The sequence below is a fragment of the Thermobia domestica genome, chromosome 5 (assembly GCF_964235325.1).
Source record: "Thermobia domestica chromosome 5, izTheDome1.hap1.1, whole genome shotgun sequence".
Taxonomy (NCBI): Eukaryota; Metazoa; Arthropoda; class Insecta; order Zygentoma; family Lepismatidae; genus Thermobia; species Thermobia domestica.
Genome location: NC_137458.1, coordinates 283,599,793 through 283,743,971, shown reverse-complemented (window position 1 = coordinate 283,743,971; position 144,179 = coordinate 283,599,793). Strand labels below are relative to the sequence as shown.

Sequence of the window (144,179 nt, the reverse complement as noted above, 5' to 3'; positions counted from 1 at the left end):
TGCTTCCTGTACAGAATATCCAGATTTAAATTAATAAGGCAAACTCACTCGGCATTGCTGTGTTTTCGTACTGCAGTTTCATATGTGCTTATTTGACAATCATCAGCCTATCTAGGTACACAAGTCTGTTTCCTGGGCATGTACTTATGTACTCAATTTGTGCAACTTTGTTAATTTCTGTGTTGTGTTGCTGAGGTGAGTTTCCACCATGCTTCCAAGTGCAAACTCATTCAAGCCAACCTAAGACTAATAAGAAATGTAACAATTTTAGTAAAACTACAAGTATTATAGAAGGCATTTTCGAAATATGATTGTGTACAATTTATTAATATGTAGATAAATCAGTAAACAAATAACTCTTCTTACGTTATTTAATGATTGCATAAAAAGAGTTTAATTATAGTCAGTATTCTCTCAAGTTTCTTGTTTAACTTGAAAATAGAGGTTTACAAGAAATTTATCATTATCATTTGATTGCGACGAATATTCACTGGGGGTTTATGGTTCTTCATTATATTGATAAGTGATAATAGTTCTTCTGCCGAAAATTACAATTCAGATGAGACTAATAATATAACTTTCGACATCTTGCTTTAGTCTAACATTATTAGACAAATTTCTTAGAAAATGTTAAATTTATTGTTCAATTCTAGAAGTTGGTAATAAGTATAATATTAAAATAATTGCATGTGCATTGTACAGAAAACTGCATTATATTTTGATCCATGTTAATCTTAACAGTGTTTATACATCAGAAGTAAGATCTGGTTAGTTTGGCCAGTTTGTCACGGGATGTTGAGTCTAAATTAGATTGTCAATAAACAAAACAATAAACTTTACATGAGTAATAAGCATATAATTATTTATTATCTTAGTTTCGTTAAGTTGGAATTGCATTATACATTACTAATAATACGTATACTCTGCAGCTGTAGAACATGGTGCTACTGGAGTAAGCATTCAAAATAACAACCGAATCGTTACTGGAAGTGTGCCTGTTGCTGGACATGGACATGCCACTGGAGTTAGCAGTCAAAACAATAATAAAATCTCTGTCACAACAGCTGCAGTTGTTGGACACGGGCTTGCCAACACGGCTGCCACTGGAGTAAGCAGCCAAAATAATAATAGAATATCTATTGCTACGGTACCAGTACGTGCTGCTTATGGAGGTTATGGACTAGGAGGAGGAATTGGTTTAAGTGGACTAGGACTTGGTGGTTACGGACTTGTTGGAGGATACGGGCTCTCCGGTTCTGGAATTGGAGGATACGGCAGTGGGCTGAATGTGTATGGTCTTGGAAGCTATGGACCTGGTGGGGTTGGCCTTACTGGTCAAAATTCCCTTGGATATGGTTTGCAAGGAATTAGCTATTGAATATCCATGTTAAAAGAATATAATTTTATAATTAGATAAATGTAGCACTACAGACAAAATAGTAAATAAAATAGTTTATTAAAATCATGAACATTTTAATTCGCTATATTTTGTTGAATGTATATATTATTCTGAATTACCTTTCATTCTAGTATTGTATTGCATTTTACATATAGTCAACGTTCGTTTAAAAGAAAACTAATGTATGCAAATTCTAATAATAGTAATAGTAATAATAATAATAATAATAATAATAATAATAATAATAATAATAATAATAATAATAATAATAATAATAATAATAATAATAACTAGCAAACTCACACCTCCTGCGGAAGCGCAGAACACTATTGTTGTTTGAATGATTAAACTTGATACAAAATTTAAAATATTTATGGCTAGCAAAATAGTTTTAACAACACGCTAGTAATATGTTTATTTAAGAACTTCCCGATAATCACTCGAATTTAAGAAGTCCTCGAAGCTAAGACGCACCACGATTTCACTGTGTTAAATTAATGAAAAATAGTAATATCTTTCGTTTTTACTATTACTATAAAGCACATTTTGATATTGGTCATTTTTGGTGATTTTTGTATATCCCTCTTCCCTCTCCATGTTAAGGGGCATGGCATGATAAAAATTATCTCAGACCTGAATGAAATGTATGTTGAAAATTTGATCGAGATCGGCCGGGTGGTTCAAGAGTTAACTTCTATTTATTTTTATATATCAATCCTCTCTTAGTCTCCCCCTCCCCTAAGTTCCACCGTCAAAGTGAAAATATTTTTTAAAAAAATTCCAGGCCATCTATGCTGAAAATTTGATCGATATTAGTCTGGTGGTTCAAGAGTTATTAAGTTTTATTTCTTGTTATATATATATATCTCCCCTCACCTCCTCCTGCCGTAAGTTCTACTGTCAAACGGATATGACAATATTACCCCATGTTCAAACCTCATCTATGTTGATAATTTGATTAAGATCAGTTCGGTAGTTTAAGTGTGATGAAGTCACAAAGAAAGTCACCTTTATTTTTTTTTTTTTTTTACATATATGTCCTTCCCCTCTCCTAAAGTAAAATGATGAAACCATGTCAGGTCCAAACCTTATCTATGTTGAAAGTTGATCGAGATCAGTCGGTTGGTTAAAGAGTTGTAAAGTTTTATTTATTTTTATATATTTTATCCTCTTCCCCTTCCTAACCCTAAGTTATACCATCAAAATGAAATAATATAAAACTTCCCAAATAATTTTGAACTTGATATATGTTGAAAATTTCATTCTGATGGTTCAAACTTCAAGAGATATTAACTCACGAAAATGATCACTTTTATTTTTATATTTATTGATTTTTGTATGTCTCCCCCACCTTTCCGATCCCTACGTTATTCCGCCAAAATGAAATGATAAAATCCATCCCAGGCACTAACCTGATGTATGTTGAAAATGTGATCGAGATTGGTTCCTTGGTTCAAGAGTTATTAAGTTTTACCCGACCCTAGGTTCTACCCTCTCCCGACCCTAGGCTCTACCATCAAAATGAATAGCTAAAAATACCCCCAGACCGGAACTGAATCTTGGTCAAAACTTTGATCGAGATCGGTCGGTTGGTTCAAAAGATTAATAGTCACAAACATCGTCGCTTTCAATTTGGATAATAAGTTTTATTGTTGAGAGACACCGCTATTAATATATAGATAATAATAATACAGCTTTATTTAGTTAAATATTTAAAGCATTCATAGATCGTCAACAAAGTATAGTACTGAAATATATCCATAAATGTTTACCTTGATAACAATACAATGTAACCCTTAATTGGATACAGTAAATGGAACATGCCTTATACTTCTGTGGAATCTCTGATCCGTTATTGCAAAGTCACAATATTAAGAATTGCTGGTTTGTACACAATAACACTCACATGCCCCAAAGAAAGAAATTTAAGGAGGTAATATCAGGTGATCTCGGGGGTATGAATTTGGGCCATATCTGATAATCCACCGCTTAGGGAAGTTTTCATTAAGAAAATCGTGGGCTTCATGAGCCCAATGTGAGGGATTGTCATCTTGCTGAAAGATGACAGTGTCTTGCATGTAGCTGGGGAACGGCAAAATTCACCAACGTGTCTACGTAATCATTTCCAGTTACTTTGCTTTCAAGAAAGAAAAATGAACCAATCGTCCAATCACATAATAACATTTGGAATGTTCCGATATGTGTTCTAGTGCGACGTGAGGATATTCTGATCTCTAGATCCAGATTTTATGGCGGTTAACTGATCCAGGGACATAAAATGGGCCTCACCGGAAGAGCACACACGCTTCAAGAAATCGGTGTTCTCATCCAAAGGATTCATCATGTCTTTAGCAAATAGTTCACGTTTAGGATGATCATTTGGTTGCAATGACTGAATAATTTGGACCTTGTACCCATACAATTTAGAACGTTTGTGTACCACTTTATAGATTGTACTATCCTGGCATTTGAAGCACTCCCGAAACTTGTATAATCGATTTCTGTGGCGATCACGAAAATGCTGTCTCTTGTGCGTTTCTGAACTGACCCCGTTATTAAGAAACTTTCTATTAGTGTTCTGATTAACTTGACATCAGGTGCTTTCTTTCCGTAGTAGGACCTAAATTTCGCTGCACAGTAATCGGTGATTTAGTTTTCACAATCCACACAACAATTGAGCTTTCTCCTGAGGGGAAGCAATTTTTACTATATAGCTCACACAGCGCTCCGTGTGGCAAAAGTGTTGAATGAGACACAACTGTACAGAAACTCCAAGGGTTCCCACGTAGACATGCAATAAAAAACACATTAGAATCGTAAATATAAGTGTTATATATTCCTGAAATCAGGGTAAACATTTATGCACACGGTATATAATGTAATTGAACATATTTGTGCCCAATAGCAGTATAAATCATGAAACTAAATATTAAACGCTACACAAAAGTACAATTATAAGATATCGTAGTATAAAAGCAATCATACAAGGTAAAGAAAAGGAGAAAACACTAACATATGATTAATCAGCATTATTAGGTGAGAGTAATGCTTAAGTTTACGAGTAAATATAAATTACGTATAGAAATATGAATGAAATATATACGTAAACATAAATTAGGTAACTTTAACGAATTGTTTGTATAACAGGTTAAATTATAATTGCTAGTAACAAAAATTCAGCGAGTCTTAATCTGTAGGACTCTGGTTTTCTAAGAGAGTGTTTTATACGTAATATTTATGCACAACAGATTTTGTTTTTCCTAACTTAGTAAATTTTAAATTACTATGTTAAAAGGTTTATTAATGTGTCACATAAAAGTTGAATTAAGATGAAAGTAATGATAATAATAAAAATAATAATAATAATAATAATAATTATTATTATTATTATTATTATTATTATTATTATTATTATTATTAACAATAGCGAATTGATCTTGGTATTAACATGTTGAACATAATCATCTTCGTGAGTTTTCTTGAGGTTTCCTTTGTTCCGTTAAGGTCTCACAACTCTTCCATTGCACTAATCAGTACAATATTTATAATGGAACAGTAAATTGAGATCCTTAGAAACGTGTATAATTGATTTAAGTAATGTAAGTAATTTCACCCTATTCAAACTCCATTTATCAGTAACAAAACTGCTTACCAAATGTTTTCGAACATCCGGATTATTCTGAATATCTATTGTCAATTTATTGATTAGGGATAGTAGCGTGACCGAGATCAAGATAGACCTTTGGACCTTTGAAAATCAAGACTTGATCGAGACGAAACTGAGATCAAGATGCTGAGTTGTGTTTACGAGATGATACAGAGACAACATTAAGACCAGTCTGGAAAGTCTCACTTTCGCCTCGAATATTAACAGAAATGACTGAAAGGACACTGTTAACATTTAATGTTGTGTTATACGTAAGACCGTAGGGTGTATTTTCTCATGATCTTCGCAGTCATAGACTTACATATACGAGAAAATGGGCAAGTGCCTCCACTGATCACTTGGTATCTAAGTGTACCGAAAATACTTTCAACAGCATATAATTTTGAGTTAAGACTCAATATATTTCATTCTCTTGAAGTACATTTAAAAGAATCAAGGACTATGTTCCCAAGATACTCAGAAATTTAGTTTTGTAAATCAAATGTATTTGGATTCAATTGCGCAATACTGCTTTATTACACAGCATAGGACATTTCGTGGAAAAATAAAAAAGACCAAAAATTTGTTATTGTTTTGTTACAATTCTTTCTTTAAATAACTAGTGCTTAGCAAATTTGTTCTGAATCTGGGAATAAAACGTTAAGATTCAAAGACACTAGGATCATCATCACGATTATCATTAGTATTCTGCAGATTACTTACAATAACTATTAAGTTCCAATGCACCATGGTCTTCAGCTAACATTTCTGCCTTCATATACATTTTCTTATTTTGATACAATCCATCAAGTGTAGCCAGTATCGTCTCTTGCTGCTTTTCCTGCCATCATACCCTCTATCACATCCCTGATGATATAGTTTCTTCTTAGACAATATCCCAGCAACAAGTATGCCTTCCTATTTGCAATTATATCAAAGTTGTTCTTTTTCCCAATATTTCTAAGACCTAATTATTATTTATTCTCAGTTCGGCTTAGCTAATTTTCCTCATTATTCTCCACACCCACATTTCGAAGGTTTTTAGACTTTCTTCATCAAGTTTGAGTGATGTCCGTGTTATTACAACATGTAGTACAATACTCTACACAAACCTTTTATGAGTCATTTTCGAAACTTTTTAAATCAAGGATCCATAAAACAGCTTTTCTTTCTCCTAAATGCTTCTTTCGCCATTACTATGTACTTTTATTTCACGTTCGCACTTCAAATCATCACTAATAAAGGATCCAGGTATCGAAAATTATTTAACTACTGCATATTTACAGTAAGAATAGGAATTTCAGAACAGGGTTGGGTACGACAAGAAAGAGATCAAAAGCATCAAATTAAACCAGAAAATTGTTTAGAGGTATCTCAGATGCAAAGTAATGTAAATTTGTTGAATGACTGGATTGAAATTTAACATCTCTGACCCAATGTCGATTGTATCACTCGAATGCGTTCGAAAAGACAACTGCTCACTCTACTTTTAGTGCGTGCAATATGTTTTTTTCAATTAACAAATATGTTGTCGAATGTTATAATCTAACACACATTCATCTTTTAAAATCTCAGAGAATTCCAACACGCTCTCTCATATATTATTTTACGTACACACTAGTGCAAAGCTGTTTACAATTAGCTCATATAATGTGCGTAATGTTGTGTAATGGAATTACATTTACTAGAAGTACAAACTAATAAATATTTATTTAGCGAATAACTGTTTGAAAATACATTCATGTGAGACCAGGAAAATGTTATGCCTCATATAAGGGAATGATATACTCAAACTACGATTACGTAATTTTAGTGTATGAGGAGTTACGAAATTTTTACTTAGATTTACATTGTGTTCCCTTAAGCTAAAATTAATTACCAAGAGCACAACCTTTAACTATTCAGCAATTTTTTAGAGCTATGATTACAACAACTTTTTGTAAACTAGTAAGTTACAAATTACACTGCACTGTGACTGTATTATACCATTGCAAATAAATATGTTTCACTTTAAAATGATTATTCATTTGATGAATAACAATCATGTAATTGCTTTTTTAATATTTATTTATTTACAATAAGGCTAAGGTAATAATTGAATAATTGCATAGTTAGTACTAAAATTAAACAAGGTATCCATAACTTCCAACTCCATTATGAAGATTGACACCTACATTCCTCACAATAGCGTTGAAACCATTGAGATCATCAGCATTGTATGAAACAATTCTTCTGCTGTTAGCAGGTTCAACAAGGCTATATTGTTTTTTGACCACTGGACCATCACGAACTTCACTCTGTTGTTTGATATCTCCTTTGAGGTGTTTACCCACTGCGTAGCCAGTCTTATGGTAGGTAAGCCTTGAAAATGTAACACAAAATAGTGTAATATATAATTTTCAGGTAATTATCAGGTCCAGTTAGCTTAAAATATATAGGACAGATAATAACTTTAGATCATGTAAATACTTTTTATGTGTCAACATGTTGTAGAAAATGTCAAATTTGTTATTTGCCTGGTAATCATCTGTATAATGTTAATATTAATGTTAAAACAATAAGAACAATAACTTTAAAATCACTCTCCAATTCATTGACCAAAACCCACTCCTATTAACGAGTTCCTTTTCTTTTGTGGACTATAACTATGAATAAGTTATATATCTCGATATCTGCAACAGTCCTTTGGATTACTATTACTATTGCCCTTTTGAAATAACATTCACAAAGCACAAATATTCCATTACAGCTTTGAAAGCATTTCTAGATCAATTTACATATTGAGCCACTATTGAAACTCGGATAATGATGTAAAAATAAAGTTATCTTAAACAGTATGTTACATTTTATTGTATTTACTTAGTGTATATGAAGTCTACATGACGTGCGACGTAAAAACAAATTAGCGTAGACTTTTTAGGTTGTGAAATATACACATTTATGTCCGATTCACAGGAAGAAATTTCTGAAGTTGTAGATACTGTAAGAAGTTTCCAAATATAGTTAGACAGATTGGCCCATACCAACCATTCAGGATTTATACCGAAATTGATTCTGGACCTTTCGAATCAAAGCTATGTGTTGAATGTTTTAAATATTAAATTACACTGACACATCTGTATGATAAGTAGTATTACGAATTATTAATAAGTAAATAAGGAGATAATCTTTAAAAAATAACACTGCACAGTAAACTATTCCTTACTATTCGCATGATTCTAATTACATGACATTTTATATGTGAACATAGAAGTTTGTGATTAGGACTGAGTGTTAGGCTTCAGCGATTCCCTTTGACATATATGTTTTATTTTGAAAAGTTACCACTTAACACATATATACATAAAACCCGTGTATTAGCCGCTTGGTCATAAATAGCTATTTTTATTTAAATTATCATAATAGTAACATTAGGGTATACATTATTTATGAAACTTTTCTGTTTGGATTTGCTTCCCATTAAAAGATATAGCAATCAATCTTATGTCTTAAAAGTATTAAATTACTACTTAAATAATAGTCAACACCAGCAACTCCTCCAATAACACCAACTGGGTAGGCAGAACACGCAAGAACGATGAGAGCGAGAAATGCCTAGAAATAACAATAAACAATCAGGGATATGTTGTAATTAACGTTTTTGTTATAGTTTAAATTACACGATGAATTATGCTTTTATTTGTTATTAGATGGACCGAGATAAGGCTAAAGTATAAAACATGAACGTTTGTGTTTCTTCATATCATTCCAACGATAATTATACTACTGCAAGCACTTTTATAACATGGATTTATTATTCAAATCTGAATTCAACATTTTTTTCTAAAATGAATGCTACATTGAATCACCGCCTTAAAGAATCATACAGTCTTACACTATTATTAGTAGTTGAAAATTCAAGTTTGTCGCGATATTCTGGACGGTCATTAAAGTGTTTCTTCAGGCAGAAAGGTTGAAACCACTGGCTTCGATGATATGAAACATATAATGTACAAGAAATCAAATTGCAAAGCAGTCACCTAAGTGACCATTGTTTCCTTTAAATAGAAATTAAAATTTTATGTTTTGCTGAACGGACTTAGTGCAGTCGATGCCGGACGTAAAAATCACTACATAGCACTTCATTAAAATTCATTCCCTAAAGTTCATGTAAGCTTATTCGCGTTATTTCAAATCTTATTATTTTTAAGTATACAGCCAATGATACATTTCATTATTATGGAAACTTTGGTCTCATATACTCCAAGATGGTTTTAGTTTCCTGTCTTTTGTTATTAATTCGAGTATCAAATATTTCTGTTTATATTTTCAAGGTCTTACTGCTTAAACATCCAGGTTGCAAACTTCCCTATTCTTTCTGTGACAGAGGTCTTTGTTGGATATAGAAATTGCTTCCAAAGTCTACTGATTACAAATCAAAAACGTGAAAGAGAAAAGTCATTATGAATATTTACTCTCTTGTGCTTTCCTGTATTAAAATTCCTCAAAAACAGTCCTTTCCAATAGCCCATTATTATTTCAGTTTTAATTTACCTGTTTGTTGTGTTTCATGTTATTATCGAAATACGTCATATATATATATATATATATATATATATATATATATATATGTGTGTGTGTGTGTGTGTGTGTGTGCATAACTAATGAAAGAAGGAATCCTTGCAGAGCGAGGAGTAACGATTAAAACGATTAAACCCTCTTGACCTCTATTCAACGTACTATATACCTGTATTGCTATCAAGAAATATTTGAGTGACCCAGTTTTCTTTTTCGTTGCCTCCTCAACGAAAAATTAAGCCCTTCGCTCCAACACCATCATCAAGTACATCTGGTACAACCACTGTTGGATTAATATAATGCTTCGAAGTTAATCAAATCACTAAATGCCATTAAGAATATATGTTCATTAACAATGTTTACGGTAACCTTATTGTTAAAAAGAGGAATTCAAAGATAACATTTAGTTTTTAAAAAGTCGTAGCGCAGCTGAACTCATAGAACTAAAAGAAAAACTATGTAATCAAATTTCCTGATTTGAACGGAGGCTGCAGTGTATTATTGTCACCAATGGTAAGCTAAAATTATTAATTGCACACAGTGTACCATAATAATTAGCAAAATGAGTTTTTGTTACCTGGTACTAGAATCAAATAGTAAATACGAAGGTAATATAGAAAAGCTTTATCTCATTATAAATAAAACTACTGAATTTATTATGTGCTGAACCAACTATATTTACGTTTACAACTATACGTTTTATTTCATTTAATCCTATCAATCCAGCTATATCAAAGTTCTGGGTTACGAAAAAGATTCTAATAGAATTATTTAAGAAAACTACACAAGTGAATGAGAAAGCTCTTTGACAACACAATATTTTAGAAAAGCGCGGGAAAATGCACTCTCCCACCTTATATTGGTCTACATTCCTCATCTCAAGAAGTCAGAATTATATCCGGAATGCGTCAATGTATATACCTATATTTAAGTATACTAAGAAATCAGTAATACTAAGGTTTGCTGAGTTTCAAAAGCAGTTTTAAACAATGCAAGATATGAGTTATACTATCAACCCTAAATTAATATTTACTATTGGAATCTTCAGTTGTGCTCTTTACAGTTGCTCTTCTTCTGTAGTACTAAGTGGAATCAAATAAAAATGGCATTGTTTTACAGAGTCTGCTTATTTTACTATAAAAGCTCACTGAAATGTTGATTGTTATATTGGAAATTTCCAAGTATATATTGATGTCCACAAGACGTTCTTATTAATATAGGAAGAGTGATCTACCTATTCGTACATTCAAAAACATATACCTTACTAAGTTTCTTATTAGAGAAAGTAATTATAACATATATACTTGAATTTATAAAACAGTTTATACACTCCAGCAATGGAACCCTTCACTATCCAGTCGCATTTCATCGTAACTGGGCTAAATACAACACTAGGCTATCTAGCCAAAATCAAAATTCCTATACAATTACTTAGAGTTTCTTATTAAAATAATTGATCACACGTTTCTATTTATTTTGGTTATATTATCTGGAAGTGAGAACAAGGGATACGAGTGGTTTCCTAAGATGCTCAGATTAAAAATTCCTTATATTTATAGAAGTGATATTAAATATTTAAACGCTTCGTTTGCAACGAGTGAGTTTTCTTTTACATATCAGTTAACAATAGATTTGTAAACTATGCTAAGTTAACCCGTAACAACACACGCCAGAATTTTTGACATAACAACGCAGGCTCGTCTGTGAGACTCCCTCTGAAATTTACAGTCGTTATTAATCGATGTTTGTGCTGAACAATAAAAAATGTGCATTTTTATTCTCTGTCAATATTTACTTAACAAAGTAAACGTAAATAACCGTTACATAATAACTATTACAAAATACATTGACGACAACTTTTGCCTATTTTGACATACTATATTATTATTGTAAAACTTTTACTATAGTCTACAGAAACAACATAATCCACATGAAAAAATGCATATCCTATCTGTCCTTCCCTGTCTATATCCTATGTCCCGTTTCTTTCACACGTTTGTAAATACAGTTATCTTCACTTTTCATTCGAACATCATCTGTATGTTGTTTTAATCTATCCTTAAGTCCTTTTCCCGCCTCCCTTATGTATTTCATGTTACTCTCACCATTTCACCTCTTAGATGACTCCTTCTTCTTCCTCCTCTATATTGCTTTCCGTCCTTTTCTTTTTCTTCCTTATACATTTCAACAACGTTTCTCCTCCTTTTCTATATGTCTTAATACATCCTTCTCTTAACAACTTCTTTATTACTTACGTATTTTCTCCTATGCTCTGAATTCCATACCACTTCTTATTTTCTTCTTCTTCTTTCTTTTTTATAATTTCTTCTTTTCTTTTTCCTTTTATCTGTTCTATCTTATATCCATTACTTTAAGTTGTTTATAGAACTTTTCCAAATTTTTCTTCCTTCCCTTTTCTTCACTATTGATGTTCTATATCCTCCTTTCCATGTTCCTAATGAAGTTCTTTTTCGTTGCTTTGTCTACATCACTTCTCCAGTGACAATAAATACCTACCCAACACGTTTTTATACCAACTGGTAATTACTTGCTCACCTTGCTTCTCTATCTTGATATTCATAAAATTTATAGTTTTGTTTTCTTCTACTTCTAATTCTAACCTTATACCTTTTTCTTCGTCTTCTATGATTTCAACATATTTCTCCAGTTGATCTCTACTCCTTGTCCATATGCCTAAATAATCATCTACATATCTGCCAAAGAAGATGAACTTTTCCTTTGCTTCTTTTGTCACTTTTTCTCTCACTTGTTCATCAGTATTTCCGCTAAAACTGGATGAAAGAAACGGGACATAGGATAGATTGGGAAGGAGTTAGAGGTTTAGAAACGGAACAACAGGAAGATTCTTAGGAAGTGGAAGGAAGCGAGGAAAATAAAGAAAGAACAAGAGGAGAACTTAATGAACTGGACAAATTGTATAAATATACATGAGCAATGGGAGAAATTATTTGGTCTAGGAATTAATTCGTGCGGGTGGACAAGAGATGGCGCAACGAACGGAGCGTCCCACAGTTCCTTGTATCCACACATGTGTTGCAAACCCCTGTCATCGCGTATCGTTCGTAGTATAGGGCAGTGGATTAAAGCGTCAACAACACCAGTTTGTAGTTAAGTGAACATGGCGCAATTTGTGCCTGATAAAGTGTTTTTGCGGGGTGTCCTGCTACATTACTTTAACATGCAGAAAAGTGCGACTGAAAGTCATCGTATTTTGGTGGAAGTGTATGGTGACCATGCTCTAGCTGAGCGAACGTGTCAGAAGTGGTTTGCACGGTTTAGAAGTGGTGATTTCGGCTTGACAGACCAAGAGCGAGCTGGACAGCCAAAAAAATTTCAAGACGAAGAATTGACAGCCTTGCTCGAGCAGGATTCGTGTCAAACGCAGGAACAACTTGCAGCAGCATTAGGCGTTGATCAAACAACAGTCTCCAAACGCTTGAAAGCCATGGGAATGATTCAAAAGATGTCACATTGGGTTCCACATGAATTGAAAGACAGAGACGTTGAAAGACGAAAAACCATTTGCGAATTGCTGCTTCAACGACAGAGCAGAAAGGGGTTTCTGCATCGAATTATTACGGGTGATGAGAAGTGGATCCATTACGTGAACCCTAAACGAAAAAAGGCCTGGGTGAAACCAGGTGAACCAGGTCCATCACAACCAAAACGAGATATTCACTGTGCAAAGGTTATGCTGTGCATATGGTGGGATATGAAAGGTGTGGTGTACTATGAGCTGCTGCAACCGGGTGAAACTATGAATGGAGAACGTTATCGACGACAATTAATGCGTTTGAAGCAAGCTCTGGCCAGAACACGACCAGAATGGGAGAACAGACATGATAAACTTATTGTTCAACATGATAACGCTCGCCCACATGTCGCAAAACCGGTCAAAACCTATTTAGAAAATGTCGGATGGGAAGTTTTACCCCACCCGCCGTATTCACCAGACGTTGCTCCTTCGGACTACTACTTGTTCGATTGCATGAACAACGATTTGATTGGACAGCGGTTTACTTCTTCAGAAGATATCGAAACATGGGTCTCTGACTGGATCGCTTCCAAGGATGAGGACTTCTTTCGCCACGGAATCCGTACATTGCCTGACAGATGGGCGAAAGTGGTGGCTAGCGATGGACAATATTTTTCTTAAGGTATTTATGTATTTTGTGTTTGTACTACAGCTTTAATGTGTGCGTACCAACCGCACGAATTAATTCCTAGACCAAATATTAGAAGTTATAGAAAAGTAAAAAGAAAAGTACAAAATGGATGTTAGTGCAATTTGAATAATTCCAAATTTCTGTTATATTATTTTATATAAATATCATTATAATTATAAAAATACATTGAAAATTAACATACAGTCTATTAACAATGTATTTATATGATATTGTTACATATAAGAAATTTAAATTTATATATAAAAACAACAATATAAATTAATATGCTAACTAGTGGCTAGGGAGATATAAGATTTGCTGTCATCTGTCTTTTCTAAATGTCTGATGAAGAGGACGTTAGGTCCTTGAAACGGTACCAAAAAAACGTATACTTATGAATATAATTCATTTTTAAATAATATTAACGGCATAGAAGAAGTACTTTTCTCTGTTTCAAGTTAGTGTTACATTATTATATGTGAGTGTAAGTTTGTGTTGGTTTCAAGATTCGCCCACTAGTAAGTTTAAGGGAAAGAGAATCTGAAGGTTCAGTGATCCCAAAAGAGAGTAACCTTAGAGCAGCGTCTGAGTGGCTTTCAGAAGAGGGAGTTCTATCTTCTGAGGAAAGTCCTGGAGATAGTCCTGAGGAGAATGACGCAGAAGATACTTTGAAAACGCACAGGATACGAGCTCCTAGATTAATAGTTCAAGTGAAAGTGAATTTTCTAGAGGTTGCTAAATATTGTTTTTGGAAGTAGATGCCATCAAGTATTTTAACCGGAAGCGACGGCACAGTATGGTTTTCTACTTCCAAACCTATTACACCTACAACTAGACTATCATAAACTTCAGTATGTTGCTTGTTGTACCATATTAGGTGATAACTCGTATCGTGGATAAACCATAGAAATCATCAAAATATAGAAATTATACTAATTAATTATATGACACGGGAAGTTTCTTGTCGCTCAAATCTGATTGTCACATAGCACATCTGATAGAACATCATGAGAAATAAAAATGAGCAAGATTTAAAGGGCTATGGACCAGAAGGATAAGAACTACGAGGCTTCAAAATTTGAATATCTAAAACATTGTATCATGAAATTATGAACGTCTAAAGTAAATATCTTGAAAACTATTTGTGATTTTGATAAAGACACTATTCTGGGCACTATTTTCAAAGTTGCTTAATCGCAAATTTGAAAATTCTAAATTACTAATATATTTGTCTGGTATTTAATGTAGAGTTTGTTTTCAAACAACAGTTTAATTGCTTGTCCTCAATAGTTCGTATAATAACGACATTAGAAAGAAAAGAATAAGAATAGTGACCTAAATATTGATCAATGCTTTGCTTTTTCAATGCTTTGGTTTTTCAATGCTTTGATCACTCTTCATTCATGCGGAAACAATATAGTACTAACTACAACAGACTATAAAAACATCCTTGACGCCTGAGTTGAGGTCTTTTTAATTGTATTTCATTCTTCTTATCTTGTTAAATGTTCATTATAAGACTTACATAAATGTTAGAAAAACAGTGAAATGAAATCTTTAAGTTTTACGTCCAACGGTTATGCCAGTTAGGCTAAAGAAGACGGTGATGATGAGAGATGAGTGAAATGGTAGAATGAAGAAAGTGGGAGAAAACGGGAGAACCCCAAGAAAACCCACGAGCACGGTGTTTGTCCACCACAAATCCCACACGGCGTGGGCTGGGATCGAACCAGGAACCCCAAGAAACGGACACGAACGCTCTACCACTGAGCCACTGCTCCCCCAACATAAACGTTAGAGTGTGCTTCAGAAGTAGTTTTGGAATAGGTGTCAATTATTGATGTAGTATTGAAGCAAGTCTCAGAAAAAGTACTCAGCTTTGCAAAATGTAGCCTAAAAACAAAATATACAAAAATACATGCACACAAACACATTTTTTAAAATTCCATTGAGTCCCGTTGTCAAAAATTACATAATCACTTCTAAGAAGTTTACTATTACATTCAAAGGAATGTCATTATAGGCTTAGTTATGTGCTATATTGTCATCTTTCCTCTAATGATTGTAGTCACTTTGGGCTTTTGCAGCACACACGGAAAGAACTTTAGAACATATCAGGAAGTCAAAACTGTTACGTCTACTCCCTTATAACTACTTTATTACAATTGACCTTTACATGTATTTAGGAAGGTTGCAAACAGTATATAGACTGCGAAGACGCAATTTCGAAAAGACAAAACACACTAACTATCCTATTAATTGTTACTCCAAGTACTAATCTCAGTTCACTTAACCTTCAGAAGAGCTCTAGTAGTAATAATATATGATTGTAATCAGTGTTGCAAACTTTACAAATGTTTATCATATCTCTGGAATAGGCTGAAATATTAATTTCTGTAACATCAAAATGATTTGCTCAGTCATCAAACGGCTATTCGAAACCATAAAAGTAGTTCGATGTGATATTTAATTATAGGGAACAGTTCATTTTTTAAAAATAGCATTTCGGAAAAATTCAAAATCTTTTATATTCTAATACTGTAATATACTTAGTTTGCAACACCAGATATTTCTTTGGTATTTTACGAAATCGATTAACTTTCAGTTTTAAAATGTGTAATAATGGGACGTAATACCATTTGAAACCAAAAAAAAAAAAAAAAAAAGACTATGCTGGGTTGTGACGATATTGTTCATCTTCTGTGTTACACATTATTATGAATAATGTTCCACTATGTTCTTTGTTTTGTACAAAGTCTGAAAGATTTTTATGTATTATGGGAATTTAAAGGCGATTGTTTCAATGTAAAGAAGCTCACTTTGTATATCCGATTATATATTAATGTAAGTCTTCGAAATTATATTTTATCCCGAATTGTAGAATTATTTTAAGAACGAGATATCCAGTAAAAAGAAAAAATAACCAAACTATCGTACATACATACTTAACTATAGATAACAGTACTATTGATTAATATCTCGTTATATGAGTGTAACACATTACAAGAATATCTTATTAGACCCAAAGCATAGATCATTCTGTAATAAATAATCACAAAACTATTTACATTTGGCCGTTGAGAAGAGACTATTATTCAGAATGTATATATCCTATAGGTATCCACAGGTTAGCATAATTCATAACACAGTACAAGTTAAAATCTCGCAAAGATTTATTTAAAAAAATGTGTATAGAATTCTTAGCAATAACTAAATAAATAATATAGAAAGTAAGAAAATCTAAATATGAATATTACGTAAGATGTTTTTATAAAGGAAAAACATTGCATGTTATTGATTCTACAAAATTTGAGAAATTGCATTATACTACTCTGGAAGTTTCCTTATTTGTAGACTATTGGGAATATTTGTATTACTATTTATAAACGTATGGGAATGGAAACTAAACACTCATTCAATTCTTTAATGAAGTTTCACTGTTATAGTTTAAATGTCTTATTTTTCTTTACATATTTTGGTACAGATTTTCTACATTCTTCAGAAAATGTATGTTTTAATGCAATTTCCTGGAATCCCAAAGTGAAATCTTTACAATATATGTTTCATTTTTTTTTAAATCTCCCTTTTTGTTTCCTGTGAGATATGTATAAAAGGTGGTAATTAGAGGTTCAAAATAGCAGTTAATTCTATACTAATCTAAATTGAACAATCGTCAAGTGAACACAGTTCAAAATGGCAAGTATTTATCAGTTTCTATTATAAATTGAAACTATTGGTTGACCTTACTTTGGTTGTTATTGATTTACTGTTGTACTGTGTTGCTGCCACTGAGTTCGTTACTTACAACTATATAGGTTTGCATACATAATAATAACTCAAACTTCGTAGGATCGTTTCAAAAAACATTTAGAATGTGGGCTCGGTGACTGTAAATGAGTTACAAAACTAAAAGGTGATAGGTATTTCTTTTAGACTCATCTAAGTCAGAACTCTCAGAAATTGAAATTTGGAGGAAGGATAGAATAATGTTAAATACTATAGCCAATTTGTTGCCACTGGTGGATGATCTTGTACTACAATTATTATTACTGTTACCCATAAATAAAACTGCCTTTTATTTTCAGGTGTCATCTTCAATCCTTTTAAGTTTGGGTTTGTTGTTTGTCTCAGCGAATGGTAAGAAAATATTTTGATTCATTCTTACTTGAATTGCATTAGACATTATACATTATAATAAGTATTACTAAATAATGTTAAATAATTATAATTTTTTGCACTGAATACTTAATTGCAACGCTATGCAGACAAAATTATAAACGTTTTGCATTTCTTAGCATTTTAATTAGAGACGCATACGCTATTAGCGTCTATGAATATGTCCTATAATTCTTTTAATGTCATTTTGGTATGAATAGGAGAGAAAACTAGAAACTGCCAAAGTTAAAATTTTACATAATAGTAGTGCGTATGAGAAGTTACAAATGAAGAAATGTGCTACACTTGTGTCTATGATGAATACTAGACATGTGTGAATGAAATGTCTACCACATGTAGGTCTTTTCGAGAGCCAAAGAAATTTAAACTTCAATACAGTTAATCAAAATTCTAGCCTCTAGAACCACGGACATTTTCTCTCACTCAGCCAACGGTTGGATTCCGTGACGAAACAAGCGTTCAGTTTGTGATGCAAAGAAGTCCTCAACCTTATGTTGGACTACTCGCTCGCTAATCGCTAGGAAAGGTGTTCTCCAAAAGTTGCTCATTATACTGCAAAAAGTAGTAATCTCTGTTAGAGATATCGAGATAATACTGTGGGTCAAAATGCATATCATGCAATACTCATGGAGAACCTGCACCTTCTCATGCAAATATATGTTGGAGTGCAATATCGTGCAACGCCATGCCTGTTTAACACTCCTGCATTAGTGTAGGAGTGCTGTCCATTTAAAGAAGCAAAGAGTATTGTCTATTTCAACTCTTCTGAGAAGGTATAGTGGATTTTTCTCATAAATGACCATTATACAAGCAACAATAATATCTGCCGATAAAGAAGTGATTTTGAGAATGGTTCTAAACATCGTTCGACGTTCTTTCATTACCTCGGGGATTTATCGTTGCCATAACACATCAACGTTTATAGTCCAACGCAGAAAACATCTCGGCTTTTCCTCACAATCAGAAAACTATAAACTTACAACCGGCATTGTTGTCTTATTTGAATCGTATGCATAGGCGCCGATTTTTGGGGGGCAGGACACTTTTGGTAACCCAATATTTAAAGGTGGGGTCCTCGCCCCAAAATATATTTTGGTCGAAAACCAATTAGCAAAAGGAGTAATAATTTCTGTCGTAAATTTCGTCGTGCCTAGCCTAATTTTAATTAAATATTAGGAACAGCCTATTATTTGATTGAAAATGCCGTTTTCAAAAATGTTTTTAATAGAGCACTAAAGCTTCAACCAACACTCTGGCAGCACTGGTATGAAAAGTAAAGATCAATATGGTGCGCAAAGTTGCAATGAAATTCTCAAATTTTGAACTTGAATTTGTTGTAATGCCTTTAAAAGAATTTGACTTAGCTCGTGAATCTCACAGCGGAAGGAATACCGGGGAATAACTGACCGAGATATGGGGGAAGTAAGGGGGTCTTCATCAAGATGTTGATAGAAAAGAGCTGAATATGATGATATATTTATTGATTGTTTGGGACGCCCCCGATAATTTCTTCAAGCCAGCGCCTATGCTCGTATGTATCAACCTTTGTCACTTTACCAATGGAACAGAGCCACCGAACGACAGTATGTGACACTCGTCTGTAATAGCATGAATACGTTTCAAAGAAATCCCTTGAATGGTGTTCCAAAACGAACTAATCCGAACTTAACGTTGGTCGCTGTTCAAGGTCAGACCTTATAATGCGTTGCCATGGATAAGATTTTTTTTTAACATAGTGCGCTAATTTACTACTTCTGATGCAAATGCAGCTGTTTTGCTTCTTGGACAGAATATCCCGGTTTAAATTTATAAAACAAACTCACTCGGCATTGCTATTTTTTCGTACTGCAGTTTCATATGAGCTTAGTTGACAATCATCAGCCTATCTAGGTACACAAATCTGTTTCCCGGGCATGTACTGATGTACTTAATTTGTGCACCTTTGTTCAATTCTGTGTTTTGCCGGTGTGGTGAGCTTCCACCATGCTTCCAAGTGCACAATTCATTCATGCCAACCTGAGACTAATAAGAAATGTAACAACTTCAGTAAAATTACAAGTATTATAGAAGGCATTTTCAAAATATGATTTGTACAATTTATTAATATGTAGATAAATCAGTAAACAAATAACTTTTCTTACGTTATTTAATGATTGCGTGAAATGAGTTTAATTATAGTCAGTATTCACCCAAGTTTCTTGTTTAACTTGAAAATAGAAGTTTACAAGAAATGTATCCTTATCATTTGATTGCGACGAATCTTCACTGGGGGTTTATGGTTCTTCATTATATTGATAAGTGATAATAGTTCTTCTGCCGAAAATTACAATTCAGATGAGACTAATAATATAACTTTCGACATCTTGCTTTAGTCTAACATTATTAGACAAATTTCTTAGAAAATTTTTAATTTATTGTTCAATTCTAGAAGTTGGTAATAAGTATAATATTAAAATAATTGCATGTGCATTGTACAGAAAACTGCATTATATTTTGATCCATGTTAATCTTAACAGTGTTTATACATCAGAAGTAAGATCTGGTTAGTTTGGCCAGTTTGTCACGGGATGTTGAGTCTAAATTAGATTGTCAATAAACAAAAAAACAAACTTTACATGAGTAATAAGCATATAATTATTTATTATCTTAGTTTCGTTAAGTTGGAATTGCATTATACATTACTAATAATACGTACACTCTGCAGCTGTAGAACATGGTGCTACTGGAGTAAGCATTCAAAATAACAACCGAATCGTTACTGGAAGTGTGCCTGTTGCTGGACATGGACATGCCACTGGAGTTAGCAGTCAAAACAATAATAAAATCTCTGTCACAACAGCTGCAGTTGTTGGACACGGGCTTGCCAACACGGCTGCCACTGGAGTAAGCAGCCAAAATAATAATAGAATATCTATTGCTACGGTACCAGTTCGTGCTGCTTATGGAGGTTATGGACTTGGAGGAGGAATTGGTTTAAGTGGACTAGGGCTTGGTGCTTACGGACTTGTTGGAGGATACGGGCTCACCGGCTCTGGAATTGGAGGACACGGCAGTGGGCTGAATGTGTATGGTCTTGGAAGCTATTGACTTGGTGGAGTTGGCCTTACTGGGCAAAATTCCCTTGGATATGGTTTGCAAGGAATTAGCTATTAAAGATCCATGTTAAAAGAATATAATTTTATAATTAGATAAATGTAGCACTACAGACAAAATAGTAAATAAAATAGTTTATTAAAATCATGAACATTTTAATTCCCTATATTCTGTTGAATGTGTATATTATTCTGAATTACATTTCATTCTAGTATTGTATTGAATTTTACATATAGTTAAGGACTCGTTTTAAAAGAAAATTAATGTATGCGAATTCTAATAATAGTAATAATAATAGCAAACTCGCACCTCCTGCAGCAGAACACTATTGTTGTCTGAATGATTGAATATGATACAAAACTGAAAATATTTATAGCTAGCAAAGTAATTATCTAGAAATTCTTTAGAATTTCTAGATAATTACTCGAACTAAAGACGTCCTCGAATCTCAGACGCACCCCGATTTCGTTTGGTTAAATTAAGGAAAAGTACAATGCAGTAATGTTAATTTACTTCTCATAAATTTATATTTATGAACTTTCTGATAGGTTTTTGCCAAATTATTTAAATATATATATTTACTCATAAATAAATTTACACATTAAATCAGAGAAAGTAAGATACAAATACAACAGCTCACCTACTACCAAAAACTGGTATATATCTATATTCATCTCCAATTTAACTTAATTATTTTATGAGCACCAGAGTAATTTTTAACCGCACAATATCGTAAACAAAATTAACACTTTTCTGTGGTTATATAACAATGCTTTTGAAAATATATACATTTTTCCATTGGAGAAACTGTTAAACTCACTAATCCTGACACTTGTAATATGTAACTACATTATAATTTACTACAATAGAACAGACTGTGCCCACAATCAACGTAGTGATCGAATGGCTCAGTCATCCTCTCTAAGCACCTTCGCATGTACGAAATTCAAAAGTTACCGCCAGAGTCGCTGGGAAAAAAAATATTTATTACAGCTTGCATAATCCTCAGGCAATACCTTCCCATATGTTTTAAGTGTGGATGGGAAACACTATTACATCCACCATACTCCTGTACATTGCACTGTGCAATTATCACTTGTTCCATTCTTGGACAATCACTTTAGAGGACTCCAGTTCAAATCCTTAGTAGAGTTGCAAAATGAACTTGATACCTCCTTCGCTTTACGGCTCACCAAGTTCTACCGCGATGGAATCCATGGCCTTCCAGAACGTTGGCAGAACGTCGTCGATGACGATGGGGACTATTTTTGATCTTCCAGGTACGTGTTAGGTAATATATCAATATATGTGTGGTTTAAGGTTTCAAAATTTAAAAAAAAAAACTAATATATTTTCCATACTTTTTTGCTTGGATTTTTTTTTTCTTTTTATATTTTATATTTAGTGAAGAGACAACAGTGTGTTCCAGCTTTCTTTTCCCATCATAGTCCAACTTTAAAAAAAAAATACTGTATTCTGAAGAAAGATAAAAGGTAAGAGCCACCGCACTAAGCTTTGTTTCTCCAGTTCCTTAAACCAAATCATAGCTGCTGCTATTAGTGAAACATTTTCTTCTGAAATATGAACAAAATTATGAAGCCATTTCGGCTCTAATATTAGGTATTGAAGAGAATCTGAAACAATAGTGTTTCTGGAACGGCGGTGATACTTTTCTCTTGTCTGCCAGTTTGACAACACAATTCAAGATGTATAAATTTCAAAAACTTGATATCATGGTTAGGCAACCAATGTGGGACTTATGACATCCTAGTTGTGTCAAAAGAGCGAAAATTTCCGTTTTCTTTTCTAAAGCAGTATTTTTTACTGAAAATAAAGTATGTCTCAAAAATCCGGCTATTTTGCATCTCTAATCAGGTATATGAATACAAAGTGCAGTTCTGTCTATGTACTGAAACATTTGAAGATGAATGTGGTGTGGAAGTAAAATAAGAAAAGTGCGCGTGTAGTTGTATTGTGAGAATCTGTTGATCACTGCAGAAATATTTTTTGTGGTTGTGATATGTCTTCAGCCTATGAGTTCTGGAGAGTGAGAATGTGACATTGGTGCTGAATGTATACGGAACAATCATGTGGTACTATTTAGTGATTAATTAATAGTAAACTGTACTTCATACGTATCCCGACGCATATGAAATGAGGTCTACTAGTTTTACTAATGTACGACTCTTGTGTTGAATGAATACATTGGGTGGGTGAAGAAGCTGTCTTTATTTCAAGTAAGTCTAATATTTTTATTTTTCAAATATATGGCTGTTTTCGTAAATTACACGAAAGAAAAATACATAACAGTAATACTGTGAAGATTAGTGGAAATTACGCGCTGTGATGGGGGCCGCTGTTGAGAAAGGGGCGCAACAAAAAGATTTGCCCCCTCCAATATTCGAAATGCTGTTACGCGGCTGATAGTGTATGCACCTCGAGAGTTGCTATCCTTTTCTTCGGCTTCCAAATTCACAGACAATTGTTATTTTAGGTGCGTTAAACGAAAATTGTACCAACGAGATCGGTAGTACTCATGCTTAGGGTTCCCATTCACTAAGGTAGTTTAATGAACTTGCAGACCCTAGAATAATAAATATTTTCATATCTAGAAATAAAAATAATCCTTCCCAAGCTAGTAGAGTTTATTACAAAGTAAGTAACTAGTTCTACAATGATAGTACATAAATGTCAGAGAGGAAATACTAAAGCTTTTAGATTACTAGGCAACCATATTGAGTAATTACACTATTCTTGCTTACTGCAATCTTAATTTATTTTATAATGAGTACTAAATCCATAATGCGTAATTTTACAAGTTATAGTAATTTAACCAGCATTTTTGATTAGTTTTCTTTTTTCTTGTCAATCTTTGCGTTGACTCATGACCGAAGGAGAAAATACCAAATGGTAGAGAAGTTTGAACTAAGTAATTTCATCTTTCCTAGAGTCAATTAATAAATAAGCAATGAGGTGAAAGATCACTATATTCCTGCTCAGCAATCAATCCCCGTTCTTACATCTTTACCAACGAACAGAAAAGAAGTTCACTATACATTTCCACCTACCTGCTTCTATCTCCGAGATAGAAACGAGTAGTGTGTAGATTAGAAGAGGGGTCCGAAAAGAATGTAACATGTCGGCATAAAATTTGAAGTATTCACCAGCTACCTCTATAACATTTGTTGGGGAAGTACCGCAGGATTATGAAATTTGGATAGGGCATATAGTTATTAAGAGAAGTCTGATCAGACTACAGTAAGTCCCATAGTTTTGGAGCTATGGATATGTTAATTTCATTTTTTCATCTTTTCGGCAGCTTATATCTCCGGAAGAAAGCATTTGTGCCCCCAGGGTGATCTACACTTTTTGTTTTATCTTGGTGTCAAGAATTATAACCGCCCGGGGATCGGGTCGCTGTTCGGACTGCCATTCATTGTAACCAATTCGTAGTCTCTGTTCGGGGTTCCGTCCTCCGTGGTCCTTGCAATAAGTATTCTCCTGAGACCTGAACTCACCTGGATAGGACGATGAAGGACCTCTCCAAGAAAGGGATTACAAATTGTTTCCAAATCGCTCGTCGGTCTCAATGATGAGATGAGCATTAGGCGCCGAGAGGTTCGGATGTCTCGTCCCGAAAACCTCACGGACGATCAGACGGTCAAGCAGACCATAACGCACACAAACATCATTCATACAAACATCGAAAACACACAGAATTAAATAACACTATACTTATTTATTACAATATTATTCCATATAAAAAAATAACGAAGAGAAATGAACACAACACTCAACACAGAATATGTATAATAATCTTCATTACTAAAATCACACTATGCCTTTTTAATGCACTGTAGCCCTTTTTATCACTTTGATTTATATATATATATATATATATATATATATATATATATATATATATATATATATATATATATATATATATATATATATATATATATATATATGAGATTATGACCGAGATTACACTATAAATACTTCTCTCACACCATTGACGCACTTGAGGGAAGAGCACTGGGGGAAAAGTTGCCGGGATAATCCCACGTAGCAATCTAGTTGCTGCTCCAAACAATCCTGAAGAGTTAAGATGAGTCTTCAGCAAAATAAGTCTTCAAAGTAGAATGCTAATATTGGAGGGCGCGTTTATAACTCTTTGGCGCATAAGGTATGTGAACCTAGGACTTCAGTAGTTTGAGCTAGCCGTAAGAAAACGCCCTCCACCGGCTAATAGTTTATGCCCCTTAACACCAAGTCATACTTATTTCCCGACGCGACGTGCGTGGTGACTGCACTCAATCCCGGAGTTAAACTCCCCGAGCGCAAAAGTTCTAGATACGAGCTGCAGTGGTTTACTGAAGAGTGGTGTCAGTTCATTCCAATAACCACTCAGTTAACTCACCTGTATGCACATACAAACAGAATACGGAAAATAATTTATGTTAATTTTAGTCCACTGGCCACGGTGCACAAACATTGCGATAACTCGGGCGTGATTAACTTCAGATAAGGAAGTGCAAAAGCAACGTGACTGGCGTCACTCTGGTCACTCGAACATCTGTAGCTAGTATTGCCATAAATGATTAAAGAAAGCACTTAATTCAGTTCCAAATAACTGCAGAATATATAATGAGCATAATAATAAGTCAGATAGAAACACTGAAAAGGTTCGTAGCTCACTGAAATGTTCTCACCAAAAAGAAATGTTTTAAATATATACATCAAAAAACAACGAGAGACTTCTTTGTCCAGTTGTGTGGGAAAGAAGCAATTCCAACCGAAGAAAGAACTTATTTTCGTTGCAAAATAAAATATAAATCAAAAATAATCACTGTCTTTACGAAATATACAGAGCATCCACAAAAATTACTTCTGTAACCTGCTGACTGTTATAGAATCACCTTAGAAATGTTGGCGGTGTTGTTTTGAAACACACTGTATATGTCGCATAAACATACAATTCGTATATACAGGTATATGTCATAAAATTAGAACTGAAATGTGTGTTTTCTAAGCATCATTCATAGCTGCTATTGGCACCTTATTTTAGCTGGTGAGAAGAGAGATCATCTTATATATGAACGAATCAATTCTGACATCCCCTGAGAAACGAAGCTTGCATTCTAACAATTAACGTGAAAAGAATTAAATACATTTTAAAAACTGGAATTTAATTTTGGTTTTTAAAGTGGCTTTCAATCTTGGATTTTTAAATAAAAACCAATGGAAAATGATTTAGATTATATTTAATTCCATAGATTTTAAAATAAATTACCTTACGTTACACTTTGTATCACTTACAAGATTTTATAATTCTTTATCAATTATTTTATTCACATTAAATATACTTCACCTACGAATTTTCAACAACATACCAAATTTCATTAGAAATCACTCCCCATGATTGTTTATTCGAAAGGAACTTTCGTATAATACAGTATTCACAAGAAAATGCTTGAAGTTACTGCAAAAGAGAATATTTTATTATCATAGTTATATTTTCGAATAGATATTGCCACTAAAGAATTCACTTCTCTTAACCACATAGTAGCATTTGAATAAATAGTGATTCAATACACTATAATATTCTTCGGGGATGTAACGTGCATTAATTCTCAAAATCGAACGTCGCAATGTCACTGGTCGAGGAAGAAAAATTATCCTGCTACACATAAATATTATTTCAATAATTAATGAGAAGTTAAGAATAGTCATATATATATATATATATATATATATATATATATATATATATATATATATGTGTGTGTGTGTGTGTGTGTGTGGGTGGGTGGGTGTGGGTGTGGGTGGGTGGGTGGGTGTGGTGTGTGATCCCAAAAATTGCAGATTTATAATTACCCTCTTAATCGAAAAATGAATGAGGTTAACAACAGTATAACAAATTCATATATTAATAATTGAATCAACAATTTCCAATTCAGTTTCTAATCCTGAAACATTTAGCTTACCTTTTAATGATGTAATAATTAATTGGATAATGATTAGATATAATAATGGAACCTAATCAGGTTCCCTTTGACTAAATGTTCCAGCATCAATTTAGATACGATGGGTCCTATGCAGAGTCGTTTTGACGTATGATTAGCATCATACTAAAGACTGACTACTGCAGGAAACATGTTAGTAGAACTCTTTAGTATGGTACTAATCATGTGTCACAACGACTCTGCATAAAGTCCATATATTTTCATTGAGTAGTCAGTTAAATAACTTATTTCAAGAACTAATATACTTATAAAAAGATCACCCATTCAACATATACTGACATTTACCACTTTCAAAAATTTGCCTTCAATATCATCGCAAAACAATTATACTTTCGTATTTTTTCCCCTTAAACACAACTTTCAAGATACTTCTCACTAACTAAATGTCATCGATTTAACCCCGACCAGTTTGATTTCTGCTTCATAACTGAAGCATAGAGCGCGAGATGGAAAATTCTAACTAATTTAGTTCAATTGTTGCCGCTACGACGTTACAGTCAGACTAATTCCCTGACATATATACATTTCTATCTTTCGGTATTTTTTCATTGTTACTGACAAACCATTACAGGGGATAAGATTCTTCGTTTATAATGACAAAAGAACATAATAGTTAATTCGATGGTCTTTCACTGGGAATCAAACCCGGGTTATCCTAAACCAAGTGCAAGTTTGTTTAGAACTAGATTTATCAGAAACACTCCAAAAAATTTGGACAACAAAAACACTGATTGGTTAGACATTGAAAAGTATTTCGCTGTTATATATATTTACAGACATTTATAGAATATTGTTGGAGATGCAAGTTCATTAGTGATACGGAAGTTGCGAATACTAAATATAAAAAATGTTTTAGAAAGATATCAAAAATCGTGTCAGAAGTGTAAAATTCTTTATGTTGACTCTATCTGTTTTAACCATTTGCTGATACAACTTAGTCGTCTTCGATATCTATTAAGTCTTAATATATTTTACATATCTGCATCATCATGTTGAGCATCACATTCTGAACCGAAGTTGAAACTCTCGAAAGCCCCGAATATATTTTTCGTGGAGGGAGGGGTGATACAATTAGTTTATGCCAGAAATGGACTTCAGTCACCAAAATTGTGAGATTGAGTTAACAACAGGTTTTTGTTCCTATAGGACACACTTATATTTCTATGAATAAAGGGCGTCAGTTTCATTGGCCTAACATTTTAAAAACGGATGTAAACTTCGATTATTTAACGCAGAATGGGCTTTAGTCAGTGACAGAAGCCCATTCTGCATTGAGAATTATATTTGTTTTATACGTTAGTGGCAATAACATTTGATTAATATAATTTTTCTCTACATGTCAAACAAAATGGTTCATCTACATTTTATAAATTTAATAACTTTTATAACTCAGCAATTTGCATTATCTCATTCAATTCATTTAGAAAATAATGTATCTGTATATAAAATAAGTTGTTATTAACTGACTGACTTAAGGTAGAAATCTAAAACTTGAAAAGTACATTGAATTTAAGTCGTTGAGCACCACTAAGGAAATATTTAAGGAAATTCAACAGGGAAAGGATGAAATATTGGTTAAAATTATTATTTTTAAATTATAATATTATGAATTCTTACAAGTTTAGAGACACGGATTTTTTGAAGTTCGACTTTCCATTTAAAAAAATAAAATACATGCTAATTGTGATAGTAAGAAATAGAAGGAAAGGAAAGTATTAAGAAGAAAAATGGATAAGGATTACAATCCTCTAAAATAAGAAGCCTATATCTCAAAATCTCTTAAAGTCAGTACTGGAGCTAGATGTAAAAAAGAATACACGAACAGAAAAGAAATAGGAATACAATTATTATAATAAGATCCAAATATCTCGAAATCTCTTAACGGCAGAGAAATGAAATCCGATATTTGAACTTCTCATTTAAAATAATTAGACATGTGTTTTTTTCATAAATGATATAGATTGGAAGCAAATACGGTGAGAAAAAAGAAGAGTGATAATTTAAACTGTTATAATAACAGCCTATAATTCGGAGAAACTGAAGGATATACACAAAATGTTAGTATTTGGATTTCTTATTGTAATGCTAAGACTTGTGTTTCAGCGTTGCTCTTCTATTTCACGTAGAACAGAAGGAAAGAGGCAAGAAGGAACAGATGAGATGGGGAGTATAATTATTATTATTATAAGATGTTCATATCTGTGAATCTCTTTAGATCGGAACACGAAAGTCAGGATTTATCTCTTCCTATAAGATAATTAGATTATAAGTTTCAGCATTTAAAAGAAATGACCTAGAAGGGAAGAACAAGGTGTCATAATTACAATATCTACGTATAAAAGAAGTTTTGTTTTACCTACTCATCATTGCCTAGGCCAATATGCTTCTAAAACTTCAGTTTTGGACACTATACCACGAAAGAAGAAATTTTGGAAATTCGACAAGGAAAGAAATACTGGGGTAGAAATTATTACATTAAAATATCTACATATTGGAATCTCCAAAATTTAGAGAGAGAGAGAGAGAGCTAAATTTGGAATTTCGGCTTCTCATTTAAAGTACTAAGCCTCCTATATAAGCATTTAACCTAAATGAAAAACAGAATGTCGGGGGGAGGGATACAGCGTCGGGGTGGGGTAGAGATTAATGTTGGAGTTCACATCATGTATAAACTAATGTAAAAAGCGACAGATGATATCGATATTTCTGCCCCTAATGGCTGTATGTAGTCTTAGTCGAATGGAGTTCAGAGTAGGTGAGTGTAATGGTGACATGTTAGTGGCAATGTATAAAAAAATTTTAAACAATTGGGATATAATGAAAATATTATTCTCTCGAAAGTGTTTTTACAACCCACCGCTTAGAAAAGTGTCAGTGAAATTACTTATTAGTTACTTATGTTTAAACATAAGAGTAGTTCATGTGGATCTGCAAAGCTTAATTATAAACAATTGTTTTTATTTTATTACCGTCTTAGATTGGTGTGCTGTTCGTGGAAAAAATCAACATGAGGAATTTGAAGTAGGTTGCAACATTTTTAAAGCGTGAAATAAAATATATTTACAACAAGTTTAGCTATTCCAGATTGAACGCTGATTTTATTTACAACAAAAGGCGGAAGAATTATCTAAACAATGTAAATAAGTTATTTCAGGATTTGGAAGGGGTGTGTAATGATGATTATTTTGAATATTTGACAATAAGAGAGCATTTGTGTTCCTGGTGTTCAATGCATTTAGTCGTCTCATGAACCAAATAAGTGTATGTCCCAGTGGATACATGGATGCCATTTAAGTTTATATAATACTTGAATAATTGGACATCCAAATATTTTGGAAACGGTGGTGAACGAGATATTTGTTTAACATATGTTACAGCAGAGGCCTAAAGTTGTTACAAAGAGAAATTTTTAAATTTTTAGCATGGTTTTGTTAAAGATAATCATTTACCACCGCATAAATAGAACCTAGATAAACACATAAAAGTTCATTCGGGAACTGATACAGAAATAAGGCGCAGATTTATTTTCCATCCTCTTTTAATTAACGTAATTATGCGCATAGTGACTTTACGTACTGTACAAAGAGAATTGGTAAAGTGTCGGTCATTTGTTCTGAGCAATTAAATGAATATTAAATTGTATTGTAATTATATGTAATTTCTAATGTGAAGTATATACTTGAAGTTGGGCAATATTATTTGATTTCATTCCATCTTTGGCAGTGAGTAAACTGCAATTGGCAAGTAGGCAAACACATACTGAAACATTTTCTAAAATTTCTGATTCAAGAAAGGGGCTGGGCAATTTCTATACTTTTCTGCCACGTTTTAATTGTCGTTCTATGCTGTTTATGATCATATCACGGAAACGGCTGACCCGTTGAAAATCCATTTCAGAACATAGTTACTACATATCTGAATGAAACGTTAAGTCTTTTTTTTAACTTCCGTGGACTGAAATAATCTATTTTTCACTAGGTTCTATACAAACGCTTAACTGGCAGTTAAACGACCGACGACCGGTATTATGTCCCCATTTTAGGGACTCAAGTGTATCATGTGGAGCAGGTATTATTCCGTTGAAGAAATGATATTCCATAATGATAATGCGCTCATTCAAATAGTAAAGTTGTTGTCACCTGGTTTGAGGAACATCGGAATGAATTTGAGCAACTTCCTTTGTCTACCTGATCCATGACCTGAACAGAACTTTAGAAATACTAAGACGTAGTCCGCTGTAGACACATGAACAATGCACAAATTTTTCCCTCCATTCTCTTTTATTGAACGTATGTATCTATACGCTCTACCTAGAATGATGTAATATTACATTTTCCACCATTCAAGGCTTTTATCACTTCATTTCCTATTGTATTAACGATCTTCTGATGACAAAGGTGGTCCAATGATATTTAATCATATACATGTAGTTTCTGAGGTTTCTCTATTAAATTGGTAACTATCATTGTGTACATATGTCTCTGTGAGCGTACATTTTATCAGAGTAAGCACAACCCTACAAGCGACAATTGCTCGAGAGTCCAATTCTCAGACTCTTCTAAAAATTGTCCATTCAGAATATGCGGAGACTCACACCTTAAACTGCTTTGTGAAATATTTGCCACGCTTGACTTCTCATGAACTGCTCTAACATCATTTTGATGAAATCTCATTACATTAATTATATTGCAATCGCAATTCATTGACTCGGTATTCATATACAACTGAACATCATATTCTTCTTCTTCTATTACAGGTTCCAAATCTCTATCGTTTAAAATTATTTCACTTATGTTATTGTACCTGAGATCTATTTGTAGATGATGTGAAGAATATAAGAAATCAAATACTGTGAGTTTTGTTATGTTATTACTAGACATATTAAGTAAACGTACTTCTTTCCATTGCCTCCATACATGATATATTTCAGAAATATTATTGTTTGAAATTTGAAAACTGTTCCTTATTACCAAAGGTCTACTTACAAAATTTTCAATTTTGTTGTTTTCGAGATTAAGTACCTGTAATGGAGAAGATCCATCGCAGATTACAAGAATTTCAATATAATTAAACGACAAATTAATTACTTCAATAGTTTCCGGAATGTGAAAGAAAAGATCATTACATGCAGAATGTTCACAAAGAAAATTGATCCTAATGAAAACAGGACTGTCAGCTAAGCTCTGGCAAAAAAATCCATTAATAAGTGGTACTTGTTCTACCAGATTGTGACTTATGTCTAAAGATTTTAAAGATGTTAAAAAAATTGAAGAATTTCCCAACTTGCTTATTGCATTGTTTCGCAACTCAAGTCTTTCAAGAGAAGTTAAATTTTTAAATATTCTTTCATCTATGGAAGTATAGTTGTTGTAACTTAAACTTAAAATTCGAAGGTTTGGGAGAAAAAATACTTTTGGATGGTTTTCGGAAAGTCTATTATGATCAAGATAGAGGATTTCGAGGTTAAAAATGTTTGCGATGAAACCATCGGGAATGTCTTGGATTAAATTTTCACCTAAATCAAGATATTTCAAATTATTCGCACCTTTTAAAAATTCAGGTGAAACATATTCAATTCCACAGTTTCTCATTACTAGTTTATGAAGAACTGCTGGATAATTGAACTTTATATTAGTCGTAATATTTGCAGCATTACTGTTGGAAATATAAAGATCCCTAATAAATTCGAAACTCAAATTGGAAATTGATAAATTATTATTTGATACGTCAAAAGAACTAAGAGTATATATCGAAAATACAGACATCCAGTTAGTACTTTCGCTCAAAGACAGCAGAGTGAAACTGAGATTTATAATAGGGAGAAACTCGAAACTGGGAATTGCATCACTGGGAAATATTCTAATTGGATTATTATTCAAAAGTAATGCATCTAATTTTAAAAGAGAACTGAAACATTTATTTGGAATTGATGTTATTTCGTTGTAAGATAAATCCAGTGTATTTAGCCTACTTAATGTTTTGAACCAATTTGGATCAATCCTTTGTAGTTTGTTTTTGCGTAGATTTAAATGGGTAAGTCGAGTACTGTATTGAAATATATATGACGGTAAATCTGTAAGTTTGTTATTATTAACAATCTGCAACTCATCCAAGTAGGTAAGGTTACGTAACAAATCCTCCGGTAGTTCTGATATATCTGAATCGGAAATGAATAGACAACAAGTACCTTCAGGAAAGATACCACTGTGAATATTGGTAATATGCGGATATGATATTGTAAATTTGTTTCTCTCAGAGAAGGTAATCTCGCAACTAAAGACATTAGAGAGAGTTATATTAGCAAAATCTAATGACGCATTATTACTCGCTAATAAATGCAATTTGAATCCACTTCTTACGAATTTATTTATTCGTTGTTGAGAACAAATCATAGACTTACTAAGCTTTTCTATAAATTCACTGTTTATATTGCAATTCTCAATTTTTATCACAGTATCTCTTCTTCTTGTAATTTTTGTATCTTCGAACGGCAGAAAAATGTTTTTGGGAATATGAACAACAGAGTTAGTTAAACATTCAAATTCAAAAACAACGTTAACATCACTTTTATACATTTTAGCTATAAAATTATGGTCACAGGTAATTTTGGTGTAATTGACAGAATGCGCTAGGTCACACTCATGAGTTTTGTCCTTGATAATCACAGCGCATTCACGTGACGCAATAATAATTATTAAAAAAAGAAAGAACCAAATAAAGATATCCAATGTGATCTTCATATTTACTTGTAAGTACATGGTTTACTTAATAGTCTATTTTAGTAAGTTATCCCTTAACATTAAAGTCTTCAAAATCTCTGGAAAGTCCCTGAAATAAATGAAAAATGATAATTAATTTACATCATCTAAAGAAAATGGAATCATTAGTTTAATATTAGGCGAAACTAAAACTATTTTATCTAAACGGTTACACATTTTCCAAATATTTTTAATGGAGAAAAAATGATCGTTTCACTGAATTACCAAATCTGTACCTGTCTGTTAGTTTTCACTAAAACAGTGGTTCTCAATCTAATTCTTATCACGATACCCATTTTATCACATCTTCTTGTCAGAGACCTCCTTATAATTTCTGGTTTGTAATAAGCTTATGTGGGATTTTAATATACCTATTGCGGAGATCTCAGGATATCCATGTATTTCTATAATAGTATATTCCAATTCTTGCAGGGGGCGCAGTGGCTCAGTTTAGTTCGCGCCGTGTGGACTTTGTGGTGGACAAACATCGTGCTCTTGGGTTTTCTGGTGTTCTCCCGTTTCCTCCCACTTTCTTCATTCCACCTTTTCACTCATCTCTCATCATCACCGTCTCCTTTAGCCTAACCGGCATAAACATGGGACGTAAAACTTACATATTGCATTTCATTTTCATTTTCCAATTCTTGTATATAGTGGATACAGTAACTTCCTTAAAAGCGAATGAATTAAAACCGAATTTAGTCAGTTTATTCATATTACAAACATCGAATCCGATCTGTCATAGTGTTTCAAAATGGAGGCCGTTTGAAAATATTCAAACTTCATAACTCCCTTAATGTTGGGTCATGTGATAAAAATAAAGTGATTTCTAATTTTCGTTAAAAAATTGGACACTTGTTCAAAAAGTTGTTGAGTATTTTTAATTTTCGAGAGGCCTCATCTTTGAGTAATATCTGGTATTATATTCTAATTATATTTCTCTTCCGCTTATCTTCGGGACCCCAGGTTGAGAAACCTTGTGTTAATGGAACGAAGATGCATAAATAATGTTACCCAACTAAATGGAATAATTTTTCGATTCCCGTTTGTTAAGGATATAAACTATCACAAGCACCTTAATACCTTTAAATCTACATTATAACAACAATATATGTGTAAAAAATCCTGCATGTTAGTACTTCGTCTATTAATAATTTTATAAGTGCTGTTGCTAGTATAAGAATGGTACGAATGAAATGTCCACTTTGACATTCGATGAATTTACCATGACAACACAATTTTGATATGCTAAATTCAAGAATCTACCGTCACAACCACTGTGCAATCCAGCAAACAGGTCTGGAAGCAGACAATCAGGAAGAAGTGGTTTGTAGAACGGAGTCGTTGGAAGTACATCATGAAGAATACAAAATTTCAAGTGCTTTTTCTGCACTAATTCAAACTGAAATATTTTGCACCAAATTGGCAAATGAATGCTCCTTTGACATTGGAAATGAAATGAAATCTTTAAGTTTTACGTCCCACGGTTATGCCGATTAGGCTAAAGGGGACAGTGATTATGAGAAATGAATGAAATGGTAGAGTGAAGAAATTGGGAACCCCGAAAAAATCCACGAGCAAGGTGTTTGTCCACCACAAAGTCCACACGGAGCGAGCTGGGATCAAACCGGAACCCCAAGCACCGGAGGTGAACGCTCTACCACTGAGCCACCGCGCCCCCTACACCCTCCTTTGACATTGGTTTATCAAAATTCGTTCCTTTAACGGAGCCTTTGAAAATCATCTCAAAGGATACTGACCACAACCGTATTTCGATGAGTTCATCAGAAATATTGTGGAAGCCGACACTCGGAAAACTGTTCATTCTATTGCACACAAGTTAGACATACATCATACCGCCATCATTCGATAAATCTGTACAATCGGTAAAATGAAAGTTACAGGAACTGTGAGGTTCTCTAAATATGAGGAATTACCGAACCTTTTCTGGTTTGGACTATCAGTTCAGGTAAAAGGTCGATCAGTTATTACATTTGCAAACGACCAAAACAGTGGCTGATATTCATCAACATTTTGGATGGATTAATAACCACTCCTTCATTCATAGAGTGCCATGTAGTTTATGTGGTTGTCCATTGTGAAAGTGTCAAAGCAGAGAGTTATAGTGCCAAATTCCATTAAATTCACCACAAACTTGTTTATAACTATCCATCAATGATTGATAAACGTAGTGGTTTCATTTGCATTAGAAATCTTTTTCACATTCATCGTACAACTCCAATATATAGTTTCTCTCATTGGCTACTATATATCTTCCATTATTCCGACTACTTCTTCGAATAGAAGACCTTCCCTGTGGTTTGGGCGATGGAAGTACAGTTGACGATTTCTTTGCATTGCGGACTCTTTTAACTATCATATCCAATCGTTTGCTTCAAATATATGTAGAATGTATGGGATTTGCGAGGCTTTTACAGAAATTTTGTTGTAAGTCTCGTGGCGATTCTCTTGTTAAATAGACAAAACATTACTGGCCACGGGCGTACACAAGATATCCTCAAGTTTAAACCCTCAGAAATCCCGACTTTTCTTTTGTATATGTGGCTAATTTTAAGAGCGGGTTTACAAATTGTAATACAATTTGTCCACATATTAAATCCCCCCCCTGGAGAAGTTTTCGATATCCCTTAAATAAAATCCCGAGCACGTCCCTGGATAGGAGGAGTTCCTTATTACTATGTAAGAGTAGCTCTTATCTTGCTGATTTCCATAGATTTTTATTAAAATGCTCCTTAGTTTGGCTTGAATGGAGCTAACTGAGCAAGGTCATGCTTTAAGAACATTTGAATTGGCAGTGAATGAAGAAGAAAAGCGCTTGAGACAGATGATAAACCATTGTAGTATATTTGTAGTTCTCATGTTGCTTCTAATTCTAGATCAGTTTTTTCAATACTTCTCGATTAAACATATAAATTATGTATTAAAGTTGCGACTAAAATTCCTGCACACAACTGTAGTTGAAAAAAAAAGTGACACACACTACGGTGATGTTCAGGAACAGTTCCTCATCAGTGGGGGACTGTATTGAAACTATGACATGAGTGGAAAAAAAAATTAGCTCAACATATTGCAAAAAGGAATATATCAAAAAAGTTTAGTGAAATAACTAGCATTGTTTTCTAGTAATTATATGTAAAAAATGTATGTGTAACTAAATTAGGTTACAAAAGAATTTTTGAATAAACAGTCACACTTATCGTGGACTAATGAGGTTCTCCGGCAGTCACGTAGCGTAAAAAGTAATTAAGTGAACAAACAAGGCTGTTATGGAGAACCTCAGGGTCTGACTGACGAAATTTATACAATATAAAAAGGTAAGGGAGAGGACCAAGGATCATCTCAGCAACCAACCAGCATCTCGTCGAGTAATCGACCAGCATCTACACAACATGGGTCGAAAATTAACATTTATACCGTAAGTTGTATTTTTCATTGGTACCAAAACGCTGTCATTTATATAAGGCTCCAAGCTTGTCGAATTGGTCTCCTGCGAAAGAGCATAAATTGAATTTGTATTTGGTCTTTAATTCATGTAAAATAAAGTCTTGCTTGTTGTAGAAAAAAATTATTAATCTGTTAATTGACATCTGACAGGCAAGAGATCCCTAACTACCTTACTATTTAAACAATTATGTCAATTGACGAAGCTATCGTAAAATTTAGGATGTTTTGCGTTTTTTTTTTTTTTTTTTTTTTAGCAATTAGTATACGATACCCCATTTGTCCGGAAGACGAGAATACATACCACTTAATCACATTAAATCAATACGAATATAAATGCCTGGTAACCCTTAGCTGTTTCGTTAGGTATGTGCTAAACTTCACTGTAATATGATCTGATAAATCCGTATGAAAATATTGTGACAAACAACACCAAAATCGAGTAGTGGCAAACTGAATGCTATCGTTTCAGAGTAGATTTCGAAAAAAAAAGTAAATAAATAAAAAATAAAATAAAAAGACTTTAAAGGAAGGAAGTGTGGATGTATGTATGTATGTATGTATATACAGGGTATCCAATATACAATGCAACGCGGAGTTTGGGATAGTAGAACTTTTGAACCTGAAGTGATACACGAATAATGGTTATACCAAAATGAAGCCTTGTTCATGTATATACTTTTAAACTAGGAAGCATAGATTGAAGTACACTAGGAACCACACAGTGTTGCTACATGTAACCGAAGGTGTAAATCATTTTTTTTGCAAAATATGTTAATTGAATCATAACTTATACGTATGGATGTTCTGTCGTTAATTTTCAGTTTGTTTAGTTGGAGTAGCTTGGAAAGTATGGAGCAGAAAAAAGATTTTTTCATTTCCACCGATAACTAATCGGATGAGGCCCCTGTAAGGGGTTACTAGGGAAATCGTATTTTTCATAAAATAACACACTGAATTGGCAACTGCTGATGTTTCAATGCATCAAAAGTGTGTTAAGGATCTGTCTACGTTATTCAATTCCTGAAAACAATGAAAAACAAACTTTGAAATTATCATGATAAAACGTTTACTTACATGCACCCGGTAACACTGCTACTATCAGAAATGAGTTACCAGCTCTACAGTGGATGCTGGGAGTGTCCTCTGTTTTGATTCAAACACTGGTTCACACGTTTCACCAGGTTGGCAACAACTTTACGAAGATTAGAAGTGTTAATGTTCCCAATGGCACCGCGAATGTTCGTTTCCAGGTCTTGAATAGTTCGAGATTTGTTCTTGTATGCCTCTTGCTTTAAATAGCCCCATAGAAATAAATAGCAGTGTTGCCGGATGCATATAAGTAAAAACAAATTTCATTATAATTTCAAAGTTTGTTTTTCATTGTTTTCAGGAATTGCATAATGTAATTAGATCCTTAACACACCTTTTGATGCAGTGAAACATCAGTAAAGTTCCCAATTCAGAGTGTTAATTTATGAAAACTACGATTTCCCTAGTTACCCCTTACAGAGGCCTCATCCGATTAGTTATCGGTGGAAATGAAAAATTCTTTTTTCTGCTCCATACTTTCCAAGCTACTCCAACTAAACAAACTGAAAATTAAGGAAGAACATCCAAACATATGAGTTATGTGTCAATTTACATGTTTTGCAAAAAAAAAAAAAAATACACCTTTGGTTACATCTGGCAACACTGTGTGGTTTCTAGTGTACTTCAATCGTTGCTTCCTAGTTTAAAAATATATGCATGAACAAAGCTTCACTTTGGTATAACCATTATTTGTGTATTACTTCAGGTTCAAAAGTTCTATCCCAAACTCCGGGTTGCATTGTATATTGGACACCCTGTATATTTCTCCTTCTGGTATATTTAAGTGTCCCTTGCTTTCAAATTTTCTAAAATATAAATATAATATTGCTTCAGTTTTTTTTAAAAATAAATATTAAAATTACATAGTGCAGTAATTAAATTTCGCGTAAAATACATTTAAAGATCTCAATAAGAATTCAGTAAAATTAACTTGCTAAAACTGTCGTTTTTTTTTAAAGAATAAATAAAATGTTTCGTAATATAAATTAATAAGCTAAGAAATAATTATGTTACATGTATTTAACACTATTAACAGCTACTCTTGTTTGTTGAGATTTAAAGAACCTACAATTAAAATAATACATATTTCGCTCGACTTTTCTATGAACGTAAGCTTCACATTAATTGCTATATATAAATTTCTTACCTTGTAGGGTCAAGAAGTTTCCTTACTCTATGATCTATTAGAAAAAGAAAATGGCCATGGAATTTGCAAAACAAAAACAAATGCCAGCCTCAAACACCACTGATAATAAGTATGAAGAAATGTGATTTCCATTCCCAAAGATGTTTCGACAATGAGATCACAGGTCAGATGTCAAACATTCGTCGAGTTTTGAAAGAAAGGATAAATATAATACACTTCAGATAGTACAGAATGCACTTTTCCTTCATTTTCGTTTGCATAGCGGTTAAAATCTTGTAGGTCGTTATAATCTGGACTTGGAATACATTTCTTATATTTTATTCCTGAAGCAAACACCTGTTTAATGTCGGTCTGCAACATAAGCTCAGCTATACACTATCGTATGTTTACGCGCGTAAACTAACGATGTGAGTTTATGCGCGTCATGCAGTTCATGCATTGTGCATGAATTTACGCATATAAGCTGAGGAAAGCAGTTGCAGAAAGGATCGATCGAAAGCAAAGTTTTAAGGGCGGGTACTACCAATGTTATATTGTTGAGAAAAAGAATAAAGAAAAGACGCTAAAGAAATAGGTATGTTTGGACAAGGAATAGGATTTTAACCTTCCGGCAGTCGCGCTGTTGTATAAAGTACAACAGTGTTGTATTATTTTCTGCATGTCACTACTCGATTAAGTGGGAAAGCTAGCTGTGTTATGTATGCCTTCCTTCCCTTTCTCCTCACCACTTCACCGGAAGTCAGCCCCTGCCACGCCACGGTTCAGTCCTCAGACGCCCATTCGGCCGAGATGGAACGTCCTTGTTGTACTTTTTACAACGCGCGACCACTTGTGTTAGTTGTTTGATAACAAATATTTCAATAAATACCTTATTTTTTGTGAGTGTTTTCCAAAATTGTAAGGCTGAGTGATATTCCACGGGGTATTGAAGAAGAGGACGATGGTGGGAGCCTGGAGCTTGATAGCAACAGTGACCTAACTGATAAAAATATTGAAAATGATAGTCGTTCAGACGAAAGTGAAAGAAGGGAAAGAAGATAATGGTGTGGTGTATAGTGATCAAGATTTTGTCCTTGAAAAGGATATTTGGAGTAAAACAGAAGTAAGAGGTAGATACAAAACGCCTGACAATTGACTATTGGTGCACTAGTATACCTCTAGTTGAGGATATACTAACGAAACAAGTAACTATGATTGGTACTTTGAAAAAGAACAAAGCGAAAATTCCCCTATCATTTCTGCCAAATACCAGCGAGCAGTGGGCACCTCAGAATTTGGTTTCAGCGATGAGAAAAGATTGTTTCGTACGTTACAAAGGTAAACAAAGCAGTCATCCTCGTTTCATCTATCAGTGACAAGAAAACTATTGACCCAGTTACGGGTAAACCAGAGATCATTCTTGAATTTGTGACAAAATGTGTGCAGCGTATACTGTGCCCCGAATAACAAGGCAATGCGTTCAAGCAATTTTTCTTTGTATTGATGAATATTGCTGGCACAAATGTTCGTTATTCTTTCCTTCAGTGATTCTGGAAACATTCCAGGAAGAAAGATTTTCCACAAACATCTTGCGATGGTCCTACTGAAAGGGCATCTGACAAGTAGAGCGCAAATAAAATCGTTACCTCAGGATATTTTTGTTTACTTGGAGCGCTAGAAACAAGAACCTGCGAAACAAGCTTCTACTTCAAATGAATCTCCAACTAAGAAAATAGGTACCTGCTGACTCTGTGGAAGGACAAAAAAAAGTTCTTATAAGTGTGAAACTTAACTAGTTTTCTATGCAAGACACACATCCAGAAGGAAACTATATGTTTGAGATGTGGTGAACTAAATGGTGCAGCCGATGAATTGTAAGAACTGATAAACTAGTAAATCAATATGAAAAATATTTTTGAGGTTGTAGTTTCTATTTGACAATTTTGTATATACAAATAATAAATATTGTTAAATTCTTCAAATTTGGTAATGAATACCCATATATTCATAAGTTCATAACATATTTATATCGTGTCCCCATAGTAACATTCAAAAGAGTAAAATAAAAGAGAATATAAAACAACACATTCAATAAAATCGATCAGTTACATATCCATTATTATATGTTAATATATTATATATTTTATATTGACTTATTATTATATATTAAGGCAATAACATGTTTAATGGTAGGTGTTTTAAAAAGTACAACGCGCTACTACTCGTGTGACAGAGGTAAGCGCGACTACCAGAAGGTTAATATTAGACAAGGAAGGATAATCCAACTTTCACTGATTATATCAAATTTTTATTTAGATTGTGATGGCTCAGTAGTAGAAGGTTCATCTCTGGTGCGTGAGGTATCTGGTTCGATCGCAGCTCGTATCAAATGGGCAGGGGTGTAGCCACAGGTTTGTGTAGGGGGGTCCGTCGTTTTTGAGGGGGGGCAGCTACAATGTACAAAGCCAAAAAATGTGTTGCTGCTAGTGTTTTTGAGGCCTGAAAGAAAGGAAAATTTTGGTTTCCTTCTGGAAAACTAAAAACACTATTTTAGCTTATTATTATTATTATTATTATTATTATTATTATTATTATTATTATTATTATTATTATTATTATTATTATTATTATTATCCATAAATTATATTCAAGATAGTTTTTATTATGCTAAATCAAGAACTACTGTCCGGGACCAAACGCTATACTTTTGTGCATAACTATAAAGGTAACCAAGAAAGTTCTGTCCCTTTTCGTGGATGTCTGTGTTCAATTGGACCTCACACCGTGAGCTGAATGCGAGTGGAGATAAGGCAAAGGTCAATTGTTGGTGTGTATATCCAACCATACTACCTGGTTGTGGCAATTCAGATACACCGTAAAGACAGAGGGAACGGCTTGGGTGCAAAACCTCGCGGCCAGAAACTCGCGGCGACAACCTCGCGGCCCAAAATCTCGCCGGGCCGAAACCTCGCCTGGCCAAAACCTCGCCGCCAAAAACCTCGCCTGGCCAAAACCTCGCCACCCAAAACCTCGCGGGCCAAAATCTCGCCGGGCCAAAACCTCGCCTTGCCATAACCTCGCGTCCCAAAATATCGCCATACCCAAAATCTCGCCTAACCAAACCCTGGTTGTAATGATCGCGCGACACAGAATCTCGCCTGGTCTAAATTAAGCGAGACGTAGTGTCGCCTGGGAAGAAATGTTGTCAGGATAAAACCTCTTCACGACGGTTTCTTCAATGTAGAATGTTCTATCGCCAGATTTACAAAAATTATTAGGTTTTGAAACTTGACATTTTGTATAAATCTTCTTGCTCCACAAGGGCACTAGCTCCAGATAAGACAATATTTTGCGAAATGCATGCCCTAAGGAGGAATGGAATGGAATGACTTGAATGAATTTTGCCGTTCTCCAGATCTAAAAAAAAAACTACTAAGCATAGAACCTTTACGTTTTGGTACAAATCTTCTCCTTGTACCATAAGAAGGTATGTTGCAAAATACTCCTCGTAAGGGAGTGTTGAAGTTTGGATAATTCTTGAACGTTGGCTTGATCTCAGGACCCACGAGGTTTTGGCGGCGAGGTTTTGTCCACGCGATGTTTTGGGTGGCCCCGTGTCATTTTCCTGTTTCACTTTTTATTATGTTTATTTGTCTCCAACCGTTTTCTGTTGGACTTCGCTTATCAAAATATTTCTCAAACTGGTTTACTGGTCCCAAAATCTAAAATTCAGAGTGGGGTTGGGGCGACTGCCCTCCTGCCCCACTGGCACCTCTGTCTAGCGGCTGCAATATGAAGCTATTCCACGCCCTTTCATATGGTTTTAGTTACATTTACTTCGGACTCTTGACTGCGAAGACATTAGGTTTTTAAATAAAATTAATTTGCTGAGCAAAATTGAACTTTATTGAAAATGAACTTGGATTCATTGTCCTCTGAACGTCCTAAATATTACTTTACTTCAATAAATTATTGACTTAAAAAACAACCAATTACATAGGCTTGCAGAAAATATTCTAAAGTTAGGACAACATGAAGTGTCCTTCAAACATTACTTTTGAAGCAATGGTTTTAAATGCAGGTATCGTACTATCAATGTTGTGTTGTTGAGAAAAAGAATAAAGAAATAGACATATTTGGACAAAGAAGTGGCTAATATTTAACAAGGCAAGAAAGAATAATCCATCTCTCACTGATTATATCAAAACTTTACTTAGATCGCGGTGAGTCAGTAGTAGAGGGATCATCTCTTGCGAGTGGAGTCTCTGGTTCGATCCCAGCTTGTGCAAAATGGGTTTTGTGGTTGACAAACACCGCGTGCGTGAGTTTTCTCGGATTGTCCCGTTTCCTCCTATTATTTTTACATTCCTCCTCTTTAGTGATGAGCGCAAGAGTCTTTGTCTTGCAGTTTTTACAAGAGTCTTCACCAAGACCAAAACCAGGAATCCCGATGCAAGACCAAGACCAAGACCAAGATCAAGTGTGCCAGTGCAAGACCAAGACCAAGACTCGGTGTGCAAGACCAAGACCACCTGGGTCTTGGTCTTAATCTTGCATTTGCTCATCACTACTCCTCTTCGTTCATGTCATCGTCGCCCTCTTCTGTACCCTACACACTAGCCTATAAGCGTGGAACGTAAAATTCGAAGATTTAGTTTTCTTTTATTTAGAACATACAATGTAACAAGACTAATTAACATATGTAATTTTTATACTTGCGAAAGTCTTCTATTCTGTACTTTCCTCCTGGAGATGTATTTTGGCGAATAGTCTTCGCAAGAAATACTCAAAGTTTACATAGAAAAAATAAAACTGGGAGTAGGCGGCTTCAGCCTTTAATCAGGGGTTATTTTCCACCGGTCCAAAATATAGCTTAGAGAGGAAATTATTACTACTGGCACCTCCTACTTTCTAATTTTAGGTAAATACCCTATAAAGGTAGATGCTGGAATTAATTTCTTGTTGGAAAATAAATTGCGAACAATGGCGGATCCGCTTCATTCGCTTCAATCAGTAAGGCTTAGCTTTTTCTTTCTTTCTTTTCTTTTTTTCTTTCTTTGTTTTTTTTTTTGTTTTTTTTTTTTTTGTTTTTAATCGCTGGACGTTTTGGGGGGCTTGAAGCTTACACACATAGGACTTACTAACATTATTTTTTTAAAAAAAGAAATCCTGAAATTTGGCTAGGCTTCAGCCTGAAATCCCCAAACCCCGTAAACCTTCCAATGATTACGGTTGGATGATATTCTTGGGCACAAAGAGCTACCAAGGGAAATCAGTTCAAGGGGATTTTTTTTCGTTCCTGAGTTGACATTTTTGTTGGATATATGCTAAAAAATCAGAATGTGGTTCCTGTGCCGGTCCAGAAAATACACAATTTTCTTTACAAATATCGATAAATCATACTAAGTACTGATACCAGTACCATGATTCTAATATTAATATTTGTAGATTTCATGCAGTTTTGTGTAGGAAGTGAAATGTATAAATACTGAAGGGAAAACATTGCACAGAAACATTATGTTCCTATGTTCAACATATTTTTTGTATGTGGTGCAAAGTATCCTGACCTATGATGTTACTTTGCACCAAAGTTTATATTATAGTAATCACGGTCATCGTGAATGTTTACAAATGCACTTGCACGAATGTTTCCTTATATATCTAGCTATTATATGTTTAAAATATAATGTTCTAAATCATTACGTTTATAAGTTACATGCGATTTTCTTTAAAATTCATTACATCTGCTGCAAAGTAACCCCGTCTTACGGTACTGGATGATCTTTGTCTTAAACAATATCACCTACTCACGAAGCTGTATACATTACTTGGAAAAGCAATCAGAACGAACATAATGTTTCTGTGCATTCACTTTACGGTACCCAAAGAAAACCTTTTATCTGCAGCTATAACGCCTACAGGTAATCTATTATTGAAATCTAGGCCCTGATCTAGGACGGGATCCTGGGAGGGAGGGGCAGTGAAAGATTTCTGCGATGGTCTGCCAGTGGGGAGCGGCGAATGACCCTTCGTCCCGTGCTGCAGAGATTTCTTTGAATTTAGTGCAGGTGTCTTCTGCGGTGAGTATTGTATTCAAATTTTAAAAAGTGGATCAAAGAATTTTCCACATAAGAAATATATACCATATAGGCCTATTACAAAGAGTATTATTGCTGGAATTTTAAACGAAATTTACTAAACTAATTTCGTGCAAATTACTAACTCAATCCTTTATATAAATTTTATATCTCTCTTTATTGTTAATAATTATAAGAAACAATATGTTGAAAGTTACTGTTGAAAATTACAATTTTTGAACCTCGTCACCGTTATCACTCTTACAATTTTCTCTACAAGACGAGAAATTTTTCGAGTCTCGTGAGCAACACTAGTTCATCCAAGTCTTAGATTTTAAACATCATTTCAGTGCTAAATGATCCGTATATAAAACATATAAATTATAAAAGTAATTATACGATCACAATGAAGAGCATATAGGAACGCCTAAGATATTCAAATCATTACACAATATACTCCAATAAGAAATATGGTTTAAATATTGTTAAATTACATCCTTCTTAGACTTCTCTCCTAAAGCAGAAGGATTCTGAGAACTATTAGATTATGGAATACATTTTGTACTTAAATTTACAAAACGAGACGAGAAGTGAATCCTCGAGAATCCAGACAAGAAAGAAGTTTTCGAGAATTTATACAAGACGAGACAAGACTTAGGGTTCAGGAGAAGTGGTGTGATCACCAGTGGGAACTGGCAAGTCATCTAATTTAGATTCCAAATTAATATAGAGGTTTTCCTTTCATAAACCTCGTTAAACTTAATCAGTCAACTAAGCTTTATTAAGCTGAACGAATGTAACTTATGCGTCCACATGTAAACGTTTATTTACAGATATTTCTCTCGAAGATGGTTTGAATTATGTTGTCCAAATTTAGCGCTATCATAATGATCGTGTATCTGGTTTCAAAATTAACTAGATAAAAGGCCAAATTAAGGGCTGTATGTCAACTTGACATCGAACAACTTACACCAAATTTACTTAAAGCTGGCCATTTTTCACTTCCATTCTTGGCAATTTGCCGAACAGGTAATTTTGTCACCGAAAATTTTGTCACAGTAATTTCGTCAGTGGTAATTTTTCACCAAAATATTAGCATATAGGTAATTTCGTCACCGGAAAATTTTACACAGTAATTTTGTCATCGGTAAATTTATCACCACAGCATTAGCATATAGGAAACTTTGTCACGAAATTTTTCCCCTTTGTTGAACTAGGTATAAACAAAGTAAACGACCAAAACAGCTTATTTATCTTAATCAAACTTGGAAAATAATTTAGTTGGTGTTATATTGTCATTTTGAATTTATTCCTACATCCATATTAATATATGTATCTGTATACGAAAAACAACGTATCAGTCTCGGTCTTGTTTCGATCAATATTTGCAGCTCCCCCCTGACAAAGCGGTTAGCGTACGTACCTTTGGCGTGGTAGACCCGGGTTCGTTTCCTTGCAGGTTATGTGCTTCGGATCCCACGTTAAGCTATAGTTCGCGTCTGATGTGGCCCCGCTGATATAGTCGCAAGAGCCTGAGCAACAGGAAATTTGTTTGAGATATCCTCGGTACCGAAAACCAACATTAAACCCCAATAAATAAATTCCAACACTTTGCATTACATTATACTTGAATAGCCAGAGCACATGTCTTTGAAGCATGGGGTTCCAGGTTTGAATCTTGGTGGGAGATCATTAAAAAGTTTCAACTCATAACGGTAGCTTACATTCCATCTTAAACCGTACGGCGACATCTCGTACAGGTCTCATGTTGAAAAGGGACGCTAGATTCCAAGCCAACCAACTATGCAATTTATATTTTGATATTTTAACAAATACTCTGGTTTAATCTGATAGTTTTCCTTTTCCCATGATCTTGCCTTATACTGAAATTCTAATCTCTACCAATCGCTGCTCTGTTGAGTGAGCTGTCGGCTCGACTCGATAGTGAATGAGCTGTAAGCCGACCCGCTCGAGCCGTTCAGAACCCTAAACCCGAGCCGAGCAGTTTTGAACTTGTTTGGCCGGCGCTCTCTAACTTGTAACGATTTTTGGTTCGAGCCCAAATACTTGCTCCTCCAGAAATCAGACCCAGAACCACGTGAATAATGCCTTCCCTCCTAGACTTCGCGACTACCGAAGTCAACACTCAACTCACTTTTAGTATTTAGATACAAATCGCCTATCTTTCATGTATATACACTTTGTTGTAATAATAATAATAATAATAATAGTAATAATAATAATAATAATAATAATAATAATAATAATAATAATAATAATAATAATAATTTGTAGTAGCAGTAAGTATCATTGATAATAATTATATTGTCAATGAAGGATATCTGAAGAAAGTATTTGAAACTACACACAACATTGGGCTCGATTTGGCTCGACTCGACTCAAATTCGAGTCGAGTTTAGAGCCGAGTTGGAGGAAATTTTTCGATCCGAGTTTTCGAGTCGAGCTCAAATATGTCTGTTTCGAGCCGAGTTGAGTTTTAAGGAAAACTCGCTCGAACTCGCTCGTGAGCATTCTTAACTGTCTCTCGTTCACGGTTTTGTTTAGGACTCTCAAGTAAGACTCGATCGATATGTTGTATCTCGGTCTAGTTTCGATTTACTAAAGTCTGTCTCGTCTCGGAATTTAAAGAGGAGAAACATGATACTTAGAGTAATCTCGGTATCGACATCACCATTAGAATATGTTACGTATGTTCAAGTTTAATTCTAGAACGCTTGGAGCAATTTCAACGAAGTTTGATACACATATGACATACAATCACAATAATATTGTAGGGCAAGATATCTCCGGTCTCCCTAGCGGTGGATAGAAGGGTGACGTATAAATAATCGAGAACGACCTACATTCATGTCGAATACACATTTTTAAAGAGTCGCTATACTGATTGTTGAGAGTCCAGATGACATTTAAGCTCAAGTTTAGTCTAATAGAACAATAGATCTCCGTAGAACCTTATGCTAACTGTTAGAAATGAATAGAACTATTGAACCTACCAGAAATTTTGAAAACAAATAAATTGCACGTCAAATATACATTTCAAATATTTTGAATAAACTTTTATTCTTCCGTGTATACAGTTCAAAGACTAAACCATATTCGATTACCGATTAAAGAAAGAAAAAAAACGAAAAAAAAATCATAATTTAACGTCAAACCATTAAGGTCTTTCGGCTGAAGGAGGTGAATGATTAATGAAAGTGAATGATGATGAAAAATTAAACTTTGTGCTCTCCTACTCTGAATCAAACCTGGAACGACGTACAACAAAGGAAATACGCGCTAGTCACTACACTAGCAGAGAAAATTGCTTATTGCACTCTTTCGAGTACAAAGGCTATATGACACGGTGACCTTCAATTTAAGGTAGAACCATAAGCACCGCAATACGATCAAATTTCAAGGCTCTCCTCATCAGGACTCCAACCCAGGACACGGTGTAAGGAAGGCGCAAGTGCATGTTTGTAAATATTTTGCCGTAATTTAAATGTGTTATACGGAGTATTCATATAGTTATGGCCAAGATGAAGAAAAGAAAAGTTGTAAGCTGTTGTAGTTTTATTCATTGCTTATAGCATTGTTTCAAATTCTTTAGAAATAAATAAATAATAATAAAAATAAAAAACTTCCACTGAAATCTAGTTACATAAATCTAGTTTCATACTATCCTTCGATATGGACAACAAACCCATGTGCAAAAATCCTGCTGCTCTGTAACAATAGATAGCAATTTCCAAGAATTGTCTCACTTCCCTCTATGCTCTGTACCTTCAACCATAAAATACAAGCATAATATGATCTCTGCATCTTTCGGAATGATGGGAGAATTTTGAAAACGCTACGTCTCATTCAGAGCTTACGAAGAGATGGGTATTTTTGCTAACTCTCACTCACACTCACCTACCAAAATCTTCCTTTTCAATGCTGCACATGGAATGCATTTCTTATGTTCTTGTCTCTGAAGCAAATGAGTCCACGTAAGCGCGAAGCGAGTGCGGGCTCGCGATCACACTCACTTCTCTCAACTGTGATCGCGCTCACTTGGGCTCGCGCTCAGTAATCTTAACTGCACTCGCGCTCGGTCGCACTCGCGCTCACTAATCGTAACTGGGCTCGCGCTCACTTCTCTCTACTGGATTCGCGCTCACTCGCGCTCAGTTTCCCCAACAGAGCTCGCGCTCACATTTTTCAACTGGGCTCGCGCTCACTTGAGCTCGCGCTCATTTTTTTCAACTGGGCTCGCGCTCTCTCGGTCTCACGCTCACTAATCTCAAGTGGGATGGCGCTCACTCGGGCTCGCGCTCACTTTTTTCAACTGGGCTCGCGCTCACTCGTAGGGATGGTATCGAGACGAGACGAGACGAGACTTTGTACAGTCTCGGCCTCGTCTCGGTTGATAGGTAGCGGTCTCGGTCTCGATCTCGTCTCGAGTCAAAAATCGCCGTCTCGGTCTCGGTCTCATCTCGGTCAACAGATGCTTGTCTCGATCTCGGTCTCGGTCTCGAAGGCCAAGTCTCGGTCTCGTCTCGAAAGTCTCGAAATAAATAGTATGAAATTAAAATTGTGAAAGTATTATTATCGTACAATCTGTCGTTTCCGGTTCTTACTTTTTGCCTTCATTCTTGACAGAATGATGGTATGATGTACTTCTTCGTAGCTAATTTGTAGCGCTAATGCTTTCCAAACGTGTGTTCCGAGTTCAATCATCAGTGGGTATAACATACCTGGAATAAAACTCTAATAGTAACCCATATTTCACTTTCAGCAATAGACTTTGTCTCAAATTGCCTCAGTACTTCCTATACAATTAAACTCTATCAAAATAACTCCAGTACTATACAGTAGTTTATTTACTTTCTTTGAATCAGAATTGTTCAATACCTCCTAACGGATAACGCAACGCATAGCAGCACGAATGTGTTTAATCGTACCGTAATTGAAATTTTACCATTTCTCAGTTATTATCCAAAACACTCTGCTTTGATTGTCATTTTAAAAGCAGAATATAACGTTCATTATCTTAACAAATAGAGTAAATTATTACTACCATATATTTTGTTTCAAATTGATCAATTGCTTAATTTCCGTTTCACATCTCAGTGTTTAATTGACACTTTAAAACTGGCACTTCCTTAACCTTATGGTGGGAGCTACGGCACTTATCTTTGCTATCTGTGGTCTCGGGTTGGATCACCAAACAAGTTAGATTCAAAGTCTTATGTTTCGTATAGTTCGCGTCTCACTTTAAGTACATTCTGTTTCTTATACAAGTTTATAAGGTCGTAATGTATTGTCGTATAAGCATATATCCAGTGCCGTAACATAGATTAAACTTATTCCTGAGTTCTCAGCGGTGCATGGGGCCGCGGTGGCTCAGTGGCAGAGCGTTCACCTCTGGTGCTTGGGGTCACGGGTTCTATGCCAATCCCCGCCAAGTGAACTTTGTGGTGGACAAACACCGTGTGCGTGGGTTTATTCGGGGTTCTCCCGTTTCCTCCCACTTTCTTCATTCCACCATTTCATTCATTACTCATCGTCAGCGTCTCCTTTAGCCTAACCGGCATAATAGTGGGACGTAAAACTCAAAGATTTTATTTCATTTTTCTCAGCGGTGCATGTGATCTTTATTCGAGAAAACTATTCTTGCGTTCAGTACGCTGAAATTTTACGCTTTAAAATTACTTGCGAAACGTGGACATACATATTATGTGAGTATATAGGTAATTCGAGCTATATGTATCTATTTTATCTGTCCCGGCAAAACAAGTGATTCTTAACTCTAGTTTTCTTTAGTATTAATTTTCGTAGTTTTGCTGCAATACGAAGGATCAAATTTGTTTCTCGCTGTACGAATTTCGTTAAATTTTGGATCTGTTTCTACCCTACCTTACCTAGTAAAAGTTATATATATATATGAACTTTAGATGTAGACTATGCTAAGTCATTTTTTGGTCGAAATTGAGTTAAGAATACTTTTTTAATAGACTATGTTCTTCCTAATAGTGTAACAATGTAAGTCTAAAAGCATTCTATTAAATCAACACAATGTGAGGACCTCCATTTGGTCTAGCGGATAGCACGCTTGACTTCGGTTCGCGTGGTCCCGAATTCGATTTCCGGTGAGAGTACAGTTGAACGACCGAAGTGGTTCGGTTTCCATTATAATCATTTGCTCCACGTCTCCTTTAGACGCCCTAGCATAATCATGGGATGTTAAACTAAAACAAACCAAACAAAAAATCAACACTATGTGTATTACTAACTGTAAGTCATTGAATAATTGCATATAGCTAATGGTATGGATCGAGTTTGAGGTGGTCGGTGGTCAAACTGAAACAAGTGAAATGTAACTAGGGTGTATTTAGAACTTTTAATTAAGCATGGTTTTGTGAATATCAGGCCTAAGGCTTAGGGGAACAACTAGTGTTACTGAAAAGTTATCAGTTACAATTTGCATTTACATGTATTGCTGGAACGAAAACTTTGACATTAACATTATAAATAGCCCAAAGACTATGAAAAACGTCGTCATTTGAAACCATTCTTGCACCATAAAACAAATTACGAGTTATTAAAATATTTTGCAGCTCAGTTACGTTGTTTGCACTATATTTAGAATAATATTTAGCAATTTAAGTAGGGAGCACTGCTTAAAATAATGGAACTGCAACTTGTTTTAATTAAAACAACCAAAAACTATTGTTGTAATGTTATAGAAGCAAACTAAAACAACAATCATTATAAAAAAAACTTAATACAAATGCGTTATTTTAAGCAATAAAACAATCACTATCCATGTGTTTGGTATCTCTGAAACGGTTTGAAATAATTCTTGTAAATGACATTATGATCACTTAAGTGTTTTATGAGACGTGATATGTCAGCACGTTTTCGAAGTAAAGTCGTTAGAAAAATTAAATTTTTCATTTCTTGTAACTTTGTTCCTTCCTTCATTCGAAATATATTATACCATGATCATAGTATTTGACGCTAAGATACAAATGATGCACATTGCACCGTCTATGCCATTTGAGTTATTAGAGATCTCTAAAATGTTGATGTTGGTGATACTGTATTGTCCTTTGTTACACAGAATATGTGGTATTGTGGTTTTATTTAATATCTAAATTAGAAATAGGTAATACCTTACATAGTGCAATTTGAGAAAATATAACTTTATTTTGCGTTGGTAACACTCCTTGTTTATATATAGGCGCTGATCCAAGGGAAGGGCTATAGGGGCTATATCCCCCCTTAACGTTCAGGTATACACTGAATAAAATGAGCTTCAATCCTGCTTTACACTGGATAAAGAGGCAAAATATGGTTTATCCCCTCCCTTGATCATATCTTGGATCCGCGCCTATATATAGATATAGGGTGGGCCATTTTAATCTTTCCACGGAAATATCTCGAAAACGGTTGAACATAAATAAACTGAACAAAAACTCAAATAGGAAATACTATGGGAAAAATCGAATGGTGATGACATGGTGTCCCCCAGGGCCGCTCTTCAAGGGCGCCCGGGACCCAACTTTGAAATTTTAAATGGAAACATGGGGCGAGTGACACCTCGTTCGATAGATCTTTAAAAACTGAAAAGGAATATGGCAAAAGATTTTTTTCATATCGGTCACCGTTTTCAAAATGGCACCCAAGATAATTATGTTACCTGTATCAGTTAATTGTCCAGTAGCAATAATATGAAAACGGTTGAACATAAATGAACCAAACAAAAGTTCAAATAGGAAAGCCGTGGGTCACATCGAATGGTGTTGTCGCGGTGTCCCCAAGGGCCGCCCTTCATGGGGGCCCAGGGCCCAACTTTAAAATTTTAAATGAAAACATGGGGCAAGTGATACCTCGTTCGATAAACCTTCAAACACTAAACAGAGTTGTGACAATTAACAGAACGAAAAGTAAAACAGGAAAATGACATAAAGCACGTCAGATGATGTCGTGATGACCCCCAGGGACGCCTTTCATGGGAGCCCAGGACCCAACTTCAAAATTATCAATGGAAAAAACATAGGTCAAGTGATATCACGTTCGATAGATATTTAAAAACTAAAAAGTGTTGTGGTAAAAGATTTTTCATATCGGTTACCGTATTCAAAATGGTAACCAAGACATGGTGCCTGTATGCCTGTATTAGATAAAACGTCCAGTACCACTAATATGAAAATGGTTGGAGATAAATGAACAGGATAAAAGTCGTATAGGAAATCGCAAAAGGTATTTATCATTCCAACGGAGAAAAGATTATTAAAGTATAAGTGAGATAATGCTAAAGAGGAAATCTAATTCTTAGAAAATTATCTTTCCGATCTCCCTTCGTAAGTGGGTTAAGCGGAAATGAATGGTAAAATCTCAAATGAGAACCCCACTTTTACTTGCAATAGGTATGTTTTTTTTTTTTTTTTTTTTTTTGAAACACTTGGGTGTACAAGTGACTGGTACTGTAATGAAGTAATGAACCAATATTGTGCAGACGACTTTTGAGCAAAACCAACATTTGTACACGTTGTTCTAAAATTGCATTGTTCGACAAATTTGTTTTCGCATTTCAGTTTATTCATTTTTGCACAAATCATTACCTGCAATCAAAATGGAAAGTAATATTTAACGAAAATTTTACCTACCTTTTTTTTAAAGACACCTATCTGTTATAAAATCACATTTCAGATAATTTTGTTGTGTAGATACAATTTGCAAAAATTAAGGTTCTCATTTGCAATTTCATCGTTTCTTCCCCTCCCGCTTCACCCACTTACGGAAGACGTTGGAACGATGATTTCCTAGGAACTAGATTTCCTCCTTTGCATTATGCCACTTTTACTCTAGGCATCTTCTCTGTTGCAACATTTTCGAGTCCTGGAATGATAAATACCCTCTGTGATTTCCTATAGGAGTTTTATTCTGTTCATCCGTTATAATCTTCAACCGTTTTCATATTAGTGGTACTAGACGTTTAATTTGATACAGGCACCATGTCTTGGCGGCCATTTTGAAAACGGTGACCCATATGAACAATCTTTTGCCACAACGCTGTTTAGTGTATGAAGATCTATCGAACGAGGTATCACTTGACCCATATTTTCGTTTAAAATTTCTAAGTTGGGCCTGGGCCCCCATGAAAGCAGGCCCTGTGGAGCACCGCGACAACATCATCCGATTTACCCCGTGGATTTTATATTTGAATTTTTGTTTGGTTCATTTATGTTCAACCGTTTTCATATTAGTGCTACTGGACTTTCATCTGATGCAGGTAACATACAGGTATCTTGGGGGCTATTTTGAATACGGTGACCGATTTGAAAAATCTTTCGCCACACCGCTTTTTAATATTTAAAGACATATCGAACGAGGTGTCACTTGATCCATGTTTCCGTTTAAGATTTTAAAGTTGGGCCCGGGCCCCCTTGAAGAGCGGCCCTGCGGGACACCATGACATTCATGACATTGCCGTTCGATTTGTCCCATGGTATTTCTTATTTTAGTTTTCGTTCAGTTCATTTATTTTCAATCGTTTTCGAGATATTTCCGTGGAAAGGTTAAAATGGGCCAACCAGTATATATATATATATATATATATATATATATATATATATATATATATATATAGAGAGAGAGAGAGAGAGAGAGAGAGAGAGAGAGAGAGAGAAGATTATATACAAAAGCAGTGGATTTTGCTTCGGGAGAGGCTTGAGGAACGGGTAACAAAAATTTGTGTTGTACTTGCAATGCGAAAAATGATTACAAATTTATTTTAGGAGGGGCTTGAGCCCGACACCTACCCCCTAAATACGCCACTGTGCAGGTACATCAGTCAACCGTTCCAATATTATCTCATACAGCAATGAAACAAATTTTGAGTAAAGGCAAAATAACTATCAATATTCGAGACGAGACCGAGACTTTCGAGACTCACCATGGTCTCGTTTCGGTCTCGTCTCGATTTATAGAGGTCTGTCTCGGTCTCGGTCTCGTCTCGGTATGTAAAAGTCTGTCTCGGTCTCGGTCTCGTCTCGATATATAAAAGTCCGTCTCGGTCTCGTCTCGATACTTCGAGACGAGACCGAGACGATACCGAGACTAGTCTCGGTCTCGGTTCCATCCCTACTCACTCGGGCTCGCGCTCACTAATCTCAAGTTGGCTCGCGCTCACTCGGGCTCACGCTCACTAATCTCAAGTGGGCTCGCGCTCACTCGGGCTCGCACTCACTTTTTTCAACTGGGCTCGCGCTCGCTTGGGCTCGCGCTCAATTATTGAGCGCGAGCCCGGTTGAGTGCGAGTGCCGAGCTCACGAGCGCCGGGCTTGCGAGTTTGGACACCTATGGTGTAGACTGAAGAGTGTTCGTAGCAGAGATTAATGTTATAAAAAAATGTACATTGAACACGCTTTAATCACAATTCATCTAGGAAAATTGAAAATAAATTGTGAAAATGTATCTAGTGCATGCAACATTACTGCCATCAGATGTCCTGTAAATTTAAACCGTTTTTTTTTTTTTTTTTGAACATTCTCCTTAATTGCACTTTGCTTGTTTTGTCTAAGCCTTAATTGTAAGTTTTTCCTCGGTTGAAAGCTGGGCAATTTTTTTGTAATTTATTTACAGAAGTCATGGTATGCAATTCATTCAGAATTTGTAGGTTATGTACAGGATGAGGGAAAATTTGAAATTTACTTTCAAGAAATTTTATACATTTATTGAGAATGGAAAAGGATTTCTTAAAGCAATTTCCTATAGTTGAAGTAGAGATTATATGTTTAAAGAGTGAATTTCATTTTCCAAATCCAAAATTGTCACGTAAAGATTATTATACTTTTGTTCATCTGTTTCGATAATTTTAAAGAAATGGTACTTACTGGTAAATACAATAAACTGATCAATGCCAATTGATCAATTTCAGTTTCTCATTTATAGCACAATGTATCTATTAAGCTTATTAGTGAATATTCTAAGGACATACAGAATATATGTGTTAATGCACTTTTGTTCACGATAGTACATTTCCTTTCCATGGATAGACCCGAACAGAGATATTTCACGCTGAGATCTATATCATAGAGAATTTTGAGAAAGTGCCGGTTTTTTCTTTTTATTTTACAGAGTTGGCAACTCTATTCATATATCAACACACACGCACCTACATGTGCGTAAAAGAAAAAAACTACATTCCGGAGAGTGTTGTTACTCAATGCACGATGAACACAATATACTTCCACATGAGGCGAAACAATGTTTATCAACGTTCTGGAAAGCAACCTTGAAACCCGCCAGATATAGGAACAACATGTTAGCTGGGAGGGGTCCAAAGTATTTGAGGAAGGTCCAATACGTCTACGTAATAACGAATCTGTCTTATACTGTACCCGAAAAGATAAGTAATTCTTAACTACTCTCACCTATATTTTTTTAAAAAAAAAATGACAGAACGATTATTTCTATAACAAAACAAAGAGTACATGATGAGGTGTAAAATAAAATATTTAGCGTACACCAAGCATTTCTCTGTTAAACAAATATAGTTCGTTAGAAAAGTCTACAAATGTTAGTCAAGTTTCGAAATTTTTGGGAGGTCCGGACCCGTGGAACCCCTTGTGGCTACGCTTCTGATCATTGCTAACTAGTTCCAAATTCAATGTGGCGTTACCCACCATACAGTTTTATCAAGAGTTTAAAATATGTATATACTAAAATACTATCCACAGAGGGGAAGGGGAATTCTGCATATTGACTTTTTAATATTTGGTTCACAAATTACTGTAGAAGAAACCTTCTTATCTATATAAGCTAAGAATTAACTTGTAAATGCGGATCTACTTTCATTTGATTTCTGCTGCAACACAATATAAATTAGAGACTCTGTGACGGATTATTTTTCGCTTTTTAAAACGGATTAACGAAACGGGCAGTTACAGAAGTAGAAAAATATGTTATTTCAAGTATATGTGGAAGTACTAGAAAGTATTTTTTCTGTTCTTTACTACTATTGCTAATAATATTTTTTCCTCGAAATACTTTGGTCGTTGCGCAACGCTGCAACTCTAACATTAGCCGCCATTGCCAGTGTCTACTAGTGTCTAATATATACTGCTCATTAGACTTGTAGTCAGATTTTAATAAGAAGTTTGAGATGTGCTGCCGTGATTTTAAGGTAGCCTGAACGAACTCATGTCTTGCCTGCGGTCCACACACAGGAGATGCCACCTCAGTCACTAATATTATCATTTTCTCCACGTTCTGTGTGTGACGGAAAAAAAAATAATTTCTTCAGGTGCCATTGCTGCAGTTTTAATATTTTCTTTTATATCTCCTCCAAGCTCAAATGTTTGGTAAGAAAGAGCTCTGTCAGATTTACTGTTAACCGTTCAGCCATATCAACGTAAGAGGTAGCGTCTAAGTTCACAATTTTACTTCAGTCATCCTGAGAACCTCCTGCTTACATCGATTTCCAACGATGAAGCTGACAAGCGACGATTGGGATAGCGAAGAATCTCGAAAGCTCGAACATGTAGCGCTACAACAACTTTTCGAGAATTCGAAGTCCCAAAGAATCTGAACTTAGACGCCCCATCCTACGTTGATAACGTTGACTGGTCAACAGTAAATCTGACCCAGCCCATTCTCACCAAACATTTGAGCTTAGAGAAGAAAAAGGAGAATATTTGAAAAATGCAGCAATGGCATCTGAAGAAATTAAGCCTTTTCGCTGTCGCGCACAGAAACATAGACAGAATGATAAAATTAGTGTCTGAGGCGGCATTCTCTGTGTGTGGACCGCAAGCGCTACATGAGTTCGTTCTGGATACCTTAATGTTACTGCAGCACATACCAAAACTTCTCATAAAAGTCTGATTACATGGCTAATTAGCAGTAGATATTAGACACTAGTAGACAATGACCTCCATCGTGATAAAAGCACGTGGGCGGTGGGAGGAACTTGCTTTGCAGCCACCTTCTCGTGGGGAGTTCTGGGTTATTTCCAAATATGTTATTACTACAGTTTAAGAATAAGCGAAGAGCTGCAAAAGTATTTCCTTCTTGAAAATTTAATACAAAGAAAAAAAAGAAAAACAAAGAGAAAAATGAATTATGATTTGCATATGCTTTGCATACACTCCAACGTTCAACTTTACTACGTCACTCCCTTCCTCTCCAACACTAGATTATTGGTGTTTTCTCGTGAGTGATGCTGGTATCTATGCTTTTAAAAAAGCCTTTCACTGTCTTTCTTTTTGGTAATTGTTACACTAACACAAGAGGAAAAACCCGACATGAATTTTTGGTATTTTATCGAATTTTCTCAGATTTTAAAACGTTTTAACGTCTTTTGAAAGTCAAGTCGTCACCTAAAGGATGTCAAGTTTGATATGACTTATCAAACTGAAATTTTCCTATGTGCTAAGAGAGAGAGAAAACAACAACAACAAGAAAAGAATATTGCTACCGCTAAACGAATATCATCTGTTTATTTTCCTTTAAAAATGTTACAAATTATTTTTTCTTTTAAAAAAGTAGAACTAAGTCGCTACCTGAAGGATGTCAACAATCCACTTGAGATTTGTTTACGTGATATTGAAGTAAAAACTCACAATAGCCCTATCGCAAAATGAATATCGAAAAAAAAAAGGTGTTTTTCCGATCCGCCCTAATCAGTACCGTCCCTTATATTATCAAACGCATTCAATTTAAGGCCAAAATCAAATAACATTATGACGTTATAGCTCTTACTAATCTTAAGGCAGTGGCGTATTTAGGGGGCTTTCAGGGTTAAGCCCCCCGAAATCTTACTTAGTATAGTAAAGTAAATGAAATATCTTGCAGAATTTTCCCATCTTGCAGAATATTTCTATCATACACACACTCATATTAGGGTGGGTCGAAAATATTCAAAATACGGGAATCGAATCACCATAGCACGCAAAACTTCAAACTTAATTTGTGTTATAAATTATCAAAAATTTAATGAAATCAATTTATATTTTATAACGTTCCAAAGCGCACAAAGTTTGGGAAAAACCCGATGAAAAAGTCATAATATTCTATTTTTTTAAAAAAATATATTAAAAGTGCAGTAATTATTATTCCCCAATAGAGTCTAAAAATATCTTCGCATTGTATAAATTACCTATAATAATAGTTTATAACGTTTACTGCATCAATGGATTCGAAAATTTGTCAATAATCGTATTATGGAAGTAAAGGATGCCAGCACTATATCTTGATGAGTTTAAGGAGATAATCAGGGGAAGAAGTAAACAAACCTAGTTCAATAATTTATCTAAAATATTGCCTAATTGGTTAAACATCAAAATGAAACTAAAACTATAATAATGGGAAGTAGCAGACAAATGTGGAAAGTAAAAGATGGAAAGCGAATAAAATATTTTTACGGAGAGATCTGGAGCAGAGTTCTAGTCAATTTGAGTTGATTATTTCGGACATTTTTGGGGTCTTGATCTTGGTCGTGGACGTTAGATTTTTATCTTTAAATTTCCTATTTCTGTAATTTTTATTCATACAGGGGAGCGCGGTGGCTCAGTGGTAGAGCGTTCACCTCCGGTGCTTGGGGTCCCTAGTTCGATCCGAGCTCGCGCCGTGTAGACTTTGTGGTGGACAAATACTGTGCTCGTGGGTTTTCTCGGGGTTCTCCCGTTTCCTCCCACTTTCTTCATTCCACAATTTCATTCATTTTACATCTTCACCGTCTCCTTTAGCCTAACCAGCATAATCGTGGGACGTAAAACTGAAAGATTTCATTTCATTTTTTTTTTATTCATACAGTAATCACACAATACAAACCATATATTTATAAAGTATTGGTCTGTATTAAGAAGTCAGAAAATATTAATATGAGCGGGATTTGATTTTAAAAGTTTGTTTAATGCTATGGGTGCGGTAAAGTGTAAGTTATTATAGAATTTGGTGGGCAGGAACACGACAGAAACATTTAAGATAGTTAAAATTTCACCATGCTGCTACAGAGGGATTTGAATCCATTGAGTTTCACCTCACATTCGCCAAGTTAACATTTCAAACTGCTTGACTATACCTATCTGCTACCACTGAGCTACACATCTAGGGAAAAGAATACCAGTCAAGATCTACCTTACAAAAGTTATAGTAAATAATAATGTTAATTAGAAAAAAGAAAAAAAACATGTGGATTTTTGTCCACAAAATACCTGACTCTATTGAGGAGAAACTTATTTTAACAATAGACTGTTGTAGATTCCTACCTTAAACTGGGATCCTCTGCGTTATAGTTTAGAGCTGTTTATACAGTATAATCTACCAAAATTATGAAGCATCATGACAACACACTACTTTCTTCTAACCTGATAAAAGAAACGTATTCTGGTAGCCTTTGGCGCTTTTAAGCTATTTGAACTAGTTAAGCATCTTTAAATAAGGTAGGAGAAGAGAGAATAAGATTCAAAGAAGTTGTTTACCTTGACGCTCCTTTTTATTTTATTTTATTTTTTTATTTTTTATTTTTTTTTAATCTTTTGGTTTGCCTTTTAACCTTGACGTGGTAACGGTGTCCCCGCGTAACGTAGTCACTAATGCTCTCGCCTTCGGTACGAGCGGTCCCGGGTTGGATTCCCGTTGGGGGCATTCAGTCGAAAAAGTGTAAAATCTTTTTCAGGCCAGCTATCCTGAATGATGTTTCGCTGGCTTTTCCTCCTTCACACCAGGGAGATATCTAACTTATAGGTCCCAGGCCGCTTCCTTCCTTCCCCAATTTTTTCCTTTCCTTTCCCCGCATAGTGTGCTCGACGAGGAACGTCACCCTTCACAAGTGACAAGCTAAATGACCATAGATGTTGAAAGCCCAGGAATATAAATCCTAAATCCTTGACATGGTAATAATTTAACATTACTTAACACTGAAATAACAGCTAAAATTTTAAATATAAAAATGCCATAATGCACTAGTTTTTCCATGGTTGTTTTATTTTATGGACGATCACGAAAAAGAACTTAATTAAATTCACATACACATTTATTTCTCTCTCTCTCTCTCTCTCTCTCTCTCTTTGTTTTTATCAAGTAAATTAAAACTACAGTGTTCTCTATTAATAGAGCTCATGTTAAATGTAACGAAGAACTCCATATTGGGTAAGGAGGTAGCGTACGCGACTTTCTACTAGAGAACCGGGTTCCATCCCCGGCGATAGCTCATATAGTTTGGATTCCACTAAACTAAACTCCAATTAAAATATCAAATTTAGAAAGTGACCAGGATGATGATTTGCTTAGTTTGAAGGTATGGAATTAGACATTTAAGCTTTCAATTAAAAATGAGGAAATACGTGTTTCAGCATTTACGGAACTTCCGCTCCTAGGGGAAAACTAGCAATTTGTAAACTTCACACTATTTGTTTACAGGGGAGGCCGCGGTGGCTCAATGGTAGAGCGTTCACCTCCGTTGCTTGGGGTCCCTGGTTCAATCTCAGCTCGCGCCATGTGGACTTTGTGGTGGACAAATACCGTGCTCGTGGGTTTTCTCGGGGTTCTCCCGTTTCCTCCCACTTTATTCATTCCACCATTTCATTCATTTCTCATAATCACCGTCTCCTCTAGCCTAACCGGCATATTCGTGGGACGTAAAACTCAAAGATTTAATTTCATTTTCACTATTTGTTTACAAAATGCGCGATGTAATAATTCGCTTAACTTAGAGTTCTGACAATTTGTATTTATCAAATGTCAACACGATCTCGTAATTCCAGCGAAACTTTGACTACCAACTTTAACTAATAATCCCTTTCGCTACTTTCTGACTGTCTTTTCAGCTCACCTCCACGTTCTTGAAATGGTAGGAAAGCTACGTAAGATATAGCATGATAAGTGACAACATCTGATTATCAGGAACACGGAATGATAAGTCTTATACCGCATGCAGAGATTCCATCGAATGCCGAAGAGATTAAATACGGAAATTAAGATGAACTAGTTTGTATTTAGGATAAAACAATTGTCTAAAAGTGCTATCGATAGAACTTAAAAAGAATGCAACACACACAAAAAGAAAAGAAAAGAAAATATTTTTGGCTGCAAAGTGAGATACTTTGATTAGAATACTAAGCAAAAGTGAGATTGAACTATGGAAAAGTGCATATACAGGAAAAAAGCTTCCATGCTCCAAGGTTCGCAACTGAGAAGCTTCAGTGCTCCACGGTCTTCTGCTAATCTCTTCGCCTTCACGTACACTTTTTTTGTTTGAATATTGTCCATTAATTGTAGTCTCCTTCACCAATCCTCTCTCTAACCTACCACCATACCGTCTAGCATGTCCCCCATAATACAGTTCCTTCTTAGCCAATGCCCCAATCAGTTTCTCTTCCTCTTCTCAGTAATATTTAAAATTGTTCTTCTCTCCCCACCATTTCTAACATTTTCTCAATCTTTATCGATCGACCTAGCTAATTCTCTCAATTTTTTTCCACACCCACATTTCGAAACCTACTACTCATTTTTCACAATTTGTGGTTAATGTCCATGTTTCTGACCCATATAGCACACTACCCACCCACCCCCAATAAAAGAGCATTTTATGAGTCGTTTTCTCAACTCTTTATTCAAAATTCACGAAAACATATTTTTCTTCCTCCTAAAGACTTCTTTCGCCATTCCTATCCTTGCTTTTTATTTCATGTTCGCTCTTCATATCATCACTAACAATACTACCACTCACGTATGGAAAAATAGTCACCTGTTCTAGTTCAACTTCAACTTCTACATTTGATACCGACGGCTTCATTCTAATCAGCATTTGGGAGTATGGTGACTCAGTGGTAGAGAGCTTCCTCTGGTGCGTGGGGTCCTTAATGTTTCTATCCCCGGCCAAGTAAGTTTGTGGTGGACAACATCGTGAATCGTGGGTTTTCTCGGGGTACTCTTGTTCCCACGAACTTTCTCATTCCGTAAATTCTTCCATCATCATTCACTTGCTTTACTCATCGTCTTCCTTACCCTAATAGGCATAATCGTGGGCCATTAAGCTCAAAGATTTTATTATTATTATTATTATTATTATTATTATTATTATTATTATTATTATTATTATTGCAATCACCATTTATTTTCATTTTATATAATTCACTGCCTTTTCTCGAAATTTCTAACCATTTTACTGATTTTCGTTTCAGATGCACCAACAAGCACTATATGATCTGCAAACCGTATACACCTACTGGTTCTACCTACTAGCGAAATACCTAAAATAAAAGTAAGAGCCACACGGAAGCCTGCAGATTTTTTTCAAGGAGGGTCAAAAGACTGATTATAACGGAAATATAAGACCGATACACAAGTACGATCAAAAATACATGTTTACTTTGATGCACTTGTGCAGATAATACATCAAATAAAACAATTATTTATATAACATCCTTATTAAACATAATGATTAACTAATGTGCTATAGTGTTTAATATAAACATATTATGAATTAAAGTATGTGAGAGAAAATCTACATTGTAAAATCAAACAGTAAAAAAAAAAAAAAAAAAAAGTTTAAAATTTATCAAAGCTATACTACCTGTAAGTATTACATCTATTTACAATGTTTAATAATCATAATGGTTAAGTTTCTGTGTCATTACAATTTAATAAATTTTTATAGTTAAAACCATTGAAGTCCTAATAGCTTGCGGTGTAATGTCCCAAATACCAAAATAATAATAATATAATAATAATAATTATTATTATTATTTCATGTCTTATCCTAAAAAAATAATAAAATCCATTCTTGAGTTATCTTAATATACGGTGTTACAAATTTCAGATGAGCTACACTTTGCCGCCATACATAAAAAGGTTTCTTAAATACTAAATCAATCTACTTTAAAATTTGTAACACACGTTATGGTGGAAGCATTCGGTTTTATCCAATTTTGTAGCACACGTTAAATATTTTCGATGCTGCGGTGGCTCAGTAGTAGAGCGTTCAGCAGGTGCTTGGCGTCCCTAGTTGGATTCCAGCTCACACCAAGAGGGCTCTATGGTAATTGAACACCACGTTCGTGGGTTTTCTCGAGGTTTTTTTTCTTTCATCCCACTTTATTCATTACACTATTTTATTAACTATTACCATCATTGTCTTTGTTAACCATTGAGGATAATTACGGGACGTTAAATTCAGAAAATATATGTAATTTAATTAATAATTATCATGTATATGTAATATAATATCATATGTATGTATATGTAATATAGGCAATTTGATGTACAACATGTAGAAACACTCGTACACTATGAAAAGTAGGTGTGTTTCTCTAGTAATGCCGAAAACGCTTTCCAATCGTGGTAACTGTAACGGACATAAGGAGCAGTGATGGTAGAAATGGAAACTTTAAATATTCTCAACTTATAACAAATAAAATAATTCAGGTATTCTGTTTTTAAGAGTAGTGCATTTACAAAAACCTGAAGTTGGAACTGATCCTAGTGGGATAATCTAGTCCGCTTCCCCCTGAAATTTGTTTGAACCTACTTATTAGTATTAAAATCCTCATTGATAGCTTATTAAATGACATCTTAATGACCTGGATAGCTTCCAAAAGTTTTGCAGATATCAATGTCACTGGGTTTGCTATCACACTGTTAAATATTTTCTAGCTTAGATACTATTCTATATTTTAGGTTCAATTTTCTCGGGCAAATTCCTTCTGATTAAACACAAAATATATCCATAAATCGTAAAGTAAATCAATGAAAAAGCAGCCTTAAATATGTAAAACAGTAATCAGTGAAGTATTTAGGGGGTGGCTACAGGGCTCAAGCGCGCCCCCCAAAATAAATTTGTTATATGCAAAACTTCATTCCAATTTGTCGACACCCAAAAGTGTCTATTCACGTGTTCTGCATAGCCCCCTCCGAAACAAAATCCTAAATACGCCAGTGATTATAATGTAATGCATATCTCAAGTACAAGGGTATAGTGGACATTTTCAACTAGTTCTGTGGTTGGAATATTACGTTACTCTTCACAATCGTTACATTCAGTAACATCCGTAGGGCTTTTTTCTAAGGGGAAACACAGACAACTAAGCGAACTCGTAAATATGTGTACGTACATTCATGTAAAACAATTACTATTGAGAAACATTGCATAACTTTAAAAACTAAAGTAATTGCAGCCAATTGTATAGACTGTGAGTAAGAAAATATAGTTTGTTTCGACATGTATTTTGAAGATCCAGGAGTCAATTGTTCTTGCTGTGGGCATCCATGCTTATGATGCATATGTTGTATGTATAATATTACGTGGAATCTATTTCTATAGAGCTAAAATGCTAACAGATGCGGAAAATCGTTTTCTTGGTTGCAGTTTGATATTCCAAGAATATGTTTTATCTCCTGTGATAACTATATTCAATACGAAAGTGACAGAAATCAACAATTTCCGGATTCAAAGTTGATCGCCTCACAAGAAACATGGTAATAAATGGGAAAGTTGTCTCGCTTAACGTAGTCGTTAACACTTTACACTTTAATGCAAGCGGGGGGAGAGGATAATCGTAGAGTGTCAACGAAGTGGATAAGAAAATATAAAACATATTGCTATGATCTAAGAGTAATATGCAATACTATTTTTTTTTTCAGTTTCACTGCTTTATTTCTAATTATACGTCACAAATATTATTTATTCATATCTTAACCAAGGAGACCAATTACTCGGAGACCTTGTCCAGCATAACCCCAGGGTCCGTATCCACCACGTAAGAGTGCAGATCCGGCAAGTCCATAGCCAGCAACACCAAGACGACCTAATCCAAGACCAGTCAGTCCGGTGACACCTATACCAGCTCCACCAACTCCAATACCACCGAGTCCAACACCACTAAGTCCAATACCGCTAAGTCCAGTAGCACCAAGACCATATCCACCAATAGCCCCAACTACAGGAACTGTACGCACTGAAATTCTGTTATTATTCTGGCTACTTACTCCGGTTCCTAGAAGTACGCCTATAAATATATTAAGAAAACAATTTACATTAGATTACATTGTTAATAACATAAACGACCACAATAGTATTAAATTAAAACGATTATATAATTAAAATTATTCGCACTCAAGAAATACCCTGAACTTGATATTTAGTAGAAAACATTCCTTCTAAGTAAGTCACAATTATCGTAATGTGAGTTTTCGAATAATGATTCACTCCTAAATCTTATGAAACTTTCAATATTTTATTCAGAGATAATTATTTTATGGTAAGAACTTGCGATGAAATATGTAAAACAACTTATAATGTTTCTCAGTAGAGATTGCATATATCAAATGAGTGTTAAATTTGTTATGTCAGTGGGTCGAGGTCTTGAAGGCAGTTTGTATTCGGTATATTCGATAGTTATTTTTTAGGTGCCATATTTGGGGGAGGAAATTTGCAGCAAGCATAAAAATCGAGTTTTAGTTCGAGAATTAAATGACTTTTTTTTTGTTCCAATTATCTTTTCTATAAAACAGCGTAATGATATTCCAGGTAGAACAATGGTTGAAATGAATTCTCTTTATTAATATAACGTGTATGAATATAATTACTATGTATGAATGGCAAGTATAGAGCATATATGAAATTGAATGCTAATTTTCGCCATTAAAATTGAACTATCATGCAACAAAAGATGAAAATTTTTGTTTAGTGTGCATTTTATTGTTTATTGTTTGTTGAATCAATAATTAGTAATCTTTAATGCACACTAGGCCAGAACAATCAAAGTTTGAATTTTTTCAGTTTTATTACAGAATTAAGAATGAAGATAGAATTGACATTTGAGACGCTTAATCGATTGCATAAGACCGATTTTCAGTGTATATAACAGTTTTGGCCCTATACCCATCAACGTTGAAATAAAATATCATTGATTTATATCACTTATGTTTGACTACCACTTTCATTAGTGAATCAAATTCCTAACGTTAAACTCTATACAGCATTCCACAAATTGATGGTGAACCATTAACCCTGGATGCAAACCATTATTTTGTGTCAACCCTGGATTATTTTGTGTCTACGTGGTTACAAACCATTCGTAAATTTTTACGACTCAATTTTACTCTTTTTATTATTTCTGTCTATATTATTATTTTTAAATCTGAAAATGGGCTTGTTTATGGAGTTATATCGACAATAATATGGGATGCCTTGAATACATGCAAAAAGTTATGTATATAACTTGCTAGACGCATACTTGAATTGTAAGTGTGACGTCATGAAGAAATAGTTACATTTATGTGGGTAAATTGTTTTATAGATACCACAATAATAGATAACTAAAGTAAAAGGACCAAGGGAACTAAAGAACGTAGCATTTTGCATATAAACTTCGAAAATGTAATTAGGTGCAAACTTTAAAGTTATCATTCGAAACTTTTTCAGTTTTCCTCGTCACTCACCACAACACACAGCTCTATTTTCAGCACAAATCACCTTCCTCCATTGCTTACAAAAGTTTATTATCATTCCCCTTTCCACTGATGGTTAGTAAAAGTAAGGTATTTTTATTCCTTGTGGCAGGTTTTCCTTAGTGATGGGGATGCTGTTCATTAGCAATATCACTTGAGTCTTCATCAGAATATATCTCATCCAACAACCTTTTTATTTGATTATTTTCACGTTCTTCCTCACTGTCACCAATAGTTTCGCCACCAACGAAGTCAAGAAATAGTTACAATACTACGACACATCTCTTTGAACTATTTATAGTCCAAAAAACACTCATTTAATGTTTAAAAAGAAGAAAGTATTTTTTTTAAATTTGTAAAAAAAAAACTAACGTGGTTACAAACCGTTCGTAAAACTTACAACTAGACCTTGAAAATATCCGTAATGAAACCGACCGACACGGCTGTAAAACCAAAACTAGCCTCTGCTGTAAGAGCTAGGAAGGTATTGTGCAGGAGGGCTGAAGCGCATTAGCGGTTCAGCAAATTCAACAATTTTGGATATGCTGTTTCGTAAAATTTATGAATGGTTTGTAATCCAGGGTTGTTGTAGTTGTTGCATTTTTTGTCTCAAGGTATACACACGTGCATAGAGAGGGAAAATGTGTAAAAGAGTTTTAGTAAATTAGGCTCCATAAAAGAGTTTCCAGTACCAACGGCCTTCCTTGCACAATGGGATTGGTAGTTAAAACGTTAAAAAAATAATTTCACAGTTAAACTCGTCTTGATGCATGTAGGCAATACATACATTGAGATACATAGAAAAGAGCAAACCACACACATTTTATTTTTATTTATGTGGTAGGTAAAACATTATTTTTGGCCCCTATAAGGCTACAGCCACCACTTAGTAATCACTCGCAGAACTTAATTTTTGCTACCTATATTGTGTTAAATAAGGTTGTGTTAGATTACGGAGAAATGATTATTACCTACTCAAATGCTATATTGATATTGATTTAATCAGATTTCAAATTTTGGTGCCGAAGTTATAAAATTCCTTAATATGTGATAATTAATGTGATATCTAAACTCTCAATGTCTTCTCAAATACTTTTGGAGCTAGAAATTGAAAACCCAGAAAGTTAAGTAGAACATATTTGAAGTTCTACTTAAATTGATAGAAGTTAACATTTCAAAAAATTAAAGTTGGAACATAATATTTCTTTAAATTTATTTATAGTTTAAGATGATACCAAAGCAAATTTAGAAACTTTATCACACTTAATACTGTAATTTGTTAATATAATACAAGTGATTCAAAGCTTTTCTCTCTAAATTATTCTACTATATTTTTTTTATCTTAAACTTCTCGAAACTACAAGCATCATTCATTCATAATTTGATTAGCCTTAAAAAGAAAAATATGACTCTCGTAAGGATTTTCTAAATTTAATAAAGCATCTCAAAGGACTTTTAGTTCTTATATAGATTTACAAATATTATGTTATTGGGAATTATTGTGTATGTAACATAACATAGGCCTATACATACCATAGCAAGTACTGGCAAGCATGAGAAGAGCCAAAACAAATGTAGAAGTCATCTGTAATATAAAAAAATAGTATGTGCATTAGTTATTCATTAATATTTTAAGATAAATTTACTTTCCCTTGAAAGGTCTGTGAAGTTGGCTTACCCAAATTAGCTTACCCACTTTTATCTACATCAGCCGTTAGTTTCTCTTTAGTTCCCTTTAGTTCTTACTAAAGTTACGTTATTTCCGTGATTTTATAGAAATTAGAGCATAAACGAAAATGTTGGGGTTGGCTAACTTCATATGTGAACTTGGCGTACACAACAATTTTTCCCACATTGCTCGACATAAATCGTTAGTTCGTTGTTATTTCCCATTAGTTCTTACAAACGTTTCGTTGGTTCCTCGATTTTAAAGAAATTAGAAAATCAACAAAAATGTATGTGTAAGCTAACTTCGTATATGAAGTTCGCGTACCCAACACGCTTTCTCAGATTGTTCGATATCAGTCGTTAGTTCCTCATTAGTTCACGTTATTTCTTACTAAAGTTCCATTAGTTCCTCGTTTTTATACAAATTGAAGCATAAATAAAGATATGTGGGTAGGTTAATTTCACATGTGAAGTTGGCGTACCCAACAACCTTTCCAACATTTTTCGCGTACCCAACAACCTTTCCCACATTCACATGTTGCCGAACCTAAAACCTATGGTTTCTAGATATGAGTCGCTAGTTCTTCGTTAGATCTTATTAAAGTTACGTTAATTATGCGATTTTATACAGTTTCTGTGTAAATAAAATGAACCCTTTGCGTTCAAGATGTCATTTTCCCTTGTGCGTGCTATAGCATTTTATGACATGCACATGGATGTCACTGGAACTCTAAGGGTTAATGGGTAAGCTAACTTGACATGTGAAGTTAGCATACCCACGCATTTTATTTGTGCTCTAATTTGTACAAAATCCCGGAACTAACGGAACTTTTGTAAGAACTAACGAGGAACTAGCGATTAGTATCGAAAAATGTGGGAAAGCGTGTTGGGTACGCCAACTTTACATGTGCAGCTAGCTAACCCATACATTTTTGTTTATGTTCCAATTTGTATAAAATTGCGGAACTAACGGAACTTTTGTAAGAAGTAACGGAAACTAACGAGGAACTAACGGTTTATGCCGAAAATGTGAGAAAGGTTGTTAGGTACGCCAATTTCACATGTGAAGTTGTCCTAGCCATTGGCTTTTGGGTATAATTTCTTTCAAATCCTGGAACTAACGTAACTTTAGTAAGAAATAACCGGAACTTACGAGGAGCTAACCGCTCATGTAGATAAAAGTGGGTAAGCTAATTTCGGTAGGCCAACATCACAGACCTTCCTCTCAAACATCAAATGAAAGTACCTTCTAACCTATAGTTTAACTCGAGACACAAATTTAGGCAAATTTCTCAGTTACGAAACGTTAGTTATTGATAAGTTTGTAAGTTTTCAGTTATCAGGTTTACAAAAGTTTTTTTTTTTTTTGTTTTTCATATTTTGCTTCAAAATTTCTTTATAATGATTTGCGGCGTATATAGTGGTTAAATGTATAAAAAGAGTGTATTTCTCGCAATCACAGTCACACCACCGAACTGATTTAGTAACTTGTTAAATGTTCCGAAATGTATTATTAATACTTCCAATTGTTTCTTTCTTGTTATACAAGCAAGATTTCACAAAACACTAGTAAAGAATATATGGTTTAGTTTCAATATAACCTGACTAGTAGTGAGCAAACCACATAAGTAGTTATTTTGTTCTGTGTATTGATAAATTTGAAAAAAAAAAAGTTTATTTCCTCGCATTCAGTATCATTATTTATATCTAACCAAATGATCTATCACAAATCTAGTTTTAGTATAACTAGATTATCAATTGAAAGATTTTGTTAGAGACTAAGGCACGAAGTACATTACATTAATACAATTGAAAAGTATTTCATTCTTATACATATTCACTGTATTACGAGATGTGTCAATAAAGTAATGATATTAGTACATTAACTTCTTATTTTGTTGTTTATACAAATCAATGTTATCCTCTTAAAAAGAAATTCCCATGATTACGCACAAAGTAATGGAAGCATTATTTCCGTTCTTCGTAGCAGCATTGAAAAGCTTATTTTAGAATACAACTCCGCTCCTTACTTACGTATTTCTGGATATTATCCGGGTACAAACGTGGTTCTAATTCAAGTTGTTTTCGATCACAGAAACTGATATTTGGCAAATGTGGTAGCTGGGGAACCACAAACATAAAAAAAATCTGCCAAAACTTCATTGATGAAGGCTGCTCTGTAACATTGTGCATTGTCGTGCTTCAGCAACTAAGTGGTTGCGATGCAGGGTCGTATCATTTGAAGTCCAAAATAATGTGTTAAAATTTAGTAGTCGGTAAATACATTCAATTATTAGCTCATTACTGACCCTTCTAACAATCAATCGACGATCTGGTTTCGCAAAAGACTTCACTCGGTCACGATTGTCATCTGTTTCCGATGTTGAAAGTCATTCTGGTGAGATTCATGTTTCTTGTTTTCGGCCTTCTGAAAACAACTTGGAACTACTTGTGTTGAGTTGAGTTGATTTTAGTTTAGCGTCCCTTTCAGCAACGAGGCTATATGAGACATGAACCTACTGATTAACGTGGAATCCGAACCACATGAGCTCCCGCCGGGAATCGAACCCAGGTCTCCCACGCCAAAGGCGCGTACGCTAACCGCTTAGCCACTATGGAGCTCTGAAACTAATTGTGCTCTAGACAGATGATATTTTTATAAGCCCTCTGTAACTTTTCATTGGCCACGATAGAGGATTCCGAATGTTTTGCAAAAAAAAAAAAATCTTAGCATTATAGCACAATGTTTCTAGAACTTCTTCCGATCCATTTTCGTAACGTTGCTCGCAAACATAACATCACTTCACACGTACTCAACAAAAATATAGCAACTGGAACAAGTTCAAACTTGTATTTAGTTAACGGTAGAGGTCACCTTAACTGCCCTTTAAGGTAAATGTAGCACCATTGCTGTTTCGTGTACAGTGTTGAAAATCTCTTTACATTTCTATCATATCTAGTAATCAAATTTAGAAGATAACTAGTAAAAAATTAACCTAAAATATTTGAATAGGTAACCAGTTAATTATTTGCACTTTAGAGTATGTTTTTAAGGGAGTAATTGGAAGTATATAGTTAGTGTTGATAAAAGATATTACTCAGTGATTGAATTCATACGTATAATAAAACAAGATGTTCCTATTAGTTCAATGTGTTTTCAGCAATATTAATATGTGTAAATTTGTGATCATTTAAATATGACAAAAATGATATGCATACAAAATAACGAAGTTTACTCTGTTTCTACTGAATGTCAGATATTTTATCCAGATAGCACACACAAGACTTCACCAAACAAATAATTTAAGAATGCCGTGGATATGGACTCGAAATATTGTTATATATGTATCATTACAACATAAGTTAGAAATAATACAAGTTGGGATATATATATATATATATATATATATATATATATATATATATATATATATATATATATTTGAAGTTAATTTGTGTAAAATTGTTATTTAGTTAGTGATTTATTATTTTTGTATATATTTGACTTTGCTTTGAGCCTAATAATAATCCATATTTATTTACAGACTCAGTAGACAGAGAAATCTTATGTCTAAATCATTTTATTCTAAAGTATTCACAGTTTGATGCATTTTTAATAATCAATAAAAAGAACTAAAATCGAAATACAATTTAGAAATTTCTTACATTTCTCCTAAAGCAGCTAATATTTATAAGTTTCTTAGCATAATATAATAAAGATTTTGTTAAATTCTACTCACTAAAACGTAAAAAATTACGAGAAATTATTTGAATATCTACAAATACAAATACGTTACCATGTCAAATGCCGTTACACAGCTTCGCTTTTAAACTTTGGAGAAGATATGTTATCCTGACAAAAGCTCAACTACAATTTATATACAAACGTCTCAGGAAATGAATAAATATTTGAAGCGAATTCTCACTTCGAACTAAAAAAAAAAAAAAAATTCTATTTTTGCTTTCATATAAAAGTGTTCATTTTGACTTTATTAATTAACTGATACAATTCTCAATTAACGTTATTGATTCCTGATGCAATGAATCGGCAATATTGCTAATATTTACAAAAATGTTTATTTTGAATGAGAAATAAGAAAGTTTTAATAATAAAAGTATGGAATCAAAAAATTAATTATTTCCGTCCTAATTATGTAAAATTCTGAGCTTTCTTTCCGTTTGACAGCAAATAAAATCTACTGCTCTGGCTTCAGGAAACATAGTTTATCATATTACTTCTTACGAACTAACTGCGGAAAATGAACACTTGTACAGTAAGTACAATTCATTAATGTAATTTAAACATAATTGTACCAAAATGCAATAAGAGCACAAAACATACAGTTAATACACAGACTAATAATAGCAACTGCAAATAATAACTCTAATAATAATAATAATAATAATAATAATAATAATAATAATAATAATTGTAAATTTATAGTTGTCTGTTACATTCTTAAAAAATAGAGAACATCTAATATGCAATTTATTTATTGATTTATTTATTTTATTCAATGGAAGGCATCATTTTATTCACCTCTAATACGTAGTACGCAATGCTTTAAATTTCATTCAAACCACTATCTAAGTGAAGCAAATGTCTCATCGGTATCAAACTCGAGAACGACTTATATAAATAAATCACGTGCGTTAGAAGTGAAGCAATAAAGTCATAAAAGACAACAATAAATGGAATATATATTGTGATATATTAAGCATATGAGTAAATGCAGAGTGTGATTGGTGAAATAACAAATATATTAATGGAACATACTAACATCATATCTACAGAGAATGTAATTGTATTTTCAAGAACTGCTCCACTCTATGATACAGAAGTCGAAGTTCGTCCAGTTATTCACTAAACATAACTTCAAGACATTTGGTTGTGTGTGTTGACTCACAGTCATGTCATAAGAAAACGTCTTTACCATATATATATATTACTGGCAATGAATTTCATTTCAAAATAATAATTGGATAACGGTAATACCATATAAATATTACGTCCCCGTTCAAAGGTAAAAAAATGAATAGTTCAAAGCATACGGGAGGCTTGTCAAGCAACGAGGAAAATAAGAACATAATTGTCGATCAAACCGCATTAGTCTATTCTTGTCATGTGCATTATACGTACTTAGGTGAAACGAAAAAAGAAACGAACGATTTTGTAAAATGGATACTCATCAATAGTTGTGTATTATGCTCCATAACACTGTAAAATTTTAATGTTTCCAGAAGTGTTCTTCAGGTTAGGCATTACTCTTAAAATTTGATATTTGCTTAAAATCGCAAATTTACAAGGAAAAATTTCATGACCTGAATGTATCAATTTGGTATCTGTTAATAGTAGTGTTTTAAGCCCCAAAACAACTTTGCAAAATTTTAATATTTTTGGAACAGGTCCTCTCACGTTTCTGGGTAGTGATCAAACACTACAAAAAACCTTTTCAGAAAACAAAATAGTAACAGCTTATAATTAAGACTACAAAATAAGCTTGAATATATTTTCCACTTTTGATAATGGACTTTGTCTTTTTGCGGCGCTGAAACTACTATGCGCCAGGCTGTGGCGTGAGATTTTATATTCATTAATTCTAGTTTGGCAGTGAATCGAAGACATTATTTAAGTCAGACCTTGATAGCTTTTGAATTATATCGTATAAGCAGGTTCAGAATGCTCAATTACGAGTATGAAAAATAGTGTTCTTTGAAAGCAGGTTTTGCAGCGTACCGTCAACACCAAAAAAAAAACGTTTTGATATTTTAAGATTGTGTTCTTTAAAATTGGGATTTTGAGCAAAAATATCAAAATTTTATTGTAATGCTCAACCTGAAAAACAATAAAATTTTAAGGCGTTATTAGATACACAGATTCTGCATCTTACTCGTTTGCGAAAATGCCATTTCGTTTTTTTTCTTTTTTATTTTCGGTCCACTCTAATACGAATAATGCATATGTCTAGAACAGAGTATTGTGGTTTGATGGATATACTAGTCCTTGTTTTCTGCATTATAGTCATTTTCGACTAACCAGTGGTGATCAGAGGCAGAAAGGTCGCAACACAGTCACAGGTGCTGGAGTGAATCAGTCCTCTAAAATTGCTCACTCCTTTGTAAGACAGATCTTATCATTAACTCTAACCTATTGCACACAAAAATCTACACTACTCACTATCACAATACACGAATATAACAAGCAATAATAGGAGAGCTCAAATGTTTAGTTTTAGTAGCTCACAAAGGATATGTATTACATCACTTTTGTGTTTTCATTACTTTGATTACTAATTGTGAATGTTGTTCGATATTAAATAATATTAACTTTATAAGAACAAAATTATATTGTTCCATTGTTTCAGATCATTTTCACTCTCATCGCCCTCGCAACTTCTGCTTATGCAGTTGGCGTTTTAGGAGGTGTTGGAGGACTTGATTATTATGTAAGTTAATATACTCTATGTCTCATTTCACAAGTGTAACTGATTTATGGCATCAAAATATTAATATATACGAAAGTATTTCCTGATTTCACTTAACATAGTAATATATTACAATTTTAGTAAGTAGTGAGAATAATTATTTATTTCATCTGACAGAAAATATTTCCATTTGCTCAAGGCAATTAAATCAGTTCTCATTGGTTTCAAAGTAATAAAATGATAAGTACCATTATTTATCATTGGCTTTTACGTGCAGATTTAAGATATAAAAAATTCTGAAGCCAGTGATAATAATATTAGTATAGTAGTATTTAAAGGGAGTGGATATTTATTTTAATACACTAGTCAGCACTATCTAATTCTTGCTGATATGCTAAACTTCTGAGCAAATATTTGTAATACATATAATATCTTATATGGTCTAAAAATCATAATTTTCTTTACAGACATTTTCGATTTTGATAAATATAAATTGTAGGACAATACTTACGGAATAATTGACTCAGTATACAGAGAATTCAATCTGAATAATTTCTTTTCGTTTAGGCCTACCCACGATATCAATTTGGATACGCAGTGAGTGATCGCCTCACAGGAGACAACAAGCAACAGACCGAAGTTCGTGATGGTCCAGTTGTAAGAGGACAATACAGCCTTATTGAACCCGATGGCAGTCGTAGAATTGTTACATATGGAGCTGATGATATCAATGGATTTAATGCAATTGTGAGAAGAGTTGGTGGCAATCTGCACCCTGGAGTTGGAGGTGTTGGATACCTTGGTTAATAGAGCTTTAAAAAATGTTATCTAGAAATAAAAATAAAGCACCATCAAGAATATTTCATGTCCATAATTTATATTTATACCAGCATCAATTACCCGCTTCGCTGGGTTAAATTAAGAAAATAATATGTTCCGTTTGATATCTCACTGATATCGATTATTTTCATCATTTTCCGATCCTTCTTCCTCATGCCGCGTTGCATCGGAAGTGTCATTGTTCGTGTAAGCGACATCGAAAACTATGGATAAGACACTGATATTAATTATATTCGATCATTTTTATATATCTTCTCCCTTTCACTTTCCCGAGTTGCGGAGCTGAATTTGATTTAAACTGAATCAAAAGTTTCACTGTTCATCTCAGTGATCCCGAAACCTACGGATTCGACACTAATATTGACTAGTGATGAGCGCAAGAGTTTTAATCTTGCAGTTTTTGCAAGTGCCTTGCATGCAAGACCAAGACCAGAACCAGGAATCTCGATGCAAGACCAAGGGATGCAAGACCAAGACCAAGACCAAGACCATACCTGCAACACCAAGACCAAGACCAAAACCATACCTGCAACAGCAAGACCAAGACCAAGACCATACCTGCAACACCAAGACCAAGACCAAGACTCTTGCGCAACAGTCTTGCACAAATACTGGTACTAGTTGAATTTTTTAATAGAATGTAAAAAGGAAGTTGAAAAATCGTTACTTCTTTTACTTGAATTTCTTGGCTTCAGTAAAAATGCTGCTAAAGTAAATGTATTCCTAGTAGTTTATGGAATCCGTGAGAGTCAATCTGCCCCTGAAGCATATGGCTACAGTATGTCGTTTTCTGAATTGGTTGTTCGCGTTTTCTGTAGATATTGTTCGTTTTCAAGCCACACAGGTGTCATCTTGCGTCATGTGAGCTTTTTAGGTAAGCAAATACCGTGTGCGTGTGTTTTCTCAGAATTTTTCCGTTTCCTCCTACTTTCTTAATTCCACCCATTCAGTCATTTCTCATCATCACTGTCTCCCTTAGCCTTGATGCATAATCATAGGACGTCATTTGATTTCAAAGCTTATTAGTGGTGTTTTTCTTCCAAAGCTAAAGAGAAATGTAGTATTGAACATCGGTAATTTCCTGCACCATAGGTGCCACATACATGGGTATGGCCTTGGCTCCAAGACTCAAGCAACCGTTGGATTATTATTATTATTATTATTATTATTATTATTATTATTATTATTATTATTATTATTATTATTATTATTATTATTATTATTATTATTTTTGAAAATAATATTTTCACGATATCGACAAAAACTTAGTGCATGTGACCACAAGTTTGATCTCATGGGCGGATGCTTATAAGTTGAGTAATTGTTTATCAATATAACTTTTAGCCTCGTTAGGTATATGGCACCAGCGATATAACATTATAGTACAACAATAAATCTACATTATAAAATTGAAAGTGACTATGTTTGTGACTCCTGATCTCTTTACCACCTGAACGACCTCCATCAAATTATTAACATAGATGAGGTTTGGGCCTTGGAATGTTTTCGTCTCACTTTGACAGTAAAACTTAGGAGAGGGGGACTTATAAAATAATAAGTAAAACTTAATAACTCTTCAACCAAACGACTAATCTCGATCAAATTTTTAAAATAGATGAGGTTTAAGCCTGGAATGTTATTTGTCAGTTCACTTTGACAGAGCAATGTAGGGGAAAAGAAGATGGGGGAGATATAAAATATAAATATAAATAAAAATAAATGTGACTAAATTTGACTTAATAACTCTTCAACCGCCCAACCGATCTCAATCAAATTTTTAACATGTATGAGGTTCGGGAATGGAAAGTTTTTTTTTTAATAGATCCATTTTGATGGTAAAACCTAGGTAAGGGGGATATATTATAAAAAAGTAACTTAATAACTCTTGAACCACCTGACCGATCTCGATCACTTCAATATATATGACGTTCGGACCTGAGATGGTTTGTGTCATATCGCTTTGACGGTGCAGCTTAGGGAGAGGGAGGAGAGAGAGACTTAAAAATGATCGAAAATGACCGATACTAGAGTGGAATCTATAGTTTTCTGGGTCGCTGAGATAATGATACTTCCAATGTTGTTTAAATGCAAATTCAGCACCGCAACTTGTGGGTGGGGCAGGAAGGAGATATATAAACATTATCGAAATCGAAATAATCAATGTCGAGTCATGGTTTTCGAGGTCATTGAGATGAACAGTGACACTTTCGGTGGCGTACCTCGAAACATGGGGGAGAAGAAGAAATATAAATTTATTGAAAATGACCAATATTAGTGCCGAATCCATAGTTTTCGTGGTCTCTGAGATGAACAGTGACACTTCTGATGTCATTTAAATCCACATTCAGCAACTTGGGGGCAGGAGAGGAGAGAAAAATAAAAATAATCGAAAATGACCTATATCAGAAAGCGCTTTAGTAATAGTAAAAACTGACTGACTAACGAAATATACGATTAAAGAGAAATTAACCGAACGAAGTGGGAATTGATGCTAGTAACCCATATTGACAAGTGACACTGATTTTGTACAGTTATTTCAAATAACTTGTTGTTTGATGCTGTTATTTTGTATTTCTAATATAGGTCAAAAGTATTGTTATAAATTGAGTTTACACAAAAGACATAGATAGTTGAGTCGTTTTCAGTTTTCACTCAAATTATTCCAAAATATTAAGAGGTGTGATCATATTTATTATTATCTTAATTTTTTGTCTCTCTTTTTTGGTCAATATTGCTAAGTATATTATCATCATCATCATAGCTATTCTGCCATTATTGGCAGGTTACTTGCTGAAACTGAGAAGCTTCGATGTACGGTGGTCCTCAGCTAGTCTCTTCGTCTTGACGTAGCAATTTTTCTGTTTTAATACTTACCTTTAACTGCAGTCTCCTTCGCTCCCTCCCCCTCTTTCCTTCCATCATACCATCATAATACAATTTCTCCTTAGCCAATATCCCAACCAGTTCCTCTTCCTCTTCTTAACAATATATAAATTCTTCTTTTCCCCTTCTGCTAATATTTCTAACACTTTCTCATTAGTTTTCCGTTCAACCCAGCTAATTCTCTACTTTCTTCTCCATGCCCACGTTTAGAAAGACTGCAATTTTTTTCATCGCTTTTGCGTAATGTCCATGTTTCTGCCCCATAGAGTACATTGGAATCAATAAAACAAAATCTCAATATTTAATTGGAAGTTTGTTTAATATAAGGATTAGCTAATCGTGGTTGAAAATAAAAATTGACGCCTTTAGAGTGTAAAAATAATTTTGCAATTCATGGAATTTCAATAATCTGTGCCGTATTGATTTTCTTTCATGCGTTTGAGGGGTAACATCCCCAGTTTGGGAACCAATGGAGTGTTGGATCTATTAAAAATATATTTAAAAAAAATACGAAACGTTGTGATCTATCTTATAAGTACTGAAGCGTGGACACCCATTAAAAAAATAAAGGTCATCTTCCATGTTTTACAATATCACCATACTTACACGAAGGTAAATTATATTACATTTACAAAAATACATTGTATTTTCGTTACTATTGGCACATTGTAGAATTTATTATATCTTATATCCAGAATAAAATTTACCTATGAAAAGCATAAGATTTCTTAAAAGCAAGACTTGCAAGACTCTTGCAAGCAAGACCAAGACCAAGACCAAGGGTTTTAGTGCAAGACCAAGACCAATACTGGATGTGCAAGACCAAGACCAAGACCACCCCGGTCTTGGACTTGGTCGTGCACGTGCTCGTCACTAATATTGACCCACGTTTATCATTTTTATATGACCCCTCCCCAAGTTACAAGACTGAATTTGGATGTAAACTGGTTTCGAAGTGTTACTGTACAACAAAATGGGAGATTTTTCCATTTATTTAGGCAAAATTTTGAACCGTTTCCGAGATATCGGGGCTAATACTTATCAATTGCCAATTGTTTGTTGGCTTTAGGTTACATTAAAGGACTTGACCTCGGGCTCAAAGGCTTGCGGGCCGACTATGTGGGTGCTCCGGGGCTCCAGCACCCACACAAATCATCTTGTGGGTGCAGAGGAGTCACAAGATTTTTAGTGTGTACACGTTTGTCTTGCGTTTAAGTGAGCCTTGTTACCGACTCAGCTAGGGGATCTCCAACTTATCCTTATAGTTCCGGTATATTTTACTTTATCACTTTATGACAGTCTTCAAAGAATATTTTAACTAACAAACACATCAATCAAAAATCGAGACTTCTCTGAAAACATGTAAACGAACACTTCCCGCCATTCATGCGCACCCACATAATTTTTGGAAATTCGACGCCGTTGGTCAAAGGTCAAATTTGTAGACAATATTCAAACGATATATATATATAACTGAAGAATGAGTTGTACACCTGAGTTGGAAATTATTTCTAGCGTCAGGGAGACGTTAGGGGACGTAAGTCGCATTGGCTGCTATGTGAATTTGCTACAATAAGTTCTTCGTGATCACTGCTTTTTTTTGACCATAGAAAAATGGCTCATAGCATTTTATAAAATTGTGTACGTGGGTTAAGTCGAATGCAGAAGGTTTTGCCTTTTATCTGGCACAAACAATTCAATGGCCTCATTCCAAATATGAAAACAGAATCTCAATATAATTCTTCGTTTACGAGCTACACACGCTGTTCATAGCCTTTTATGCCATCTCTGCTCTCACGCACTCGTCTACTATGTTTGGTTAACTAGATAAATGTTGTTTTATCCGGCAATAGCTACGAATTACAAGAAGAAGAAGAATATAAAATGTCATGAATAATCTCGATTTGTAATGTTTTATGTTGCTGCTGCTAGAGGTAAATGTTTGTAAAGACCGTAATTCGGTTGCTGCGCTAACCGTTCACGTTACCAAGATTTCGTTTATAAATAAGTTATATATAATTCAAAACGACGCCATATAAGTAAACAGTGTATGGAATCAGGGAGAAGCAATTATCAAATATTTGAAAATATAGTGCTCCTAAGTGATCAAAATATTGTCTAATTATTTGAATTATCATCGTAGCAAATAGAAACAAGGTTTAATAAGTATATACTACAATGAATTCCCTTCTTTAATTAAAATCAATCAAACTGTGTTTATTTATTTATTTATTTATTTTTTACTCCAGGGGTGGTTCATGATGGAAATCATATTGGTAAATAAAACGCTCAATTGTACATATTGAGTTTGCCCAATCCCAATCCACATTAAAATGTTCAACCATGTGTGTGTACTGCGTATGGCATGAATGTACCAACAGGAACATAGAAGATGAAGTAGAAGTGGATGGAGATTTGCTAATTCCCCAAAAGGATATCGAAGAAGACACATTCCAAGATGCCAAACATCTTCGTCTTTAATAGCTTCAAGTAAAAGTAAGACTCAAATCAAAATTATCTACGTTTGAAACCTTTACATTATAAAGAATTAGTTTCTGGCCCTTTCTTAGCTCAAACATTACGAGTTTTTATACGCTACTAAACATAATGTTTTCAATAATTTTGTATACATTCCAAATTCCTCCGACTAATATGACTTGCTAAGAAAAGAGCATTTTTCTTCAAAAATCCCACAAATTTTTGGATTTTTTCTTCCCCAAAACAGCCAATATCGGGATTCGTAAGAGATATTGAAGCCTTTTCATATGCCTATCCATTGATAACTTCATTCAAAATTTGTGGATGCACAGGTGCAAATTTTACAATATTTGATCAAGAGTAAATTTAACGCATTACGTAAATCTAAGTTTAAAATCCAAGCTTTAGAAGGTATTAATATTGTGTATTTTTAACGTTTTACTGAGAAATGTTTAGACAACAATTTGCACAAATTTTAAGTTTCTTTCCCCTATATTGTAATAAGGATTTTAAAAAAAACATAATTTTTCACTTCTGTTCTGAGAAAGTTTGTGGAATTTTCCATCTTTCCCTCTAGGAAAAGCGTAAATTTCCTCAATTCTCAAACAATAAGAACTATTAATTAAATATCTCTTCAATGAAGTATAGTTCATACCTCTGTTGTGTTTACAACTGTATTATAGTCAGTTAAAGTGAATGCTATGGTTTCTACGAAAACTTTTGGCGTTGTAAATAATCTATCCAATATGGCAGACATACTGACCAAACCCGACGCTGGAACTTTGGGACTTTTTGAGACTTTTTCTTAGTTACTGAATAGATTATCACAATCATTTTAGAAAAGATTTCCTCTTGCTTTTTGTTTCTTCTTCCTACAACAAAAATTCAAGAATTCAATTTCTCCCTTCTGTTCTGATAATTTTTGTAGTATTTCCCTCTCTTCTCTTTCTGGAAAATGTAAATTTCCTGAATTTTCACACAATAAGAACAACTAATTAAATATCTTTTCAACGAGGTATGGTTTTTATCTCTGCTGTGTTTGCAAACTGTATTATAGTCAGTTAGACTGAATGCTATGATTTACACGAAAACGTTTGGCGTTGGAAGTAGGGTATCAAATATTGCGGACGTAGTGAGCAAACCCCAAGCAGAATATTTTCTCTGGGATACCGAATAGGGTATCATGATCATTTTAGAAAATGTTTCGGTCTTCTTCTTTCTTTCTTTCTTTCTTTCTTTTTTCTTTTTTTTTTTTTTTGGAATGTTCATATTCAAACCTAATTGTACTGTACTATAAATCTAAAGTATAATTGTGGAGTGGAAATGCTAAGTGATCTAAGTGCCATTTTCAAGTGTTTGTGTTTTCCACTGCTAACCAATCTACGTCCTTGCGCCAATACCCTGCTAAGAGATTTATGTGTCCCAGTTGTTCATTGTAGTTGTAAAAGTTGCCAACAGAATGCGCCAGTCCTATATCCACACGGGCCTGCAGTGCTATTGGATGTATGTGCCACAGTTGCCAGTTAACCGCGAGGCAAGTCGGTACATACTCATTCCTAACAAAGCAGACAGTGAGAGAATGATGGACGAGGATGCTGATATTCTTGGTAATGCTAAAGCATTTAGTAATGATGGTAGCAATGTTAGGAAAGATACATTTAGAAGTAAACAACAGAAAGAAAGGTTCAGTGGACATTCCTACTTCACACAGAAGAAGCAAAACCGGAGGGAAATTGCAGCAAAAAGACCGCCACAATTACAGGTTAGTTCTTTAATTAAAGATAGTAGAAGTAAATGTTTAATCTCGAATAAAAGCATGTAATGGAAAATCAGTGTCAGTCAGAAAGTAACGAAATGAGAACAGTCATAACTTGGTATCTATAATAAATTACCCATCTTTGTTTACATTTTGCTCTGAGTTCGAATTGGGGGTGTGGAAATTGCAGCAAAAAGACCGCCACAATTACAGGTTAGTTCTTTAATTAAAGATAGTAGAAGTAAATGTTTAATCTCGAATAATAGCATGTACTGGAAAATCAGTGTCAGTCAGAAAGTAACGAAATGAGAACAGTCATAACTTGGTATCTATAATAAATTACCCATTTTTGTTTACATTTTGCTCTGAGTTCGAATTGGGGGTGTGGAAATTGCAGCAAAGGACCGCCACAATTACAGGTTAGTTCTTTAATTAAAGATAGTAGAAGTAAATGTTTAATCTCGAATAATAGCATGTACTGGAAAATCAGTGTCAGTCAGAAAGTAACGAAATGAGAACAGTCATAACTTGGTATTTATAATAAATTACCCATCTATGTTTACATTTTGCTCTGAGTTCGAATTGTGGGTGTTACACTGGACACAGATTGCACTATAAGTTAAATTTGTGTCTCCGTATGGAGCTTAATTGGCTCCCTTGTTTAGGCTACAATATTATGAAAAATGGAGTATGTGTGTGGTTAAGACAACTCAGCCTTACTTGTCTAACCAAACCTATGCTATAATGAGAACCTTAAACCTATGTTGTTCTACTAAATACTTTTCGGTCAGTATACTGTACCTGGCCTATTTGTTTAGGTTTTGAGGCCTATTTGTTATTACTCCACCTCGGAGGTATAGGCCGCTATGTCTACTTTGGTCACTCAATGAGCATAAAATTAAACCAGTAACTCAAATATGCTCACTGAGCGACCAAAATGGACATAGTGTTCTATACCTCCGAGGTACAGACCGTACTTTGGAGGTATAGAACATTATGTCCATTTTGGTTATGGCATTGAATGACCAAAGTAGACATAGTGTCCTATACCTCCGAGGTGGAGTATTAGTAATATTATTTTTAGTATCATTGTTATGCCTGTAACTTGCTTAGAGTCCAGTATTTCTGTATTTATTCTTGCTTTTCTTTTCTGTAGGTAATCTGTAAATGTAAGTACAGTTGCAGGGAGATCGTAGATATGAAAACGCAGCTGTTCGAAGAATACCACCAACTTGACCTAAGCCAACAGGGAAATTACCTGATGGGGCTGATAGACGTTCTTCCTGTTCAAAGAAGACGCCATGGGACCTATAACGACTCCGCAGAGAGTAGAAGACAGTCAACCATCAGTTACACACTTCCAGACGGAACCGGGAACTTCAAAAGAGTATGCAAAAATACATTTTTAAATACCTTTGGAATTTCTCCTAAGAAAGTTCAAACCATTATTAATGAAAAGCAATCAGGTCAGGTAGTTTCTAAAGACAACCGTGGGGTTCTAAAACAAGTAAATTTACAGAACATTACAGAAAGCTAGTTAAAAATCACATTAACGTATTCCCCAGACATGTTTCACATTACAGTCGTTCCAAGTCTGAAAAGGAATACCTCAGCGGTGATTTAAACTTAAGCCGCATGTTCACTGCCTTTAAGGAGAAGTATCCTGATAGTGTTGTAACATACAAGTTCTACCGAAAAGTGTTCATAAGAGATTGTCCTAAGCTTTAGTTTTGGAAACCAAGAAGTGATACTTGCAGGAGGTGTGATTATTTAAACATACAATGTAAATCTAATGACCCCATACAACGAAACAAAGCCAAAAAGGACCTTGTGTTCCATCACAGAAAAGCAGAAAGTGCTTTTTCTTCATTGAAAAATGACACAATATCCAGTACACTGCCTCACAGTCAATATTGTACTATTGTGATGGATTTAGAAAAGGTTTTTCTTTTGCCGAAGTTGACACATAGTAACATGTATTATTTGCGACAACTCTCGTGCTACAACTTCAACATTCACACAACTGATACAAATGATGGCATAATATGTTTGGGGAATGAGGGTCAGGGAGGCAGAGGAGGTAATCAAATGGCTTCTTGTATTTTGCAAGCTATTAATAGTGGTCTACTTCCAAACAGAAAACCACATCTTGTTGTGTGGAGTGACAATTGTTCAAGCCAAATAAAAAACCGAACGTTGATATTTTTATACATGTACCTCACAGAACTGGGAATTTTCGAGCCGGTGGAACATAAATTTCTATTGTCTGGTCACAGTTTTTCAGTGGCTGATCGTGATTTTGCTCTGATAGAAAAACGTAGTAAAACGGCCAAACTTCAGGCAATGCAAGATCTTGAAAATGTGATCCAGACAGCTAGGCCTACCAAACTTTTCAGAGTGTTGCAAATGTATGACCGTTTCTTCAACTTCGAAACAAAAGCTTCAGAGTGTATTGATACAAGAAAACTTGGTATCACTCAGGTATCTTGGAACAAAATAAGCAAACAACAACCTGGTATTGTCGCCTATAAACAAACCTTTTCCGATCTGTGTGATTGGGAGCAGTGTCCTGTATTGAAGGCAGGAAAAACAATGAAAGACATTGCAATGTTGGAACTTGAAAACCTTCCAGCAACAATTCCATTGGCACCAAACAAGAAAAAAGATCTTACATCCATTGTGGATTATGTTGATGAAACAAACAAGGTATTTTTCCGAGAGCTATTGGATGAATAAACTCCTTTTGTATGATGGCACTTAGATCTACTAGCTATGTAGAAACTTGTTACATGTATCTTCTGCTAAAAAGCATTCATATTTTTTCCAATTTCTGAATTGTCATAAAATATTATATATCACCAATTGTATCACTATGTTAAGAGTCATTTTGTGTTTAATAAACATTATGTTAATTATTCATCCAAAAGATATGCAGTTTTTTCGCTTCCTGAAAAAAAATCACTTTTGGCACTTAGAATATTTAGCATTTCCACTCCTCAATTTAATTTGCAACTACTATTTCCAAAAGTCTTTGCAATTGATTCTTAAGAAGAGCTAAGTTGAATTTTCATGAAAATATTCTCAGAATTGTATAGATCGTAACATCGTATAGATCGTATAGATCTACTACATTGAATGTTATTATATACATTAAATACATTGAATTATATAAAGTATATCAAATTTCAAGAATCTTAGTCATACTTAGTTGTATGATTCTAAGACTGTTAAAGCCTTTTGTATTTCTACTTGAAAACGTATGTACATTAATACTAAAACACATGGGGCCTTATGCAAAGTCGTTCTGACGCGCGGTTAGTGCCATACTAAAGAGTCCGACTAACATATGATTCATGCAGTAGTCCGCTTTTAGTATAGTGTTAATCATACGTCAAAACTACTCTTCGTAAGGTCCATGTAGTCGAATACCCTAGTAAAATTGCGTAACTAAGAAGGTAATATTCTGAAATAATACTCTCCTGTAAGTTTCAATGACAAAGCTTTAAATATCTTATTTCTAACTTTACATATTTTACAGATGTTTATTACAAACTGCAGAGAAAGTGTGTTTCAATGCAATTCTCTTAAATCCCAAAGTGAAATCTTTACTATGGAGGTTAATTTTCCTTATTAACTCTCTTCTTGTTTCCTGTAAAATGTGTATAAAAGATTAAAATCAGTGATTTAAAACATCAGTTCATTCTAAACTAAGCTAAATTAAACAACAGTAAGACGACAAGAATCAGAATGGTAAGTATTTTACGAGTATATATTTAAAATCCTGCAATAAGCGTTAGTATAATTGCTATCAAGTTATTATTTTTCTGAATGTACTATTCATCAAATTCGTTCTTTCTAAGAATATCTGTATGTACACATACAGTAATAGGTAATGTTTTGTACTATTGTTTAGAAAAAATATTAGAGTAAATCAAGATTGACTGAAGATAAGTTGGGACAATTAAATTTAAGCGTTGATATAAAGATCATATACCTTAATACCTCAGAAAATAATGATTTCATTACTGTATCTCGAAGTATGTTCAAGGAATAGCAACATTGTACATGGTTTTATGTTATGGAATATATAATTCTAGAATAAGCAAAATGTATTGCCTTTAATTTACACATACAGAAAAGAAAAACATCCGTAAGATATTTAAGACCTACTCAAACCAAAACTCTTAGAAATGGAACTTTAAATAAAGAATAAAGCAATTCTTAGTAACATAGACAATTAGTTGGCAGTGTTGATAGGAAGTTACACTATAATTTTTACTATTATCACTAATAAAAATCAACTTGTATTTTCAGGTGTCATCTTCTATTATTTTAAGTTTGGCTATTTTGTTGTTTGTCCCTGCGAAGGGTAAGAAACTACTTTAAAAATACGTTAATTTAAATAAGCTAGATTCATTAACATCACTATTCTATCAGGCCTTGTTTCCATTTTGTACTAATACACAATAACACGCTGAGCAAGGCTGTGTGATATTATGTAAAAAAAAAAAAAAAAAAAAAAAAAAAAAAACAGTATCACGTAACGGTTTCAACACAATAACTGTGTCTTTGGATAGAGAGAAGGAGTGGAAGTCTGATGAAGACACAGGTATTGTGTTGAAACCCTTACGTGATACTGTTTTTTTAACATATTATCACATAACCTTGCTCAGTGTGTTATTGTGTATTAGTTCATTAACATCAGTATTGAATAGCAATTTTAAAGCTACCTTTAATGTTTATCCTGAATGCGTTATTGTGGAACTATTATCAGTAATTACTAAACGCTGCACGTTCATTTATATTTTATTTGCAAACGCATGATATTCTATCATTTATTATAACGCATTATTCTATCCATTTAGCAAATTATTAGAGGCTGTGGATACCAAGTCTTGTAATTTATGTAATTTTGTTTTGCTATGTCTTGAAAAAAGTAAAACAAAAAGTTAAAATATTATGCATTAATGGAAGTGGAAAGGTTACAAATAAAGAACTGTCCGATAATTCTGTCAAAGATGAATACTATGTCCTGATGAATGAAATGTCTACCACATGTACGTAATTTCAAAGTGAATGTTACAACACCTGGTTAATGAAAATAGTCCGCTTGGGAACCATACATTCCTACCATTGCTAAACCAACGATTGCATTCATGTCAAGAAATTTTAAATCGCGGGAGAATTAGCAGGTAATGGGAGAGATATCGGGATTATACGGTGGGTGTGAATACATAGCCCATAGAACCTTAAGGAGACTTCTAATGTCATTTCAAAGACTTGTACGACTCTTGTGCAAGCAACGTCGTACAATACGGAGACACTACGTCTGTTAAACAATGGTGGATGTTGTATACGTATATTTCATTGACAACTTTAGAAATGAGCATTGATGGTTACACACTGAATAAGAGAGGTATACTCAGTCAGACAATTGACCAGTATACAAGTAATAAAACTGTAATTGGACAAGTGGTTTGGAAAACCATCCTTGAATTTTATCATGATCTGCACGTTTAAGATTAAAATAACATTAATTTTTATTAATCACATGCAGAAAATATTCCCAGCTATCTCTGATTATCAGAAATCTGCATGCCTCCAAATGAGGAATGTTCTTGATATAGGTCAAATTATATGGCTTCTATTACTGACACCATTATGTCCTTATCGATGGCACAAAGGCAGTGAGCCACCGTAGTATGCTCTATGTCTAGTTTGTCTGCGATCCCGCGAACGATTTACCGAGGAGTCAATTCCATGGTGTTCGTGACAAGCTCCTGGGACTTGATATTCGTTGGTTCCCAGGGTCTCACTTTCGGATTCTATTTCACAGAGACCAATTTTAAAAAGTCAGCGATGAACGCTCAGTTTACTTGTTACTCCTGGCTAAATAAAGCGTTTTTGTTAGTTGTGCATAATATCTCCGCTTGAGATCATTAAGTAAATTCAATCGATCTTTTTTCTCAATGATGAAATTTCATACGACACTGTTAAACAAAGCACTATTTCTGCTTGCCTTCGTACTCCAGTTTGTTTACTGTACACACACAAAGTTTGTTACGTTACACTTTAAACTTAATCAAATTAGGTATTGTATTGCTGTGGAGAGTTTTCTAACATGTGTTAGTTCAGATATTTAATTTACGGAAACGAAATAATAGCTCGATATGTATGATTATGTACAACTAGGCAATTGTTATACAAGGCATTTATTACATGAAGTATGGGTATTAAGATAAGTAATCAACGATTATCTTTAAGAAACCTTAACTAATGATTGCACTGAAATGGTTCAATATGATTCAGTGCTGTCCCAATCATCTGATATTTAAGAAAAGGAAAGTGGTACTTTACGAAATATCAATCATTAACGTTTGTTCCCAGGGATTCTTACAGCTCTTTACTGTATTGGATAAATTATTGTGTAGCTGAGAATTATGTTTTGTAGTATTCACCTTCATACTTCAATCATTTATATATTTTTGTTAGAATGTTTGCTAGAATTTAGGTTTACTTCGACTTTTATTAGTGATAAATAAGATATTTCAATAAATATAAGTATTATACAGAAAAATAAATTATATTTAGAGTAATTGTTATTTCTTATAAGTTTGCAAAATAAAACTCAGGTTATTATAAGTCACTAAAACCTATCACACGATATTTAGTGTAAATTAGTTTAAATCAATTAACACAGAATATTAACGTTACATGAGAAATAGGATTTATAATTAAGTAATTAACTTATTATTTTGTTTCCTCAAGTTGAAACATCATTACACATTACTAATAATACGTATACTTTACAGCTGTACATCATGGTGCTACGGGGGTGAGCATTCAAAATAACAATCGAATTGTAACTGGAAGTGTGCCTGTTGCTGGACATGGACATGTCACTGGAGTTAGCAGTCAAAATAATAATAAAATCTCTGTCACAACAGCTGCAGTTGTTGGACACGGGCTTGCCAACACGGCTGCCACAGGAGTAAGCAGCCAAAACAATAATAGAATATCTATTGCTACGGTACCAGTACGTGCTACTTATGGAGGTTATGGACTGGGAGGAGGAATTGGTTTAAGTGGACTAGGACTTGGTGGTTACGGACTTGTTGGAGGATACGGGCTTACCGGCTCTGGAATTGGAGGATACGGCAGTGGGATGAATGTGCATGGTCTTGGAAGCTATGGACTTGGTGGAGTTGGCCTTACTGGGCAAAACTCCCTGGGATATGGTTTGCAAGGAATCGGCTATTGAAGCTCCACGTAAGACGGTTATTAACATTATTATCGAATGATATAGTTAACTTACATCTAACGTAATAATAAAATAGTTTGTTAAAAGCATAATGATTTTAATTTCCTAGATTTCGTTGCATTTGCGTTTACATTGCATTTCTTTGTATTCCCATATTACAGTGAATATTAAGAATAAATGTGTCTCATTCATTTTTTTTTTTAAATAAAATATCTGCTAATTAAAATAATTTAAATAGTAATAATAATTATAACAATATCATTGAATTACACATTTAAAATGTTCAAAACAATGGTATACATATATAGTATTGTAATATATACGGAAAGTTAACATGTTTGCGTCCAAACAGTATAAAGTGTAAAAAAAAAGTGCTTCATTTAAAATAACCGAAAATGAGACAGAAACAACAAAATGTCTCTAATCTTTATGATTAGACATATCAAATCCTAAAATACACTATTAAATAAAGGTTAGCGTAAGATAGAAGTACGTTTCTATTATTTCTTTAACACTTCAAAACAAGTTCAGTCGTTGGCTTAGTATGAAGAGTTCTGTTAGTGTCCTTTTTTATTACTAAGTATATTACTTACGGTATGTGATCAAAATACTAGCATGGCGAAACGTCGCCTACCACCTGGTCCAAACATGAACGTTCTAATTATGAGTAAACAATTTTGAGGTTATTGCCTAATATAAAGAAATGGGTTTAGTGGTAATTTTAATACTTACTAATTTGTCTTGTTTGGAAGCGAGATTACAATTTCATATAAATAATGGTAACGTTTACAAATTTTTATAATTATTTCCTTTTTTTCCAAAGTTATGCTCTCAACGTTATTTTGAAGTTTACTTAACATTTCCATAAAAATATTTTTAATTTCTGGTTTTTAGCGGTTTTCTAGTCGCTTAGTATTTCATTTAAAATTTAATTTATTTTTACACGTTTTCTTCGCCTCAAAATCTTACGTAGGCATCTAACTAAAAGGTGAAACACTAACTTGTAATAAAATCGATCCTTCTAACAATCCTACATGAACAAATGTTTCTCTTCAAGTTGATCTACTTAAGTTACGAAATAATATTTGAACAAAATTATTAACATTATAAGCAAAGCGATTTTCATGGTCTGACTGCGAAACTAATATCTGATCGCACTTACGAGGGAACCTATTCAAGTGTAACTTTGACTTCGAGTCGAGACTATGGCCGTTGGATACCTTGTCCCAAAAGAACATAACACGAAAAGGGATACATCCTCGATCGCAACCGTTGCGGAGATACAAGCGTGAAAAGTTTGCAATTAAGTTCCCTTCTATACATTACAAAGTCAGATTCCGAGTCAGATTTTTCGGAAATGGTAGGGTAAGGAAAATCAGTGAATACATATCAAATTTGTGTGGGAGCCCAGCACTTTTTGAATGAAAAGTTTGTGTCCCCGGGGCACTCACAGGGTCCCAGGCGGGGTCCAACTCAAAATTTGAAAATGGAGCCGTGGTTCAAGTAGCATACTGTATGAAAGCTATTGTTAAATAAAAGAAGATAGAACAAATCTCAATTCTCTACGATAACCCTGTGCAAACGGGCAACTGATCAAAATGTTAATACAACCTACATCAGAAAATCTATAGCCCGCTTCTAAATCCGTTAATTTGCGACAATAACAAAACAGAAAAACACGTTTAAAAGTGCAAGGTATTAAAGTAAAACAAATTGCTGCAGAATATCTCACAGAGTCGCAAAACGGGCCTTATCCAAATATAAGTGTGACTTCGAATTGCCAATGGACCATAGAATAACCATGACCATTCCTAGAAGAGAAAGGATAGATTGTCAATCGCAACCATCGTGGAGGGTGAGAAGGTCAAAAGGCAACGGTATATGCTTCGCGTATCGGGACCCCAAATTCACAGATTGCACTGTGAACTATCTATTAGGGGACTTGCTCAACAAGAAGGTAAAGATGGTAAAGACGAAAAGAAGTGACTTTGAAACCGTGAGGCAACTTGGAGAGGAGTGGGGTTGGAGAAAACTGGAATAATGGTGCAGAAATAAAATATATCGGAGGATGCTTTTGGGAGGAAAACCCAACAGCAATTTGCTTTACTTCAATACCTTTCAATTTTAAACGTGATTTTATGTGCTGTTATTGTCTCAACTTAACGGATTTAGAAGCGTGGCCATAGATTTTCAGATTGACATTTTCGGGGCCGCGGTGGCTCAGTGGAAGAGCGTTCACCTTTGGTACTTGGGGTCCTGGGTTCGATCCCAGTCACCACCAAGTGAGCTTTGCGGTGGACAAACACTGTGTGCGTGGGTTTCCTCGGGTTCTCCCGTTTCCATCCACTTTCTTCATTCCATCATTTCAATCATTACTCATCATCACCGCCTTTTTTAGCCTAACCGGCATAACCGTGGATCATAAAACTCAAAGATTTCATTTCATTTTTTGTATTGACATTTTGACCAGTTGTCCGTTTGCACAGGGTTATCGTAGAGAATTGAGATTTGTTCTATCTTCTTTTATTTAACAATAGCTTTCATACAATATGCTACTTGAACCCCGGTTCCATTTGCAAATTTTGAGTTGGACCCCGCCTGGGACCCTGCGAGTGCCCCGGAGACAAATGTTTCATTCAAAAGTTGCTGGGCTCCCCACACAAATTTGATATGTATTCGCTGAGTTTCTTACCCGAACGTTTCCGAAAAATCTAACCCGGAATCTGACTTGTAATGTATAGTATGAAGCTCAATTTCAAAATTCTCACGCTTATATCTTCGCAACGGTTGTATCTCTTGTCATGTTACGTTCTTTTGGGACAAGGTATCCAACGGCCATAGTCTCGACTCGAAGTCAGAGTTACACATGGATAGGTTCCCTCGTTAGATTAACACGGGACCATTGAGGTTGGATAATCTTTCAAACAAATGAAATTATCATGTTCAAATTATATGTGAACATATCTATAATATACCGGTATATATGTGTACGGAAAAGGATAGGATAGATAGCTTCCTCTTATTTGAAGTCCGTTAACCCTCTTCCATTACCAGTGGTGTAGGTGAGTACGTCATGATGTATGCACCAGTTTTCCAGTGAAGTACATGCGTACCTCACAAGTTCTCTGTAAGAATCAACATTAGTTCATGATTGGCATTGCAATACGAGTGCCTCTTAATACATGTTACATTTTGGATATCTTGAGTAGGTGAGACTGAACTTTTCCACCCGAAAGGAAGAATGTTAACGGTACTTTACGTAATAATGATGTTCTAACATGGTCTTTTAATGGATGTTGTCAGAGGTGGCGTGTATGTCATTATGGGTTGATGACCTGCTTACGTGTGTTTCTTTTTTTAGTTGTGCTGACATGTAAATGTCATGTGTTCTTTTTCGAGTTTGTATGCGTGTCTGTAGAGACTTTATACTGGATATTTTTAAAAATAATAATGGAAATTTGAATTGGTTCGATGTGAATTAAATCTGTTTATACGTCATTCTGTATCACTTACTTCCGTAGTAGTGATTAAATTAATAATCCGTGTCAGTGATTAAATTAATATTTATATTCTCCTAATAAATTAGTCGGAACAAATAAGATGTTCGAGCAATATGTGAGAGAATAAAAAGATATTTTCCTCCGGGACCCTTAGCACCAGAGGTGAACGCTGTATTGTATTGAGAATGAGCCTGGGACCCTTAGCACCAGAGGTGAACGCTGTATTGTACTGGGATCGAATCCGGGACCCTTAGCACCAGAGGTGAACGCTGTATTGTACTGGGATCGAATCCGGGACCCTTAGCATCAGAGGTGAACACTGTATTGTACGGGGATTGAACCGGAACCCTTAACACCATAGGTGAACACTGTATTGTATTGAGAATGAGCCTGGGACCCCAAGCACCAGAGATGAACAATGTATTGTACGGGGATTGAATATGGGACTTTTAGCACCAGAGGTGAACGCTGTAATGTACTGAAAATGAACCCGGGGCCCTTAACACTATTGGTGAACGCTGTATTGTACGGGGATTGAACATGGGACCCTTAGCACCAGAGATGAATGCTGTATTGTACTGAAAATGAGCCTGGTACCTTTAGCACCAGAGGTGAACGTTGTATTGTAGTGGGATTGAACCCGGGACCCCCAAGCACCAGAGGTGAACGTTGTATTGTACTGAGAATTATTGCAATTCTCACATGTAAATTGGCGAGAAAAAAATGGGAAATACGAAATGTGTGTATGATTGAATGGTTTATTTATTTATTTTGTTAATATTCATCGTTTTATTGATTTGTTTATTTTTTATAGTTAACTCCGTGTTTACAGTCAAGTTTGAAATACGGAGCGAGTGAATTGTTCTTCCGTTTCTGAGAGAAGGCGAGCTTAGAATGAACACAATTTTATTTTTGTAAATGCCATTACTTCCGGGTCACTGCCTTACACGCTTTCCCCTTGCTTCCGTTAGAACATTGAGTGCTGACATACATAGAATGTCAATATACTTTCTACTTTTATTTCCGCTTGTACTGAAATAATCTTGGACGCTTTCTCCTTGACGTTAGAACTTTGACTGGTGACGTACTGAAATATTTTTCCATTAACTATAATTGTCACTGGGATACTTATCGGCAGTGATGAAGAAGACAGAAAGAAATGTTATGTTTCTTCCCCCTTTAGAAGATGTTTTGTGGCAATATCTGATTTTGGCAGAATATCTAATATATGATGAAAGTTTTACATGTAAGCATTTTCCTGAATTAGATGAGAACCGTACATAGCTACAAGCCCAAATGTCGATTGATACCCTGTCTGAATGAGATTTCTCCAGCGGTTGACGAACTTGTAACACTGAATAAACGATGTTAGCGGAAATGATGACTTTGTTTATTTATAATTAATGAAATCGGGTTGAAAACCCGGTGAAAACATGATGCTTGGGGGAGGGACATAATGAAATCCTTATATATATATAGTATTGAAATAAAGTTTGTTATTATTGTTTTTACACAGTTCCATAGTGTGTGTGTGTTGAACTTTTTTCGTCAGTGATTTTAACAGAGCGAACTCTGATTTTTTAAGGTGAGAACTTTTTAAATGCTAAACTGCCATGTATTATTCCCTTAATTATAATGAAAGTTTTTTTTTTTTGAATAATTATTGGAAAACTACACGATTTGCTTTTGAGAAACATTATCGGGGGAATAAACCTACGACCATTTTGTAATCATGCAAGAGGGACAAGATTTCAAGTGTTTGCAATTTATTATTATTATTATTATTATTATTATTATTATTATTATTATTATTATTATTTCATTCTTTCGCTTCTTATTTTTATATTCTCCTTTCTTATAGAAAGTCGTAATAGCAGCTACGCTGCGATTATTTTATTCGTGCGTGTTATTTTATTTTATTGGTTCGTTTGCTAAGCAAGCTCAGAACATTTGTAGTGTGATTATTTTATTCGTTCGTGTTATTTTATTTTATTGGTTCATTTGCTTTTTTTTGTTTAATCACTTCATTAGAAGTTCCGTGTTAATTATTTGTTTTGAAAATACTAACTAAGCTCGTTTTTAAAATAAGAAGCTCAGAACACTTGCAGTGTGAACCTACAAATAAAAGGCCTAAAGACGGACCATTTACTTGTAGAGATTTATTTGCTTAATTATAGGATGCTTAATTATAATATGTTTGATTCATTTGTTACGATTTTTAACTGTTATACCGATCACTTTAAAATTAGTTATACCTAATATATATATGTACGTTGTACAGATGGGACTTGAACTGTTTAAGTAAACTCATTTGCCAATAGATGGCATAAAAGTACGCTTTGGTAACACAACTGATAATCTTTTTAGGAACGCAAATGTTTGAACTAAGACTAGTATTTTCAGAAAGAAATGTTTTAGTCTTGGGGAGGGGGAGGGAGCGCTTTTTCCCAACATTATCGCGTTTTAATAGTAAATATTACTGAATGTTAGTTATTTGCGTGGGTGCTAGGCACATAGCGCATACAATAGCTTTAATGTTAAGAAAGAAAATTTTACGGAACCCCTAAATACATTGGTTATTGAACACTGTCTTTTGATTTGAAAAAAAAACTTGTTGTGTATCCGCGAAGCAAAATGAAATGATGTCCCTCTAACTAAGGGGGTTTTGCATGTCAGATAGATTGCCTAGATTTTAACAGTATTATAACAAAAGAGAATTACATACGACTATTATAGCAAAAGAGAATTACGTACGACTATTGTAACACATAGCTATAACTGGCGGGGGCCATTTTCTTTAGTTATAGGTGACCCTAGATTTAAACAGTATTGTATTACAAGGAAGCAAAAAAGAGAATTATGTATGCCTATTGTAGCACGTACCTATAACTGGCGGGTCCCTTTCCCATTAGTCACAGGCTTACTTAGAAAAAATGAAATGAAATTTTTGAGTTTTACATCCCACGGTTATGCCGGTTAGGCTAAAGGAGACGGTGAAAATGTGAGATGAATAAAATGGTGGAATGAAGAAAGTGGGAGGAAACAGGAGAACCCCGAGAAAACCCACGCACACGGTGTTTGTCCACCACAAAGTTTACTTGGCGGGAGCAAGGTTTGAACCCGAAACCCCTAGCACCAGAGGTGAACGCTCTACCAGCGAGCCACCGCGGCCCCCAGGCTTACTTAGATTTTAACAGTATTATATTATAGCAAAAGGAAAATCACGTACGACTATTGTAGCACGTAGCTATAACTGGCGGGGGCCATTAGTTATAGGCGACCCTAGATTTTAACAGTATTATATTATAGCAAAAGGAAATTATGAACGGTTATTTTTTACCATGTTTTACCAACTGATACCGTGTTTCCCATTAGTTAGTTCCTACAATTGCGGTTTTTTTTGAATAGGTAATAACATGATGATGATAATAATGTTCAACTGAAGGTCCATATGTGTTGGTGGGTCCCCCTTAGGGATTTGTAATATAATGAACGTTTGGTGGTTTACTGATAGAAGAAGAATCAACTATGCCCTCACAAATTATGTTTTATTAACAGAACACAACTGCTAGAAGGGTTCTTGGTACTTATTTAATTCTGTTAGTAGTATTTAATGGATAAAAAAAAAGAAATATATATCATACTGTACCTTTAAAATATAAGTATATATATATTCAGGACTAATAATAATAAATACGTCAACACGATGCACGGATGTAAACTAAACTAAAGTTAATTTAAAATTTCTCCGACAGATGACATAGAACCACAATTTTCTATTATAGTTGATTTTGTATTAAAGTAATGAAAACAAATGATTGAAGAGAATTATATATATAATAATTAGTACGGGGTTATTCGATGAAAGAAAGAAAAAAAATAAGTATAGAAGAAGAAATGTAATTTTACTGTTTTAATATGGTTATTGAAAACACATACACAATCTTATTTTTGTTTCTTGTTGAAAGAATATTTATAAGTTTAAAATTGATATAGAGATGCATAAGAAAACTGATATACATTTCGTTTGTTCATTTATGACCGATTCAAGGTTTGAAGTAGAGACAATGCTTATAAGAAGCGAACTTAATTATATATTGTATTTTTAATAATCACTTTGTTTGAGTTTGTCCGGGTGGAAATTTGATTTATATACAGTGAAAAAAAACTTAATTTGTTTAGTCCGTCATATTTTGAGGGAAATGGCGTGAAAGATATATTCAAATATTGCACAATACATTTGAATGTGGGAGAATATTTTATAGCTAACTGGATTGGAGTAACATTGAATAAAACCCGAGATTAAATATAATACTTATTATTGAAAATTAATTTTCAAACCTTTGCAGCGTTGTTGCTGTAGGGCATTTAAGAGTGGTTTGTTTATACGTGTAAGCGCACCTGGGATTTGAACCCGAACGCCGCTGTTAAGGTGACTTTGCTTATACGCGTAGGTCCGCCCGGAATTTGAACCCACGCACCATTGCTAGGTTAACGCGGGAATTAAACCCGCACACCGCTGTTAAAATGACTTTGTTTATGCGCGTAGGCTTGCCCGGGATTTGAACTCGTACGTCAGTGTTAGGTTTACGCTGGAATTAAATCCGCATTTTAATGTTAAGGTGACTTTGTTTATGCGTGTAAACACGCGCGGGAATTAAAATTGTACGTCTTAGCACGAAAGACAATAACATTAAAAATTATGACATGCGAAATTTGTAGATGAGATGTCAAATATGTTTGCAGTAAAGATGGTAGCCTTAGTGAATACGGTACTATGGTTTTGTTTGCACCAAAGGCAAAAGCATTAAGGGTTAGAACATGTCGAACCATTGGAAATTAAATTGTGATTCATTTTAACAAAATGCGTCAGCCTTAACGTGAAACTTTTAGGATACAACCGGAAATTGAATTCGTGTTCGTTAGCACCGTTTATTAAAATATACGAACATACTGTGAGATTTAATAATAGTAGCTTAATTTCAGTTAACCAAGGCGTTCAGCAACATTAATATATGAAACATGAACCTATTAACTAACTAACAATTATTGGAAAATAAACTTGAAAACTTCGAGACGTATGCTATTGCCTAAGTTAAATTGATTTTGAGTTTGTTGTTGTTTGTTCAGTAGTATGGGTATATGAGACGTGTACCTACATAAAGTGAATTGATTTTAAGTTTGCTGTTTTGTTCAGTAGCATGGGTATATGAAACTAGTATTTAATTACAACCGAAAATTAAATTCGGGACAGTTTGTACCAATAGCGTGATTATTAGCGTTAATCAATATGTTAGGCTACACAGGAACACTAGACATGATTTAAGAGTGATATTTTTCTTATAGGGTTTTTCAGAACAAAAACTGAAAATTAAACATATATCTCACACAGATTTAAAACTTTGACCCAAAAAATTCCCATCGAAAACCAAACATAACTTCTTACATAGCGGTCAAATCTTTTGTGAAGTTAACCCCCTTTAAAATTATACATAAGTTGTTCAAGTTAAACAATGTAATTGAGTTTGTGATTAGAATAATAGAATTTTATTAGTGTTGATTATAATTGATTTCATTCTGGTGAAAATAATTTGTACTAATAATACTTTTCTTTATTTTACTTTAGAAAAGATGGAACCGCAGCCAAGCACTTCCGCCGCTGAGTCCTCCTCCTTCTCCTCCTCCACCTCTTCGTATCGCCACATCCAATGGTTTAATAAAATGGAGGAATTATTGGATGTGGCCGAAGGCAGAAAAAGAAGAAGAGGAGATGAACAGAGGAGAAATAAGCGGGGGCGATATAACCCAGTGGTGGTGGTGGAAGAAAAAGTACCCCAAGAAGTAATACTGGTAGAAGAAGAAGAAGTGATACCAGTGGGGCAAATAACAGCACCATCATTGGAACCAATGGTAGAAGAAGTGATACCAATGGTGGAGAAAGAAGAAGCAGTGATGTCAGTGGAACCAATAGCAGCACCAGTGGGGGCGGGGATAAATAACGATGATTTGTATTTATTAGAAGATGGGGAAGACGATGTGTTTATAGCAGCGTATAATAAATGGGAACGACTTCAAAAAATAAAAAAACTAAAAGAAAAATTTTTGTAAATAGTTGTAAATAGAAAAAAGAAAGAAAAAAATGTAAATAAATCATGTTTTTGGGTGAATGGGTAAATTTTGAGTTTCCTTTCCTTTGAATTTTTAAAACCTACCTAACAAAGGTCATAAAAATGTCTAACTTTTTTTTTCCGGGTCATATTGAACTTATAGATACCTTTTATTAACAGTAACGTTTCGAAGCATAGAAAAGATATTTTCAGAATAAGAATTGTTGTTAGAATTTTTAAAAAACCAGGAAAAAATCTTCATGCTTTTCAGTACGTTGCACTATTTAGTTAACAGTTTCAATTGAAAAGATTTTAATTATGCTATCATAACTAATTTGATTTCCCTTCAATATCAAATTGTACTTGAGTTTTCCTTTTATTTATTTATTTATTTATTTTTAATCAATATACATAGTTGTAGGGTGAAACAAGCTTAATGAGATATTTGCTGGTGGCCATAAATAAGAATTAAAACAACAACAACATTTTTGTTTACTAATTAGTTGTTGGTATTAAATGATAGCATACTGAAAGAAAAGTTTGAATCTTACTTTTTGATTAAATCCGTTTAAGATGAGTGAATGAATTTATTTTATTCACTCACATGTATAAGATGTTCGAAGAATATGTGAAGAGAGAATAAAAAGATACTCTCCTTTCTTATCTTTACCGATTGCTTGGTACACAAGCTAATAGCAGCTACGCTGCGAACTATTAAAATATTTTATTGGTTCGTTTGCTAAGCAAACTCAGAACACATGAAGTGTGAACCTACAAATAATTTCGAAAATATTTTAAAAAATTGCGAACATATTAAAAAAAAGTATATGATGAGAGTGGGAAAAAAACGGGCGAATGTTGGGAAATTTTATGCAGACAAGATAGAGAATTTAAATACTTTTTTTTTCTTCTGTGAACACTAAAATGTACTTGGTAACAGGAAACATACAATGAAATCAGTTTTTCATTTCTTGAATAATTAACTAGGTATTTCTTTTGGGTTTGAAGCTGTGGATTTGCGAGCCACGGTATTGTATATAAAATTTTGTGCAAAAACACAATAATATCCAACTATTTAAGGTAAATATAGATAAAGGGTTTCAGTGTAGAATGACATATATGTTAATTGGCATACCATTATCTATTTGGATTAAAGAAAAAATGAAATGGAGTCCCATACACTTATGTCATGAAGATTTGTTGTATAAAAAACTCTTAGACACTTTATAAAAAGCGGCCCTGAGAAACAAATACTTGTCATAAAATGTTCAAATAATTGGAGTATCCTAGGATCGACCCCCAAGCACTAAAGGTGAGCGCTTTACCACTAACCCACCGCAATCCCCAAAGAAGAAGAACTTTAGTTCGGTTTAGATACTTAATGCTGCCATCAGAATATTTTCTTTGTGCAGCATGGAATCGAACTCTGAATAAATGTAAAGATTAAATAGCAAATTGTCTTTTAAAAATAAAAAATTACTTACTTACTATGGTATCTGTGTACGCTTAATTATAAAATTATTTTGAATAATAAATGAAATGTGTGAGTCCCACGATTATGTCGGATCACTTTAGAAAAGGTTATGAAATTGGTGGGATGAAGAAGTGGGAGAACACGTTGTTTGTCCAGCACAATTTATAAGAAATAAATCCAAACTTAATGTATGTCATAAAAAATGTTGAAATAATTGATGCCAGCGGTAATCGAACCAAAAACCCTAAACAGTGGAAATGAACGCTTTACCAATGAGCCCTTATGGGCCCGCTATGAGAAATAAAATAATTGATGCAAGCGGTAATCAAACCAGGGACCCTAAGCAGTGGAAATGAACGCTTTACCACTGAGCCCTTATGGGTCCGCTATGACAAATGAAATAATTGATGCAAACGGTAATCGAACCAGAAATCCTAAGCAGTAAAAATGACTGCTTTACCATTAAGCCATTATAATCCTATATTGATAAATGAATACCTAATGAAGAAAAGTCTAACTGTAGAAACCAACTAGCACTGAAAAACTAAACATTGAAACTTTGTCAGCATAGTAATCCATATAATTTTATTTTATTTTATTGGATGCTCAAGGAAAGTGCATTTTCAAAAGTGTTAAAATTAAATGTGAATCATGGGACGGACCTGTTATGAAAGAATAAAAGTTTGGTCTCGATAAGAAAACAATAGTGAACTATGGCTAACGTACTTATAGATTTATCATCAAATCTTTGAAAAAACTTTGAACAAATCTTTTCTGTTTTGAACAGTACATAAGTAAAATTAATGAACAACTGTGTGTCAAATAAGTAAGATTAATACATACTAAAAGATGGTTGTTTTCAAGAACTTGAACTGAAAATTGTTTCTACTGGCCTTCTTTTTTTAAAAAAAAAAGTGGTTAAATGAAATGATAGGAAAAGGTGGTAGTTTAGTTGACCTCCCCTTTGAACAGTAATGGGTATTTTATATAATCTCACAAAGTTAATGTTCGTGAAGAAAAGTGTAAATAAAATGATGATTTTCTACATGACTATGGTCTGTCACCACCGATATCATGTACGCTATCCGCTTAGCAAAGAGGAGAGGGTCATGTTGGGAGATTGAATCTAATTCAATACAATAGAGATATATAACCTAACGCATCGACATAAAAACCTGTTTAAATAAGTAAATGATCTTTGAATATATGTCATATAGACATGAAAAAAGAATACAGATAAATAGGAAATAAATCAGTGATTACTTGTACAAATAAATTTTAGTTTCATGAAACTTCAGACATAAGAAGAAGTTTGTGAAACAGTTTATTCTCCTTTGCCATTGCAAAGTTGGTGTTAGTTTTTTTTTCTTTCCTAAGCTTTTAACATATAGCATGCCAAATGAAAATTCACAGGAATTTCTAGCACTGATCAAATACATAATGTAGGCTTCAGTTTAACCATATATTCACAACTTACTACATGGATTGTCTACAAGAATCCTTAACATTTGGCGAATTTTTGATAGCATTTTGTTCCTCCCTATTGTACGTGATACTTTATCTGTAAACATATTTAGCGAAAGTTCAATAATTATTGTCTTATGATAACAGTAATAAATTTTTCAAGTGTGGAGTATTCTGTAGATAAGGTAGCACCACTCGTTGCTAAAAGTTGTCACAAAAGGAAGTAATCCACCATGTCTTAAATGTAAAATAACCAAAAGTATATTTTAAAAAAGGATTTAAAAGCATTATTATTTATCGATACGTTGGAATCCAACAGGCTAATTAAAAACAAGTAAATACAAAGGAGCTATTGGGGTTCAGGTATAATGATTTCTAATTATTGCTTTCAATGTGAATATATAGAAATTCAAGCACGCGCAGTAAACGGTCTGGGTGACTTTGTCGCTTGTAAAACTGATGCAAAGATGAAATATTCAAGCTAATTTGGATAATAAAAGAATAGTATCTAAAACTAATAGGGGGTGGAAACTATGAGTTTCAGGTCTACCTTAAACTTGTTCAAACCTGTTTTCATTGGTTAATTCAAACATGTCATTACATCCCACGGTGAAAAGTATAAATACCGCGGTTAAGAAAGCTACATAAGAATATTGTTGTACTGGTTGTAGTCGATGAAAAGATTTTTTCTTCTTCTTCGTATGGTGGTCAATGAAGATATTTGTGGCTAGTGTTTTTTTTTATTTTAGTTTGATCACTTCTTATTAATTTATCATCTCGTAATAAATTACTCGAACACTTACAGTGTGATTATTTTATTCGTTCGTGTTATTTAAAATTAGAAAATCGTAAAAGCAACTACGTTGTGAACTATTATATAATTCGTTTACTCTGTCGAACTGAAAAATGTCTAATGCTGAAAACGTATTGGTCTGTTTCTGCGATAATATTCACATAACCATTCAGTGCTTAATAAATGCTTTTCAAATGTGGGAATCTAAAAGAAGAAATATGTTTCTTTGCAGTGGGTGTGCACGTGGATTGAAAGACGCAATAAACCATGACTGCATTCTGTTACATAAAAATATATTGAAAACAAAAGTACTAAGTGTTATTATGGATATGGACACACAAGATGAAATTTGGTACACGTTTCAAAAAATGCACGACAATACTTTTAATAAATTAGAACAGTTTTTTCATATATATGATGATGCCATTCATAATGATACATTTGTTAATCAACTAATAGAAATATTTTTGCAGAAAGATTTTAAGAAATTCTTAATTTGGAATAAAAAAAACAAAGTGATAGTGATAGTGTTTGTGAATAAAAAAATATGAAAAATAATAGACGTATGGATGAAAATGTTACTCTTCTGTAGGTATATTACATGTACAAACTGTAAAAAGGTACAATTTGCCATGATTTTTTTTATTGTACTTTTTGCAACAATAATAATCGCAAAAGCCTTAGACTAGCAAAAGTTTACGTACAATAGTTATTAATTGTTAGTGATTATCTTCATATAAAATGTAAATTTGCTTACCATCCTTTATTTCTGGATATATCACATAAAATTCACGACTATTAAGTTTCTTTTCAAAGACAATGATCTGATACTTGGGTGTCAGGTATTGTTGAAATTTTTTCACATCATTAATAGTACATCCATTTTGATGCTCAATAGTAACATTGGCATCATCACACAAATCCTTAGTCTGCTTTAACAATCACTTAGAATTGTTTTTTTTTTAATTTATACATTTGTTTATATTTTTGATCGGTCCTAGCCTTTTCGAGGATGATAGTCTTAGAAAGACATTATATGTTCTTGTTTAATGGGATGGTACACTTTTCCAAAAGAGTTGTATATTCCTCATATTTGCCCGATCCATGGGTTCGACACCTTCCCTTGCGTGGATTAACAATGTGGATCTTACAATCCGCCTTTTTTCCTCTTCCTTTACGGAGATGTACACTATGCACCTTAAACGTGACATCACCTCCAATTAGGAACTCCTCATTGCTATTGAGGGTATTTTCCACTATGGAGAAGAGGGCCTCCAGGTTCAATTCCTTTTTTGGACGTCATGTTATGTATATTGTTTTAACTTTAAGGTAGTGCTCTCGATAGTTATTCCTATATAGGTGTTCTTGTTATCATCCTTTATTGTATGGGTTATTCCGAAATCAAACAGATCTCGTACATATTTTTCCGGGTCTTCGATTCCATATACTTAATGGTTATTTCTGTCCCCTTTAACCCAAAGTAAACATATGTTCATGATATGCTCCTTACTATTTCAAATTCTGATGCACCCATACCATCCATTATCTTAGATACTTCTTGAAAAACCCAATTTAGTTCTTAGGTTCCCCAGAACTAGCAGAACTTGGTCGTGATAAGCTTACCTAGTAGTAGTTTAGCATTGTCCTTAACAAATAAGTGAGCTGTTTTACATGCTGCTTGAACTTTTTAAAATCCTGATTTTTTTTTATTTCACCTACTCGAAAGAACCCTGTTCGATATAAATCAGAAATATCAGCAGCGGTTTTACAGGTTGCCAAAATAACATCCTGTCTTCCTTTAAAATGTTTTAGTAACGCAATTAGCATTTGATAGTATTTCTCATTGGGTACACGCACCCCCTTGAAATGATAAGTATCTACCAAACGTTTGCAAAAATCGTTTCTACTCAAGACTACGTACATGCACCCATTGCTATGAAATTTATCTACTATCATTTTCCATCTGTAGTAAACAACTTCGGATGCCTCATATCTGAAGCGTTTTGCCATAATTAACAATTGGGTTAAATCGTTTACATTTGTAGAAGTCATCTGTAATCGAAATAATGTATTCTTCTAATGAAATAATAATAATAATAATAAAACCTATAAATTTGTCTATTTCCCACTCCTCTTTTACTTCGTCGGTTAGTTCACCCAAGTAGGGCTCTAATGTAAGCGGAGATTTCTCATCACGGTGTTGTACAAACATTATGCTGTCCGTGTTACAGTACAAAACATTTTTAGGTCCTACTGATGTCATTAAGTCATACAGTTTTAACCGCGCCCATGACGTAATGAACGAAGCAAGCAAGCACGACATTTGAGAATTTTCATGGTTTGTACTTATTCTCTGTATTGTGATACGTAAGAATAAGATGTTTATCTCCAATGGTTAATACGGGTTGTACTTCGTATTGTGGTGCCCATAGATAATACAAAAAAAATTTTCCAGTGTGTCAACAATCACGAATTGCAACAAGTCCGTTCTTTGTCCCCATTTCCCATAAAGCGAATTGAGGAATATCTTGGAGATATACCTCAGTCCCGGGTTCTTCCTGATATTGCTATGATTTAATTGAATGCCTTCGTGGGCATGATACTCTTTAATGTATTTTTGTTTGTCTCCTTTGGTTTTGCACCAAGCAGGAAATCCTGAAGATTCCTGCTTCATTTGAAGGAAAGAATTCACATAGTCTTTAAACAAACTATCTGAATTACTAAGTTTGTAAGCACATGAATTACAATCCAATCTTGTTTTCTCTGATATCATAATTTATTTATTTATTTATTTTTCAATATATATCATTTGTTCCAAGATTGCTTTAGCAAACACTAAGTGTTAGTAAATGAGTTACAAAGTATGAAATTGTTAATATTATTATTAATTTCATCCCTATCAAATCACCTACATGTCTATTATTACATATAAATGTTCTAATGATTAATAATGGTATGAAAAAAAACTTTATATAATCACACCTGTTTCTTTTCACGATGTATTTAAACATTCCAATATAAATTCTATGCTCGTACTAGATTTTCGCGCATGTCAGATACATGTGTATACTTGTACTTGGTCTTCGCGCATGTTAGATGCGTATGTATACTTGTACTTGGTCTTCGCGCATGTCAGAATATAATATAAAAGCACGCATGCGTATAGCTGTAGTAAATCATATAAAGGGAGTGATACGCTGTTACAATGTACAGTCAAAAGCAATCTGTTTTCACAGGTAAAAAGCAAAAAACAAATTCTGGTTCTTCATCTCATAATAAGAAACGAAAAGGTGAAATTGAAACCAATCTTGCTTTATTCTAAAGTGAATGTGTAAAATCTAAATACATTTCACCACGTGAAAAACGTTTTCAACTTGAAAAACAAAAGAAAATTATTCTTGTACATCCAAATGATCCTAACATTCCTGAAGAAGACGCTGAAAGATATAGGATTATTTATCCAACACAGGAAATTACCATAGACGATGCTGTGTATAGACGAAATTTCAGATACCCAAATGAAATACCCTTTGAAGAGAAAGTTGTAGTAGTAGTAAATCAAAATACAATTTCTAATGATATTCTAATATTCAATGCTGTGAAGTGTGGTTGTACTCCTAATAAAGTAAATGAAGTTTGTGTAAAACAGTTACTAGAAAAATATAAACTTTCTGAACCACTACTTTGTGAAGGCTGTGCGAATCGTAGTGAAAAAGAAACTGATCATAAATGTGTGAGTGAAAGTGATGAAGAATTAAATACTATTGTGTGGAATTTCCTAATGAAGAAATCAACACGTGATCAAATATTAAAACAATATCTAAAGATACATGTGAAATATATAGATGTAAACATTATTCCCCATCTTATAGACAAATTTAGTTATTCATATCAAGAAATCACGTTTAATGATTATCATATTTCTGACTTAAGAGAAGCATATCTTGAGCACGATAAAGATGTGTATCAACAATCCAGACTGTGAGTACCAATGTCGTTTCCTAAATACATACAACAATTGCGAATATCAATGTTCTTCTTTTTCTATAAAAGAACAATGTGTATTAATGTGTATTGACCGTTGGAAACCACCGCGAGAACTTTTATGTTATGGGTGTTTTCAAAACAGGAGCAAAATAGAAGAACACGATTGTATTACTTCAGACTATAATATGTTATGCTATAATGCATGGCGTACAATGGTAAGCGCACAAACTTTTGATGAGTTATATGAAGAATTTGCAACAGTACATTGTGATACCGAAATTGATGATTGGGAATTTACATGGACATTATATAACATTTTATTAAACAAAGATAACATTCAGTTAATTACAGAGTTATTCTTACAAAAAGATTTACATTATAATATGCATAAGAAATAGTAATAATGGAAAATAAAAACTCTTGTGTTAATCAATTAGAAAATAATAAAAACAATGTTTATAAATTAACAAAAGCAAGTGATAATAGACTTTCAGCAATAAACTGGCCAGTATGTAATTGTGCATATACTAATATAAATATAGATTGTATTAAATAATATATCAAGGAATGTATCTGTATGTAAACTATATATATATATATATATATATATATATATATATATATATATATTATTGAAATTTGCAAATAAAATTTTTTCTCATTTTATATTACGTTTTATTTATTTCCTTACACATCTTATATATTTTACTTCAACGCGAAAAAATTTCAAAACACTTACAGTGTAAAAGTAAACTATGTTTCAAATATGACTTACAATTTATACGTAGGGAAAAATTCTTTAAAAATTTTTTTTCATGAAATTAGAACTTTAACATGTGCATATAACAAAAAAAATCCGTATGTTATGATTCGCCTACATAAAATTTGTTTATGCATTTTATATTGCATGCATGTGAAAAAAAACTTTTCACATTTTTAGTTTACGGTTCTGCATTTTGACAACTTGCATTTTCATTTTCGTAACTTGCATTTCTAAAAATTTTTTAAAATTACATTTTCGTAACTTACAGTTTTTGTTCAATCACTTCATATTTTTACGGATCGTATCTTTTTTTCATTGGTTCGTATATTTTTTTATTATTTCGCTTCTTTTTTTTATTAATTCGTATGCCAAAGCATACTCGCTAGAGCAGCTAGGCTGTAAACTTGTAAATAATTCGTTTGCTGTGCAAACTCATTGTTAAAATAGATTGTAAACGTTTTAAAAAAAATTGGTGTTAATTATTTGTTTTTGAAAAACACTTTTCGACATTTATATCACGTATATATGAAAAACTTTCTGCATGTTATGATTCCCGTTTGTAAAACATTTTCTGCATGTTATGATACTTGTATGTAAAACATTTTCTGCATGTTATGATTCGCGTTTGTAAAATTAGTTTCTGCATATTATATTGCATCCCTTTGAAAACTTTTTTACATTTCGTAAGATAAGTATATAAATCATACTATAATATTACTAAGTTTTTAAATTCGTTATTAGATCAGTTTCTGTTATATATATATATTCTCCTTTGTCATTGCAAAGTCGGTTAATTTTTTTTAATTCTGAATATATTAAAAATTTGTGTGGAACTCTACTTATGTAATGGATCGTTTCTTATTTTACGGATCGTATGTTATACATACATACTCTGCTTATGTATTGGATCGTTTGCTGTGCAAAGTCATTGTTAAAATAGATTGTGAAAATATTAAAAAGTTCATTGTTAAAATAGATAGTGAATATTTTATTCGTTCGTGTTATTTAAAATAACACTCGTTTTTAAAATTGGAAGGTCGTAAGAGCAGCTATGCTGCGAACATTTAAATTCCTATTTTTTTCATTGGTTCGTATGCTAAAGCATACTCGCTAGAGCATCTACGCTGTAAACTTGTAAATAATTCGTTTGGTGTGCAAACTCTTTGTTAATTTTAATTTGATCGCTTCTTATTTTTATTGGTTCGTATCTTATTTTTATAATCTCCTTTCTTAGAGAAAGTCGTAAGAGCAGCTACGCTGCGAACATTTAAATTCCTATGGAAACTCCTAAGACCAGCTACGCTGTGAACTTGCAAAATAAATCGTCTGTTACACAAACTCGTTTTCTACGAAAACTCTCAAGAATAAAATCTCATAAAGAGAAACTTGTTTCGAAAATACTAAAATTGAGAACTTGTAAATTAGTTGAACACTTCATGTGAATTTTTCGTTACATAAACTTTTCTTATTCAAGCTATGTTTGTTACACAAACTTTGAGGAACTGTTTTCAAAAATCGCAAGCTTGTCAATGTAAAATACTCATCAAACTTTTAAATACTTCAAAGTATTAGTAAAAATCAAGAAAAAAATATAAACTCTTCTTATTCAAGCTGTTTGTTACAGAAACTTGTAAATACTCATCAAACTTTTAAATACTTCAAAGTATTAGTAAAAAAATCAAGAAAAATATAAAACAGTCATCAAATACTAATTTTAAACGAGGTTCCAAAAAAAAGTACACGATAGAAAGCATAAATGAGTTTCACCTTGTAAAATGTCAATGATACCTTTTACTTAGGAAAGTTTTTTTATTAAATAAAAATCAAGAAATGAAATTCGTATAAATTTATTTGGATATAAAGATATATACAAACAAACAAACAAACAAGGATAGAAAATAATATATATATGTACAAACATAATAACACACACAGCTATTAAAATAATATATACAGATTATATTATATACAAAAAGAAATCACTTTGTAGCGTTTCTATCTTTTTTTAATAAGATGTTCACTAGTCCTTCAATATAATTTGGGTTCTTTAATAAGTTGTCATAATTTTCATTAAATAAATGTTCATTTCTTTTGTTAGCAGGATGTGACTTCACTTATTTTTTATACACTTTGTCTCGAACATTTTTGTTGCTCATAATTTTCCATGCTTCTGCTTCAAGAGTCAATATATCTGCAAGAAGGCACCGATGCCCCAACTGATTGAAATAATTTAGGTTGCAAGCCATGCAAAGTAAAACTGTATTTGGTTCCCACTTTAAAATACTATCCTTAACACATGTTTCACTTATAAAGTCATTACTACATTTGCACTGACACTGTTTCCTCTGCACACGCAAATCCAGTGGGGCCTTTTGGGGTGAAAATGGATAGTCCAACTGTGAAACACTTGGTGATGGCGTATTGGGTTTGCACTCTTCTATCTCACTCAATAACTTACAAATTTCTTCCTCCTCTTCCTCATTAAATAAATCATGAGATGTTGGTCTTTCTTCTTCTTCTTCTTCTTCTTCTTCTTTACTATCTAGTGTCCTCTTTATGGATGGAACTTGAAACTTCTGGTCTGATGTTCCTACTACTGGTACTGGTAAGGTTGTTCTTGATCCAACAGGTGATGATGGGATTAATACTGGATCTTCTCTTAAATCAATGATTTCTTCCTCTATAATAACATCTGGAGATGCTGGAGAAAAATAGCAAGTTTCTTCATCGATAAACAAGTCCGGAGATTCTCTATTGGATTTGAACTTTTTGTTCGGAGATTCAACAAACTCAAACGAAGAATCCCAATCTAACTCCTCGCACAAGTCAATTTCTCGCCGTACTTGACTCTGAATCGACTCCATGATGATACTATACCAGTCTTCTCTTCATACCCAATATATAAGGAAAACTTTACCGATAACATCATATCACGTGATACTTTAAACATTTTCAAACAGTCGTACCACGCCAATTAAAATATTTTCGCATGTACTTTTCCAATTCTCTATAAAATTTTTATAAATATAGAAATAGAAAACATGTTCTCATATAATCTTTTAAAATATCAACATTTGGTATTTTCACTTTGGTAAAATCATTCCCCCATTTTACAACTGTATTCATAATGCGTACTATTTAATCATCTGTCGTCTATGTGCAGATCTAGATAAATCACGTGTAAATAAATAGTTTACATGCTTTTAAAATAAAATCTGTTATGTACAACTTCTATTATTATTCATGTAAACAAGACATCGACCCTACATACACCAGCATATTGTCCACGTAAAATAACGGATGCCACAAACAATCTTTGTATTTGCATTCATTCATTCATTATTATTACATTAATATAACCATCTTCTATTGCAATCGTATTTAACATCCCTTCATGTTTCAACATGATCATCATTCAATAGGTGAATGTTCTTTTTGCATTCGCGTTCAATGACCTCATATGTTCTACCATTCGTAATGTAAAACTTTCTTTGTATTCATTATTAACAAACTATCATAAAACTTGTTTTTTATTAGTCTGTCTCCAACCTATGATGTTTATCTTCCACGTTCCCCAATCTTTCTTTTATATTTTCGCCGACATCGCCAAAGTTATTTCTATTAGTTTGTCCCCAATTTCTGTTGTTCTACGTCCGCAATCTTTCTTTTGTTCACCTACCGCGGCGCCAAAGTTATTTCTATTAGTCTGGCGGTATTCTGTAATGTTTACCAAACGTGTCAACGGTCTTCCTTTGTATTTAAATTCAAGTTTTAGCAAGCACACATCATCACTCCTACCCAACCGGTTTTCCAAAAGCGCGCGAAAAGTTCAGTTCATGTCTTAAGTTCATCAGCAACAGATGTACGAAAACCACGCTCTGTATATGTACCGGCATTACATATCATACCAAAGTATACATATTTTATACATGACGTCTTTCATACGGAAAATCCACAATGTGTCCCGCATGAATAAATATTTCCCTCCCATCATACAGTGTTCACCGCCAATACTAAGGGTCCCGGATTCGATCCCAGTACAATACAGCGTTCACCTCTGGTGCTAAGGGTCCCAGGCTCATTCTCAATACAATACAGTGTTCACCTATGGTGCTAAAAGTCCCATATTCAATCCCCGTACAATGCAACGTTCACCTCTGTTGCTAAGGGTCCCGGGTTCATTTTCAGTACAATACAGCGTTCACCTCTGGTGCTAAGGGTCCCGGATTCGATCCCAGTACAATACAGCGTTCACCTCTGGTGCTAAGGGTCCCGGATTTGATCCCAGTACAATACAGCGTTCACCTCTGGTGCTAAGGGTCCCAGGCTCATTCTCAATACAATACAGCGTTCACCTCTGGTGCTAAGGGTCCCGGAGGAAAATATCTTTTTATTCTCTCACATATTGCTCGAACATCTTATTTGTTCCGACTAATTTATTAGGAGAATATAAATATTAATTTAATCACTGATACAGATTATTAATTTAATCACTACTACGGAAGTAAGTGATACAGAATGACGTATCAACAGATTTAATTCACATCGAACCAATTCAAATTTCCATTATTATTTTTAAAAATATCCAGTATAAAGTCTCTACAGACACGCATACAAACTCGAAAAAGAACACATGACATTTACATGTCAGCACAACTAAAAAAAGAAACACACGTAAGCAGGTCATCAACCCATAATGACATACACGCCACCTCTGACAACATCCATTAAAAGACCATGTTAGAACATCATTATTACGTAAAGTACCGTTAACATTCTTCCTTTCGGGTGGAAAAGTTCAGTCTCACCTACTATCTTGATATGACAGTTTGCCACAAAGTGGCAGCATTTTACCCGCGGCTTTCTATCATAGTATTACCTGTTACTTCATGATGTGAGGATAGGACAGTAGATGTGATTTTTTAGCACTTTAGGTAAAAAATATAAGATTTTGGTATTAATGTCCGTGGACATGTAAATAACACTAGTTAACAAATTTAAACTTTTTGTTTGTTACATGAGAAAAATCACCTGATCTTAAAGGAACTTTTTGCGCTGAATTCAAATATGCACTCGGTTTCTCTCCATCACGTACAGTTTTCCCGTAACAGAGGGATTTTTGGGAAATTCCCTCAAAAATTTCCCTTTTTCAGATATTTTATTCCCCTAGCTCCTGTCCCCTTACATATAGTAACATAGAAATTATACCTAAGTATACCTTGATTTATATTTAATAAACCCTAAAAGTTTCGTAAAAATCGCTTTGTTCTTTCTAGAGAAATAAATATATTTGTATGTATACTGTGTGCATTGTTTATTGCACCTGATAGTAATGCTTTCAGATCTCCTGAGTTGGGGTAAAAACGATTTGCTTTATTACTACAAACACAGACATAAAAATGAATAATTACAATAGTCAACAACACACTTGTATTGCTCTCTGTAAATTAGAAACGTGTATAAAAATAGAATGTACTTCCAACGTATATTTTTTTAAACGCACAGTATATGTATATCTTAATACATATATATACAATTCTCCAAGTTTTTTCGTTAACAGAATGCAAAAGAAAGAAAGAATGGAATACAGACTCATTGTTGACAACAATGAACCAATGCAGTCTGAATTTTCCACTACGGTATCGTTTCTCCCCTCCCCCCGCGCATTTCTTTCTTTCTTGTGTTCTTGACACCTGGTGAGGGAGTTTTATACATTTTTATATTGACGTGTGGTTTAACACTACTTCACTTTCAAAGTTGTCTTTGCTGCTAAGAATGCTTTCATGTTTGATCTTAACGGCATTATACCCAACTAAGACCAGAAGTTTAGTTTGTGATCAGTACAATGGCGTCAAGAGGACGGCGTTCGTGTGTTAACTCACCAAATAGTTTTTGTTATGTGTGTGGCCAGTTTGTAGTTAAAGGACAGTGTAGATCCATTACGCCATCGGTGAAACTAGCATATTATATATATTTCGGATGTCGTGTGGGAGATCAGGACAAAACTTGGGCACCCAACATAATTTGTGCGTCGTGCTACGTCACTTTACTTGCATGGGCCAAAGGGAAACGGAGGTTCATGAAATTTGCTGTACCAATGGTGTGGAGAGAACCCACCAACAATCTGGATGATTGTTATTTTTGTCTCACAGTAGTTAAGGGACATTCTAAAAAAAGCAAGTACACAATAAGTTATCCCAACGTTAAATCCGCAATTAGACCTATTCCGCACGGGGATGAACTTCCACTTCCCGAGCCTCCTACCAACTGGGAAGAGATATGGCCAAAAGATTCTGATGATGATCATGACCTTGATGAACCATCGACATCAACATGTACATCCAAGGATCCAACGTTCATCCCTGACTGTGTTCGCGAGCCACATTTCATCCGGCAATGTGAACTTAATGACCTAGTCCGTGATTTGCACCTGACAAAACAAGAGGCGGAACTTCTGGGATCAAGGCTCCAGCAGTGGAACTTATTGGATGTAGAAACGAACATATCACTGTACAGGAAAAGGGATGTTCAATTTTCAAGCTATTTTTCAATGCAAGATAATGTGTGCGTATGTACGGATATAAATGGGTTGATGGCGGAGCTAGGAATTCCTTACGTTCCAGAAGAATGGAGGTTATTTATCGACGCGTCAAAGGTCAGCCTTAAAGCTGTCCTTTTACATAATGGAAATAAAAAACCTTCTATACCACTTGCGCACTCAGTGAAGATTAAGGAATCCTATGACACCATGTCAACTTTGCTAAATCTTATAAATTACAAGGACCATTGTTGGCAAATATGTTGTGATCTCAAGGTAGTTGGTATTTTATTAGGACTGCACTGCGGTTACACGAAGTACCAATGTTTTTGGGATAGCCGAGCTGATGACAAACATTATGAAGTGAAGGAATGGGAACCTAGAGTGAATTACGTACCTGGGGAATGCAACATCAAATACGCTCCTTCGGTAGATCCTAATAAGATATTACTACCGCCACTTCATATCAAGTTAGGACTTATGAAAAACTTTGTCAAAGACATGGACACATCTGGTGAAGGTTTCAAGTATTTGCGAGATAAGTTCCCTAACCTGAGTGATGCTAAGATTTCAGCGGGAGTGTTTATTGGTCCCCAAATTAGGAAATTAATGCTTGATGATAGCTTTGACAGCAAGTTAAACAGTGCTGAGCTAGCCGCCTGGACAGCATTTAAGTGTGTTGTGCGCAACTTTCTGGGCAATAACAAAGCTGAGAGTTACAATGAAATCGTACAGGACATGATACAGAAATACAAAGAGTTGGGTTGTAGGATGTCTTTAAAAATCCACTTTTTGCACTCCCACCTCAGCTTCTTTCCTGCTAACCTAGGTGCTCTCAGCGACGAACAGGGGGAAAGATTCCACCAAGATATAATGGCAACGGAGAAAAGGTACCAGGGACGATGGGATCCTTCAATGATGGGGGACAATTGTTGGGGTCTTGTTAGAGAATGCAACATTTCTTACAAAAGAAGGAAGTAGTGTACGTTTTTGTAACCCAATGGAAGTTTCAGATATTGTGATAGTTTTGATTGTCTTTTCATGACCTTTTGGTACATTTGTATTATTGTTTATTGTAAATTGTCACACTTGTAAATTATATTGTATTATATTTTATATATGTGTTTCTGGTAATAAAGCAAAACGTTTTACCTCAACTTAAGAGATCTGAAAGCATTACTATAAGGCAGCGTTTCCCAACCGGTGTGCCGCGGCACACTGGTGTGCCGCGAATGGGCCGCTGGTGTGCCGCGAAAAAATCGAAACAAATTATTAATTCTATACGAACCAAATTGCAAGACAGGGGAAAATGTATATTTATATTTCACATTACTATGAACCTCTACTATAAATCTACAATTTTAAATTTCATACTGTTACTTTTCTGTGCATTTTTAATGTTGAAAAACGTATTTATCATTGTCATGACCATTATTACTTCTTTGTTGTTGCAGACTATTTCGTAACTTGAAATTTTAACATATTCAATAAATTCAACAAAGCAAGCATGCATACAAATTACCTACATTTGTGTTTTAAAAGTATAGGAGATTCGTTTATTTGTTCGTTATTTAGTGATCTTCCCTTTTAGTTAGAGGTCAGATACAGTTTTCGAAAGAGAAAGTGGATTTTTAAAAACCCGAGTCCTATATTTCATTGCTATTGTTTTCTATTTTAAAATTAGAATTAAAAATAAGTATAATGATTTAGCTAGATATAGATAGATAGATAGATAGATAGATAGATAGATAGATAGATAGATAGATAGATAGATAGATAGATAGATAGATAGATAAATACATATAGATATATACATCGTGAGGGTGCTAAAAGTACACCTGAAATAGCGAAGAAGCTGGAAACGCTAGCAATGTAAGATTTGCGAGAAAAAATAATAGCTGTAAGGGTTCGTAAAATGGAGGTATGGGGAGGTTCGAAAAAGAGCGACAAATGTGCCATCTGGAGAAAAGTTATATTTCGTGAAATGGAACTATATACATTAACATGGACAATATAAAATTGCAGATGCAGAGAAACACACCGCCATTAGTTCCATGTGTGTACTGCAAATAGGGACTAAGATATGGCCAAGTGAATAAGTGTAAACAAAATAACAAGTGGCCCACTTGACCGTCAGTCGGCACGTAAGACGTCTCAGGTGCTTGACAGAACTGTCTTGACGCAGAGCATGTTTTGATTGCAGAGCTACGAGATCGTGTTAGTTCATAGCAGGCAGTGGTATTGGTAAGAGCGAAGAGTATGCTGTTTACGAATATATGAGCCCCTACGGGCCATTTTATTAGCCTCTACACCATTATTGTTTCTAGCTTACCTTACATCGCTAGTGTTTTTAGTTTCTTCGCTATTTCAAGTGGCACTTTTAGCTGTCTCACGATATATATATATATATATATATATATATATATATAGCATCCCACATTTACGTCCTTTAGGTTAAAGGAAATGGAGATTAATGAAAACGAATGATTGAAAAATATTTTTTTTAAACTGCTCCACCGAGAATTAAACAAGCACAATTATAAATAGCGAGAAGCGTTTCTTTTCTTATTTTTTTCTTTTTTTCTTTTTTTTATAAACTTTTCTGTGTCTCAAGGCAAGGAAACATGACTTTCCACAATACCCAAGAAAAGAATATAAGTGGTTTAAATTCTCTGTTACTTCTGGTTTCAACGTTTATTGTATGAGAATAATAATAGACAGCAAGAAACATTTTTTAATAAACGTTTCAGCATCTCTAGGCAACTTAGGTTAGAGAAAATTATTTATCGACATAGGAGTTTTTCGTTTTGTAAACTTCCAAAGTATGCTAAGTGTAACTGTCGGAATTCCTTCACAACAACTTTTTTCCTTCCGTTTGTTGATATGTTTCGGAGCAGAAACGTTAAGAGATATTACCATAGAAGGAATTTCATGCTATAGAAGGAAAACGCTAACATACATCAAAAAGTAGTTTACTGCAAACTAATAAGTGTATTATTAATACTTATCATGATCATCCACATCACTGTACCAATAACGGAAGTGGTTTAAATTTCGTGTTGTTTCCAATTTCAATACTTATTTCTGTAAGCAAAATCATTTTTTTAAAAAAATACAAGAATTGAGCTTTTACAATCGATTCAGTCCTAAGTTCTGTCCCTCTGTACTACACTATATCGAATTTGTAGAAATAACTAATTTTTGATTTCAACATTTATCGCTAAGGAACGAAAACAATAAGGGAAAGGGAGTAAATGGGTTTTGATATGAAATCATAGTGCAAGGCACAGGTCCTATCTTTGATCTCGTTACTCTATTGCAACCAGTGATTATAGATGAACTGCTTCGAGTCTGACTGTTAAATTTCTAGAGCTTTAAAGACTTAATTTCACATTTTTAAACGATACGCACATGTTTATTATGATATATGTGTGTGTGATTACAGATTCCTTATTTTACGTAGATTGTCAGACGTGGATACTTATATCCTTCTGTTCCTCTCAGTTCTACAAAATTTTATTAACATGAAGTTATTTAAGCTTAACAACACAAACTATTCTGAATTCACACGTATTTATACATAAATATTTGTCTTTCTGCAACACAAAAATAAAATAAATCTGAGTACAGTACAGTGAACAGAAAACTAACTTGTGGCCCTCATCGTTGGTCTAGTCGATCGTGTGTGTGACTTTGGCATTCCTGAACCAGATTTAATTCTCCGTGGATGAACATATAAAAAATTGATTTCGCAATCATTCATTTTAATTAATCATCCGTCTCTTTTAGCCTAAAAGACAACTGTGAGATGCTGAACTTAAAAATATACTTTTGTACTTTCATTTGAAAGAGGAGACAAAATACAGAATTTATCCAGGTTTACTTTAAAACCGACATTATCGAAAATACTTGAACATACTCCAGGTAACGATGAATATATATATGACGTTGATTGTGGTTAATGTCCCTGATCCTTCTAGCATACACAACGAATTTCACGTAGCCGCACAATAAAAATCCAATAAAATGAGGTCTGGGAAATGCGGTGGTCATTTCACAGCTCGTGGCCGGTCTATCCATTTCTGTGCTAATTGCTCTTCGATGTATTTGTGAGTACATAATACGAAATGAGGTGGTACCCTGTCATGTTGATAGAACAAAGGAAAAGAACCATCCATTAATGCGACGGACAATAGTATATCCTCCTCAAGCATTTTTAGGATGGTAATTGCATTTAAATTACCTTTGATCAAGAATGGGCCTACAGCACGGGTACCCCATACACCACCCACACCATCACTTCGTCAGAGACAACGACGCTAGAATAAGTGTGGATTGTTGTCACACCAGCATAGGTGATTTTGTTTGTTCACCTCGCCCGACACACACAAAAAAATGGCCTTGTCTGAGAGCAGTACGTCATATGCGAGTCGATGACTCTGTGTGATTTGTTCCACGACCCGCTCACAGAATTCGAGTCGAAGGTCTAATTTATCTTCGGTTTTGTTAAAATAGGTGCATCTTATATGGGCGCCTCTTACGGACAGATACAATTCGCAGGATGGACTTACGGGATATAGCACATTCTTGAGCTAGGCGACAGATACGGCGGGTGGGAACTTTTGCGAATGATGATACCAGAGCAGTGTATGCAGCTTCGTCCGTCATTGTGCGAGGCCTGAGTGATTTTGGTTTTGTTTTCCACCGACCATATTTCCTTAAATTTCGCTATAACCTTTCACATTGCACTGGGTCCAAGCGTTGAAATCGTCTGTTGTCTGTCTGCTGCTGTGCTCCCTTGAGATAAACACGATCTCTATCCGCACATCCCTTGTTACTGCCATGGCGTGTTACGCTATCTGAAACAAAAGAAAATCGGTTATTTTTTGATCCGATTTCGTAGAGCCAACAAAATTTTACCACTGGAATCCTGGAAAAAATTCAGTCCTATTTGATGTATCACACGATTAAGTTCCCATTTAAAAATGTTCCGCCATTTCAAGATGGCGGTTTTTATTGGGTGTTTTCACACTTATGAACCATTCTGTACAGCATGCATAATCATAAATAAACTTTTTAAAGATGTATTTTCACTAACGTCACCAGCTCTATTGTTATTATTATTACTATGGTAGGGAGTTAGAGACTAGAGAAATAATGAGAATTATGCTTTCACAAATGCAAAAAAGTAGTTACTAAAACAGTTTTTTTTTTTTACATTTTTTAGGTTGTGCTTAGCAAATATATATTTGTCCTCTCCCCAAAGTTTTGTGACTGGTAGCAGATCTAGTATTTAAAATAAAGACTTTTCGTAACTTTCTCATTCTCTCCTCCCTCCTCAACATTTATATTCGTGACAAATGTGCACTATGCAGTACTTAAGCCTACTATGTGTTATGAGTATTTCCGCAGAACTACTATTCAAAGGAACCCTTCTATTTAATAAAAGAGTTACATTAATGCAGAAAATGATATTACTATGTTAAAGGTAAAAATCAATATTTATTATAATTGAATATCTCTGAAAAAACCATTTTCGAATTCTTTCTGTTACTTAGATAATATACTTAAAGTCCTGAAAAATTATATTTAATGAAAGGTACGAAAAAATGAAAATATAAGGGGGTAGTTGTTTGAGATGGATAACGGGTTACAAGTAAAAATCTGCACAAAATGTGCGGAGTCATAAAATAAAACCTATTGACACAGTCATCGCTATTCTTTGGTATGTTGATAGTACACCCTTTGTCTAATTCACAATATGTTTGCTTTCTTTCAGATGCGAAGTAACTGGTAGAAAATGGCGTCAAAGGAAGAAGTCCTCCGTGCACGCATTGTAAATTTCTACGAAAAACATCACGAATTGGGGAAATCATATTGTGTGAAACACTTTGCTGCTGAAGGTGTGCCAAAAAGAACAATTTATGCGATACTTAAATCCGGAACAATAGAAAGAAAAGCAGGAAGTGGTCGAAAGGCAGAAATTATGACGAATAAAAATAAACAAAGACTAAAAAAGATGTTTGATCAGAAAGGTAACATTAGTCAGAACGACGCAGCAAAAACATTTAAGTGTTCACAACAATACATATCTAAAACATTAAAATCAATGGGAATCAAAGCATGCAAAAAGGAAAAAGCTCCATCTTACACAGAGACGCAAATAAAAACTGTGAAATCAAATTGTCGTTGGATGGTCAGAAATTACAAGGGAAAATCGTTTGTTTTGGATGATGAAAGTTATTTTAGCCTTTCTAAATCCCAAATGCCCGGAAATGACATTTATTATTCCTCAGACAAGCAACACACTCCTTCTAATATAAAATATAAAGGCAAGCAGAAATTTGAAAGCAAAGTGATGCTTTATTTAGTTGTATCGGACAAAGGTGTGTCGCAGCCTTATTTCAAGCCTAGTGGGTTAGCAATCAATCAAGATGTGTACGTGAAGCAATGTCTTCAAAAGATCTTAGTTCCCTTTATACGAAAATATCATTCTGATAATAATTTTATTTTCTGGCCTGACAAAGCCAGCTCTCATTATGCAAGAAGGCTCAGGAGTACCTCATGTCACAAAACATCCCTTTTGTGCCCAAAACCAAAAATCCAACTAACTTGCCCCAGTGCCGCCCAATCGAAGATTTTTTTGGACAATTGAGTGACAAGGTGTACAAACATAATTGGAAGGCAAAAACTGTTCAGCAGCTTCAAAGAAGAATATGCAAATGTTTAAAAGAAATTGGCCCAACTGGTGTCCAAATAGCCTGTGCGTCTATTCCAACACGTTTGCGGACTGTAGCTGATCACGGATCATTTGCAATGTCATTAGCATTTTCTTTTCTGCCTATGTATATACTGTAAATAAACGTTAAAACATAGTTTCCATTTGCCGTCTGGTTGCTTTTATCTTACCTCACATTTTGTGCAGATGTTTAGTTGTAACCCGTTAGTTTCCAGTATAAAATGGTGGATATTTCATTTGCGTAGCCGCTTGAGCTCCAAACTGCTAATTGTGTAAGGTTAGATAAAAAAGCAACGTTTCCAGTTCTTTCGCAGATTCTTTTCACTATCAGCTCTTCCTTCTCCTTGGTATAAGACAGTTCACCTAAAGTTGTGATTTGTTTCATTCATTCCAAACTAGCGTTGAGAGTTCCAATGTATAAAATAAAGGTTTTATCTGACTCCAGATATGGCCTCAGACTGTCCTTTCTTCACTTAACTACAGTACTTCAACAGTGGATATTTTTGTACATTTCCTGGTTAACAATTGTACGCAGGTTTTAAAGGAGAACTGGGATACATTGTATTACACTTCATGATGTTCAGTTTGCTTGTTGCAATACCTTCGAATATAGTTTGTCTGGAGATTTTCATTATGGAATAATATAGTGTTTAGAATCTAAAACGCGAAAAGATTTAAAAGATATCAAATGCCCATAATAATAATTAGTCATGTAATACCCGACAATCTATATACACAGAATTTCATTTTGGTCCATATTGAAAGTTGATTACCTTTCCAAAAATACAGTAGACAATTTTTTAATCTCCTATAACAGTTATCGAGAAATTGCTTCATACAAACTTAGTAATTGCTATTTGTACATAACTTACGTAGTAATAACATAAGAACACTATAAATATTTTATTTCTCACATAGCATATTTCGTATCTAATAACTTATTTTAAAATTTCAGTTGTCTCTGTCTACTGGAAAATTATTTAAACTTTCGGAATGAAGAAAGCTGTAACCGTAATTAGTTCTACTGACGAGTGCAATATAGTTTTGAGTAGTAGAGCACATGATCTTTCTGTACATAAACATCAGGTATAGCTTACAAACTTCCTCTTTCAAATGATGGGAGAGAACTTCAGCTGTCGCTGTTCCCATAATATAGCCATGAATTTATGGTGCAGAGTAACGCTGAATCATCGATAGTCGATACGAAAATATATGATATAATACTGTGGTCAAACAGAATATACAAAACAGATTTCTTTTTCAAATTCAGGTCTATGAGGTACGGAATGCATATAAGAATTTTGTACTAATGTCCGAGGCATCCTTAGAACAAAACCCATCCGAATTATGGAATTTTATAAAAAGTAAGACACGGCATTTAAATGCCGAATTCATGTCTAATAATAGTAAAGAAATAAACAACGACGACGAAATCGCTAAGGAGTTTGCGGACTACTTTCAGTCTGTATACAGTAAAAGTAAAGACAATACAACAGAACAGTTAGTGTGGGTAGATAACGGTCTAAATATACTGCGTATATCATCGATAGAAATGCAGGAAATTGCTAATATAATAAAAAAAATGAAATCCAAAATAGCAGTAGGACCCGATGGAATCCCAAGCTATATTGTAAAGGGTTGTATAGATCACTTCCTAACACCATTGAAAATCATATTTAATCTGTCAATTAAATCCGGAAAATTTCCTAATGAGTGGAAAACAACGAGAGTTTCACCTATCCCGAAATCGAATAATAATAAGAGAGAAATTAAAAACTATAGGCCCATCTCAATCTTAAGCACCTTTGCTAAAATTTATGAAACAGTCTTATACCAGCGGATAATAGCACACGTGCTACCATCTATATCAGATTCACAACATGGCTTTCTTACAGGCAGGTCAACGGTCACAAATCTTAGTCTAATATCTACCTTTATAAGTAAAACACTAGACTTGGGGGGACAAGTAGATGTAATATACATAGATTTCGCGAAAGCGTTCGACAGCGTAAATCATAATAGATTGCTCAGCAAGCTTAAACAATTTAGCTTCAGCAGCGAACTTATTGATCTATTTAAATCTTACTTGGAAAACAGAAAACAATTCGTCGTGTACAAAGGGTGTAAGTCTCAGGAGTATGTACAACTATCAGGGGTGCCACAGGGGTCAAATTTAGGGCCATTGTTGTTTCTACTATTTATCAATGATCTACCGCGAAGTATACAAAACTCTCACACGCTGATATTTGCAGATGATGTTAAAATATACATGGCAATAGAAACATTAAATGACTGTAAAATGCTTCAAAATGACTTGAATGAACTGATGGAATGGTCCAAAGAGAACATCATAAACGTGAACACTAACAAATGCAATGTAATGTCCTTTACAAACCGCAAAACCCCTCAGAAATTTTCGTATAAGATGAATGACATCACTTTACCAACCTCGGATACTGTCAGGGACTTAGGGGTGGTATATGACAGAAATTTAACATTTAATAATCACATAAATCACATGATTGACCAGGCGTACAGAAACCTTGGATTTATCATCAAGATCAGTAAAGAATTTACTAGTATTACCGCTATCCGAAAGCTATATGAACACTACGTACGTACAAAACTCGAATACGCAGCCACTATATGGAACCCTTACACAAAAACAAATTTAAATAATATAGAAAAAGTTCAGAATAAATATCTAAGGTACTTGACATATAGGGAGACACAAGTATATCCGAAAACATATAATAGTCAATCTTTAAATTTAAACTTTAATACATTAAGACTAGAACAGCGACGAATAATGCAAGATATGTTGTTCCTATATAAGTTATTTAATAATAAAATCGACTGCACCAATTTACTGCAAGAATTTAAAATACGCACTCCTACAAATGTAACTCGCCTTGAAAATTTCAATTTCTTTCACTGCGACAGATTACACACAAATGCAAACAAGAGGTCACCAGTATGGAGATTGAGTACAACCTACAATAGGTTAACAAAATGCACAATGGATTTGGATATTAATAGTAACAGCCTGTCAATTCAAGGAAGTCCTTTGTAAAGTAATAAGAAATAATTGTAAATGAAAGAACATCAATGATATTGCAATCACATTATAACTATGTATTATAAGATGAATGTATGAATGTGTTATAGTCGCTTAATACATGTAACGCACACTGTAATTGGGTTATATAGCCTGTTGTGTCTAGCAATAAATAAATAAACTATATTTCTAATTATATTTTACAAATATTAGTTCTATATGACTTAACCAAGGAGACCAATTACTCGGACACCTTGTCCAGCATAACCCCAAGGTCCATATCCACCACGCACGAGTCCAGCTACGCCAAGTCCTGAGCCAACAACACCAAGACCACTCAGTCCGGTGACACCTAGACCAGCTCCACCAACTCCAATACCACCTAGTCCTACACCACCAAGTCCAATACCGCTAAGTCCAGTAGCACCAAGACCATATCCACCAATAGCTCCAACTACAGGAACTGTACGCAGTGATATTCTGTTATTATTCTGGCTGCTTACTCCGGTTCCAAGAAATACGCCTAGAAAAATATTAGGAAAGCTAGTTACGCTAGATTGTAATATTCATAATATAAACGACCATAGCAGTTTGAAATTAAACCAATTTTGTAATTAAAATTTGCTTGTATGCAAGAAATATCATGAACTTAATATTTAATGGAATACATTTCTACTAACTCATGTCATCATGTGATATCTTTGAATACCTTTCTGGGAGAAAATGTTTACTTGTAATTAATAATGGTTCCCTTCTAAATATAATGCTTTCAATGTCGTATTCTGAGATAATTACTTAATGGCAAGGAATCTACGAGGAAATCTGTAAATCAACTTGTGAATATCAGTCTTTGTGGACATCAGAAGTTAAGCTTCGTGTTAGTAGTTTGAGGTTTTGAAGGCACTTTGTAGTCAGTACAGTAGAGAGTTGGTTTGGAGAAGCAGCATTAGAGGGGGAATAAGTACAGCAACCACAAAAATCAAGTTTTAGTTCTAGAAGTAAATGCGCTTTGAATTTTCAGTGGTATTTTCTATAAAACAGATTAATAATATTTCAATTAAACACAAGGGTCGTAATTATTCTTTTATGAATATTATTTGTGTGGTATGCTGTGTATAAATGACATGTACACAGCATATATGAAAGTAACATTTGATATCGAGTGCTAATTTTTGCCCTTAAAATATATGTACCATAGAGTAGTAAGATTGTAATTTTAATTTTGTAGGCAGTCTATTGTTTGTTTCTTTGTTAAATTTAGTAATTACAAATCTCTAGTGCACAGCCGGCCAGAACAAACAAAGTATTCATTTTCCTTTATTAGAGAGTTAATAATGTAGAGGAAATTCATTCTTGGGACGCTTAATTGATTTTCAAAAATGCTTATTGTTGTTTACAACTATCTTTGTTCTACACTGATCGACGTTGAAAAGCTCAAATGATTCATTTGTACCACTTCCGATTTGACTACCTCCTCCATTAGTGAATTTAATCCTTAATTTCAGACTCTATACATGCTTAACCAAATTGATGGTGAACCATTAAATAGTTCTTGCGATTTTTGTCTTCCGGTCTAACACAAGCATAGATAGATAAAGTGCCCAGCCTAACACAAGCATGGATAGAGAAGGAAAATATATAAAGAAGTTTTTATAAACTAAGCTCCTTAAAGATCTTTCCAGTATCAATGGCCTCCGTCACAGAATGGGCTTCGTAGTTAAAACATTAAAAAAAATATTTTCACAGTAAAACAGTTAAAGTCTTGTTTGACGTATATTATGAAGCACAGTATATACATCGAAGTACTTGTACTTAATAAAGTAACAAATTAGATCATAGTATATTGTTTAAATTTCTTTATACCTTAAGATGATACGAAAGCTAATTTAGAAACTTTTTCACACCTAATAGTTTGTTAATACAATATGAATGATACGTATAAACTTTCATCTCTTATTGATTTTACAATAGTTTCCTAATCTTTCATTTCTCAATACAGCAAACATAATTTTTTCATCATTTCATTACTCTTAAAAGACAAATGATATCACTTGTAAAGATTTTCTATAATATAGATTTTTAAATATTATGTTATTGGAAATTATGGTTTAAATAACGTTATTTATACATACCATAGCAAGTACTGGCAAGCATTAACAGAGCCAAAACAAATGTAGAAGTCATCTGTAATATACAAAACGTTTACATGTATTTGTAATTTATTACTATTTCACAAAATAAATTTATATTGCTTCGAAATACTGAATGGTAATGCTTTCTAAACTATAAGTTAACTCGAGACACAAATTTAGACAATTTTGTCAGTTACGAAATGTTAGTTACTGATAAGTTTGTAATTTTCCAGTTACCAGGTTTATAAAAATTCATTCGCAATTTGATGCAAAAATCCTTTAAAATAATTTCCGATGTTTAAAGTGATTAAATATATAAAAAGAGTGTATTTTTCGCATTCAAAAACTCACCCCATTTAGTAACTTGTTCCTAAATTTATCGTTAATATTTTCAATTGTTTCCTTTTCTATTTTTTCAAATTTTTATACAGGTAAATTGTCACTGGTCACTAGTAAAGAATATAATCCTTAGTTTCAATAAGCCTATGTATTAGTGAGCAAACGACAATAGGGATTATTTGCTTGTGTATCATGGATTTATTTTATTAAAAAACGTGTTTCTTACTTCGCATTCAGTCACGTTGCTATATAAATCTAACCGAATGATCTATTATGAAACTATTTTCAGTATAACAAGATTACCAATGGAAAACTTTTCTTGGAGACTAAGGTACAAAGTACATTATACTAACAGAATTGAAAACTGTTTCAATCTATTAAATAAACATCACGAAGTGTGTTAAAGAAGTAATGCATTAATTTCGAATTCAGTTGTTTATACAAATCAACGTTACCCCCTAAAAGCAGTTTCTTTGGTCAAAGTAACGGAAGCATTGCTTCTATTCTTCGTAGCAGTGGTAGAAAGCTTATGTTACAAAAAAATCAGCTCTTTTTTTACGTACTTCTAAATATTATCCGAGGTACAAAAGTGGCGCCAATTCAAGTGGATTTCGAGCACAGAAACTGATATTCAACGAATATGGGGGCTGATGAACCATAAAAATATTTTCTTCTGCCGATGAAGGCTGCTGCTGCAGCATTGTACGTTGTCTGGAGCATCCAAGTTCGTGCAATATCTGGTCCTGTATTAAAATTTAATACAAGATAAATACCTGTAATTTAAACTCATTAGTGACCTTTTAACCGTCAATTCGCCATCAAGTCTTGTAAGAGGTTTCACTGCCTGCACATTGTCATACATTTCCGACGTTGAAACTCTTTCCGGCGAGATTGTGTTACTTCGTTTCGGTCTTCTAAACCGAACTTAAATCTCCGTTTGCTCTAGATAGGTCCTTGAAAGTCCTCTGTGACATTTAAAAACCACAACTGCGCTTCAAATGCACTCTTCAAAGGGAACATAATATAACAAACCCCGCCAGAACATATTCCCATGAATTAACCGTTCAATATCTAAAAAAGAGAAATAGATATGCAATGTGTGAAAGGAAACACCATATCTTGAATGAACTGAAACAGACTCTGAAAAGAATGAAACGTAACAGAACCTGAGGGAAGAAAAGTTGCTTACGAGGGGGAGGGAGTAAATCATCTGCCTACGCTTGCTTAACTAGGGAGAAGGTCTAGTGAAATGAGTAAAGATACTGTAACGTAATACTTGAACAACTCTAGCTAATGGAAGAACGTAAATTAGTATATAACACTTGTTTCCATTTCAAGCATTTCAAAGATTCTCGTAATTTAGTATCGTCCCGGATTTGACTTTTTAAAGTATGGTAACAGCAGCTTAAATCTAATAACATTAAAAGTGTGACTGTTTTCAAGAGCAACCACAGTTTTATAAAATTTTAATATTCTTATTTTAAAACAAATATAAAGTCATTTTTGTATTGACTGAAGATTGATTTCCGTTAGATGAAGGTCACAGTGCAAATTGTAATGATGATCTGTCCCACTTTTTTTGTCTGGAAACTTGCCATATCCCTAGCTATCAATATTTCATGTGGCTGTTAATTGATGTAATCGAACATTCTCTTCTTAAAACTATTGATTCGATCCTGCAACTTTATTCATTAGCCACCGATTCTGCATGTAACTTTAATATTTAATGTTCGACAGCACATAGAACTTATGTCACTGAACTGTCTACCTCATGTAGAAATTCTTCTTGGTCATCAAACTTACCAGATCTCTCATCAATTAATCAGCTTTGGTACCACGTCGAATCTCAAATCTGCCCTATTTCCGTCCTACATGATTTTGAAGCACAATTACAAAACAAAATATTGACTGAATTGCCTCAGAAAATAATACGATGACTCTGGAACTCACTTTTAAGGCGAATCAAGGCGTATAAACCTGTCCAAAGTCTACTTTAACTTAATATATGGTAAGGAATTAAACTTGTGCAAACAGAACCCTTTTTGAATTGATCTGATATGATCATTACAACAAAACAATATGTCTTTACAACCCACACTTTCATTTTATTTCTTCCATTCCTTCTGGGTGCTTTATTTATTGTCAATTTGTATATAAAATAACGTAGTTATACAACGCCACCAACGTATTGATACGATACACATTTTAGGAACTGTAAATTTGAATCATTCGCTGTAATGTAATGATTAAACCAAAGTATTATATTGAAAGGGAGAACAACACTGCGTCAAAATTTGTGTGAATACAAAAAGGATTATAACCAGCCACGTTGAAAAATAATGACACTTCATTCTTACCCTGAAAGGAAGAGTGTTATTGTTTTAATTAAGTCCGTTTCTAATAAAAATTAAACACTGTTCTTGACAATCATATATGGTTCAAATTTACACAAAATTAAGTACGCGTGGCTAAGATTTCAGCCCGTATCTAGATTGCATATATTAGACCATTACAGTAAGTCCCTGAGGTCTTGTTCGTCAGAGTCAGATAACACTCCATAACTAACATCGCACGCTGTGTATAAACCACATTTTAGAATACTACTTGAAGGACGATATTTTTGAAACGAAAATTTGCATTCCATATGTTAAATAGAACCTTTATGATTCCGGAGATCGAAATGTTATCTCTCACATTCCCCACAAAGAAGTATCTATCCCTCTTCTTTGTTAATTATGTATGCTTCTGTACTGGAAAAAGCTAAACGGCCAGCTGTTGTATACATGGCATATTTTACAAATACTCCCATACCATTTAGGGAATGACTACCAAAAATCTCCTAGTTGTCACCCCTCGTGTCACAAGTAGCGCATGGATAGAGTGATCAGTGAGTTAAATTCAGGAAGGTGGATCACATGTCTCTAGATGTTGCCACTGGTTGATTTTCCTTTGAAGCGCCACTTGGAGCAAATACTACGAGGAAAATGCGTAAATGCCACATAATGGAAGATCATCGTCAAATTCTATATATCATGTTTCCTTCTTCAAAACTATATACCAGATAAATTAGTGTATGCGGCAATGCTCAAAATTTTGTGTGACATTAAGTACTCAATTGCTACCTTTCAATGCTATGATAGTTTGGTTACTGTTATACGTTAATTTCAGTATCAGCTGGAAGTTTCAGTACAGATTCGCCAGGTTTTTGCATGTATTTTGTGCTTTTGTTTTAATCAGTATCTCAAACTATTGCACACTAAGTTAAATGTGCATGCAGCATATGCGACTTTCATTCTCTACTCGATGGGCGTCTGTGTTTGATAAAAATCATTAACCCAAATGGTTTCACAGTGTTTTACCATTTTAAAATGCTCAAAACATGATTCTTCCCGCATCTCACAGACAGTTCTGCAGAAAGTAATATATTTTCGACATATATATTATTTTATATTACCAGTTGAATATAATGGTGTTACTTTCCGTCAGGATGGGGATTTATTTCCTGAAAAATAGACGTGTCTTACACGTACAATATCGTTACTAAACCTGAAATATATTATATATGCTCTATTCTTACATAATATTATTACGTTATATGTCCTATTGGTGTATCCTGTTATCAGTATTTAAAACTTAATATTGCATAAGCTAGACATTTATTACTTTTGATGAGATTAAAATATGCGCGCTTTTAGACTGATATACGCTAGATTATACATTTATAAATTGTTTACTTTCAACTGACGCATGACCCTCGTCCTTTCTTGTATTCTAACTTGCATCCACAAATACAAGCTACAATGCGTTATACGCAGCTGCGAATAATCCATTGGCGAAATGTGTTCATGCTAGCACAATGCAAAATTTCAATGACGATATTAAGTGACAGATGTTATTTGCCGAAATTACCTTCTATCATGATTATACAGTTTGATACTATTAATCATTACGGTATATTAAGATCTCTAATGATTAGTTTCCAGTGAATTTATGATATGACAATAAATACAGATGTAAATGGGAATAATTTATAGAAATGATGTATTCCATTTCAAAGATTCTTTTCGGTATAACTTCTTCCCTCGTTTTCGCCTAAGAAATTTCACATAAAATAATGATCTGTAACATTCATTCGGAAGCAAGCGTTAAGAATGTTAATGTATAAAAAATTAATCTCATTCCAAATTTTAGTTTCAACGAAACTTGGCATTAGTTAATTAATTACGTTATAAGTAAATATTACTGTATTTCGTGGTTCATATTCGATTGTAAAATTTACGGGAGCTTTTACTGCTTGAGAAGTAGAACGTGAGGCTTGTATATTGCATTTTCAGACTACTCTTACGCTCTTTAAAAACACAATATGGGTTCTTGTAGTGCTAACAAACGCGTTCAATCACCTAGAGTGGATAAAAAAGTATGTGTGTTAATACAGTAACCTCTGGTTAATACATTGAACAAATTCTATTTTCATTTCATGCATATATTTCTATTTATATTGTACAGATATTATTTCCATACATCTCAACCAAGGAGACCAATTCCTTGAAGGCCTTGTCCAGCATAGCCCCACGGTCCATATCCGCCACGCACGAGTCCAGAACCGGCAAGTCCTAAACCTGCAACACCAACACCACCAAGTCCAAGCCTACTCAGTCCGGTGACACCTAGACCAGCTCCGACTCCAATACCATCGATACCTACACCACTAAGTCCAATACCGGCAAGTCCAGTAGCACCAAGGCCATATCCACCAATAGCGCCAACTACAGGAACTGTACGTAGTGATATTCTGTTATTATTCTGGCTGCTTACTCCAGTTCCAAGAAGTACGCCTAGAAGTATTAAAAAAATCTATTTACACTAGATCATAATAACGATAATAAATGTTAAACAAGCAACAAGTTAAAAAAGAATACCACTCCGATTCATTAATTTCATCCTGTGACTTCTTCGAATATATATTGTGAACATAGCTCCGTTGAATCGAAATAATAGCTTATGAAAATTCCTCTGCCGTACTCAGAAACGTTTATTTAATGCTAAGGAATCTACGACGGAAACTGTAAGGCAACTTAAAATGTTTCACGGTGTTTTACATTAGAAGATTTGCTAGTTTCTTGTTTCAGAGTTCTGAGGTCTTAAAAATAGTTTGTTTCAGGTAAATTGAACAGTTATTTGTGTAAATGCCACATTTGGGAAAGGATAAAGACCAAAACCACAAAAATAAAATTTTGGTTTCAGAAATACTTGTCATCAACATTAAGTAACATTTGCTATAATTACAGGGTAATAATATAGTAAATAAACAGAAAGTTTGTAAATAACTTTTTCCTATGTATGTGAAGTGTATGATATGGTAAGAAAGGAAAAAACAAGAACACAACATATACGAACGTAATGTATAATATCAAATGTATGACAAAATAGACTTGTCAGCACAGTAATTTCTATGGATTTTCATTTTTGTATCTGTTCTTTTGCTGTAACCTGCTGTTTGGACTCTACAACCATGGGATTCTATTGGATTGAAGAAAAACGTTTTGCTATTAGTGTGGAATGGACTATTTTATGTAAAATCATTATGAAAATAACTTTCTGTTTGTTTATTTTTTTCTAGAAAGAAGGAACAGAAGAATAGAAAATTGACAGTAAATGTGAAGATGGAAAGAAAAGAAATCACATTTAAAAGTAATCTAGTTGTTTTGTAACGAGTATTATATATTTGTACGTCAATAGTTAACTTTTGTACCCTTGCGCTCTTCGCGTGGCTGATGCCTTGCTTTGCCCGCGTCAGAAGCTCGGAAGAATTCAACGTTGTTTGAGGGGTTGCTTGATAGCAACGAAGCAATCCCAAAAGTGCTTTCTGTCTGTTACGTCATTGAATTACTACATGCAAGCACGGGCGGGTGTGTTAAATCTAATAGGGATTCTTTCTAATTGAATTCATTTTCTTTTTGTGGATTCTTCTAATTCTATCGCTTGTATTTGTGCTGAACATCTTGGGGCTTTCTGAAACACATGAATAAGTCATCGAGTGGATTTGTTTCTGTTTGGAAACATTAAGGCAGCTGTATTTTCAACTAAACTTCTTTTCGTTGAGGAGAGCGGCGGACATGGCCCAGTAGTTAAAGTGTTTCCAGTAAGTGGAGAAATATTTTGTATTTCTCTCTGACTGTCTTTTTTTTAAAGGCGGGTTGTTTTGTTTTCCGATATTAAGGTCCGATTTTTTTCTGTTTGCTTTTAAGTCAACCTATTAGTGGATAAATTGCTTTTGTTTAATTAGTTTGCTAGTTTCAGTTTAAAGTTCCTCTTTTTTTAATTTGTACTCTTTCGGGTTTGTCAAAGACTTATTTTGTATTAATTTAACATCCCACTTACGTTGCTTCAGTATCGAGTATTTTTTGCTTAATTTGGTTTGATGACTTTTGTTTTAGTTTAGCGTCCCACGAAAGTTGTTTCAGTTACGACTATTTTTTGCATGATTGGTTTGAAGGTTTGTTGATTTAAGTTAACGTCCCACTTAAGTTGTTTCAGTTACTAGTATTTTTTGTGTGAATAGTTTGGTTCGAAGGTTTGTTGCTTTAGTTTAAAGTCCCACTTAAGTTGTTTCAGTTTCGAGTATTTTTGCGTAATTAGTTTGCTTTGTTGAAGGTTTGTTTAGTTTTAGATTAGTGTCCCGTTTGAGTTATTTCAGTTTCGAGTACTTTTATAACATTAGTTTAATCGTTTGAATGTTTCTTTCTTTTTAGTTTAGTATCCCAGTTTATTATTGAAGTTCGGAGCTCTTTGCTCATCTGGTTTAGTTGGCTTAATCTTAATTTACTCATTTTAATTACTGATGGCTGAAGTTTATACAGTGTATTAGCATCATTATTGGTTGTTGGGGGTTATTTTGCCTTCCACTATGATTATCTTTAATTATTGTTAAACCAACCACGTGAATTGCTTCATTAAAATTTGTTCGTTGGAATTTATAATCACAGTTGGTTTACTGTACTTTGAATTCATGTTTCTGATTTGTTTTGACATTTTGTTTCAGATTAGGGTCCATGTAGGGAATTTTATTGTTCTTGACCTACATAAGTTAGTTGGTTTGAATTTACCATCATTTTTGTATAAACTTCGTCCAGTGGTTTAATAGCCTTCCAGGATTATTGCTGTTCAGTGGTACTATTTGTTGGGAATTAGCTTCTTCTTCTTCTTCTTCTTTTGCAATCCTGCATTTATCAGTTCTTTGCGATTAAATCTTTTTCCTTGGATCTAATTAAATCGCTGTAGCTTCTGTTTATAATCTGTTGTGGTTTTAATTGATTTGAGTTCTTGAATCGGAAACTAGTGTCCCAATCTAATCTTTGAGAGCGTTAAATACCACTCACTTAATTTGGCATTAACTTTAGTGTTTACTTTAAAATATATTTTTAAAAACAACTAGCAAGGGTAATATTTTAGATTACGTTTTAATGTAATTAAGTCTCATTAATTTTTGAACTCATCTTATATTATTTTTGTTGAGCTTAGTAACTGATTGGAAAAAGTTAACTAGCAATTTTGTAAATAAGGAATTTGATTTAGGACGTTTAAAAAAAAGATAATCTGATTTTTTCAGTTGAATATATCAAATTGAAGTTTGTTCAGTTGTAGAGATTTCTGATTGACAGTGTGAGCAATTAATTTATTATAATTCGTACTAAAATTTTCATACTTTCTGGTCAGACTAATGATTATTAACTATTGAAATTGTTGTTCAATTAATAGAATGGGAGTGGCATTATACGCAGAATGATTTAAAAGTAGTAATTATTATAATTACTTTCTTCTATTTTTACATTAAGCTGTTAAAGAAAATAAATTGTTACATTCAATTTAGTTTGTTTTTAATTGATGTTACTTGTACAAATCTTCCAAAAATAGTTATTTCCTGACTTAAAAATTGGCTTTTTGATCTGAGGTTTCATATAGAGATTGACATAGTGTTTCAGGAGCAGGGTTGTGATATTTAAAGCACCCCACTTTACTGTGATTGGCCGAATCGTCCTTACTGACAGTTTTGTTTACCGGACTTCTTCTTCTTCTTTATGTGAGAGAGAGATTGTTGGACGAATTAAATGGTTTCTCACTGTTAAGCGCGGGAGCGTTACAAATGCACAATTTTGTCCTTAAAATTGAAGCATCAGCGAATAGCGACATTGTAATATTTGTTTCGTAGGAAGCTTTTTCATCTATTAAGTTCATTAATTTCAAATCATTAATGCACAGCGAGCCAGAAAAAATTAACTTCGAAGTCTTTATCCAGTTTTCTCTCCAATGCTAATTCAATTTATTAACATATTTTTTAGATTTTGTCATATTCCCTGTATGGTAATTGTTTTCTCATATTTTCAGGTCCATTAGAACTTGTGCCCCGAACTTTTCAATGTAACTAACTATAAATAATCTACATTTTTATAGTATGTACCACTGTCACGTTTACACCACGTAAAGGAGTTTGGTTTGCACGAACCAACATGTAACTTATATTGAAACTGGAAGTAGTTTACGTTTACTACCAATGTTGGTTTTAATAGGTAGATTAGAAAAAAATAAAATGTATTCTTGAAATGTTCCATTGAATGTCAAAAACACGTTGTAGCTTTTTAAATTCCACTTTAACTGTATAGTGACCAACAAAGACGCCAGCGAGTGATTGATTTTTGCCACTGCCAGTTTGAATAGATGGTTAAGAAATAGGATGTTATATTTTTTGGAACGCTAAATTGATTCCAAATCTCCACTTCTCTTTACCTCTTATCTCTTTCGCTCTCTGTAGACCGTTATTGAAGAAACTCTTAGTTGCTGCGATTTTCTATCACTTCCTGCTTTACCAGAAATTTAGGAATGGAGATGAAATTACCATTTGGTCATCATTGACTTAATTTAATTTTTCAATTGTGATCCCAGAAGAATGGTTATTTCCTACTGATACGCTAAAGTACCTATTTTAATATTCATTTAATTTTCTTTAATATTAGTGACGTAGTTATAAAACTTATTATATAATATGATATCTAAGGAATAAAAGTTATCAAAAATAATTTTCGAGCTAGAACTTGCCAAGCAATAAGAAAATCATCATAATACAATTCGGACATCTATAAAATTATCATATTACAATCATCGTACGTAGTAGTAAGAAAATCATCATCATCGTAGTATTTAAAATTCAAAATCAATCTAATCTTTATTTGGAAACGTTACTGTTTCTAATAACTTAAGACACATTAAAATATTCCAATTCTCAATACTAAATACATAAGTCATTTCTAATTTAACTAGGTCCAAATTCAAAAGATGACTCTCGTATTGATTTGTTATATTTATTAAAGCCACACTAGGACATTTATATATTATTGAATATTATGTTACTGATAATTGTGTTTATATAACATTATTTATACATACCGTAGCAAGTAGTGGCAAGCATCAGAAGAGCCAAAACAATTGTAGATGTCATCTGTAATAGAAAATAGGTGTATTGGTATTCGTTAATCATTACTATTTCACAATTTTAATTCATGTTCTGCTTAACTACATAAAATAATAATACAAACAGAACTATAACCCTAGATACAAATTTAGGGAGTTAAGAATCTTTGGTTAATGATAAGTTATAAGTTTTGAGTTATCAGTTTTACGTCTAAAATTTTCTGTATATTGGTTTGCGCTTTACAAAGCTGTTCCTGTTTAAACAGAATGCCGTTTACGCAATAGACAGCGATTAAATAATTTATTAAATATTCCTAGTAAGAATTTGTAAATTTCGTAGTTATAATTATAATAGATTCTTTATCTTTGTATAGGAATATAGTTACTAGACATTGGTAAAAAAATATATTCCGTACTTACAATATAACCTGACTGTTAATTAGCAAACCAGAGTGGTAGTTATCTTGTTGCGTATCATTGCATTTTTTAAACATACGAGGGCAAGTCAAGAAAGACTTGGACTGATTTTTTTTCCGGCAGTTCTGTTAACGCTGGAGCTTCATAGTTTGGCATACAAGTAGAGTGGGTCTTGCTGTGCATATATATAACATGTTGTTAAGGAATCATTACATGTTTGGTAACCACGACTTTTTATTGCAGGTGATGTTCTGCACCGCCTCTAGAAGTCGCCTGTAGAAGAAATGGAGTCATTACGAGATGAACAATTTGCAGCTATACGGTTCTGCTATCGCCTGGGGAAAAGTGCAACAGAAACTCTAGGAATGTTGAGAGCAGCCTACAAAGATGCTCTGCCACGAAGTACCGTGTTCTGGTGGTTCAAAGAGTTTAAAGAGGTCCGAATGACAATCACGAAAGCTGGTGGACCAGGTGTATCAGCGTCAGCTGTTACTAAGGTGAACATTAACACGGCAGCAGTCATTGTTAGAGAAGATCGCCGCATCAGTATCGACGATCTGGCAGCCGCACTACGCATATCTCATGGCAGTGCCTTCAAAATTTTGCATGACCACCTCCACATGAGCCGAGTGTGTGCGCCATGTATTCCGCGACTCCTGACACCAGAGCAGAAGGCCGTTCGAGTGAAGACTTGCAGGGAGCTGTTGCAAAGGTTTGAGGATTGTGGAGACGCCTACCGCACCGTGCGACATTTTTCTATTCCCTGCCCTAAAATCCAGACTGCGTGGACGCCGCTTCTCCGATAATTCCGAGGTTCTGAAGGCATCGGAGGCGGTTTTGAAGGACCTCTCAAAGAGTGGCCTGCGACACGTGTTTGAGGACTGGAAGACTCGAATGAAAAAGTGCATTCAAATGGGCGGGGACTACTTTGAAAAGGGTCATAAATTGCCTTGAAAAAAAATCAGTCCAAGTCTTTCTTGACTAGCCCTCGTATGTTTCTTTCTTTTCATTAAAATTTAATAATTGAGATTTATATTTAAATGTAACTAATGCTTTATTGTCTAGCTATTTTCAATATAAGTTGATTGTCGATGGAAACTTTTTGTTGATTACTACTAATATATAATTAATAGTTTCTAGTAAGATTTGAAAAGTTTTTATTAATAAACATTACGATATGTCTAAGAAAGGTAATGTAAATTATGTACCAAAAAGAAACTTTCCCTTTGAAACTAGTTCCATTGGGAAATTTTACAGCGATAGAAGTTTTATTTCTATTCTTCGTAGCAATGTTATGGTGTTTGTATGGAAATACAATTGAACTCGTCCCTTACGTTCTTCTGAATGTTTTACTAGTTAAACAATATCACGATCTTTGAAGCGGTTTGCGAGCGGAGTATATGAAAAGAAGTCACAAGGACTGAAATGATGTGAAACTTAATGCTGGGGAATTATAAAAATGCTTTTCCCTTCCAAAAATTCAGTAGCGAATGCTGCTGTGTGACGTACGCTAGCGTGGTGCAGTATCTAAGTGCGTTCAATACCTAATCATATGCTTCTCATGTCCAATTCCTGTGTTAAAATTTAATAGTATGTACATAGTTCACATTTAACTCACTACTGATCACTTTGATCATCAATCGACGATCTAATGTCGCAAGAGACTTCACTCGTCCCATTATTTTCAATTTCAAGCATTCAAAGTCTTCTCACACAGGGTTCGAGTTCCATCGTAGAACGGTTTTCTAAAACGGACTTTCACGTACTTGTGCTCTGAACTGGGAATATTTGCATAAGCTCTCTGTAACTTTGCATTAGTCAGAATAGCGGATTCTGAAAGTTTTACACGAAGTTTGATACTATAGCGTTGCTCAAATTTGTGTCGGTCCACTTTACAAATTTACTTTAGACGCACTCCACAATAGTGTAGCAACTGAAGTAACTTAGGACTAGTATTTAGTTAACGTCAAGGGTTAACTTTACTACAGTTGAAAGGGGATGCTGTTGTACTTTCGATTTACACGTAGTGTTGCTAGTCTCATTACATTTCAAACACACTTTGTCTCAAAACATTAATAAAATTTTATTTAAAAAAGGTAGTAGTGATAAATTACAAGAAAATGTTTGAAAAAATAATCAATTGAATTTTTGCACATTTTATGTTTAGATGATTAGAAATTGAGGGAGTGACTGTAAACACGTAGTTGCTATTTATAATGTAATATTTAAAAACGACGAATTCAAACGTATGACACAAATACAAATTCTACTTATTACTTGAATATTACTTTGGCAATACTAATAATTATTATATATTATGTAAACAGTAAATGTCGCAGAAATGATATTGAGAACATGAACAAATAGAGGTTTGCTCTGCTTCTACACAACGTCATATATTTTAATCAGAGAATAAAAAGTGTGAGATTTTGTACAAACAAATACATAATCTAAGAACGCCATGGATAATGTACTCAAAATATTAATATAATGTTTTTTACACTACATAGTAATGTTAAACAGAAAAGCAAGTCCGGAATTAAACAATTATGCACTACGCTTAATGCATTAAAGCATCTGTTCTGGGGGGTGGTCAAAGTTTTCCGGAATCTGGATTCCGAAAACACCATGTTCTTGAATCGGAAGTTTCACTTCCTGCTTTTTTTGACTTCCGGATATTTTCCGAGTTCCAGGATTTTTCCCAAATTCGGCATTTTCCCCATTCTGGAATTTTTAGGATATTACTTACCGGAAACTAAAAATTCCGGAATTGGACAGCTCTAATGTGACCTAACATTAATAGACAAAAACCTAGTGCAAGAACTCTACGATTTTGAAATTTACTTCCTTATTACGAATACATGAAAAAAATAATCATACTTTTTATGTTAACGAACGTCAAATTTTATTCACAGCTTATGACTATTAATCGTCTTATTTCTCGTTGAACTTATTTTGTGTAAGACTATTTTTGAAATACTAATTTATTGATTCTGATATATTTGATTCTATTCTAGTTGTAATAATAATTCATATTTGCTGGCAAAGGTAGTACACTGACAAATTTTATGACTGAACGCTATTTCCCGTGAAACTAATTATAGAATTTTGCAATCTAAAAGCTACTTATCTATAAAAAGCATAAATATTAAAATTAACTTTAGAATATGTACTACATTTGAAATGAACCAAACATTTCCAATCAAATTAATATTCGTAATATAATATAGTAAAGATTGTGTTGAAGTTGTATTTATTAAAACGTAAAGAGTTGACGATAAATTATCTTATTGTATGCAAATACATTACCATGTCGAATGTGAGTACTCAGCTTCTCTTTGAACCTTTGGAGAAGGTATATTGTCTTAATAGACCATGAATAACACCTTTTATACAAACATCTCAGGAAATGAAGGGAAATATCAAAGAAAGTATCACTTAATTTTTTTAAATATTGTAATTAACTAATTCCACTTTCAATAAAAATTTCCCTTAAATTTCGTTAATTAATTGCCCTAAATATATTTTTAACAATTTCTCAATTATCGTTATTGATTTCTGATGCAATAAAACTCCAATATTGCTAATATTCACACACATTATTGGCAACTTTTAGCTGAAAAGAGAAACTAACTAACAAACTAAATATTTCCTTCCTAGTTCTGTACATTTAGAAGCTTTCTTTCCGCTTGACAGCAAATAAAATCTACTGGAGTCATTACAGATAAGACAGTTTCACAAATTGCTTCATACGAATTAATTTCGAAAATGAACAGTTTCACAGTAAGTACAGTTCACTAATTTTATATAAATATTATTATACTAATATGTATTGACAGCATAAAGCATAAGAGCCATATAATAGCCATAAGAGCCAAGTAATAATAATAGCAGTTACTTTCATCAAAAGTAGAGTTATATCTTAAAACATTATTTAATTTATTTGGTTGAGTTGAAGTCACAAGTTTCACCTCGTTTATATTAGGTTGTACACAATGCTTTAAATTTCATCCAAACCACTCTTTGCGTGACGCAAACGTCTCACAAATACGAAACTCCAGAACGCATAGAATCATGTTCGTTAACCATGGAGTCATAAAAGTCAACAACACATGTAATATATGCTTTATATATATTAAGCGTGTACATTAAATGAGTGGATGCAGATTGTGATTGGTGAAATAACTAACGTGATGTTCAACATCACATGCATAAACCCATAGAGAATTTAGTTGCATTTCCCATCACAATTCCATTTTATAGAACAAAATGAAGCGTGTTCTTTGAGAGCAGCATAATGAAACACACAAATATACATAACATATACAGGATGTTTTAGAATAACACCGACAGCATTTGATTCGTCACAACAAGATAAGATAAAATTTATAGACCAACATGGGTATCGAAATACGTACTCTTAGCGCTATGACCACCCGAAAATTTGTCGGAAAAATGCAAAACACTCATAGTTCGAGAAAAAATGTTGGATCTAAGTCGTGTAAAAGGCGATGTCTCTTACTCGTAGATTTCAATTATTCACAATGGAATGTTTTACCGGATTTGCGCAAGGGTGATCATTAAAGAAACTGGCTGATTTCCGGAGTATTTTATAAAAAAACTGAATGAAATTTAACAATTAACTAAGCCTACAATATTTCAAGAGACAAAAATAATGATAATATATAATTGAAGTCAAAAGAATTCTTCGAAAGAAGGAGAGAACACAGGTTTCATTGATCTACTTCGCTTCAGTAAGAACTGAATTAAACGAAGGTATTGACGTCTGTTGATTGTGCCTTTTACGCTAGATAAAAGCTCTTTATTGCGAAATAATGTATGGAATAAGAGTGTAATATAAAACGTTAAAGTCCTGAAGGAACTCACAGACACGAGCTGGTAGACCACATAGTTTATTGTAAAGGTCGAACAAAGGGCATCTGGTACCAGAAATGAGAGTTTTATTACTGAGGTACACTGCTCCTTCTTTGGGGCAAAAACGGGGAGACGTTACAACAGAAAACCACCGAGTGGGGAAGACAATCGTAACCACCGAGTGTGGGCCTTTTCCCTCCTGTTCACCTCTGGCGCCGTTACTGATTCTTGACTTGTTCATAGTTCAAAGCATCGCAAAGATAATAAGGCATAAGAAGTACAAGGAAAAAACTTCAACTAGGGGAATTTCAAGAGTAAGAGGAAAACAACAGATTAGTAATAGTGAAAGTGAAAATGTCGTATAAAAGGATGCTTAATACTGCATTAGTTCAGGGATGTAAACACCCAATTATCAATTCTCATTTTATGATGTCAGAAGAAAATGAAAGCAGAAGATTGTTCGTAAAGCACAAGATATTCTTATAAATTTCGCTTGCAAAAACTGCTAACTTTCACACATCATACGTATTTCAATATTTATTATAAGTAATAATTCGTACACTCAAAGGATGTATACATCGGAGGAACATTTCTTCTTCTCAGAGTCAATTATGTACTGAAACAAGAGCATGCGTTCCTGCTCTTTTCGGATTCTAACAGAGTTGAATGAATTGCCTCAATTTTTGTTCTTTGAAATATTGTAGCTGATTGTTGCTTATATTCCCCATTCAATATAAATCATTCAGTTTCTTTCGGGGATCATCCTTCCGTCGACTTCCGCAACACTCAATTGTGCGTTATTGGCACCCACAATTAAAAATGACATACATTTCCCTTTACGTAACTTCAATCCGACATTTAGTTCTCAAGTTATTCATGTTCTTTTTAGTTTGGACGTTTTCTATAAATTTTAGTTTGGTCAAAGTCCGAAAGAAACATTTCCATATAAAGGTTCTGAGACAACTTTGTATATACCATATAACGCAGCTCGTCACATAAATAACTACATAATCACTGACAATGAATTTTCATTTAGCGCTAATGATGGGTAACAGTAATACCAAGTCCCATACACTCTCAGGACTATAATCATCTTTAAATTTAGAAAATAGATACTTCGGAGTCTACTGGGCATTCATTCTTACTTAATGAAGAAAACAAGCACA

At 34.0% G+C, this 144,179-nt stretch overlaps 1 pseudogene; it reads left to right on the top strand.

Moving 5' to 3' along the window:
* The first annotated feature begins 141,448 nt into the window (after nucleotides 1-141,448).
* LOC145685550 (cuticle protein 19 pseudogene) overlaps nucleotides 141,449-144,179 on the top strand; it is a 6,359-nt pseudogene continuing 3,628 nt past the window's right edge.